The following is a 124,427-nucleotide window of genomic DNA, read 5'->3' as shown; positions in this document are numbered from 1 at the left end:
AAAACCATAAATTTCACCCCCGAGCCTCAACTCTCGCGGCCCGTTACCAAATGACTCACAAACCAGTACCGGTCCATGGCCCAGGGGTTGGGGACTGTTGTGTTAGTGGGATCCAGGAGATCCCGAAAGCATCCCTTCCCCAACTTCAAAGCCAAACATAATTCTTATTCTTTGGTGTCATCAAACTCCTCCCTTCATCTATTTCAGCCACCTGTCTTGAAAAGACAATTTCTTATCAAATTTTCTGAAACAAAACTAAATATCAGTTAGCGCATGTGTTCTTGTGAATCAAATGTATTATACAAGTATTTCTGAGCCACAGTGTCATCAAAGATCTATGGTGCAACCATACTTGTGACCCTGATGTCCCCTATGTAATCAGCACGTGATCTTCCTAATCAGGAAGGAAGGTTTGTCCTTGACAGCTGGCTCACTGGGCAGCTGGAAATAGTTGGATATGTCACAAAGCCATGACTATATGTAATCACTGGATTATGCAATGTGAGGTTGGAAAGAGAGAGCCAAGCAGAGGAAACATGGAGAAAATCAATTACAGAATACAGACACCTGTTTACAAGAAGAATATTAGGTATTAGTGAGGTTTTAGCAAGTGCTTAATCTATGATTTCTATATTATTACTCCTTAGTATGTCATTTATAAATATAGGTATTTTTCTCCATCTGTTATTGATGGGTCTATCTAGCACAAACCCCTCACTGGAACAATCAGAGACAATTCTTCTACAATTGCAAAAAGCATTGGACACCAGGCAGAACTCTTTGTGTGATCTCGTGCACAAGGGAGAGAACTGTGAAGAGCGCTGCTCCTGACGCTCGAACCCCAGTCACTCTCAGTTAGTTCCCCCGTAGCATTGCTCTTTATTGAGGTTACATAATTATGCATATTTTCATTAACATATGATGTCTTACATAGGCGTACATGTGAACATAGAGTACTGTCTGTGTGTATGTGTAGGTGGGGGGAGGGGGGGGGTTAGGATCGACAGGATTGCATCCTATCACTATGCAATCGATTATATACCTCTAAGAATATATGAGTAGGGATGGGTATTGATAAGGTTTTCACGATTCCGATTCCATTTTCGATTCTGTTTAACGATTCCATTCTTTATCGATTCTCTTATCGATTCTTTTTTTAAAAAAAAGGAGAACACTAAGGTCAATTAGCTTAGAACTTTGTTTTATATCTTCTCTTTGAACAAGAAAAATTTAGGAGTAACATGGCCTTACAAACCCAACAGTGAGATCTTAAGAGATCCACAGCCTATGGGTCTTCAATGGGGTGTCACAGGGTCCCTGGGGAAAAAAATTGTAAATGTAAAATAATAAAATAAATATTCTTCTGTAGCAATAACAAAGTATAACATAAATTATTCTGTAGCAATTACACAAGAATATCCAGTAATGTCCCTGCCTACAACTAAACACATTCACTTACCGAAAATCGGGGGCATCTGCTGTGGCAAATGGGTTCAAGCCTTTTACCACAAACTTAGTCACTGCTCGGTGACATTCGTCTATCCTGGCCTGAAAGGAGACGCTACCGGTAGACTGCAGCGAGAACTGCCAGTGAGCGCCAGCCAGACTCTGTCTGTCTCTCTCATCTTGGTCACCTAAATGCACAGTAATGGCAGGTTTTGTAATAAGGCAGATCGTGCTAACATAACATGCACTGTTAGTTGATTATTTACCTGCCGTATTAACGGGAGAGGACGTGCAAACGTTACCGCTGCTGCTGGGTTGAGATTCACGAGTCCGGAGCGGAATTAAAAACACAACATTCATTTAAGGTTATCGTGTGTTTTGTGAGCAAATGCTTTTGCATATTCGTAGATTACAAGATGGCGCGGCCACGTCCAGACGCCTTCTTGACCGCTCCGACTATCCACTTTTCTTGTTTTTTACTTATTTTTTGCTCTGGTTTACATCCCAAAATCCTCTAGTCTTATAGCATATGACAGCGGATCACTTGTAAACATCGGTGCCAAGGTTGCACATCTAATCTTGGACACTTTTAAACCCGACCCTTCCTGGCCGCCAGAGATTCTACGCAGCGCGGAGAACAACAAAGGACGGGCCGCTCATCTGAGGCGCAGAACAAAGAAGCGCCGGGGGAAACGCGCTGGTATTGGGAACAGACTGAGACAGCAGGCGCATCGCGCACCACTGCCCAGTATCCTACTGGCCAATGTACAATCCATGGAGAACAAGCTCGATGACCTAAGAACAAGGGTCACCTTCCAACGTGACATGAGGGACTGCAACATTCTGTGCTTCACGGAGACATGGCTGACCCCCACCATGCCGGACCAGGCCGTAACTCCGTCGGATTCATTCTTTGTGCTCCGCGTGGACAGAACGGCAGAGTCGAACAAAACCAAAGGTGGAGGAGTGTGTTTCATGGTAAACAGAAAGCGGTGTGATGCCAGGAGCATTTCTACTCTTTCCAGCAGCTACTCGCCACATCTGGAGTTCCTGAGCATTAAGTGCCGCCCTTTCTATCTGCCCCGTGAGTTCACCTCGGTCATCGCCACGGTGGTCTACATCCCACCCCAAGCGGACACAGGTATGTAGGGATGGGTATCGTTTAGGTTTTATCCGATACCGGTGCCAAATCGGTACTTTTGAAACGGTGCCGGTGCTTAAACGGTGCTCGAACCGGTGCTTAAAGAATGGAGAACACAAAATTGGTCCAAAAACCTCTCATGTTCAGCTGTTTTTCTGTAAAAAGATAACAATGTTAGCCTTTTCTGCAGCTATGGGGCATATATGGTATCACTCTTGGCTGGAAGCAGTGCTTAATCAATGGAAAAAACACAAACTTTGTCCAAAAACCTCTCATGTTTAACTGTTTTCCACTTTTTCTTTGGTCATTTTAGCCTTTTTGGCCAGGGTGAAGGGAGTATCTGCCATCAAACAAGAAGACAGCCGCATGTAGCTATGATGATGTTTGCTAGTTCACCTTACATGCATTAATGTAATAACGTGGTTAGCCTACTCAACGTAAATCACACAAGAACAACATTAAGCTACTCACGCAGAGAAGAACGGCTGCTGCTGCCATCAAATACGGCGCATTTCTCGGCTTTTAAAAAAACGCTATGCGTCGCCAGGTGTTTCATCGGATTCTTGGTGTTACCTCCTTTGACAGTATCACAGTATCAGCTTAAAGCACTTGTTGCAGGCTGCTGAGTTTGCATATTTTGCTGTGAAGTACAGCCAGACTTTTAACCGCTTCGCCTTGGGCATTTTTAATCTGTAGCTCTGCGCTAACAGAACGTACGTACCTGGCCCCGCCTACTATTCTCGGAAACGTAAAACGATTGGCTAAAAGTGTATCACAGCTCAGGAAAAAAAAAAGCACCGAAATAAAGCACCGAAATGTGCGCTGCTTTTCGGTCTGGTTACTACCGTTTATGTCAGAACCGGTGCCATCATGGCACCGGACACCGGTACCCATCCCTACAGGTATGGCTTTGTCCGAATTACATGATGTGCTGAGCTCGCTTCAAAACAAGGACCCGGGCGCAGCCCTCATTGTAGCAGGAGACTTTAATAAAGCGAACCTCAGACAAGTCATGCCAAACTTTTACCAGCATGTCTCGTGTCCAATGAGAGGGGATCGAATTTTGGATCACTGCTACACGCCATACAAGCAGGGCTACAAAGCTGTCTCACACCCGGCTTTTGGGAAGTCTGACCACAACGCCATCTTTCTCATTCCCCAGTATAAACAAAACATACGGAGGGAAGACGTAACCACGAGGGAGGTAAAACAGTGGACTGCCCAATCAGAAGCTACGCTACAGGACGCACTCAACGACGTCGACTGGGACATGTTCAGAGCATGCGCAGTCGACATCAACGAGTTTACGGAAGTAGCAGTATGCTTCGTCAATATGCTAGCGGAGGAGATTATCCCCACTGCGAGAGTCACCACATTCCCAAACCAGAAACTGTGGATGGACAGAACAATCTGCACTGCAGTAAATGCCAGGACCGCCTCCTACAACGCGGGTCTCGCCACTGGCGATATGAGCGCCTACAAAGCGGCCTCATACGGCGTGCGGCGCGCGGTGAGAGATGCCAAACGCCAGTACCGGGAACGTGTGGAGTCCCGCTTCCACCAGGGCAACACATGGAGTATTTGGCACGGACTATGCACCTTTACGGACTACAAAGCCAGGGACACTGCGCCGATCAACGCCGACTCTGCATTCACCAACGAGCTGAATCAGTTCTACACCCGTTTCGAGGTTAGCCAGGCGGCTAATGCTATCTACCGCCTGACTACCGAGGACAGTGACGTCATCAGCGAGAGACCGGTGACCAGCATCGCGGAGCATGACGTCCGAGCGGCATTGAGGAGAGTGAACACAAGGAAAGCGGCGGGGCCAGACGGCATCACCGGCCGTCTGCTGCGCTGCTGTGCTGACCAGCTAGCAGGTGTGTTCACTTACATCTTCAACGAGTCCCTGGCGAAGTCTGTGGTCCCCACATGCTTCAAAAGATCCACCATCATCCCTGTGCCCAAGAACAGCAAACCCTCATCCCTGAACGATTACTAGCCAGTTGCACTGACCTCGGTAGTAATGAAGGTGTTTGAGAGGCTGCTGAAGAACATCATCTCCTCCTCCATCCCAGACACCACAGATCCGCTGCAGTTCGCCTACAGATCCAACAGATCCACAGAGGATGCCATCGCCCACGTCCTACACACCACTCTCAGCCACGTGGACAAGAAACAAGGTAACTATGTGCGAATGCTGTTTGTTGATTACAGCTCAGCGTTTAACACAATAGTGCCCTGCAGACTGTTCACAAAGCTCAGGGATCTGGGACTTAACAGCCGTCTGTGTGCATGGGTGTTGGACTTCCTCACTGGCAGAACTCAGGTGGGTAGATGCGTCTCTAACAGCATCACCATCAACACAGGAGCACCTCAGGGATGTGTCCTCTCACCACTGCTCTACTCCCTCTACACTTCAGACTGTGTGGCCACCCATGGCTTCAACACCATTGTGAAGTTTGCTGACGACACAGTGGTGTTGGGTGCCATCTCCAACAACGATGAGGCGGCCTACATGGATGAAGTGAAGAATCTGGCATCATGGTGCCAGGACAACCACCTCCAGCTGAACGTCGGCAAGACCAAGGAGCTGGTGGTGGACTTCAGAAGGGGTCAGCACAGAGACTACAAGACCATTATCATCAATGGAGCTCCAGTGGAGAGGGTGCAGTCCTTCAAGTATCTTGGTGTCCACATCTCCTCAGACCTGACATGGGCTGCCCACATTCAGATCCAGACCAAAAAGGCTAGGCAGTGCCTGTATCACCTACGACAACTGAGGAAGTTCAGGGTCTCTCCAAAGATCCTCAGGATTTTCTATACAGGCGCTGTGGAGAGCATCCTCACACAGAACATGACATCGTGGTTCGGGAACAGCTGTGTGAAGGATCAAAAAGCTCTCCAGAGAGTGATCCATACAGCAGAACGCTGCTGCAGGATTGCTCTCCCCCCGCTTCAGGACACCTACACCAGGAGATGCCGGATTAGAGCAGCGCAGATACTGAAGGACCCGTCCCATCCTGGCAACAAACTGTTCCAACTTCTGCAATCTGGTAGAAGGTTCCGCATCATCCGGGCAAGGACAGAGAGACTCAAGAGGAGCTTCTATCCCCAAGCCATCCGTGCCCTAAACACACACACCCGCCCTCTCACATCATCTATAATTGACTGAGACAGGACTCTCTTCCAGACACTCTAAACCAAGGAACAATGTACATTCCAAATTCCTTTAATTTTAAATATGTTTACATTGTCTATTCTGTAAAATAGTCCGATGTCTATTCATATTAATGTACAGAATTCACCTGCTTGCTGCTACTACTGCACATTCACCCAATGTATATACTATATATATATATATATATATATATATATATATATAATGTTCTTCCTCTACCCCCTCCATTTTTGCACATGTCGAGGAGCGTGTCAGGCTACATTTCATTGTGTGTTATACTTGTATAACTATGCATGTGACAAATAAAGAACCTTGAACCTAGTGTTTCCTCCCTTAAATGAAGTATCTACTTTGCAAGTATTGCAAGTTGCCCTGTTATCATCCGTTCTCGTAAAGTATGACCAAACTTTTTAGCGTTTGAGCCGCTTAGTTTCCTACCAGGTAAATGACACTCCGCAACGTGGTGACGTCATTCGGGACGACTGGAATCGATAAGGGAATTGTTTGTGAAAATGGCAAACAATTCCAAGGAATTGAAACAGTAGGAACCGGTTCTCAACAAGAACCGGTTTTCGATACCCATCCCTATATATGAGTATATATTTCTAAGCATAAATGACAATCCAACCATATAACCTAACAGTTATTGTTACACCATTAACAGCTATCACTACTACTACATTACTGCTAAAAATAAATCATAATCATAGTCATAATAATATTTATGAATGACATACTAAAGAGCAATAATGCCATATAAATAATGAATTAAGCACTTACTGATACCTTAATAACACTTGATAGTGTAACAGCATTTGAAAATGTTACCTATTAGTTTAGCAGCGGCCAAAGGGGAGGAGTGCCAGCAAAAGTTCACAGTAGCTTATTAATCAACCTTTAAAAAAATGTCAGAGAAATTATGTCACCTATCATTGGTGCCAAAATACTGACTTAAGCACAGCATGTACTGTAATCAGTATTCAGTTTCATGTAAGTTTCATCATACAGGACATGTACAGCTGATTTAAGATCAAAGATTTTGGAGACTTAAATTATTGAGCTACTTCTCATCATCATTCCTGCAGTGAGGGTGACAGTCAAATTCGTCTTCAAGTGTTTGTAAGTTTGTCTTGTACTAACTTTTCTAGTCATCCAGAGTAAGTAAGATTACAGCTCTTACTTGCTGGCACTTATTCATACTGATTTTATTTTTAAAGCTTTTTAAATTTCCGTCAATTTATATCTTTTTCATCTACATTAGCCTCAGTTTTGTTATTTATGTGGTAGTAGGTGTCAGGATGTCACATTAGTAAATGCCATGAGAACCTTCACAGACAAATGCCATGAATGTTTTTTGCCATGTTTGAGAGGGATACTGTTTTTTTAATTCATACAATCTGACATAATTTTGTGGTTTTACATCAAATCATCTGTCTTGCAATAACTGCTATTAACAAAGCACTTAATTATATTAGGAATTATATTTCAAAATTGGATATCGGAAGTAAGCAGCATGGTACAGAGATATGATATCATACAGAAGACAAAGACAATAATAATAATAATAATAATAATAATAATAATAATAATAATAATAACAATAATAATATAGTTTCTGTTGCCCATATCAGAATGTACATTTTCATGCAGTTATTTTTTTAGTTTACTTGACAAAAACAACATTTATTTCAACAACTAGAAGTATAAAAATCCTAAGGTAGCAAGATGCCAAAAACAAAACAAAACAAAACAAAAACATGCGGAGCACAACAAACTTTCCTCAAATAAATGTGTTATGTATTCGCTTTTGTCTGAAATTGTATTTTTCTCACAATATTGTCCACAACAACAAATGATCAGGGACAATACAGGCAGGAAAAAAACACACACAAAAGATCTAGATCCAAACATTTGCCTGCACCCCTGTTATTTACTAGCCAACATAACACTATGCTAGATTTATGTCTTTTTTAATATTTTTTGTGAAAAAAAGAAAAAAACTTCTTTACCAAAAGACTTTAGGAACCAGAGAGGTCTTATTTGAGCTGAAGTCAGGGTATATTCACTACTGATGTCAATGTTATGCTTACAGAACAATTCGAAAACTGCCACTAAAAATACTCAAAACTTAAAAATACAAACACATTGTGTTTATATTTTTAAGTTTGGAGTATTTTTAGTTGGGGGGGGGGGGGGGGGGGGGGTCTATGAGTGCACATATATCTTTGTCTTTCTGTGTGTCACTAGTGGGTGGGTGAGAGTGAGTGAACAAGTGGTGTGTGTGTGTGTGTGTGTGTGTGTGTGTGTGTGTGTGTGTGTGTGTGTGTGTGTGTGTGTGTGTGTGTGTGTGTCCCGGTGGGATATGGTCGCCTCTTTCCAGTGGACGCCTCTGCCCCTCCCTTAGCCTGGACCTTCCCCTTGTCAGGGGAGGTGCTGACGGATGCTGGGTGCCAGGTGGATCCTGGGTGCCAGGGGCCCTGGGACCCTGCTCTCAACTCGTACCTGGGTGGCTTTCCTCTAGTTGCCTGTTGCCTCTGGTACTCTTTGCATGGGCACCCCATCTGCAGCCTCTCTCCTTCTCCTGCAGGGATGAGCGTGTGGATGTTGCCGAGATGTGTGGCTTATGACATAGTATGACATTGTCATGCTACTCCACATATAATGTAATATATGAAATAACACAAAAAGAAAGAAAAAGATAAAAGATTCACATGAACAAGAGGAGCCTATAGAGATTCTTTGTAGCTGTTCTTGCAAAAGCAAAATGTGTTCGGCTTATGGACAGGTTTAGGTGCTGGCTGTTTTTAGTTTTCACTCAAGAAAAAAGCAGATATGATTTGCCCCCAAATCAAATTGATGTATCTGGCTTGTAGGGCTTAGATTATATAGGGCTGTGCAAAAGTCATGAACCATGCTTCACTTCTTTGTTTTGCTAAAAAAAAAATGGAAACTAGGTTATTTAGTGAAATGTGTGCAAACTTTCAGTATATAATAACAGTAAGTCAATTCACAACTATAACAAGCTTGAAAGTCAATATTTGGCATGACCCCCTTCATTCTTCAACACAGCCTGATCTCTTGTCGGCAGCTTTTCTGTAATTTCTTTAGAAATAGTTCTCCAGGCTTCTTGAAGGACATCCAAAGCTCATTTTGTTCTGTTCTCTTTCCAGATAATCCCACACTGCATCAATACTATTGGGTACGGGCTCCAGGGAGGCCAATCCATGACTAAGCTGTTATGACACAACACCAGTTCATCAGAGTGAGGTGCCTTTGCATGCTTGAATGATTCACAGGCCAGTGTTAGCTGTCTTAAAAAACAAAAACATTCATCTGAAAATAGGTATGAGTACTGGACTGAAAACAGGTAAAAAGAAAAAAAAAAGCAGACAATGTGCATAGAATAACTTTGAAATACCTTCAAAAACCTGGAGAACTATTGCTCAAGATCCCCACTAAAAATTAAGAGGGTCAATGGAAGTAAAGACTTGCAAATTAGGAATGAGTCAGCCCTGTCACGCGGGGTTCAGGTCACATGAGTCAGGACTTTGGGACAGTGTGGCAGTGTTTGTTGAGAAAGCTTTTCCTATAAAGGAAATGTTACTCGCATTCAGACTAAAGCTGCCTTCATTTCCCTGAAAGAGAGTAGAAAAATGACCTCCAAGGTCACAGGTAAATGGTAAATGGACCAATTCTTAAATAGCGCTTTTCTACTCTTCTGGAGCACTCAAAGCGATTTATACAACATGCCTCATTCACCCATTCGCACCCATTCATACAAGCACTTTTCTCTATTGTGATAATGGTGATGATATGAACTCAAATTTTGGTACAGATACAGCAAACTGTGCTCACAGACAGATTTCAACAAGTACGCACAGAGATTTCTCCAGATTCTGTGAATCTTTTGATAATATTATGTACTGTAGTCAATTTTATAGACACTGTTTTTTACAGAAAGGCAAACCTCTGCTCATCTTTACTTCTGAGAAACTCTGCCTCTCTAAGACGCTCGTTTCCTAGTCAGTCATGTTACTGACCTGATCCCAAGCAATGTAATAAGTTTGTCCAGCTGTTTCTTTTCAGTCCTACTTGCTTTTCTAGCCTTTTGCTGCCCAACTTTTTGAGACATTGAGTAAGTAGTTTTTATGACATTATAAAGGCAATAAAATATGGATTTCTTTGGAACTTTTTTGGAGTTGTGTCACACATATACACAGAAGTTTTTTTTCCCCAGCAGGCTTGCTGGTTGCACGGAAAAAGCGGAAGAGCCAAAATGTGAGTGATCACTTGACTCTGTTGTTGTTGATATCTGTGTCTACATCATCTGCCAGTTCAGTATCCCTTTCATTTTCCGTACACCTTCACTCTTGTCTTTTACAGCAGTGATGAAGGTTGAGATGGATGGGGTCCTGTCTGTCTACGTGTGCGTGCCTCCTCTAGTCTCTGGGGACATAAATACTTCATCCTGGGACCATAATGTTTTTGTAGATTCCCAGTAAAATCAACCATCTTAATAAGACTGCAATGACAAACAGTTTAGCAGTGATCAGAACTGAACTCTCTTTTGTCCAGAGAAGGCCACACATTTCCAGAATGATCATTCTATTTTGATTTCATGCTCTACAAATAAGAACTTAACACATCTAGTGGACAGTACTGAAAAACAGTATTTCTGTGTATGGCTTTTAACTTAGTGTTGTACAAAAGGCTTTTAACCTTCTGAAATCTAAGCATTCTCACTATATGAATATTTTTATAACTTTAACACAGCACAGAAGAATAGTTTCCTTGGTTTGAAGCGAGGGTGATTGACATATTGTTAAAGACCCCATGGTCTCAGTCAATCCTCTTCAGCTTTTGATATTGAAACCCAATCTCAGGACAAAGAGCAGAACTGTGCTTTTAATTCCTGGTACACCTAACAGCTGCGGGGATGACTGCATGGATTGTAATGTCAGAGGTATAAGTAGCCTTAAATGGGGCAAGCAGTGTAGTGTGACTCCTCCAAATGACTGTGGTATTAATTCATCTGTTCAGTGATACATACTTGATAGATCACATCGCATATTTTATTTAAAACCCTATAAACCCATATATAAAATAGGAATTTCTCATCATTATACTCACACTTTAGGGAAGTTTAGTCTGTGCTTGACATGATATTCCCGGTGTGTTAATTCAGCGCCGTCACAAAGGGGTCAAAGTTATGTGACCTGTATTCAAGGTCACATATCCGTGACGACAGGTTGCATGCAGTGTGTATCAGTGGCTTCGGCTGTCCGAAACGCTCCACTTGAAGAGATAGGGCAGAGAGCTGTTGTCTGAGAATGCAGGCAATATGTGTCAACACCAAATTCAAATCTGCCACGGAAGGAGACAATTGATAAGTGAACAAGCACCTGTGCTCGCAGGGGGAAATAAAAATACTAAGATGACGACATGGGTTTAGTGTTCATGTACTGCTCACCTATACTGTGTATCTTTTAGACACAACTGGAGAGGTGAGTAGTTTTTGATCACGTAGTTTGAAATCTGACGCCAGTTGTATGTTACGCATCTTGTTTCATGTTTTAAGTTTTTCCAACAATTTATAATCTTCTGAATCACCTACCTGTCCAGACTTGTACCACAAAGGGGCCTGAATTAAAATAAGTGTTATCACCTTATGAAATTTTTGTATTATTTCTCTTCAAATCACAGTGTTATATGGGTCTACATATAACTCATTTATCACTGAGAATAGATTTTTCAATTATTAATATGTGCTGAAATACAAACATACAAACATTTTTGACACACAAAAAGAGAGATGAAGCGCAGGGCGTGGAGCGTATTAATATGAGTTGTTAACAATGCTTGGTTACAAAAATTATGGTAGTTACTATGTTACAATTGTGTAACATTAACTGATGATGCAGTACTAAGATAATATATATATGGCCGTGTATCTGAAAGCCATGACATAGTCTTTTATCTTTTTAGCGTGAATTGCATTATCATGACACCAAACTCTTTGTTTCACTTCCATCTGTTGATCATCCCTCAGTATAAACCATTTTCTAATGTGTGACACTAATTTGACCCTATTTATGGGTCAGCGTGACTCATGAGGCAAGGAGCTTCAGCAGGCAGGGCGTCCTTTCTCTTCTAAAGGTTTAACTCAGGATATCTTTTAAGCTGAGTGATCCATCGCAGAGCTCGGCCCCCTTCTATCTTCAGCGAACCATAGCCTGTCAATGGGGAGCCTAACTTTATCTGGCCCAGTGTCATTGAAGCTGCTGGTATTTTTAGGGGGTGGCTTGCAGCGGCAGCAGCTGCAAAAGCATTTACTGCCCCCCACCACCAATTCCAGCTCACTCTCTCTCACACCACACTCTTTAGCTATTGGACAATGACAGTATCAGAGCTGACGCATAAACCAGGCACTCAGCTGAAAGGCTGTGGTCATTTTACTCCTTGCCACCTGCAACCCAACACCAGACTGAGGGGACACAACTAAGATATTACTATGACTCTGGACCACCAAATGTGAATGGAAGCTACCATTTTTCTCAGCTGCGTTGGTGTTGAGTGACTAGCAGGTGCTCCAAACAAGACAAACCAGGAAAACAAGGAACATGAGCAGAAGACTCTAAACGTGCTTCTTGAATGCTAACCTAACCAATGATCATCCAAGTAAACTGATGCCAGCTTGTATTTTTAAGAATAACATTTTAAGGCATCACAAGAGAGACAAATGCTATAAAGACAGCATTTCTTAAAGCGGTAAGTCTATCCTCTGAACTCTTTTTTTGTGTCACTGTGTAACTCTCTCCTGAAAATGCCTGAGGACGATCTTTTCTTTACATGTGCCAACAAAACATTCTAAGACTGACTGAGCTTGGGATGTGCCTCTACTTGTCATAAAGTTGTATGACTTTATGCTCTTTAGATGATTTCCAAGCGTGATGTGTCACAGAGAACAAATGGCTGCCGTTCTCAAAGCAAAAAGAAAGGTGGTGACAACACAGAGGAAACAAATGAGCCATGAAAAGAGACAAGTGGCAGCTGCATTACAAATGGAGGCTAAAGCTTTAGATCAGAGATGTCAAACTCATTTGACATTGTGTTTATCTATTAGTAAATTACTTTGGCTTAGCGTGAATGGTAATGGGGCAGATTTTTATCAGTCATAAAGGCTGTAAAACCTTTGAAAATACAGTTCTAAGTCAAAATCTATTACTTCCTTCGCATTTTCAAAAGCTGTCAAGTGGGCTCGATTTGAGTCCTTGCCGGGCCAATTCTGGCCCCCAGACTTTATGTTTGACACCCTTGCTTTATATACTGAATTGTTTAAGTTGTTGCTAGAATGTTACAATGAGCTGACAAAGAGAAGCCAACAGTAAGACTGCAAACAGCATTCTGTACACATGAATGTATATAAGGGATTAGTTGGTCCTAGTTAGTGACTGCAGGTGTGTTTGTGTGTGCTATGTGACACAGAGGCTCCAGCATCTTTTTTTGGACAGACTGCTTTATAAATACACTCTTCACTGAGCTACAGCACCAGCTGTGAGACAACCAAAAGTGTTTGCTCAATATCCACCTCGCAAAACCACTAAACTTCTTTACTTCAGCTTTGGGAACTATATTGAGTATTCAGAATTTTTTAAAATTTGATTTAATTCAGTTTTATTTAAATGGTGCCAAATAACAACAACTGTCACTTCAACACACTTTATATTGTAAGGTAAAAGCCCTACAATAATGGAGAGAAACCCCAACAATCAGAAGACCCCCTTGAAAAAAGCACTTGGCGAGAATGGAAAGGAAAAACTCCCTTTTAACAGGAAGGAACCTCCAGCAGAACCAAACTCAGGGAGGGGCGGCCATCTGCCGTGAAAGGTTGGCGATGGGAGGAGGAAGACAGGAAAAAGATACACCGTGGAATTAATGGAGATTGATCATTTTATTATATTTTATAAAACTGTTCACTCTGCATTCTGCTTTCAGTTTGAGTCAGATTACTGATGAACCCATCTGGGACACAATAACCACACAGTTACTGTTTAGATGGTGCTTTGGGGTTTGAACTCAAAAGCTGCACTCATGGCAGATTTTAATCATCTACTGAACTAATAATCTTCTTTCTCTTTCAGCTATTTACAAAACAGAAGAAGATCATTTTGAGAAGAAACTTCTTCATTCGACCCAAACAAAAGGTGACATCACCATGGATATTTTTGGTGGCGCACCTCGTGTTTTAGGCTATCCACGTCCTGTAGTGGCCCAGTGTGGAACAGATGCAACACTGAAGTGCCAAATCGGTGGAGACCCACGCCCAGATGTGATCTGGGAACGCAAAAATGTCCAGATCCTGTCTGAAGGACGCTACAACATCTCGGATGAGGGAAAGGTTTACTTGCTGACTATTACCAGAGTGACCCAGCAGGATGCTGGCCAGTACATCTGCAAGGCTAGAAATAGCATAGGAGAAACCTATGCAGCAGCCTCACTTAAAGTTGAAGGAGAGGCCCAGCAACAAGATGAGGACGCAAGACAGTTAGTGGTCAATGGTGGGGCACAGCCTATGCAAGAAAATGGAGAATTTGTGGGACACCTAAATGGCTACAATGCAGTGCAAAATGGTGAACACTGCAAGGCAAATGGAGGGGAACTGAATGGAGAATGGAACAGCAGGCTAAGCAAAAACCAAGCAGAGGTTGATCTGACATCTGATGACAGACCGCGATTCCTCATCAAGCCCCTGTCTCTGCGTGTGGATCGAGGCGAAGACGCTGCCTTCTCCTGTAAAATCTGGGGGACTCCTCTGCCAGAGGTGATTTGGGAAAAGGATGGGAAGAAACTCAATGACATCTTTGAGAGTTCTCACTTCAGCATGAGAAATGAAGATGGTGGCTGGTTCCAACTCAAGATATATCGGACACGTATGCCAGACAAAGGCGTCTACACCTGCAAGGCCGTCAACTGCCATGGTGAGGCGCTGGCTGGGGCCGTCCTTCTTGTCGAACCTGTACCAGAGCGAGGTGACAGCAAAACATCCTCGACTGGTCACACTAACAGCCAGTGGTCACCAAAGCACAGGGGTGGGAGGCCCAGTTTGTCAAGGATCACAGCAGAGCCACCTGTCGATGCATCAAAAGTGAAGAAATTTGCAGTAGCGGAGGGGAAACACGCCAAGTTTCGCTGCTTTGTAACAGGGAAGCCGAAACCTGAGATCATCTGGAAGAAAGATGGAGTTCCCCTAGAGCCTGACAGACGTCATCTGATATTTGAGGACAGAGAGGGCTACTACACCCTGAAGGTGCTGTACTGTAAAGTGCAGGACACAGGGTTGTATGTGTGTGCAGCATCAAACGCGCTGGGAAACACCCTAAGTGCAGTTCACCTGTCCGTCAAAGGTATGGCAACCTGTTCTTTTTTCTGCAACCTTCATGGAAGAACATGACATGTGATATTCTTCTTGAACAATATTTAACCCAAATAATGTTAGTCCTCTGTGTTCACTGAATGCTACAAGTAAATGGAAAAAGTGATTAAAAGAGTAACAGAAACCACAGAAGGTGATTAACATTGAAACATTATTATAAAACCTCTGAAAATAACCACCTACACAATTTAATCATGGCACCTTTTTCCATGTGATTTAACCAAGTACAATAACCCATTTTTGACCATGTCAAACCAACACATTTGGCGGCTTGATGTACTTACATTGACTTGAAGGGATTTAAGTATGTAGAGTGAAATTTGTTTTAATTCATTCTACACAAGGTAAAAACTTCAGGGAAACGCAATGAAATCTTGTTGTTTGAACACCTACTTTGTTAGTCAAGGCAATTACTGCTAGTCTTGCGTAATGAACCAATATGCAGGTTGATGATTTCATAGAGACAAACAACCATTTGCACTTACGTTCATGGGTAATTTAGAATCACCAATTAACCTAACTCCAATTACACACTGCAAACTAGGCAGATTGTGGATTTGAACCCAGGCCCTTGTTGCTGTGAGACAACAGCACTAACCATCACACCACCAAGCTGTCAATGCAGGCTTAACAAAATGATTACAAGGCTTGATGCAGAATTTTCTGTAGGTTTTTGTCCTTGACAGGTTAAACCACAATAAATAGCAATAGCATACACGTGGTGTGGGTGTAGCTGTCTGCCTCTTAAAACTCCAGCAATTTTCCTGCAGTTTGACATCTAATATGATCTTGTGAATTTCGTGAGTCCAGTCAACTAACCACGCTTACTAGATTGTATCATGTCATCTCAACAAGAACAAATTAAGTTGCTGAATTTCATGCAGATGCTACATGATTTAATTATGTTCACCTTAGAAACATGAAATTATTTAGTTGAAATTACAAGTTTGAATCTTTTACATGTAACAACCACCCAATTTCATTTTTTTGAGTGTAGAAAACATTTCATTGTACCAAATATTATTCCTTAAAGCAGATTAAATTGCTTTCATGCTGTTGGAACCTTTTGAATAACACAAAAGAAACGTCTTTCTTTTCAAGACATTAGTCACTGAAAATGGACAACTGAAATGAATATGTATATGTCCAGTTACAATAAATGAGGGCATATCTTAAACCATACTAATAAAACATTATACCATGAGCTGCAATTGTGAGGGCTGTGCATAGTTAGAATGCTACCCCATTCATATGTGATTCATTCTGCATCTGTGAGCTGCCTCTACCATAAGAGTCAGTTTAGTTAATGGGCTCAACATGCCAGTCATTAACATACAGATAACATGACGGAACATTACCACTGCTAATCACTGCTTGAAAACTATTATATGGTAGCAAAAGAGAATCAAAAATTAAGTGTTTGCGCTAAATTTTTTCGTTTCCACACATTATATTTTAATTATTATTTTGAGTTTGAGTTTTTCTAGGCCTGCTGCCAATGCAATGAATTTGAACTGTCTTCTAAATCTACGCTATAGCACTGCGAAACAGCTTCTTGTTTGGCATCTCCATCAATCCTTGCACACATGTACCCATATATATGTACGATTCATCCACTTTGGACCAAAGATAACGTTGTCCTTATTCTTCAGGCCCTGCCGTGCGGTTCAGGCGCCCGTTAAAAGACGTGGAGGTGAAAGAGCGGGACGTTGCCGTGCTTGAGTGTGAGGTACCTGATGAGTCACTCCCAGCTGCCTGGTACCTGGAAGACCAGAGGCTGATGCCCAGCAGTAAATATGGGATGGAGCAGAAAGGAACCAAACGAAGACTCACTATTCACGATGTGGGAACAGACGATGATGGAGTCTACCTCTGTGAGATGCCTGATGGAGCAAAGAGCATTGCTGAGCTCTCAGTTAAAGGTACACTATGAAAAATAGGCTATGGTGCATCAAATTATTGTAAAAAGGGATGGTATTTCTAGGACTAGTACTTCAGGAAGACAAAATTTCAATGCACACTTGCTTTATCGCATTAACTTAATGATATCCATTCATGTCATTATTTCAAGCTAAATGATCTCTGTATAAACACCTGCTAGCACAGTGTGTGGTCAAAGGGGGAAACTACCTGATGCAGCTTTTAAGCTTATTTTGAAAAACTATTTGCATTGATTTTTATCCGTACAGGTACTATTGTTCGTAAGCTTCCACGAAAACTGGAGGTCCTGGAGGGTGAGAATGCAGCCTTCTGCGTGGAGGTGGAGAACGAAGACATGGAGGTCCACTGGTTCAAAGACGGGTTGAAGCTACATGAAACACACCAAACAATCCTCAAGTCTTTTGGCAAAACTCACATTCTGGTCTTTGTCAACGTGGCCTATCACGACTCGGGAGTTGTGACATTTGTCGCAGGACGATCCAAGACTTCATCACGCCTCAAAGTCAAAGGTAATTTAGCAAACACTTTGTGTAAATGTTTGTTAAGGGTTTTTTTGCCTTGATTTGAAGAAGCTTTGCAGGTTGTGTTTGAGATTTAAATAAACATTTATTTCAGGTTTATTTGTTGCAGGATGATTTTGTCTTTTGTTACATTCAGTAGAGTGTTTTTGCTGGGGGTGAGAGTGGGAACTCTGATGGCAAATTTATTTTTAGAAGGAGTCATATGCAAAAATGTAGGCTCACTTGTCTAAATGTATTAATTTTAAGACAAAATGTGTTTTTATTTAATTATTTTTACATTTGTCTAATAATACATTACAATTATTGCTTCTGCTTGTATACTAATTAACTAACTAGTTTCAGTGAATTTAATGATGCCTTCTGACAATCAGCCTTTTATCAATCCACCCTTATTACATTCTTTATTCTTCTTTGTCTTTCAGCCACACGACACTGCCCACCTATCTGTCCGGTGGGAGTCAAAATGGATGTAGACAGACCCAACAGTGCGCTACTTAACTGGGATCCCGCCCCCAGTAGTCAGACCTCCACCCGCTCTGTGTTTGTGCTGGAGATGCAAGAAGTGGGTTCTCAGGAGTGGCAGAAGTGTTTCACCTCAGAGACCGCCACCTCAGCTGAGGTCACCGGTGACATTGTACGATGCGAGGGCAACTACCGTTTCAGAGTTTGCTGCATTAACAAATATGGACGAAGCGGCCATGTGGAGTTTCCCAAAGTTGTCCATCTGGGTGAGGAGCACACGGCGACAGATTTTACATACAGATATATTAAATGTCATTTTTTTAAAGTTTTACTTGAAACTCTTCTTTGAGGTGAATATAATTTTATTCAAAAACACTACAGTTTACTTTAAATATGAAACACAAAATTGTATACATTTTTAGGTAGAGCGTTTGTTTTTTTAACTTGCTGAGAAACCATGGGCATATAAATGTTAATAATTTTTCTTCTTTTAATTATGGTTATTTCAGTTATATTGTGCTTAAATTTGTTGTGGGTGTTTGATGTGGTCTCCAGTGTGGCAAAGAAAAGTGTTAAGGTTTAAGCGAACAAGGACATGTAGTTATATTTATCAGTGATAAACATAGATATTATGTAGACTGGAGTAAGAGAACTAATATGAAACTATAATGACAACCAAACAGCTGACAGTACTGTAAAATGACAATTTCCTTCTGCTAAATTTAACTTCCAGCACTTTCCTGTAATTTTCTAGAGTAAACTACGCATTATTTGTTGACTAATAATGTACGACATAGGATATGTTTATAGGACTAAATTGAGCAATTTAAAAATATGGACCAATATTTTTTTCTTTCAGACACCAATGATAAAATGACAATGAGTTTAAAAATAATCTTGCTTTAATGTCACAACAAGTCATGTATTAGTCATTTATGCACTGCCAGATCTGCTTGGATCAGCTGGTTGATGTTTTGTGGCAGTTCAGACATTGTTGCCAACAGGGAAGTTGCAGAGCGCCCTCTGGTGGCAGACTATGCAAGCTGTGCAAAATCAACACATAACATAGTAGAAAGACATTTTTCCTGTCTCTTCTTTACTTTTTAATTCTGTTGTAAATTCTGATGCCAATATATGTGCAAATAGCTAATATTATTAGGGCCAACATATCTGTCAGGCTTAATTGACTAATACCTGTACTGTACTTCTTCTGTACTTGCTAGTTCCTGGGCCCAAGATCCTCAGCCGCCTCCAAAGCTGTGAGGTTGTAGAAGGACAAGATGCTCACTTATCCATTGAATTGTCTGCCCCAATGGTTGGAACCTGGTTTCTCAATAGTGCTCAACTGCAGCACGGCGGACGATATTCAATACAACACAATCAAACAAAGCACTCAGTGGTGATCCATGAAAGTCGCATGACAGAGGATGAAGCAGAGGTCACCTTCATAGCTAACGGAGTCAGGGATTCCGCTGTGCTCAACGTTAAACGTAGGTGTAAAAACCTCTGAAAAACCTGTGATTGATGCATTTTTTTTAAGTTTGCTTATTTCTGTGTTCTTTTTTTTTTTCATCAGCTGCCGTGATGAAATTCAGTCCTCTGTCAGAGTTAGACAGCAAGAAAAAGGTGGACATAGGGGATGCCATTGTACTCTACTGTGAAGTCTCCCATCCGTTTGCAAAAGTATCCTGGTTCAAAGATGGCAAGGAGCTTCAGGTCTCAGATGGTCTAAACATCCAGGCGGATGGGAATATGAGGAGGATCGTGATCCAGTCAGCTGAGGAATCTCACTCTGGAGTTTACACATGTGAAACTTCAGGGGATGTCATCACATTCAATGTGGATGTTGCAGGTAATTGGTTTATGAACAGATGACATGCTGATGAGCTTCTTTAACATTAACATAGACATTAACATTAACATGGATATTAATTGACCATTTTGTTATATTTACTTAAAGAATCACATGTTAATTTTCTTATACAGGAAAATGCATACTTAATATACTATCTGGATTTCATATCATGAAAATACTGATGTTTCTTGGATTATTAAGTGACACTGAATATAAACAACTGTGTCTCTGACTGATTTTTATGTCTTGTAAGAAACCAAAACCTTGTTTAAAACCTGTGCTAACACATTTGGACCACATCTGGGCTTATTATTAAACCATACCAAGAATCACTCCAATTTTTAGAGGGCTAGTTCATGTAATACCTTGAGCTCCAGCCATTGACATGCAGTCTTCCTTCTACCCTGTTTTTAAGGTCCTCCGGTGGATTTCAGTCCGGTCGCTGAGGATGACCTTCATAAGAGCAGCATGGAGTTGGACCCTGTGGTGCTGGTCTGCCATGTCTCCAGAGATGATGCTGAAGTTGTGTGGTAAGACTGAAGAATTCCTGTTTGCAAATAAAGACAGATCTGTAGATCTGTAAAGTCTGTAGTCTTCTGTGTTTCCAGTGTCTAACTGTTCAAATACTTCCTGCATCATTTTGTTTACTGCACAATCAACCTCTTAGTAGGACACAGGTTTTTTTTTAATGTAACTAAAACAAACTCTTTGAGACTCTTTACAGTTATCTGTGTCTGTGTCCCAGGTATAAAGACGGCTGTGAGATCAAGCCCAGTGACAACATAACTCTGCAGGCAGAAGGAACCATGAGGAGGTTAATTATCCGCTCTGCAGAAACCTCAGATGCTGGAAGTTATACTTGCCAGGCAGGAAACAGCAGCATGGAGTTCACAGTCAATGTCCGAGGTACACTGACCTTTCTCCTCCAACTCCTGTTGGTAAAAACAAAAGGCATTTAACAACATATTTTGGCTGTGTTTTGGCCCTGAAGTTTTAAAATGAGAATAAAAAGATTAAAGGTGGCATTGTGGAACAAACAGATTATTAATTCATTGTGAGCACCATTTGACCTCGCTCTTATTACTCAAACAAAAAACACAGAGCCTCCAGTGATGATAGTGGAACCTAAAGACGATGTGGTGATTGAGAGCTACATCTCAGAGGAGATCCACCTGCAGTGCGAGCTGTCTCGCTCCAGGGGGAAGGTGCGATGGTTCAAGGATGGCCTGCAGGTGGCAGAGAGTGAAAACATCCAGCTGATATCAGAAGGCCCTTACAGGAGGCTGACAATTCTCTGCAGCTCAGAGGAGGATGCTGGAGAATATGTCTGTGAAACAGATGGAGACTCCATCTTCTTCCAACTTGGTGTTAAAGGTAAAACTTTAGTGCTCACCTCTTCTAACAGATATCAAATTGAAACATAGAGAATCTACAAAATAAGTTTAAATGCTTATTTTTTTTAATATCTTTCACTTGTACTAGATCCACCAGTAAGAATCATTTATCCCAGTGAATCAGAGCTGGAACTGACTCACTTGGCATCAGAGAGGCTGGAGCTCAGCTGTGAGATCTCAAAGGCGGATGCTCCTGTGCGCTGGTTCAAAGACAGTCTAGAAGTAGAGGCAGGGCACAACTTGATCCTGGAGGTGGACGGGGCCCAACGGAGGCTCATTATACCCATAACCACTGTGCACGACACGGGGGAGTATGTATGTGACACAGAAGATAACTCTTTGGCTTTCCTAGTAACTATTACAGGTAAACAGGCATACATTCAGTCTAATTATTTATGGTCTATACATGGTCACTCAGTAAACGAATCATCACATTACATTTTACATACTTTATTTCTCTTTGCTTCACTTAGAGCCACCAGTAACACTAACTTGCCCCAAAGACATAGCTGAAAAACTGGAGAGTCTTGCTGGCAAACCAGTGATTCTAGAAATTGAGGTGTCCCGACCAAATGCAGAAGTCAAGTGGCTGATAAATGGTGAAGAAATTCAGCAAAGCAGCAATGTCACCATCACAGAAGATGGGCTCATTCGTCGTTTGACAATTCACTCTCCCACTCCTGAGGATTCTGGCAAATACACTTGTGACGCTATGGATGATAAAATTGATTTCCAGGTTAAAGTTTCAGGTAAGATGCAGCAATTGCCTCGGTATGAGTTTTCTGACCCATTGTGAAATTTAAAGATAAATGTTCAATTCTGTGTCCTCAGAGCCACCAGTAAAGATTTTAAGAAAGTCAGAGATCAAGAACAACCTAAAGTTCTTGATTTCTGATGACATTGTGCTGGAGTGTGAGCTCTCCAGAGCCAATGCTGTTGCCAAATGGTACAAGGATGGCTGTCGTGTTCAGGGTGATGAAAGGTTCTGTGAAGAGGAAGAAGGTCCTTTCCGCTCGCTCGTCATCCTCAATGCTGAACTCGAAGATTCAGGAGAATATTTTTTGGATGTCGGAGATGACAGTATCAGCTTCCAAGTTACAGTAGAAGGTAAGGTTAATATGGCTGAATGTATTTTTCTTCTTTTTTAATTTTTTCTTAGAAAGCAGTCGTGCATATTTGTTTAATATGCACATTGAAATACATATCCTGGTCAAAAAGGACTCCAGGTTTCCTCACATGGTTACTGCAGACGAAAACAATGCCATCCATGGTAAATACAGTCCCAATCAAAAGTTTAAGACCACTTGGAAATGACAAAATATCATATTTTGCATGGTTGCATCTTAACAAGGTTCCAGGTAGAGCTTCAACATGCAACAAGAAGAAATGGGAGTGAGACAAAACATTTTTTTGAGCATGCAATTTATTGAAAACAACACTTAAAATGAAACAGGCTGTTTTACAGGAAAAAGCACCTACTTTGTTTTTCTGCTGTAGCTTCCGTATTTTGCTTTTTAAAAAAATGTTTTTTCATGTGTTGTGAGACCAACGCATCGCCTTGAAAGGTCTGTTTGTGAAGTGTTTGAGTGCGTGCGTGTTTAAATGATGGTATTTCATTTGATGTAGCCACATATAGGCCTAACACTCCACCCAGTGTTTCACAGTTATGACTGATGTCGTTTTATTCTCGTTTATTGCAGAGCAAAAGTATTTTTTTGCTCTGGTCAGAGGGCCCGGTGGTGCCAGTGTCCGGCAGCCTCGCCTCTGTCAGTGCGCCCCAGGGTGGCTGTGGCTACAATGTAGCTTGCCATCACCAGTGTGTGAATGTGTGTGTGAATGGGTGGATGACTGGATGTGTAAAGCGCTTTGGGGTCCTTAGGGACGAGTAAAAGCGCTATATAAATACAGGCCATTTACCATTTACCTACTATGGTGCATAAAAAAACATCACAGGTGGGATCTGCTTGTCATGCCAGTAACACTGGAAACCATCAAGATTTTTTCTCATCAGAAAATAAAACTTTCTACCACCTTTCAGTGTCTCATGTCCAAACGGTCAGTTCTGTGGCGTTCAAGGAGACGAGGCCTTTGAAGATGTTATTTTGTTTTTGAAGCCCTTCAGTCTCATATGCTGTCTGAAGGTTATGGGGCTGCAGTCAGCACCAATAAAGGCCTTAATTTGGGTCAAGGATCGTCCAGTGTCTTGACGGACAGCCAATTGGATCCTCTGGCTCAGTGCTGGTGAAATGTTTTTGGGTCTTCCATCATAACCCTCAGGTTCATTTAAGAAATTCCAAATGACTGTCTTACTGCGTCCCACCTCAGCAGCGATGGCACTCTGTGAGAGGCCCTGCTTATGCAGTTTAACAACCCGACCATGTTCAAAAAGGGAACTTTTTTGACTTTTTAAGATCCTACCATGCAAATATGAGTTTTTGCCATTTTTCAAGGGGTCTTAAACTTTTGACTGGGACTGTATCTGGTTAGACACCATGTTACTAAGATTTTTAAGCGAAGTAAAATAGTCAAATTTTTATTTGAACTTAGAGGTTATACGGGCTTTTATATCTTTATGCCTGCAGTTTAACTAATAGGTGTTTCATCTAGCTTTATTGACACTGTCAATAGAAAATTGTACTTAGTAGTCAGTATAGACTTTTAATAAAATAAGTTTGCATATGATAGAATACTGCATGATGACCTCTTTATAACTCAGACTGTTTTTAGTTCACTGTGACCCGTTATCATGCAGGGAAGGAGCAGTACCTATTAGTGCTAGATAAGAGCTTAACGAGCAGTTTCACTTCATGCCAGGTAGAGAAGCCTCTCCTGGCACACACGCACACACACACGCGCACACATCCACATTCCAATGTAATAAACGAATGCACCTACTGTTGTATATAAATAAAGACCAGGACAGTGGCAGAGCGCGAGTCCTTGAGCCACTGCGAGCACTCTGTGACTGCCCTTGCAAGTAAAAACTGCAGCGTGTGTGTTTCTACTCTCTGACTCTCATGCTGAAGAAGTGTCTTTAGAATATATCTCTTGACAGACACATAGAGCTGGGTATCATCTGCATAGCAATGCAATTGTATGCTATGGTTTCTAATGTTACTGCTTAAGAGGAGCATTTATAATGTAAATAGAATTCGTCGGCACAACTGGAACTCCGATCTACATGAACAGAATGTCTCTGAGAGACTCCGTTCTGTCAGAGGCCATGACAAGGTTATTCATAACCTCCATGTCAATGCTGTTTCTGTGAGGAATTCTGAAGTGTTAAGTTTTATACATACCATTCCAATGAAGATAAGCAGTTAGCTGTTTTTCAAGTACTTTTTAAATATTTATTTAAATAAAAGGTTAAACTTATTTTTTGAAAGGGATAAGGCTAAGCATCTTGCCTTGGACTTTTTGAAAACATTTTTGAAAACATTTCAAAACGGCAGCTAGTATCTGGCAGGATCAAGTAGTTATAATTTTGGCTTCCACTGGCATGATATTATCACAAAAGAGCTATCTCTGTATGTACATTTTTTTCAAAAGGATATTTCTGGCAAAACTTTGCATGAATTAATCCATCTTCTTCCCTCAGAGCCTCCAGTGACCATTGTTGGAAACTCAAATGACCTTGAATACCAGGAGATGATGGCAGGCGATGACCTGATCCTGGCCTGTGAGGTATCTCGTGCTAATGCCCCTGTCCAGTGGTATTGTAATGACAGGCTTCTCACCAGTGATGACCGGACCTATATTGAAAGCTATGGGACACTGAGGAAAATCATCATTTCCTGTGTTCAGCCTTCCGATTCTGGAAAGTATGTGTGTGACGCTGTGGATGACAAGATGGTCAGCGTTATACGCATTCAAGGTATGAATCCACAAAATAAGCCTTCACAGCTTTAAAGAAGAGAAAAAAGGTCATATAACTTTCTTTTAAATTTTCTTTTCTATCAAAGAGACTCCAGTTACATTTGTGAACAAGGAGGATGACATTGTTGTGACGGGTTACGAAGCAGAGAGCGTGACCTTGACAAGCTATGTTTCCAAGGAAAGCGCTCTAGTGCGCTGGATGAAAGACTGGTCGCCCGTTGAAGGTGATCGTTACCGAGCACTCATGGAGGGCCATAAACGCACTTTTACTATCGAGCCTTTGAGACGCTCTGATGCCGGCGAGTACACATGTGACATCAACACAGACCAGATGCACTTCAGCCTGCTGGTGAAAGGTTAAAATTTTGTTTTGCATTTTGAACAGCTATGTACACTCAACAAAAATATAAACGCAACACCTTTGTTTTTGCTCCCATTCCCCATGGGATGGACGTAGAGACCTAAAATTCATTCCAGATACACAATATAACCATCCCTCCCAAACAGTGGTCACAAATCAGTCCAAATGTGTGGTAGTGGGCACATCTGCTATATTGAGATAATCCATCCCACCTCACAGGTGTGCCACATCAGGATGCTGATCTGACATCATGAGTAGTGCACAGGTGTACCTCAGACTGCCCACAACAAAAGGCCACCCTGGAATGTGCAGTTTTTTGCGCTATTGGGGGTCTGGGGACCCAGAACCGGTCAGTATCTGGTGTGACCACCATTTGCCTCATGCAGTGCAACACATCGTCGCATGGAGTCTATCAGATTGTCAATTGTGGCCTGTGGAATGTTGGTCCACTCCACTTCAATGGCTGTGCGAGGTTGTTGGATATTCGTGGGAACTGGTACACGCTGTCGTATACGCCGGTCAAGCACATCCCGAACATGCTCAATGGGTGACATGTCCGGTGAGTATGCTGGCCATGCAAGAACTGGGACATTCTCAGCTGCCATCTGCCCTGAACAATGTGAACCATGATTCATCCGTGAAGCGCACACCTCTCCAACGTGCCAGACGCCATCGAATGTGAGCATTTGCCCACACAAGTCTGTTATGGCGACGAGCTGGAGTCAGGTCAAGACCCCGATGAGGACGACGGGCATGCAGTTGAGCGTCCCTGAGACGGTTTCTGACAGTTTGTGCAGAAATTGTTTGGTTGTGCAAACCAATTGTTCCAGCAGCTGTCTGGGTGGCTGGTCTCAGACGATCTTGGAGGTGAACCTGCTGGATGTGGAGGTCCTGGGCTGGTGTGGTTACACGAGATCTGCGGTTGTGAGGCCGGTTGGATGTGCTGCCATATTCTCTGAAACGCCTGTGGAGACGGCTTATGGTTGAGAAATGAACATTCAAAGCACGGGCGACAGATCTGGTTGACATTCCTGCTGTCAGCATGCCAATTGCACGCTCCCTCATTGCTGTGGCATCTGTGGCATTTTGCTGTGAGACAAAACTGCACATTCCAGGGTGGCCTTTTGTTGTGGGCAGTCTGAGGTACACCTGTGCACTACTCATGATGTCAGATCAGCATCCTGATGTGGCACACCTGTGAGGTGGGATGGATTATCTCAATATGGCAGATGTGCCCACTACCACACATTTGGACTGATTTGTGACCACTGTTTGGGAGGGATGGTTATATTGTGTATCTGGAATGAATTTTAGGTCTCTACGTCCATCCCATGGGGAATGGGAGCAGTAACAAAGGTGTTGCGTTTATATTTTTGTTGAGTGTAGAAAGCCTCAGTCTGGCCTATCTTCTCATATCAACTTTGATTTTCTGTATTACAGAAATGAGAATTAAGTTCACAAAGCCGCTTAGAGACACTGTGGCCCACGCTGATGGTATGGTGACCCTTCGGTGTGAGGTGTGCAAGCCAAAAGCGGACGTCCAGTGGTTAAGGAATGGAGTAGAGGTGGTCCCAAACAGGAGATTCTCCATTAGGGCAGATGGAGTCGAAAGAAGCTTGACCATTCATCGTCTATCTCGAGAGGATGCTGGCGAGTATACCTGTGAGTCCAGAGATGACCGGACTGTTGCAAAACTGAGGGTAGAAAGTAAGTATGCATTGAAATAGAGTTCCTCTCCTCTTTTCAATGAGATAGCAGCTTCATAACTTTTGTCTTTTCAGTGCCCCGAGTCATTGAGTTCCTCACTGAACTCCACAACACTACAGTGCTGGAAGGAGAAGATGCAACCTTTAAGTGTGTGGTTTCCCCAGAGGATGTCCAGCTGGTCTGGCTCATGGACAATGAGCCTATCACTCTGGGTGATCGTTTCCAGGCAACCCACAATGGCCTGTGCCACACCTTGGTGATTAAAAAGTGCCAGATGCTGGACTGCTCAAAAATTACAGCAGAAGCTGAAGGACAAATGAGCAAAGCCAGCCTCAAAGTTCAGGGTAAGGCCAATCGTCAAGGTTAAAAGAGATTAAAATCCATCCATCTATCTTCTATCTGTGATCATCAGATGATCAGCAGTTGATCATTTTTTTCTGACTCTTGTAATGTTAAGAGGCTCAGGTCATGTTTACTAAGAAAATGGAAGCTGTTATGGCAGAGGAGTTTGGTGATGCCACCTTGGAGGCAGAGATTAGCCTGGAGGCCGGTGAGGTCCAGTGGATGAGGCAGGGGGTGGTTATCCAGTCTGGTCCTCGACACACGCTGGCCCAGAACGGCTGCAAACGCAGTCTCACCATCCACAACCTGACTCTGTCGGACAGGGGGACTTACCGGTGCGAGACTCTGCATGACCGGACGCAGGTCAAACTCAATGTAGAACGTAAGTGAACTGCAGCAGATAATGCCGATAATGCAGTTGTGTCATTAGGGTTAGGGTTTCTACCGCACTATTGATCTCAGGTTTCAATCCCTCTTAGTATACTTTAATCTGAGATATATTTTATCAGACTCATCCAGGGCATTAGGTCTCAAAATCATAGCTAGACTGGGCTTCAAAATGGTTAGATTAGATTTGGAAACTTCAGATTTTTCTGCACCATTTTATGATATTTTGATTTTTTTTAGTTGAACTCATCATATTTGCTCAAAGCACGAGTAAAAATATTGAATGAAAAAAGCATTTTCTTAATTTTTGTGTTAATTATGTTTAATTTGTATTTTTTTTAATGCTATAACTATATACATCTAGAAACTGTTGTTTTTTCTGTGAAGTGTTTTTTTATTAGTGTGTGTTAATTTGATTTAATTTGTTTTTGTTTTTCATATTTTAACAGGCTGATGCTCTTATCTCGTATCTGTCTCAAATTACAGATCCTAATTCATTTTTATGGGAAGAGACACCAGTGAAGTTTTCAGGATTTTAAAACATGCAAAAAGAAAAAAAACACCTTACCACTTTTCAGAAAAGCACATATAGAAAAGTATATAAAGCCAAAAATATGCAGCAATCATATAATATATGTCCAAACAACTTAAGACGATAAGAAGCATTTTGGAGAAAGCTCATGTTGATTTGAAATGCAACAAGCCTTTTTGTTTATTTTATAAATAGCGAGTGAAGAAATGAACTTTTCCTAAAATTGCTTATTGTGTCTGGATTTAACTGTTCAAACCTAACTGCTGTGTGAATAAATAAGATAAAAGGAGGCAGAAAGAACACTAGCCAGATACTTCCAGTACTTACTCGGCTCTGAAGACTATAAAACAAGACATTTCAGAAGCCAGCGTACCATGTGACTTTGTGATTGGTATCTCTTCTGACACAGATGAGTTCGGGCCTAAAGAACAGTACACACTGAAGGTGTTTTTCACAGCATGTCAGAGTGTAAAGAAGTACTAAGAATAGCCGAGCCAGACCTGTAAGTGTGAAAAGGTTTTTGAAACACAGCCATACTGTTATTCAGCCGTGTACAAGAGTGACACAGTGACAGTGGACTGCTCCTGCTAGTGTTTTTGTAACATGATAAACTGAGCTCTGTCTATATTTGCACAACCTTCAGTTGTCCTTGAAACACAATCTTGGCTTTCAAATGCATATCAGCAAAATACAGTTTGCAAAAAAAAAGAATTCTCTCAGTTTTTTAAAATAATTTTTTCAATGATTTAATAGATATTTATTCGATTTATAATTTGATAATGATGGTATCCTCTCACCTCTCACCGCTTTCACTAATCTACTCTTGTGCAGCCCGTAAAATCGCCATCCGCAAAGGTCTGACTGACCAAGAAACCTTTGAACGAGAGACTGCCTCCTTTGTGGTGGAGCTGTCACACACAGATGTGGAGGGCAGCTGGCAAAAGGACGGCATTCGGGTCAAGCCAAACAATCAGTGTAGGGTGAGCACCAATGGACGAGTTCACGGCCTCACCTTGTCCAACCTTACTCTGGAGGACACAGGCACCATCGCCTTCTCAGCTGAAGGAGTGCGCACCACAGCGAGGCTCACAGTCAAAGGTAAATACAAGCCCGTGAAGCTCACTGGTTTCACTTTTTTCACCTTCATCAAGTAGTTCACTGACTGATTGACTGGACTGACTAAACTGACAGAAACACCAGTGTCCATCTTGAAACCACTGGCTGATGCCCGTGTGGAGGAGGAATTTCCTGTCACCCTGGAGTGTGAATTCTCCCGACAAAATGTTGAAGTCAAATGGTTTAAGGTAAAATCAACCAGTAAATACTCTCAGTAATCTTGCCCTTATTTTGTCTTATTATACCAGCAAGGTGACAGTTTTAAGAATGATATAATGAATAAAGAATGCCTTTGACTTTTTTTTTCTATGACTCAGGATGGTTCGGAGCTAAAGCCGGGGAAAAACTGTCGGATCTACTCAATGGGTCGTAAGAGGTTCTGTCAAATCCTGCAGTGCTCCCGGGCAGATTCTGGCACCTACACATGCGACACAGGGGAAATCAAAACGTCCTGTTCGCTGGAGGTTTATGGTAAGCCTCTGATCAGATACTGGCTTAACACAACTCATTTTGAACCAACTGGAGCCAGTGAGTAGCTGGGGTAAAGCTTATACAATACCTCCATCTAGTGGTTTTAAGGAAAATAACTTTTTTCTTCTTTTGCCATCTGATCTTTTTGCCGTCTTTAACTAACTTGCAGAGCATGAGCTGGAGATAGTGCAGGATTTGGAGGATCTTTACATCCAGGAGGACCAGAATGCTGTCTTCATGTGTGATGTTTCTCTGGAGGACGTGACAGGGGAGTGGTACAAAGACGGCCACAGGATCCGACCAACCAGCTCCATCAAGATCCGCACTGAAGGTCAGAGAAGGCAGACATTTCTATGAGACTTAGAAATCAATCATAAAATCATAAATAATACAAGAGTAAAATACCATAATCTGCTCCAGAACAGGTTAAGTTTCAGATTGGAGATCAATAGGTATGAAATCACTGCCTACTGACCAATCGGTTCTCCAGAAAATGGCATCACCATCCATGGAAAAACCCTCAAACCTCGTTTGGAGAGGAGAAGGATTTAAATTTCTCTATTTGTAGTTTTAGCGGTACCTCTGGTGGTGGCACGACCTTGGAAAGAGCAAAAGACCACTTGTACACTGTTGGCAAGTCTGAGAATTGTTGCTCTCTTCCAGGGACCAAACACTTCCTGCTGATGTGTAACATTAAAGCTGAAGATGCTGGAGAAATCCGCTTTGTAGCCAGGGATGTTGAATCTACTGCCTACCTTGAGGTAGAGGGTAAGTTAATTCTTTATCTTCAGAATATTTTACTGGCCTTTTTCTTGGACATATCAGTGACTTAAAATCATCTATATGTTGAATTTCCTCTTGTTTCAGAACTTCCAGTTTCTATTGTAAAGCCCTTGCGAGACAGAACAGCTCTGGAGAAACATCGTGTGATCCTTGAATGCACCGTCTCCTCGCCTCACTGCAGCGCTACCTGGTACAAAGGCAGGGAGGAACTGGTTTCCTCAGACCGACTGGAAATCCTGGCTGATGGCTGCTCCCACAAACTGGTGATTCAGCAGGTGTCTGTGGAGGATGAGGGCACCTACAGCATTGAGGTCGGAGAGCACACCTCCAAAGCCAAACTGATGGTGGAAGGTAAGTTGGGGCGGAAAGCTAAAGCGGAACACCCTAAATACATTTTTGTCAAACTGATTTATTCTGTGTTGCTCCAGCCCAGGCTCTTGTGATGGTGAAAGAGCTAGAGGACGTGGAAGTGATGGAGGGAGAGCCAGCGACTTTCCAGTGTGAGTTATCAGTCGCCATAAATAAGCCTCCGGTTTGGACTTTGAATGGAGAGAACCTTAAACCGGGGCCCTCTGTCCGCCTGGAAAACCACGGGACAGTCCACAAACTCATCCTGAAGAGCACCAGCGTGGACATGAGCGGCACGGTGAAGTTTACTATGGGAAAGGCGAAGAGCAGCGCCACGCTCAACGTAACAGGATGATTGAAATGTAGTATGATTGTGGAACCAAAGTAACACCTGAGAAAATGAAGTGGGGAAAAAACCCAAAAAACCCCCTGTGGAAATTGCCACTAAAACTCTTAAATTAGAATATACTTTTTTTTTTTTTTACATTGTAGATCATATTTATTTGCTGTTTACATCACAGTAACTTTTATTTCAATAAAAAAACTCCCAAATAAAACCCATTTAAAAATTGCTCCATGGAAACATCTGTTGGATTTTAAAGCCTTCTCATAACTTCAGAGAAGCTAAATGTGTGGAGATTATTTTGGGTGGAAAATACTTGTGTATTTGAAAAATTCTTGGAAGCACCAGAATGAAAATGCTTTTAAGGAAAAAAATGTTTTACTTGATCCGAGCAGTTCTAGATGGCAACCGCTGGCTATGTGGATGTTTGTTTGTTTTTTTAAATAAATCTTGAGCCATCTCTTTGTTTATCAGGGTCAATTGCAGCCCTGCACAGCCTTTTCTGAGTTTTCCTTCCTTTTTTTTTTTCTTTAAAAAAAAGAAAAAAAGCTTGACAGCCACCTTTCCACTGAGATTTCTGATGAGGCTTCAGGGAACAGTAGATGATCAGCTGAAGGTTCAGATGCATCCCTCAGGTCCGGTGTCAGGTCTTTGTTGCCCCCTCCCCCCTCTCTTAACATCTGGCTTTTTTTTTTTGTTTGTCTGACTAAATGTAACAAACCCACCTCCTCAGGCTTGAAAATGTACCGCTTGTGTTGCTTTTTTTCCCCAAAAAACAGAACAGCACCTTAGACCATGTTTCCTTAAGCATTTATGGGGGGCATTATTACATACAGTCCATACAGAATTTGGTATGATAAAACAAAGGTCACAAAAAAAAAATAAAAAAGAAAAAGTTACAGCTATTGAATCATGAGTACAGTAACATGAATATTCCATATATTAATGAAATTCGTTTGCTTTATTACTGTGCAAAAACAACATATACATATCTACTGAATGTGTAAGAAGTACAGTATCAGTGAATGGGCCCCCATAGTGACACAACCTGTTTTACATGTAATCCATTAACAAGATGACTCAGCGTTCCTATAAATACTCGTCTTTGCCAATGAATTCCAAAACACACGCGGCATCAGTAATTTGATGATGGCTTTCATGAAAACACTGTTTTAAACCTGTTATGTGCCTCCAATGGTAAGATACTATCTCTTTAGTTATTTGCTGGTGTTTCTGAATCCTCTCTCCCTCCTTGTACGCGAGGCAACCGACCAGGTCCTGTAAGAAAACAGCAAGAGCAATGTCTTCCCGTTTTGGAAAACCTACTGTAAATATTCTTTAAGAAGATGACTCTTGGGGAAAAAAATAAAAAATAATAGAAGGCAGCAGTAAAAATCAGTTAATTATTTAGAAATGAAACAGGCTAATCTTGATTGACAATAATTTGTTAAACATTTTTTAAAAAGTAATAATAGCTCTTAAGGTGGTAGATTTAATCACCCCTTCCTCATCTAGGCGAAGTCACGTCACAAGCCTGCCATCGAGGCTGCCAAGTCAAATCCACCACATTCATTCATCAGTGTCAACACATTGTCAACGCAAACTAGGGCGATCGCACCAATCTGCAAGGCCCGTTAGAAACTGCGTTGCTCCTTAAAACTGAGCGGGCAGAATACAATACAGATACACAACACAGATACACAACACAGACGTGCACAAGAAAAAAGGAAGACTCCACCCCAAAATAATCTCACACTTTCCACTCTTTGTTACTGCTGATAAACTGCAAAAATCAGTGAGTCCTACAATTCCCAGCATGCACTTAGTAACTTTGATGAGCGGACTAGCATCAAGCTGTGGCACCCTGCTAGGTTTTTATCTGCAGGCAGAAATACAAAAAATTCTGCAGTTTTGTGTAAAAGAAAAAAGGGGAAAAAATAAAATAAAACAGACATTTAAAGACTTAGCTTTAGATCTGCTGTAGCTGCACAGGCTTTTCAATGCTTCCAAAAACATCACAAAAACCTGCACAGTATCAGATCTCTGCCAGGTTTAAAACATAAGGAAACAGCCAGTATGAGGCATCACTAACAGCAGTTTATTGTAGTGTTTAAGTCGTTTTGGGGTGGATAGCTCCTTTAAAACCTGCGCTATATTAAACACTTTGTTTTCAAAGATGTGCCCTCCCATATACTGGGATACTCGCGGCAGCCCCCCCCTCCTCAAAACCTATTTCATGACATAAATTTAGAAATAGTTTCCAGCCTCTGTGTACCGCTTAAAAGACAATTTAAAAAGGAAAAAGTACTTTGAAGATCATGACAAATCCACCGGTGTCTTTTCTTTTTAACATCACAAAACTTTCTTTTAACCATCCAATTACAGTCTGTAAATACACAGAAGACAAATTCAGGTTTGTGTGTGGCTTTAAAACAAGAGGCTAACATCTACCAGATCCATTAACAGCTGCTCTGTCACTTTCGAGTGCAGATGGATACTTAAAGATTAGTGTGAGGTTTCTGATAAAATAATGCAGTCACGACCCGAGTCAGTGCTCTGAATCTGACTGATTTCCTTTACCTGCTGCACAGACAGTAAAAATACTTAAAATCGTGCCCACGTGTTCATCTTTTAAGATGGGCTTAGCATATAAATTTAATCTGCGGTAAAAGGGATTAGATTACTTTTAAAGTGGTCCGATCACTTTATTCATTCATTTAACAACTTGTAATAGTGTCTGAGCTTGCAATGCCAGCTGAGTTTAAAAAAGAAACCTTTTAAAAATCAGATTCATTCATAACACTGATAACTCATGACTATTAAAAACCTGACCACGTCACTCTAAAAGCTCTAAAAATATGACAACTGAGGATCACATGCCTTTGACTGGAGACAGATAGTGTGATAAAATTAGGCTGTGAAGAACATAACGCTTGACCAAAATGCTTAAAAGACATCTACAGTACGTATACCTCCGACCTGCCCTTTCAACAATCCAACAGATCAAGAAGCGTAAACCTTTCTGAAACTTCCTGCAAGTCTTGTGCAATCAGGCTGCCAAATCACATCCATGAGAAGTCTAAGTCCAGTACCCAGGTCCAGAGGAATCGTGGCTACAGACCTCTTCTTTGTTTACTCTACTGAAAGTCCAGTGGGGCTGCAGAAAGGCCATTAAACATTCATTCATCCTCTCGTCCATTCACTCACATCAGCTGGTTCTTGGAAGGCAACTTGCAGACAGTTTGCTGTCTGACCAGGAGGTGGCAGTGTCGATGCCGTCAAAATGTCACCAAAGGCTCTCCCATGGTGATCTTGGTTTGGTGTGTGGGACGGTTGCTTTGATGGCTCTGGCGGCTGTGAAGCAGTCTGTGTTCTGGTGGGCAGTGATAGCTGGAGCCTGGCTGGTGCGGCGTTTCTGGGGGAATTTTAATTTTTTTTTTGCTTTTTTGTACGCCGGTTTGTTCAGAGCTGAGATGAAAAAGTCAAACGAAGTTAGCTTGAGGTCCCTTGTTGCTTGAGGACTGTGTAGACGTTATCGACTTTGCTCAGCCTCTCAAAGAACGGGATGAGGTCCAGCAGCTCTGTGTCGGACATGTCATCGAACCAAGAGGCCACAGGCACCTGAACAAAAACATAAGCATCAATATCGTTGTGGAGATTCAACAAATATAGTTAGAAATCTAATTTCTTATTCATCTTATTTACTTTGATGCCTTTTTTTATTTAAACAATAAATCAAGTAAGAGTGGGACACTGAAATTGGGCTTAGTGTCCCCCAAACTACATCTTTCAATAAAAGTGCAATACTTGTTTTAATACAGTTACAAAATTGGGAAATTGTACCCCCCCCCCCAAAAAAAAAAAAAAATCAACCACAACCTTGAGGGTAATACTATGAACTTGCTTAAGCAACTTGCTTAAGCAGGTGAACGATCCTAAGTGCTGTCCAGAAGACTTACTGCATTGTCAGGATGGAAGATGTAGGAGGCAGGGGAGTTATCCACAATAATCACTTTGTTGAGGTCACGACCCAGGCGACTCAGATCCTTGACATAATTCCCTCGATGAAAGACGCAAGACTCCCGGAAAAGGCGGCAGCGGAAAGCACCCCACTTGTCCAGGAGATCGGAGACTGGGTCTGCATACTGATGGAGAAGCACGCTCAATTTAAAGCAAAATCTTTATGTAGATACAGCTGAGATTTCCGTTTTTAGTATCAGTTTATAGTATTAGTTTTTACTGCCACCATCACAGTGTCGTGGTTAACACATTCACACAGACCTAGAGACTGGTATGAGACTGCCTGATAACCAGTGGCCACTAGGGGAAACAATAAAAATAAAATGGTTGCTGTGAAATCAATAACAGCAACTGCCAATCAGAGTCCTGCACTGAAAACCTTATAATTGCTTGGGTTATGAGCAGATTGCCAGTCGCCCATAGTTTGTATAGCAACTATAAACAGAGACCTTGAAATTACAAGTTTTGGCTTATCAGGTTTTACTTTGAAGGCAAATCTTTTCAGTTTGGGTTGCACCTCCAAGTTATACTACCTTGATGATTAACAAGAGTGTTTGCAGCCAAGTTGCCGTCTTCCATGCAAACTATGGACAACTGCAGCAATCTGCTAGCAACCAACGCAATCAGAATAAGGTTTTTTTTACTAACGGGTCTCACACATGAAGACCCTGGTTGAGACCAGCGAGACAAACCCAGCCTCGGGGGGGGGGGGGGTTCACAAGGTAGTGTGCGCCTAGTGCAAGTCTCAGAGCACTGAAAAATGGGAAGGCTACATCGGGAAGAGCATCCGGTATGAAATCTGTGCCAAATCAAACACGCGGTTCCCCCTGCTGTGTTATCCCTCGGGAGATAAGGAAGCAGCTCAAATGACCTCTTCTCATTTCTCTCATAACGCCCCAAGTCTATTTTAAAGGATCCAAAATATTAAACTGTTCACAGACAACTTCCCTGAATACATCCAGCTTTTCCCTGCTCCCTCCGAGTTTATTGCTGTCAACTGCAGGGAATCAGCCAACCATACATTAATAATCAGCACAGCTGGCTGCGATGAGGTGGTTTCTCACCTTAGCTAAACTGGCAGTGAAGAGGACACATTCGAACAGCTCCCCCATCCTCTTCAGAAACTCGTCAACATGGGGCCGCTTCAGGACATACACCTGGAAGATGCAGGAATCCTTAAATCAGCATCATGCACACCCGCCATACACTCAAAATGTAACATGTTTCTACAAATTCCAACTGCCCGAGGACGTTTCAAGTGAATGTTATTTTAAAAAAAGGGGGAGAAACTCAACATGCAGCTCATGACTGGAGACTTCTTCTAATGGACAGATGTTACATTTTTGCAGAACATCTTATTTACTTCCAAGGAGTTAGTAGCAGACATTCAAGCCAAACTGAAGCTAAATGAGAAAGATGCAGTTGTAGCTCACAAAAAGACAAGCACTGGGCTCCTTAAAGCTCTTCCTCCATCTTTTTTTTTTTTTCCTCCTTGCTGCTGTGTTGGCAGCTCAGGGCAGCGTTCCTGAACCAAGTCATCCGGAATAGGCTGTGCTTGTCTGAACAAACCTATCCTGGATTACTTGAATCAGGCCCAGACCCATCGTGTGTCATCGGACTCCAAGCAGCCGTCCTCAAATCCCTTAAACGCTGACATCACCTTCTATACTCAGCAAAATGCGCTCAAGAGAAGTGCTGTCACACAACCGAAATGACAAAATGACAATGAGGCATGAGCACAGTGCATGACAATATGAATATTTCTGATGATGCTAGCATTACCTGGTGTATTGTTCCGTCGATTTCCACAGGAATGATGAAATCTGCGTTGTTCACAGGCTAACCAAAAAATAAAATAAAATTAAAAAAATAAAAAATAAAAAGGGGGGGGAGATACTTATTAAACCAAAATAAAGACTTAAAAAACAAAACAAACAAACACATACAGACACTGGACTTTGCCTTTTACATGCTAAAACATGAACTGACTTAGTGTTGTTTCTAGACAGACAGGTTGAGACAGTCAGTGTGTGCGCAGATGCAGGAGTGACTGTGTTTGAGTTTGGCATTTGCCAGCCACGACAAAAATGTCACTGCCAGAGCCAACAGCAACCAGATGGAGGGAAAAGTGCAGATCTTGGACTGTTGTGTTCTAAACGTAACTAAATAATGATGTAATGTGATCGCAGGGGACAGCTAAGTGCTGTAAAGCCTCTCTGAACACACACATCCTTTAGTTCCTGCAGCAGGAAATTAAAGAACACGCTTGCAAATGTTGAAGTTGAACATAATTGCTTGTATAACTCAGTCTACAGCGTGTTATCATTCCCCCGCCTTACCTTAAAAGAGCTGTGAACTAAGGTCTCATCCAGATCTATAACCACACAGATCTTTCCGGAGTCTTTTGACTTCACTGGAGGCAGCAGTGGTTTCGCCTGGATCTTCAAAAAGAGAAACCACAAAATAATGAGCTGACTGCAAAAGTACACAAATAAAAATTGATCCAGGGCAACAGAGAAAACACACCTTGGACACTGTTCCATTCTCTTCTACCAAGAGAGGGGCGTTGTTGTTGACTGGTGGCGGCTCAGGCTGGTCCCGGCACAGGCAGCAGAAAAGGCTGGAGAAGAGGCCTCCACTCCTGGGTTTCTTGGAAGACAGAGAGGGAGAGGAACCTGCAGAAGAAGATGATAGATCAAGAAATTGTCGAGCTTGCAGTAATTACAACATACAGGATCTTTAACAGCTTGGCTTTTAGGAAAAGCTCTTAATATTAAGAGGTGCATGGGAATATCTTTATCATCATTATCGGTATGCTTTGAACACATGGGCACAAAACAGACATTTACTTAAAGTCTTCAAGTCTGATCAAACAATCGAACAAAGTAATACACTAAGACATAAAACTACTTAGTCCTTACTACATGGTAAAACCTAAGCCAAAATGCAGAAGCAGTGTGTTTTAAAAGAAAAAAAAGAAGAAAAAAAAACCCCAAGCACACCCCATGATTCAGTAGTTTGTAGAACCACTTTCAGCACTAATGGGTTTCTGTATGACTTCAGCTGTGTCTTGCGTGGTCATGTAGGAATGTTGGCCTACTCTTCTTTACAATGTTGCTTCTATTCATTGAAATTTGTGGGCATTTATTTATGCATGGCTCTCTGAAATCCTGCTGTGGTGAGGCCTTACATCAGGTTGAGTCAGCCATTCTGTTGCAGATTTTCTGATGTGATTGGATCATTGTCCTTTTGCATGGCTGTTGGCCAAAGTTTTAGCTGTCAGACAGATGTGTCACATCTGTCTCTAGAATACTTTGAATCGACCGTGAACTCCTCTGTTCACCAATGACTGATGTGTTCAGGTCCTGTGGCTGCAAAGCAAGCACAAATCATCACACGTCCACCACCGTGCTTCAGTTGGAGTGTTTGTGCAGATATGCTGCGTTTGGTTTTCTCCAAACATGATGCTGTGCATTACAGCAAAAGATTTTGGTCTAGTCTGTCCAAAACACTGTTCTAGAAGTCTTGTGGTTTGCTCAGTTACAACTTTGCAAACCCTAACACGTGCTGCCACAGTCTCCTAAAACAGAATAAGCGCTCTCCTGCAGCGCTTTCAAACAAGCCATGAACTTTAACATGCTAATTGAGGTCTAATGAGTCTGAGATGTAGCTCTTGGGTTTTTTGCAATATCTCTTTGTGTTGCAACATCTGACAAACCGGGTGAATTTTCTGGGTTGTTCACTCCTGTGAAGATTGGCAGGGATCTGGAATGTTTTTCCACTTGTAAATAATCTTTCTCACTGTAGAATAATAGGCTTCAAACTTATAACCCTTCTCACATTGATAGGGAGCACCTCTGCTTCTCTAAGATCAGTCATGTTGTCTTTCCTACTTGGTATTTAGTTAACACACCTGAATGCTCCAGACCAGCAATGTCTTTTTGTAGAGATGCTCACGTCTACTAATGATCAGTTATTAAAGTGCATTGATTAGCAGCACCTGGCTGCTAGTTATCTTCCTATGGAAGCAGTAGGGCTGTTCTTAGTTTTTAAAACATGCTGATTCAGCATTTTGGCATCATTTTGTAACTAAAATAGTGACAGTGTAACAGTTGTTGTGTTTACCTCATTTTAAAGACACGCCAAGTACCAGATTATTTTTATTATGGCCTGATGCATAAAACCTCACAATTTAAAGAGATTTGCACATTTTTACCATACATAAATATAAAGATCAACTATATAGCATTTTATGTTTCTTCCATGACATAGTAAAAATGTGAATGCCAAAACAAAAACAAGTAAAATATATAATTATTTCATTTTTACCTCTTGACCAGTATGATTTTTGAAAAACAGGACTGCAGAAAGAGCCATCTCACACTCTGATCGCAACAGCTGCAACCTCAATGGTTAGTGTAATACTCATGTAATAATTTGGTAATTACTCTGACCACAACTGCCTTCAAACCTTTAATTACACTAAACACTCGTGAAGTTCTCAAGACCATCTTTCACTATTACTACTGTTGACAAAATGTACCCACAAATATGCAAAGCCTTGCCAAAGTACACAGCGATCTTTCATGGAAAAGTGTCGCAGTTTTCACGTATGAAAATGCCCTTTCCCAAATTTAGCACACAGCGGGAGATGATTTGCATCAGACGTGTTCACACTACAGTTAGTCGAGGGTGCTGTCTCAATCAAGCATGCATGAAGCCCAGGACTGGTTATAAATTTCCTCAGCCTGCCATTACCTGCTTTATTCTCACATTGGTGCAAATCAACACAATCTGACATCACATGATTTTTGCACCAGCGGTCTGGAAGGTTAAAGAAGGTTTAATATCCAACTGTGTCAGACATGTGTACTTGCATACACGTCCATTGGGTAATGTCTGGAAAACTTCAGGGCTGCAGTGCGTGTGCGGAAATGGCTTAAGTATCTCCAAGACCACAGTTTTCCATAATCACACACACACTGAAAACTTTACCACACCATCTAAGCTGGTAAATGATCAGTCCCATATCATTTTTTACTAAAATAGCTGTGTTTGTTCATTTCAACTCGTAGCTACCCCAAAAATTTTGCCTCGTAAATGACCAAATTTTTTTTTTTTTTTAATGTAAATTTAATTTGACACACTTCCTGTGTTGAAATACCTGAAATACTCTACTTGCATACAGCACTTCCTAACTCATGACCCCCATCTAGTCAGTGATTGTATAAAAACAGTACAAAGGACATCCAGCAACTTTCCTCATACTGTCATGTGCACAGGCCGTCCTGGAGACACGTGCCTGACCGGACCTCTTGCGTAACTGCTTCTCTGATGTCAGCAGAAAAACACGACTCGAGCCCCACCAATGAAAATTCACCACTTTAACACCACGTGAAGCGATGGTGCCAAAGAGACAAGTTTTTTTAAGCACATCAGGTTAATTATTGAGTGATGTGCGGCAACCAGAACAAATTAATTAATAATACAAACAACCACCGCAGGCAATCTGTAAACAATATTTACTCAATACCAAAATGACGCAATTCAAAACTTTTCGTTTGCTTGGTATGTATAAAATGCAAACTAACCACTCAGGCAATGAAAGACCTGAACTTCAGGTTCATTGATCACTTACATCAAGCGACAAGCATTTTTATAAATTCTAAACCCAAATGGAAGCTACATAAAAATCACTTTAACTACTACTTTGCAAAATAAGCACAAAAGCAGGACTTTAAGCAGTGTTTGAGTTTTTCTGTTCACAAAACAAACCCTCCAGATGTTCCCAAGAAACTGATTATTAACCAAAGCTGGCAGCCTTATTGTCAATCATCGTGTAGCAAACGAACACTTTGTACCTGGAAGCTCAACAGGTATTCAAAACTCATTCCTGTAATGGGTTTGCTGTGCGGCTGTTTAGATTTCATTTACAGGTACCAACACCGGCTTCAAATAAATTATAAGTAAATCACAATCCTCATTAATCCCAGAGTAAATGTGGTCACAGTTGCTCCAAGACAGAAAGAACAGTAACAAACATATTACAAAGTTACAAAATAGCTCTAATTATAAATATCCCACAAATTAAATATGTGGTTGACATTGAGGTGCCCCTCTGATCATACTGAAAATGATTTCTTATGGTTTTTAAATGACATTTTTAATTTTTAACATTTAAATATCAAACATCTAACACATGTAAAGCAGTTTGTTTTAGCCTTCCAAATAGCATGTGTGAAAGACTCATGAGAAACTTTGAACACTAATTGTGGTAATTGCAATTATGAAAATAATTTCTAGCTAAAGCACTGCTGTGATCATTTAGTTGAAAAGTAATTTAAAAAATTATATAAAAAAAACAACAACAACACTTTGAAAAGCAGATAATTACTAAATACTAAAGGGTCTTACCAATTTAAGGAAACCATCTTCTGATTGGCTGCAACTAACATACAAAAGGTTTAAAACAGGAGGTGGGCGGAGTTTGTGACAACGAACTTCCTGTGATTACAAGGTTTATGCTCTGACCTCATTATCTGAGATCAGAGCATGCAGCTCATAGTCTTACACAGCACTTTACCAGCTTCACACGAAGTGTTGTGAGACAGCTGAACAGCTGTGTCATACTTTACTACCACATGGGATTTGTGGTGAAGTCGCACATCTGACACAGAAGACTCACTGCTCTTCGTATGCCTTTGTCCCTCCCTTGGAGCGTAGATGGGCCATAACTAAGTTGATGTGTCAGCTGTGGTTGTGTTCTTTTATTTCAGGATATTTATTTATTTTAAATTTTCCTATACATTTGTGCAGCAGAACTTTTTACCAAAGAAATGATAGTCTTCAGACAGTCTTCTGTAACATGACTTATGTTACCCATGCTATTTATTCAATACAACTGTATAAAGTTCTACAGTATATGTCGCATATTCAGCTTCTCGGGGTGTGGCACAAAAAACAAACACATACTACAACCTGACCTCATATTTTCAATAACACCCATATGCCCAAATACCAATAATAATAATAATAATAATAATAATAATAATAATAATCCATTTCACTTCTTTTTCCATTCATTTGCTTTACTTTCATTACCTGCTAACAGACTGGGTGAATAAATGTGAAATAATGTTTCCTGGGGTGTTCGATTTATTTTATTGGAGGCATTATATTTATGGAGAGTGGTTTAGCTGCAGTTTCTGAAGCCAATTAGTGAGCCGGTCGTTGATATGCAAAACATATATCATAAACCCACAACAGTGCTTGGGATCAGTCTTTGTGCCAAAAGATCTGCACACCAAGTTTAACATCATTCCAACAGGGGGGGGGGAATAAATAAATAAATAAAATAAATAAATAAAAATAAATAAAAAATAAATTTGCTCGCCAACCACAAAACTTTATTCGAGTTACTGAAATTATTTCTGCTCTCATGAATGCTCGTCAAGCCCAGGCTCCCAGTGCGGGTTTCTCCCGGTCTTGTAAACCTCTGATTAGCTCTGCTCCTCACTCTTCTGTCTCACATTAGGCTTGGTTTCTGTCCCTTTATGCACCATACTCCCTTTCTCTCTCTGTCCAGACGTGACTGTGTTACCAACACACAAACCTCTGTTGTCCATCTCTCACGCCTCTTTTATTACTCCTCTGCAATACCCTCCAACTCAATTTGTGGATTCAAACCCCGTCTGACCCTCCGTTGGCCTCTGCTGTGCTCAGGCCAAAACAGGAAGAGGAAACAGACGGGTATCAGTGGAGGAAGGTGCTTGCCATCGTGTTTGTAGCATAGCTTGGGTAAGCTGATACCAGTGTCTATGTACACTGAGCTGATTTCATCTGAATTATTATTGTCACTGGTATTCTTTAATGAAAACTCATCACTCCTCCCCTCATTCCTTCATTCACTCCCTCAGGTCCTCGTAATTCCTAGCATCAAGTCCTTATTTGCTTCCTGGAGTCTTGACTCACTTCAGTATTTGTAAACCAAACACCTGGATGTTTTAATTGATAAAAGCATTATGAAGATGAGCCCATTATAAAGGAGACAATTTACAGTGTGGAGCTGAACATACTGCAGGCATTCAGCTGCAGTAAGGACAACAGCTTTAAGCACTAAAAGTTAACACATATAATAGCTTTATTATTATTTTTCAACACACTTGGTAGCAAGTATTTTCCCTCTCTTCATATCATTCTTCTAACTTAGTAATCCAGCAATAAGAGCTCAGTAGGGGATATAGCATCTGCTGAGGGACTCTTTGTTCTTGTTGCGTAGGATAACTTCTTGCTTGGTGTATCCTTCGGGTGTGAATGAATTTTGGGATCACATGCCTCCCTCATGGTACTTCAATACACAATTATCTACAACTTTATCCAGTGGGCACTTCGTAAATTGTTCACCATGTCTGTACTGGATATTTACATTTTTACTTTTTAATATTTATCAGTATTTTATCATATGCCATTTAGAGACCAACTAATATATCAGCCAGGCTGATATTTACTATTTGCCAATATGTTGCATCCGCATTTATAACAGCTAAAGGAGAATTTTAAAAAGTGAAGAGACGGGACGCCATCGCCATGTTATGATTGTTGATGCTGCATAGTCGTCTACTGGAGCCCGCTCTGCATCTTCCCTGTTGGGAGCACACGCGTTCCGAATGCCACAAATGACAAGCAGCGCGTAAATGAGCAATTTGAGCATTGTTGTGACAATAAACCAAGTGCATTTTAAAATGCACTGTTGCATCTTAATAAGGGCTTATAGTTACACATAAATATTAGGGAAATCTGTCTATGTTCCTTATGCGCAAAGAAAGAACAAAAATGTTGGTCGATATCAGAGTTTCAAATTGTAAAGTATTAGTATCCAGTCGGACTCTTTTACCATTACAACATAACTGTGTGATATTGGGTTGATCCACGATTAAGACAAGTTTAATTACCTCGCTTCTAACTGAACAACCGACACTGTCAGAAGTTTCATTTTAAACATTTTAAAGAGTGTTTAAGTTGTGGTTTTCAGCACAGTGTTAACAACGCAACTTCAAAACACAAGAGAACCATCTGAGTACAGCATTGCAAAAAACAGCATTAAACATTAGCTTGGGGCTAAACACATTCAGAGCTACTTCTAATATAAACACTTTAATAATGCAGAAAACAATCTAATAAACAAACAAGTTATGAGGAACGCAAAAAGCAAAATTTACTCTAATTATTGCTTTACCAGCCTATCATCTCCAAACATCAGGTAATCATGGCTCATCCGTTTACCGTCACACTGCTAAGGTAAGTAAAACTAAAACAAAACTGAGTTCCAGCTTATCAGACTGTGAAAAATGTAAGATTACACTTAGCACTGTGAATTAGGCCACTGAACACGTTACACTGTATGCCACACCTTACCAAAAATAAAATAGCTCCCATCATGACATGACTTTCAGTGAATTAATCCTCAGTCCACAGACTCACGATAAGATGCTCCACCTTATCTGATCTTTATCTGAGTCTATTTTAAGCTTGGCGTTCAAAGATTTCCTGCAGACACTTCCACCCCTGTTATTGACCGTTTAGCTAAAAACGGACTTTAGTCAGACAACGTACATTGAGGAGTAAGTAACCAGGCTTTCCTGATTGGCTTACTCCCTCCAAATATCTTTAACATTACAGTTTTGATAAGGCACAAGGGCTTGACCCGTGTGCTTGATAATGGAATTAACTGAACTGACAATACATCTCAAATTAGCCTTGAGTGATAACAAGCTATTTACAGGGATTCGTCTCAATGCAGAAGAAAGTGCAAAAGCCTTTGAAACAGCTGCCACACTTTGATGCGACTATGAAAGTCTCCAATAAAAAGAGAGACAAATTAAAACGGCTCTGTGGGTTCACAAAGGCAGACTAAACAATGTAAACTTCAAATTAAAACACAATATTAAAGCCAGAGGACAGATGAAAGAAGGGGGGGCGCGCGAGTGTGCCTTCTGAGAACTATTCATAGAAGCAATACTGTCATAATTAGAGGTCATTATTGAACTGGTGGAGTAGAAACTGCACCTATTATTTCTCTTCTACTTCATGTATGTCACTCAGATGGTGACACTAGTTTCTCCAAACACTCTCAGAAGTCCATTTCTCTACCATACTCAGGTGGGCCACTGCCACACCTTAGCAGCTAGCTCTTTATTTTAGATGCCTGAGAGGACAGTGTTACATGTGATCAGTCAAAAACTTCAGACCCAGTTCCACCATCCTGAACTACAACTGGTGAAGGCAGCTCTTCTGCTTGCAGGTTAAGGGTGAGCTGGAGGGCCTCTACGCCTACAGGCCGCAACAGGAGAACTAGCACAACAACGACTACCATCACCAGCTGCAGTCTTTAATTGTACTTCTATCATCACCTATTGAATTTTAATCATGTGTGCTATAGTTCCCTTTTTTGGTTTTTTTAAAGCACCAATTCTAATTGTACGTTTATCCGGTTTCATTTCTGGCCCCCCAATGTCAGACCTTGTTTGGATTTAGTGCATAGGTTTAACTGTCAAAGTCCCCACTTTGCTGTTGACAGTTTAAAATATACCATGAAGTAAAATGAGTTTGACGTTCCCATGTACAAAATACTTAGATCTTACGTGGGTCAGACCAGTAAAATCTTTTCTGTTAGCATAACGTTTAACTGCATATATATTTTAATATGAGGGGGGGGGGGGAGGTGTCATTTCAAAATTTCATCTCAGTGTTAAAAAATATGAAATTTCCACAATAGATTTTATTTTGCTTTTGAAAATAAATAAATAAATAAATAAATAAAATGACAAAACAGGAGTTTTCCATTATTTGATATTGATGTGGTGTGAATGTCTTTATCAGTAGTAAGCTGAGTCTAAAATTTATGTCTAAAATTTTCTAAACCCGTCCAGTGGGTCAGACTGGAGTCTTTGTTGGGGCAATTCTGGGCTGCGGCCTGTTTGACACCCGTGGTTTAAAGAACATTAGCCAACATCCTGGTTAATGCTAACTGAACTGCTTGGAGAATGTCACTAGTCAGCTGCAATGTTGATCCTGGACCAAAGTTCCTATTATGAAGTAGGAACAACAATAACATGGGGCTCTCACATTGTGCTGGTTATAGTAATAGTAGTCGTATTACCACCAGCTCTTGACTTCTGATCCTATTTTTTGGCCATAAATACCCAATGCGCTGGTTAGCATGTAATGTTTTAAAAAGATGCTTCCATATATGAGTCTTACTGAACTCCATTTACTCTGTCAGCATACTGATTAACATCTGGGGCAGACCTGACTCCACAAAGTTGAGAAGGCTGACTTACTGCAAGACAGAAGGCTGATGGAGGATCTTTACAATCACTCAGCCCATATTTTCAGTCGCTGCTGTGCTAAAATCAGTGAAATGATGTCCCTTAATTCAGCGAGAACCAGAAAACACAACTGCAAAGACTGCATAAACCTGATCTTACAATGAAAGAGAAACTAAAAGTTTCAGTATGATTTGATGTGGCTTTGCAAACTATAGATGTTTTGTGGGAATCTCTTTAGGTAGATTCGAGCAAACACGCTGTCTCATATAGCAGCTGCGCTTCACATCGAGTAAACACCATGTATGGAGGGAAAAGGTTGTGTAACACACCAGACTACAAGATGTGATCTTCCACTTTTAAAACCAAAATAGGCACTACTGCCTCTATGTACCTCTGTCTGTCCGCATCTTGTTTGAATAAAGTCTTAGCTTCCACTCAGCATTGTTTGGCTGATGACTGACAGGTCACCTGATTATTTACTAAGCTTGAGTTTACAGCGGTGACCTGTCTGTGTGCGCGTACGGTGGCAGAGGCACTCTTTCATGTGAGTGAACACCGAACTGGTAAAGCTGCAGAAAGCGGCCACTTGTGGTGTTGCCAAAACAAAAAAAGGAAAAGTTATTTATCTGACATGATATCACTCCAAGGAAACCGGGATTTAAGGTGGACCTGGAAAGGCTTTTAATCTGACTACTATTACAGATGTCTCAACCAGCTGTACGTCATTTCCTTTACTTTTCATCAGAGGCCAAAGGGCCGCAGCCATAATGTACACACAACAGCGCGGTCTTCTTGCTCTGACTTGTTTTCTGTCCACTTTCCTAACACTGGCTTTATCTGTGCTGCTGCTCATAAGCAGCTTACTGCTTAGGCTCGGAGTTCAGGAGTTGCAAAACTTTTCTTTTCCTTTTTTCCCCTGACATGACTGCACAGGGGTATTTAAAAAAAATTAATATATATATAATATAAATAAATAAGCAACTTACCCCTCTCTCCCGCGGCTTTATTTCCCTCTTCATCCCGGCTCACTTGGGTGATTACAGAGGACGGATTGTCCATCACATCCAGGTCTGGTCCAGAGTGCCAACTTCACACTTTAAAGTTAGAGATAGTCCGCCGACTCGGTGCTGCATTAACCCAACTTAACGTGAGCGAAAACAACGCTGAAACGCCCCGGGAAACATCGCAACAAGTCACCTACAGTGCGCCCATTACTCTTCGGATCCGTGTGTCCGCTCGGATACGCGCTCAAGTTTGACGTGTGGAAGTTTTAAGAGGTTTGTCTAGGAGTTGGCAACTTTGATTCAATATGGTGCTCAACTCCGCTTGCAATTTCAAGATACAAACATGGAGGTTTCAAGGCTTCCCATTTCACTTAAAGTGGCGCAGTAAGGGCACGGCTCTGTGCAGCGCTCCCCCTGCCGGCCTCTGCCCCTTTGACGACGGTCCCTTAGAGTGGCCCGAAACAAAGTTACTCAGGAGTTAGCTAAGCTAGCTGCTAGCTACTACGGACTTACTTTAGACAAACACTATTATTAGATAGTGCCCCTGCTCCCTTTGCACGGCTACCGACCTTAAACATGTCGCCTACAAAGCACTTTATTATTCGGCTATAACATTAAAAGATCAAAAACAAAACCCACATTAAATAATTAAACCCTGCAGATTTGACTCAAACTTTTACCAAAGTGTCTTCAGATACTTTGTAACACCTTAAATGCCGCACTAGCCGCTGGCAGATTTGCGTGTATGCTGTGTGGTTGTACCTTCGTCATGTAATGACTGCTGTTTGTTAAAAAAAAAAAAAAAAACTTGCACAATCAAGAGCAAAATTTTTTCTCCCTTTTTTCTCCCTTTTTTTTTTTTTTTTTTTTTTTTTTAAACTTTTTGGAAGTAGCAACAACAGAAGAAACGCCCAGTTTGGGTCCCCTTGAAACTGCCTATAGACAGGGAGTGTCGTGCAAGTGTCGTCTCCGTTTTCTCCGATTCCGCGAAGAGAAGTATGTCTGACCACATATATACAGTTTGGTCTTGCAAAATTAAAATAATAAAATAAAACTATTATGTTTGACCAATTTCCATTTTGAGAATTTTTTTTTAAACCAGTAGAAATAAACTTAAAAGTAATAGTCAGTCATATTTTGAGTCTGGTTAAAAAAATAAAATAAAATAAAATAAAAGAATATTGTACTTATAAACAGTGTTTGGGTCATTACTGAAAGTAACATGTTATACCATCCTGAGAACCAAGGAAAATAATCTTCCCATTGAACTGTATTTTGTGATTCTTTCTCTTTGAAGGTAATAGAGGCCACCTAAACACGAGATATCAGTGGTAAGCCCAGGATGTCCTCCATTTAGTACATCAGGGCTAAGTGTAGTAGCTTAAATAAGTCAAAACATAGAGACCAAAAACAAATGTCGATTACAGAGAACATAAACAAATAGGCTGGTTCTCAAGAGGATAAATTACTTGTTAATTTTCTTACCTTACCATATGTACCTTATATAGTGACTCTTGTCCTTTTGTGCAATAAAAATAAAAGTAACATTCATAGCTCCACTCCTAAAAAGTTATAGACCACTCAAGCATTTTCCTTTTCTCACACACAAACTGAAATCAACTGATTGTAGTGCAACTGCGCTTAATAGCTATGCTAAACTATGCTAAACAGCCGGCTGACAGCAAGAAACTCTAGGGTGACTTTGGCATTAGTCACTTTGCTAGATGAGCAGGGGTGTCCAAATCCAGGCCTTAAGGGCCAGTGCCCTGCAGGCAGTGTTGGGAAGGTTACTTTTAATATGTATTCCATTACAGAATACAGAATACATGCCCCAAAATGTATTCTGTAACGTATTCCGTTACGTTACTCAATGACAGTAACGTATTCTGAATACTTTGGATTACTTAATATATTATCATGCTTTTTACAACAACGTGAATGTACTATTGCTGTGTGATTTATTACTATTACTGAAGGTCCGCGACTCCGAACTGTAGTAAAGGGACCTCTGACTAATACGGCGGGGTCCCTGTCGGCTCGTAGCCGAACAATAGCTTTACTTTGTTGTGTGGGTCAACTTTTCTTGCGAGAGACAGAGAGAGGCGTTGAAAGGCTGCTCCAACGGAACTTATTGTTTCGGAGGAAAACACCAACACAGCGTACAGTCGAGTCTTAATAGCTTACGTACAACTGGGCTCGTCAGGCACTCTTCTTGGCTGCAGTGGTTATTATTATATTTACATGCTTCCAGCTCCCGTTTTTCCTGGATGACAACTCGTACCTTTCCACTCCCCTTTTTCTCCCTCCTCGCGCTCACAGACCCATAACGTGTATGGCAGTCCATTCTCCCTGCAGCACGGACTACACTGCCCATGATGCTACATTCTTTAGAGCTATGCTTGTAGCATTCTGCCTGTTAGCTTAGCACAACAACAACGAAAAGGCGCTCTCTCACCCAGGAAACACACAGTCGCAGAGAGAGAGAGAGCGTCGCCCTGTAACCATGGCAACCGTAACGCTGCCGCCTGGAACGAAAGAACGTAGCTGTCAAACAAAACCCAAACAGTCCTGACCCGCGACAAAATGAAACAGGAAAGTACCGCAGTGTAATCCATTTATTTCAACAAAGTAACTGTATTCTGAATACCACCTTTTTAAACGGTAACTGTAACGGAATACAGTTACTCATATTTTGTATTTTAAATACGTAACAGCGGTACATGTATTCCGTTACTCCCCAACACTGCCTGCAGGTTTTAGATATCCACCTGGGGTCAACACACCTGAATCAAATGATTAGTTCATTACCAGGCCTCGGGAGAACTTCAAGGCATGTTGCGGAAGTAATTTAGCCATTTATCTGCTGTGATGGATCAAGGACACATCTAAAGCCTGCAGGAAACTTGTTGGACACCCCTGAGTTAGGGTTTCTCAGGTGACTTGGAGATAAACATAACATACTGAAAAAAATTTAATTGGCATATATTTTTTATTATCTTTATTACTAAATGTTGATGTTATTCAAATATGTTAAAAGATAGTGTGTACAGAATTTTTTTTACACAAACAGTAGAAACACACCAGCCACCCATGGCTGTTCTGCGGTACCGTCTGGATTTAACGTTGTCTGATCTCTCTCGGCTGACTAAAACACATTTGTCCTACGGTGACCACCACAGCTTGGATTATGTATGTGAATTGGTAGTGGAAAGACAACAGAATTCAGTTGACTTAAACTGCAATCTACTGACATCTAGTGGTGAGATTTTACACACTCTACCTTTAAAACACATACTTGGGCAAGGGATGTCAAAAACCCATTGTATTTCAAGACCCACATAAACACTTTAAACTTAAATTAGTTTAAAGTGTTATGTTTGTATTTCAATACATATTTTGTGCATTTTTAATCTTGTAGTGAAATATCCCTAATATTGTATTTTTTAGGAATTTTAGGAATGCATATGTTGGCTTTTTTTCCAATGATGGCATAATAAAATAGCCACTAAGACTTCCTTGTTTCTTGCCACCCATGTAAAACTGGCATTGCTCTTTCAATTGCAGGAAAACAAGTTAAGGAAATGAACACTTAAAAGTTTGAACTCATGGCTTCAGTCATATTTGTTGTGCTCAACTGCACTCCCCAGGGGATCATCAACAAGAAGTGAATCGTTTGCATAGTTTTACATGCCCATTATCTGTATAAATTTTAAAAAACAAACAAAAACAAAGTGTAAGTGTGAACCTAAAACAGCATCCTACACATACAAGAAAAAAGTTAATATTCCCAATTGTATCAATAGTTTATTACATACCATCTCATAAAAACATTTTCAACTTTTTCCACATATAAACACCGCAAATTGGTACATTTACAAATCTTCAACCATCCAAATTCATACAAAAAAGGAACACTGTGATAGAGCAATACACAAGACGGTCTATTATTACAAGGACGGCATGTACTCTGTGTATGTATGCATGTATAAACCTCGGCATGTAAGAATCTCTATGCATGTGCGTTTGGCTATAAAGTCCAGATATTGTGATCAAATATTTACTTTGATCAAATGTGGATTAAAACCAGTGGAGACACATATACAAGTTAAACATTTTGGATGTCAACCTGATTTAGGCACTGGTGACAGGCTGATTAGGAATGAGGTAACCTGATCAGCCGTTGGGTAATACTGACACCACAGTAATTTACCAGTGTGTGACTTCTCAGAATAAAATGTTATCTACATTAAGGACCTTTTTCCATCGCTGTATTACAGTTAAAAGTTAAGTTTTAACCACAGAACAAGAAATTGTACTAGATATTCCTAACTCACCCAAAATCAATTCATGTTTACTGTATGACACAAACCACAAAGACACCCCTTATTTTTAGTTTTTCTTTTTTCCTTTTTTTTTGTCACCATGATGCTAGTTTCAAAAAAAGTGAGTCAAAAATGGTCATGCACACACTCACACAGGCGCGCACACACTCACACATACGCACATGCAAATAAATTAACATGGAAAAAAGTAAACAATTTCCAAATGACAAAAAAAAAAAAAGAAAAGAAAACCAAACCCAAAACATCTTTTTGGTTGGGTTTTAAAATGTGTGGCTAAATGCAAAAAATACATAAGATAGCAGCTTAAATCATGGTACATTCACATGAGTTGTTTACTACTACTAATCTTAGTGGCATAAACAAGGTAAAAGTATTCATGGTACACATGTTCCAGGCTGATCGTGCAGAGTGGAGACCGAGGCTAAACTGAATATTGATGTGCAATTTCGGAAAACCACAATGTGACTGAGAAACTGTGCAATCAAAGAAAAGAAATCCTGTGTCCTTCTTGTGAATTAGCAGTTTGCAAGTCGTGGATTCACATCACAGCGGTCGGCTTCTCCTTCACTGGGATTTTCTTTAACGTAAGAATCCCGCTGTTGTTGAATCGAGGCTGTCTGCTTCGGTTACAGAGGACGTATTAAGATGCAACGAGCTCCGATTTTTTATTTCAGTGTGGCTTCTTTACTGTCACCTCACTTTGGGCTAGGAACATGCGGAGAAGTCCCAGATGCCGGGGACTGAGGGGAGCTCTGGTAGGTCCGCAACAGCACTTTGTGCTTGGTGGCTTCCTCTGTGCGACGGCTTTGTTGTTCCACCAGGAACTCTTTAAGTCGGCTGGAGGCGAAGGTGAGAGTCTGTCTCCTGAGCTTCATCAGGTAGGAGTCCTGCAGCCAGGCATGTGTGAAGCAATCTTTTGTAGTCGGGCGGGCCCTAAAAAACATATTAGGTAGCATTTGATATTGTTCTTGTTTTTAAAAAAAAACTTATAATCAACTTTTTTAAAATGATAATCACCATGGGTAACTGCTCAACATCTTCTTGAGAAATGCAGAGGCACTTTGAGACACATTTGGGTACAGTTTCGTTGGGTCAAACTTGGCCATCAGGATTTTGGATTCAACATGCTGAAGGTCCTTATCTTCAAAGGGGAGGTGACCACTAAGCCTGGTTGAAGAGACACAGAAAAAATAAACAGTCAGGTTGCTTATTCCAAAATGTAAATATGCAAAACATCGTATTTGTTTGACTGAATTTAAATACAATTCATCCTATTCACTCTGGCGTTAAGGGTAAAGGTCATTAGTGGCACGAAGCAAAAAGAAAACTTACATAATGTAGGTGACAATGCCAACAGTCCAAATATCTGCAGGAGGACCAACCACTTCGCCTTTCACCATCTCAGGAGCTTGGATCACATTTATCAGAAGATGAAAATTTAGAAAAGCAGAAGATTTTCAGATTTAGTAGAAATTCCTTCCATCGAAAATATTAAGCATATAGAGCCTGCATCTCTTGATCCTTACCCATGTACTCCAGCGTTCCTGGTCCTGATTCCTGCTGCTTGAGGCTGAGGGGGTTGAAGGTCTGCGCGCTCCCAAAGTCCACAATCTTGATGGCGTTGAGGTTGGTCACCATGATGTTGTCAGGCTTGAGGTCCAGATGGAGGATGCGACGGTTGTGGAGGTACTCGACCCCCTGGACAATCTGGACCAGGTATCCCACCACATCGTCTTCAGAGTAACGAAACCTTTTTGTCAGTGAAAGAGGAGGTTCACGTGTGATTATAGGACACAGACAGGGAGAGTTCAAGCAGCATATCCTGAATAAATTAATGCTAATTTAAATTTAAAGTGTTGAGAGATTGATGAAAGACTGATTCATTGCCAGCCTACATCACCTGAGAGCTCAGCTGATACGCTTTTATGCAATCAATCTCATTTAGGGCATATTTATTTTATATCTTCAAGCCACTTTGCAACCCACTTCACTCCTAGCTTATCTCTGCTGCTCCCGAATACAGCCATGGTGTGAAATACAACTTAAAGCAGAATCAAATAACAACCTCCTTTTCAACCTTAATGACTCCAAGTAAGAATCTTCTTTTTAGACTCCTGCTATGCAGGTTTGTCTGAGTTTGTGTGTCAGTGTGAGTCAACATATCCACCATCCTACCTGTCTATAAGGCTGTATAGCAGCTCTTTGCCAGTGCAGTACTCTGCCACCAGCACCAGGTAGCGTGGTGTGATGTAGGCTTCGTGGAGACCCATGACTTTTTCATTGTGAAGAGATTTCAGGATTTCATACTCCTTCAGGATCTCCTGCTTGTTCTCTTGAATGTAGGGAATGATCTTTGCCATGTAGATTTTACCTGTCGCATTCTCTCTGCACTCTCGGACGACTCCAAACCGACCCCTGCCAATGATAAGTCCTGATTACTTTGCACAACGCAAATAAAAGCTTGACCATGTGCATAGATTTTTTCTCAAGTTATAACTTTCAGAGTAACGTCAAACAAATATAAATTTAACAGCAGTCTCAACATCTCTTTGATTCACCAGCTTCTGAATTTCTTGTTATCCTAACTCTGTTGTTTTTTTGCAAGATTCATGTCTTTTTCCCCCAAAAGGACGATATCTATCTCACCTCGCTTTCTCATCTAGGAAAGTGTACGGTTTCTGTGGAACTCCCTGTCGTAGAGCAGTAGAGGGTGTAGCGCGTCCCGATGGGGTGCCTCTGGCGGGGGTACTGGCTCCATCACCGATGGGACTCAAGCTGGAGGTCTGTAGTACTTGTGGGGTAAAGGACACCGGAGTCGGGGCCACACGAGCAGTAGCAGTGATCGTGGGGACATATGTGGGTACTGAGGCCACGGTTGGTTTTGTGGGGGTCGAAGGTGGGGTTACAACAGAAGGTGGGGGTAATACAGCTGCAGTCTGTGTCATAGGAGTCACCACATTTACTGGACTCTGAGGTTTGGGGAGGACAAAGGGAGAGGTTGCTTTGGAGGTGGATGATGAAGGGAGAGTGGGGCTTATTTTTTGTGTGCCATCCACTGTTGCACCTGCAGATGGCAATGAAGGGTTTGTTGAAGGGCCGGAAGGTGAGGAGGTTAGAGGGATAGGAGTCACCACAATTGTAGATGATGGAGATGCAGATTGAAGATAGGATGCATCAGTGAGGGCTTCATGTTTTGGAGTAGAGGAAGTGGAGGTGATGGTGGAGACCGTTGATCTGGGAACGCTATTTTGGACTGGTTTGTGTGAAGGGAATGTCACTGAGGAGGTAATCACAGGCGTAGGTGGGGTTGGGGCTGTCTTTACAACAGCAACGGTAGGTGAAGCTCCTCCAACTGTGTTAATAGAGTGACAGATTAAATACATCAATTATTTACTCAGTATATTAGCTGCTTGTAGCAAACTACAGTTTTTAAACATGTTGTTTGTTGCGTAGCTTTCTTACATTTGTTTTTGTTTGGTTTGAGACAATGTACATGGTCTGGATGCTTTTCATACTATGCCGTGGCACTACCAGTTAATGAAAATGCAGGATTTTCATGATTTTGTTATAGACTGTATATAAAAAATGGAAGGAGCTACCACAAGTTAGCATTTTGACTCTCAAAGTCTTGCTTAGTTTTAAACCAGATATTATAGAAAAGACTGGACTGAAAAGCATCGGATATTGATCCTAGGGTAGCATCTTGTTAATGACAGACTTACCAGGTCTAAAATCAAGATAAAGACCCCCCAAAAGACCCCCCAAAATCAGACAACTACCTTTGAGCAAGTACTTGGTGATGGTGGAAAGGAAAAACTCCCTTTTAACAGGTAGAAACCTCCAGCACAAACAGACTCAGGGACAGCTACGTGGCAATTAAGTCCATTAACCCATTAACAAAGAGTCATACATCAAGTATGGTCATTAATATGGTCATTAAAAAGAGAAGGGGTTTCCCTTTGCTTTCTATTGGAGGGAATGCAGTTCACTTGGGCTTGCTAATATTGTGACACACGATGGGATTTAATCCATAGCTTGTGCTTTGGTGTGATGCTTTTAGAACAGTTTTGTTTTTCTAGCTCTGTTCAGCTTTTTGTCCATGTATGCTCACTCTTTAACAGGCAGTATTATACCTGTGGGCGCCAAGCTAACTGGCCTACAACAGTTGCTGTACGGCCCCTGTCCGGCCTTGTTCACACAGGCCACGCGGAACTTGAAGGTGCCACCTGGTGGCAGGTCTGTGACATTGTAGTAGCAGTCGGCAATTCCAGTGGCTACAGTTAACCAGTTCGAATCACCTGCAGGACGGAAAGGAAATAAAGAGTATAAGATGTTGCTATAAGGTAATATGAAACTAAATACTGAATTTTGATTGGTATTTATTTAATTTTACATGTTGTACGAATGATTCTAGGTATAAAAATGCTTGGTTTAGTATTAGAAAACAAAGGTGAATACATTAATGCAACATTTTTCTATTTTGTCCTCTTTGAACGGAAAAACAACCAAAGAAAAAAGAAGTAGTTTAATTAATATAACACCAGATGGCAGCATTGATTAACACATAAAGTATTGATTTTGTGAATAAGAAGCCTGTGTTCAGTCAAAGGAGCTTGCAAAGAAAAGCGTCTGGACTTCTTTAAGTTAGAAGCTTCTCGGATGAGAGGTGAAACGTCTTCAAGTAACTTAAAGAAGTCCAGAAGCTTTTCTTTGCAAGCTCCTTTGACTACGATGACCTGGATGACTGAGAACCTTCACAGACACAAGCCTGTGTGCAGTTTGCCTCCTGAAAAATAATCTGTCATTACATCTCATTTTCTGTAAAAGCACGGCGAATCAGACCTGAATTAAAATGTAAATTAGGTAGTGGCACAGTGTTTTGTGAGAACGTACATTAATTCTCCCTGCCAAAGATTACTTTCTTTTTTGATCAATGATCAGGTAAAAATTCAGAATCTACTCCCTTCTTCATCTGCCAAATGATGATTCATTGGCCATAATGAAAAAAAATTCTGACAGCAGCTCTGGTACACTCACTATTCCCTCGTGGACTGAGTCACTTTCTCCATCTAAATGGTGTCTGTAGATTTGCAAACTATCATCTCTGGAGAATTCTCCTCACTGGGTTAAAAACCTTACAAAAGTTACCTCTTAGGAACTTAAAACGTAGAGTTAAATTATTTTATCCTGATGTGAAAGGCCATAATGACACAGTACACAAAGGGAAGTTTTTAAAAAACAACAACAAAAAAAACCAAAGTGAACAATGATCTCCTCTAATCAGAAGTATTTTTAAGGAGAGAAACTTATAGAATAAAACTCACCCTCGGTTTTTCTTTCCAGAATGTAGCTGCATGGAGATTTTGTCTCAGATGGCTTCCACAGCACCAGGGCTGTGTTGTTATAAGTCTGAGGAACTTCAGGGGTCCCTGGTCGTTTGGGGACACCTTCATTGGATGAAGATAAAAAAAAGAGTTGGAATTTAAGAAAAGAGGAAAACAACAAGTAATGTAAGTATACACTGTAAGGACTGCCAATTATCCTAGTAAGGATTCACAAATACCTACACATAAGAAATTGCAGGGAAATCTATTTGTGTTTAAAAGAAGAAAAAAAAATAGTGACCAATATACTGAATTTTTAAATCACCAAATATCGGTATCAGTCTTACAAATCGTATATCAGCAGGCATGCACCAACAGACTAATGAACTGAGATGAACTGAACTAACTAAAGAAATGAGCCTTTCAAGCACTCAAAGTGGGCAATGTTGAAACTACATGGGAGGCATAAGCAAGAATAATATTCTGGGGCCTTTACAGTAAATATTCTTACTTACTTACCAAATATCAGTTTTAAGCTACCATATTTCTATAGATATATCATTTTAGTATCCTAAACTGTTATCGTTTTGTTGCCTAACTATAGTAGCTTGCAAATAAATAGCTACCATTAGCTTTTAATAGCTAAATATACATAGAATGCTAAAATCCTAACGTGATATTGAAAAATCGATGGTTTTAGCTAAAGGCATATTGCATATTGCATGACTTCCAGTGGACTTGGATTTTGGAGTATGTCACATTGTCTCTACAGAAGCCTTTTTGGTGGCCAAACTATAGGACTATCATCACTTGCTATATGTGGGAAAAAATATTTTTAACTACCATAGCTACTACTGATCATTTTAATTCCATAAAGCAAGACACATGATTTCACAGGTCTGATCCGAGTAGGCTCTTTTAGTTGTTTGTGATTTTACAAGTTTGTGAGTCTTATTTGTCTGAATAAATATATGTGAGCAACTTTCAGTTGTGTTCAAACCTTGGTAAAAGGCGCTACCTGGTGCTAACAGTACTAATCCTTGGTGTTATTGCTGTTCGATTATTAATCATCGCCCACGGGTGGATGTTTTTTTTCATTGCACTTTACTGCCTTTTGTGTTAGATATTCAATGCTAAAATGTTTTCATGTTTGATTATTGTTACTTTCTTTTTCTATAAACTGTAGATTTCCTCTGCCATGTTTAATCTTCATCACGGTTGTTGTTTAGTTTATATTAGATTTATGTAACAGATCTGATCACTGACTTATATGAAAATATAAAACAATTCAATTTAATGTTTGAGTTGCAATGAAATGAAACCAAACATGACAGGATAATTTGGTGCTCTATTTTCACAAAACATTTCCTTTTACGATGGCCCACTAGCAAGACAATGGAAGGGAGATAAGCTGTCTCAAGTAATACTACACGGCCAAATCTGTAGGAAAACATTCAAAAGCAACTGACTGCACCTGACATCTAAGAAATATACTTTCCACCAAAGCCCCCAAAGTCTCATTTTTTCTGTTGCATTTGTAAGCAGACTGCTGCTCTTAATATAGCCTCTTTGTGGAAAGGCATGATTGAAGTTTAGAGTATGCCCTGCCCCAGTTGGTTTTGATCATCATGTACAAAACTGCAGGGAATACGGTATCATTTACTTTTAATAGGTGATAATTATGAGAAAATCCCAAAAATCCATTAAGTTAATCTACTGTAAAATGAATCCATTGGCAATAATGTTCATTTTAGTGTTATTATTCATACCATTCTCAGTGCAATTAAAATTCAATAATGTAAAATGCATCACATTATGAAAATTACTGTATGTCTGGCAGGAAAATGAGCAGCTCTTCCTCTGTGAAGAGTGCTAAGTTCATGTTCTGTTGCTGCTGCAATGTATGGGGCTGGAAATGGTGTACTGGAAAACTGCAGTTCCTCAAATGACCACTTGAGACACTGCTCCAAAAACAAGATCCCCACACACTACCATCTGAAAATGTTCACCTTTACAACTTCTGCAACTTCTAATCAATATATTTAACAGACAGGTACAAAAAACATTTTTAGTCTTTATTGCTAACGTCCCCACTGATAACAATTGCAGGAGAGGGTGGAGAAATATATGTATTTTTTCCATTCTATAAAACAAAAATGTAACTAAAACGTAAATAGTTATGGAATGTTATGGAACAGACAAGTGACTTACAAGCTATGGAAAGAGTACAGGAGGTAGTAATAGTAGCTATGGGGTTGGATGCTACACATTCGTAAACCCCGGCGTCCTTATAGGTGGACTTTCTGATCATTACAAGCTGTCTTCCATCTGGGTGGGAGATTAGGTTGACTCTGTCATCCACCTCCAGTGGTTTCCGATCTAGAATACACAAAAGCATTAACGAATTATCTGCACTATTTACATTATTTTGATATTTGATAAAGCTACCTTTCATCCATGTAATTTGTGGTTGTGGGCTACCAGCTGGAAGGCAGCTAAGAGTGACAGGTTCCCCCTCCAGCAGGACGTGGTCTTTCAATTTGATGTGAAACACTGGAGCAAAATCTGAAGCAGAGCGGACAAACTGTTGGCTTTTTGCCTCTTCTTTGGGGACGCTTGAGGGCAAATCAGATTGGGAAGGCGTTTTGTCTTTCTTGCCCCTTGTCAAACCCCACCTGTCCCACCGTGACCTTCTCTCACTCTCAGAATGGATGCTAGAAGTGGATTCAACTGATTCCTTAGACCCTGAGGCGCCAGTTTGTTTTGCTAGCTGATTCTCAGGGATTCCCATTCCTTTGAGTCCACGGCCCTCAGACTGAGAGTGACGGTGGCGGGTAAACAGGGGTGTGCGCTTTCCCTCTGAATCTCCTTTTCTCTCTTCAGACTGACTGCGTATTTTTGCAGATATTCCTGCCACTTTGTTCTCAAACCTCTGTTTCATTGCCAGGACAGGAGAGTCTGTGACCTTGTGTAAATCCCCTTGAGCCAGCTCTTTCTCTGTGTCTTTATTGTTCCTCTCCTCTGACTGAGTCCTTAGTTTGGCAGAGATTCCTGCCACTTTGGACTCAAACTTACGCCTCATGGCAGATACAGACGACTCCTCAGCTTTTCCTTGCTCCCTGTCATCCACATTCTTCTGTGTCCCTCCACCATTCAGTTCCTTTGTATCCAAAGACTTACTGCGACCAACAGCCCAAGACACTCTCTTGCTTTTAGCCGTTTCCTGCACATTGGATTGCTTATCTTCTTGTGATTTCTGAACCTTCTTCTCAGTGGATGGTGACCTCTTGGCCCGCAAGGAAAACCTTCCAATTAAACCAAGGCCTGTTTCTTGGTCATCTCTTCTTAAATCTTGAACAGATTTCGATTTCTCCTTAAGTCCTGACGATACCATTTCTAGAGGCGCCCCTCTTGGTGCAGGCCTATAAATCTCTTCAGCCCCCTCATTTGCTTTTCTACTTAATACAGGCGATTTCTCCTCTGATTTGTTTCTGGTGAGTTTTTTGAGGCCACGGGTCAAAGACGATTCTCGCTTTTTAAACCTCGCTTCAAAGAGCTCCTCTGAGTCAATGTCTTTGATGTCTGTTCTGAGAATAAGCTGGCGAGGGATGGAAGGAAGGTCTGGGTTTGATGAAGAAGAGACAGAACCTGGAGATCGCTCAGGTGTTGCTACTTTGGCAAATACTGCTGGATGTTCCGGGGATGAAGATGCATCTGCAGACTTTGTTTTGGCTATAGTAGAAGGATCCTTGGATTGGGGTTTGTCAGATGTTTGAGACTGCCCTGCAAATGATGCTTCTTCACTACTCTGTGACATTTCCTTGTCTTTCACTTTCTGCTTGCTGATATGTAATGCCTGGTTTTCTTTCCTCTCTTCTTCATCCTCCTCCTCCTCTATTATTATTATAGGAGTAATAACAGAAGGATACGCATAATCACATTCTTCTTTGTCTGCCCCTTCTATTTGGGACTTGGTCCTTTTTTCTTTCATCCCTTCTTCCTCACCAAGTTCGCTCATATGTTTTTCCTGTTGGTCTGGTCTTCCCTGTGCTGTGGTTGAGGCAGACTCCGCTTTTGTGTCTTCTGTTAGTGCAGACATCGAGGTTGCCTCCTGGAGCTTCTTCCCTACTATGCTAGAACTACCCACAGATGGTATCTCTAAGGGGGCTCCAAACCTTCTGTGCAGGGGCATGGGCTCAGAATCCCCCTGAGTGAAAGAGGTACTTTTGCGAAAAACTTTAGTCTTTGGCGTGTCTTCTCCTGGACTCTCAGAGGAAGCTGCTCTGACGAGTGTTGACGGCCCAGTTCTTGATCTCCTCAAATTCCGATCAAGGGATCCTGTTTGCCTCTCATCTTCAATGCCGAGTGTTTCAAAAAGGGGCCCTCGAAGGCCACTCATATTTTTGTCCACGTTTCCTCCCCTGAGCAGCCGTTGTCTCATCAGTTCCAGTTTTAGGGCGTAATCCTCCTGGCTTAACTTTGTAGCCCCAGGGCTTGGACTGCGATTGGGTAGTTCCATGGAAACAGCCTTTTTCAAACTCTTGTTTCTTTCTTCTGATTCCTTTTCTGTACTTTCTTCTTCTGGGTCAATGTGGAGAAGCAGCGCTGAATCGGCAGAACTCCCCCTCCTCATTGTAGACCGCCTGGCTTTTGTCTGGGATTCATCTGACTCCACACTTGATCCTTTTTTCAAGGGAGCTCGTTTTATATTTTCTGTTTGCGCCTCATTTGGGGTTATGTCTTCATCTTTTATGCATTTAGTAGCCCCTCCTCTATTATTTGCACCTATGCTTTCCTTTTTCCTTGTCCCATCTGCAATGAAACCGTGCCGTCCCGTGACATCTTCATCCCCTGGGATCTCATTGAGGGAGACCCTGGAACCCGAGAAAACCATGGACAGTGGCATAGGAATAAAGGGAAGCTCATCCACATCTGCATCTGAATCAGACGAAGAGGAGGGTGGCGGGGAGCCTTCTTTTAAATGCCGGGCCACAGCAATGAAGACATGGCTGCTTGAGTCATCTAGGAGCTCAGGGATGGACCGCATCACCATTTTGGATTTATAGCTGATGAGGGAACGCTGAAATAGTTAGCAGAGGATTTTGTAGGATTAGTCTCTAATCTAAGTACGCCCCTGTTTCCAAAACTCTGTATAAAGTGTGAATAAAAGCAGAGTGCAAATCATTTTAACCATTTAACCAATCTAAAAGCCTCAGGTGGCATGTTAAATGTCAAAGTTCATGAGAGTACAATTAGAAAAAAATGAACAAGTATCGCCTTTTTGGAAGGGCTTCTAGGAGAAAACCTCTTATCTCTCAAAAGAACATGACAGCATGGTTTAGGTTTGTAAAGCTGCATCTGAACTAGGGCTGCCACGATTAGTCGACTAGTCACGATTACGTCGACTATCAAAATCGTCGACGACTGATTTAATAGTCGACGCGTCATTTGAAGCTTTGTAAGATCCCAAAAGCAGGAATAAGTAGCAGGATTTAAGAGTGTAATAACGGACTGAAACAGAAGATGGCAGCACTGCATGTACAAGGATGCCAGCTGCCGTTAAACCCCGAAGAAGAAGAAACTGTGTCCCAGAATTCATAGCGCGGCCCAGCGCAGTTGTCAACAATGGCGGCAGCTAGTTAGTTTTAATATTACTCTTATTATTCTTTCTGGGTCACAAAATAAATGTTTAACATATTTTCAGGCGAGAATGTAGCTGTGTAAACCTCAAATATCTGCTCAGTTTATCAAGACACCACATATTTTCAAAAGCGCTCCGACGTTTTCGGAGGCGTCTGTTACCCACTAGCTCGATAGCTAGCCGGGGGCCATGAGAGCACCGGACTCCCGGCAGATCGTTTTCAAACCCACCGCCCTACTCAGGTTAAACATATACAAGTCACTTAGATAACTTAAAAATGTTATTGTTTGGCTTTTTTCAGTATTTTATTTGTTCCTGAGTAAATCGGCTGAGTTTATTAAACTCCACCGAAACAATCTGCACATTTAATTAGAATTCAATTAACTATCATCTTGTCTTTATTTTTAGTTAGCACAGACCTTAAACACTTAAAGCTGTAAGCTAATGATAGTTATATAAGAGCAGATGCTGCTGGTGCAATAAGCTGTACTTTTACGTTCAATGGATGATGATCTGATTAGTCGACTAATCGCAAAAATAATCGGTGACTAGTCGACTATCAAAATAATCGTTTGTGGCAGCCCTAATCTGAACAAACCCCAAGACTTCTGGAACAATGTCATTTGGACAGACAAGACCAAAGTGGAGATGTTCGTCCATAAAGCACAGCATCATGTTTGGAGAAACATGATAAATCTATTCAAAAACAAGCCTCAATCCCTCAGCAGGAATCAGCCTGTGGTGTCTTTATGCATTTCACCCTGATTTCCAAATGCTAAATGAACGTTTTGTCGTCTGTTACCTGCCATCGCCTTCGAGCCAAAACTTGTTTTAGCATAGCTGTGCTGATGCTTTTGTTTGTTGGTGACTGCAAGACAAAACAATAGGTGGGAGCACTATTAACAGAGACATAACTACATCTCATGAATCAGTGACACAGTCGGCAGGATGGTAGATGTTCCAGTGATAGCTCACCTTGAACCAAGGATGACGAAGGCACTCGATGGCACTTGCCCTCCTAGGTTTGGGACACAGTTACAGTTCAGAAATGTTTAATCTGTGAACTGTAGCACAGTTGCATCATATACAGTATTTTTATGGTACAAAACTAAGAGGCATCAAAATGCTTACAGTCTGTCCACCACCAAAAGCTTGATGACAAATCCTTTTGCTTCTTTGCAGAGGTCAGAAAACATGCTCTCCTCAAACGCCACATTGTAGTTCCTGATGTTTAAAGCAGTGGCTTTGTCATTCTCGCCCGCAAAAGGTGACACGCCGGTCAGGCTAAAGCAAAAAAAGAACAGGTGTTTTATTTAGCAAGATGTCAGATTGACTGATTGGGTTTAAATACACACATGCTGTGAAGAAGAAAAAAACGTACCAGAGGTAAGTGATGACACCAACAGGCCTGTGGGAGAGCAGGACACATACGTGACTTGGAATTTGAAGAGCAACATAAAAGCACAGATAAACACAGAAATTTGATGGACTTGCAGATAACTGTGAGTGTATATAGTGCCTGCTGTGCCTAGTCACTTCTCCATGCCAGAGAACAGGTGGCTGACCATATGTCTGTTGCTGTGGAAACTGGAGTTTGGTTAACAATCTCTGGAGCGACATATTCTGGTGTGCCGTATTTGCAGTAGTGCTCCTCTGAAGTCTCCAATTTAATGGCATTCCCGAAGTCGCAAATGCGGATCTGATCACTCCCTGGACTTGCCATCAAAATATTTTCTGGCTAGAGGGGATGTGTACAAAAACAACAACATTAGGACTCATAAAAGGTAAATCAAATCTGATACAGTGCTTGTGGTGGGACAGATGGATACCTTTATGTCGAGGTGAGCTATATTTTTTTGGTGGAGATAGCGAAGACCCTCCAAAACCTGCTGAACACTGCTGCGGATCTGTAGCATGAAACACAACAGGAGTGAATCCTGAAAGGCACGTTACATAATGAAAGCGCAGTGCAGGCAGCAGAAAGACACAAACCTGCAGTTCCATGACTGTTGTTTTCTTGGCCATTCTTTCCAGCAACTCCTCGTGACATCTTTGTACAAGAGTTAAGAAAAAAGAAAAACAAAGCTGCTGCTGCTGCAGCTACTTGATTGCATAGTCTGACTGGTAGGTGCATGAGAAATGAATTATAAATGAGCAAAACTCCCCCACACTCTATCTCTTGCTAATTCCTCTCAGCAGCGATGAGTCAGAGAGAAAAAGCTCGGCTGCTTCATTCATGCCTCCGGGGGGTACGGGGGGACGTTAGGATTAATGCTGTGCATCTTGTACTTGAGATGCATTTAAGTGCACTTTTGTTTGACAATGTAGAAGATAAAATGTGAATCGGAGATGCAGGAGGAAAAAACATTTTTCTGTAAAACGTAGATTACAGATTTCACTGTATGTTCTAGTGAAAGGATACAAATCTGTGATAAGCACCACCACGTTCTTCTTCTCAAAGGCATCATGGAAGTAGAGAATCCTCTCGTTATCCAGCTCAGACAGAAGCTCCATCTCTCTGAGAGCCAAGGCTTTCCTATTTCCGCGAGCAGAAATGAATTTGGCAGCAAACTCGGTCTTTCCGTTCTTGCGAGTTACTCTCTTCACATAGGAGTAGGCCCCCCTGCACCCACAAACACAAAGTGATGATATTAATGGTTTTGTACATGTCAGCCGTGTTGGTTTTTTTATCCATTTGTTTTCAAGACTGATTTCTCTTTGATAGAAGTAAATTATAAATATTATTATTATTATGACAGTAATTTGCTTAGGCTGCTGCCCCCGCGACCCGGCCCCGGACAAAGCGGATGAAGATGGATAATTAAGGGCCAGATTTACTAAGCAGGGCAAAATTGCACTGAGCACAATCCTTTCGTCAATTTGTACACTTAAATATTCTCCTCCCTGTACTATGTGCTAGTGAAATATGGGTCAGTTGCAAAACTTCCCAGTTGCCACCTCTACCATGCGATCCTGTCATTGCGCTCTCTTTGTAAATACCAATTGTACATTTCTTACACAAACCCAGTTTGTTCTGGCGCAATGCGTTAGTAAAGTTGGGCTGAGTATGGTGGAAATTCGTTTTAGACCATTATCAGTTTACACATGTAACCACACTTATTACCGATACGTGTGGGTCATGGAGCAACATCTATAGATAGATGCGAGTATGCCTGCCAGTATTGCTTCAGTTCATTGAGGTGTTGTTTTAAGCCTGAGGGCTGGACTTCTTCCTTCTGTTTGGCAGACTTGCTGTTGTAGATTTGCTGCTGAGCTTGAGGTTTGGACTGATGTCCTCACATCTCTAGACTCTAGGCATAAAGAGGAGTTCATGGTCGGCTCAATGGCTGCAAGGTGCCCAAGTCCTGTGGCAGCAAAACAAGCCCAAATCATCACCCCTCCACCAATGTGCTGACAGTTGGTATGAGGTGCTATGCTGCATTTGGTTTTCTCCAAAATTCAGTGCATTGTGACCAAATATTTCCACTTCAGTCCCATCTGTCCAAAGCACATTGTTCCAGAAATCTGGTGGTTTGTTCAGATGCAACTTTGCAAACCTAAGCTGTGCTACCACGTTGTTTTCAGAGAGAACCTTTTCACCCATGCAGGCCATTCCAACAACCCATGTTTTGGTCAGTCTTTTTGTAATTGTACTATATAACTGATTTTCACAGGACTCTCTGTCTATACACACACACACACACACACACACACACACACACAAAAAAAAAAACACCCAGCACGCCCCTGCGGGCGGTTTATCCTTCAAGCTCGGGTCCTCTACCAGAGGCCTGGGAGCTTGAGGGTCCTGCGCAGTATCTTAGCTGTTCCCAGGACTGCGCTCTTCTGGACAGAGATCTCCGATGTTTTTCCCGGGATCTGCTGGAGCCACTCGCCTAGCTTGGGAGTCACCGCACCTAGTGCTCCGATTACCACGGGGACCACCGTTATCTTCACCCTCCACATCCTCTCGAGCTCTTCTCTGAGCCCTTGGTATTTCTCCAGCTTCTCGTGTTCCTTCTTCCTGATATTGCTGTCATTGGGAACCGCTACATCGATCACTACGGCCGTCTTCTTCTGTTTGTCTACCACCACTATGTCCGGTTGGTTAGCCACCACCATTTTGTCCGTCTGTATCTGGAAGTCCCACAGGATCTTAGCTCGGTCATTCTCCACCACCCTTGGGGGCATCTCCCATTTTGACCTCGGGACTTCTAGGTTATACTCGGCACAGATGTTCCTGTACACTATGCCGGCCACTTGGTTATGGCGTTCCATGTATGCCTTGCCTGCTAGCATCTTGCACCCTGCTGTTATGTGCTGGATAGTCTCTGGGGCATCTTTACACAGCCTGCACCTGGGGTCTTGCCTGGTGTGATAGACCCCAGCCTCTATGGATCTTGTACTCAGAGCTTGTTCTTGTGCTGCCATGATTAGTGCCTCTGTGCTGTCTTTCAGTCCAGCTTTGTCCAGCCACTGGTAGGATTTCTGGATATCAGCCACCTCCTCTATCTGCCGGTGGTACATACCGTGCAGGGGCCTGTCCTTCCATGATGGTTCCTCGTCTCCCTCCTCTTTCTTGGGTTTCTGCTGCCTGAGGTATTCACTGAGCACTCGGTCAGTTGGGGCCATCTTCCCAATGTATTCTTGGATGTTCCTTGTCTCATCCTGGACTGTGGTGCTGACACTCACCAGTCCCCGGCCCCCTTCCTTCCGCTTAGCGTACAGCCTCAGGGTGCTGGACTTGGGGTGAAACCCTCCATGCATGGTCAGGAGCTTTCTTGTCTTTATGTCAGTGGCTTCTATCTCCTCCTTTGGCCAGCCTATTACCCCAGCAGGGTACCTGATCACGGGCAGGGCGTATGTGTTGATGGCCCGGATCTTGTTCTTACCATTCAGCTGACTCCTCAGGACTTGCCTGACCCTCTGCAGGTACTTGGTGGTTGCAGCCTTTCTAGCGGCCTCTTCATGGTTCCCATTTGCCTGCGGGATCCCCAGGTACTTGTAACTGTCCTCTATGTCTGCAATGTTGCCTTCTGGTAGTTCAATCCCCTCAGTTCTGACTACCTTCCCTCTCTTTGTTACCATCCGACTACACTTCTCCAGTCCGAACGACATTCCAATGTCATTGCTGTATAGCCTGGTAGTGTGGATCAGTGAATCGATGTCTCGTTCACTCTTGGCATACAGCTTGATGTCATCCATGTACAGGAGGTGGCTGACAACTGCTCCGTTCCGTAGTTGGTATCCGTAGCCAGTCTTGTTAATGATCTCACTGAGGGGGTTCAGGCCTATGCAGAACAGCAGTGGGGACAGAGCATCTCCTTGGTAGATCCCGCACTTGATGGTAACTTGTGCTATGGGCTTGGAGTTGGCCTCTAGTGTTGTACGCCACATCCCCATTGAGTTCCTGATGAAGGCTCTTAGGGTCCCATTGATCTTGTACAATTCTAGGCATTCCAGTATCCAGCTGTGGGGCATTGAGTCATAGGCCTTCTTGTAATCAATCCAGGCAGTGCACAGGTTGGTCAGTCTGGTCTTGCAGTCTCGGCTGATTGTTCTGTCTACCAGTAGCTGGTGTTTTGCACCTCTGGTATTCTTGCCAATTCCTTTCTGTGTCCCGCTCATGTATTGACCCATGTGCCTGTTCATCTTAGCCGATATGATGCCTGACAAGAGCTTCCATGTAGTACTGAGGCAGGTTATTGGTCGGTAGTTGGAGGGGACCGGTCCCTTCTTGGGGTCCTTGGGGATCAGGACCGTCCGGCCTTCAGTTAGCCATTCCGGGTGTCTTTCGTTAACTAGCAGCTGGTTCATTTGTGCTGCCAGACGCTCGTGGAGTGCAGTCAGCTTCTTCAGCCAGTAGGCGTGAACCATGTCGGGCCCTGGTGCTGTCCAACTCTTCATACTGGAGACCCTTTCTTGGATATCTGCCACTGTGATGGTTACTGGACCCTGTTCAGGGAGGTCGCTGTGGTCTGCCCTCAGATCCTCTAGCCACTGAGCATTGCCGTTATGGGTTGCATCCTTCTCCCATATGCTCTTCCAGTATTGCTCCGTCTCCAGCCTTGGTGGTGCTGTTCTCTTATTGTTCCCTTGCCACTGAGAGTACACCTTTGCTGGTTCTGTGGAGAACAGCTGGTTTATTCTCCTGCCTTCTATCTCTCTGGTGTACCTCCTCAAGCAGCTGGCCAAGGCTGTGAGTCTTTGCTTGGCAGTTTCCAAGGCCTCAGGTATGGACAACTTGCTGTATTTCTTAGGCACCTTCTTTGTCGCACCTTTCTGCAACTCCGTTAGTTGGCTAACCTCCCTCCGTGCTACTTTGATCTTGCCCTCTAGCCTCCTTCTCCATGGAGGGTACTGCCCCTTGTGGCTGTTCAACTTGTAGCCAAGCATCTCACTGATCACTGCTGCCGTATTGTAGATCAGCTTGTTAGTGTCGGTAATCGTGGTTGTAGGTATTGCCCGTAGTGCTGCATTAACATCATCTAGCAGACCATCTGAGGGTACTTCACGTAATCTTGGTAACCGGCTACGGGGGATCCAGGTTTCAAGCTTGGCCATGATCCTATTTTTCAGGTCAGTTCCTCTCGCACTCAACGATCCTTCTCCTATCGCACTTGGGGCTATGTACCCAATCTCGGGTGGGGGTGATGATATCTCCCCCCTGACCTGGCGTCCTGACTCCTCCTTGCCGTAGCATTTGTGTTGTACCTCGTCAATCTCTAGCTGTGAGAGCAGCCCCTTCTTTCGAATGTTGGAACACTGAGCTACTAGTTGTTTCGCCGTCATTGTGGATGTTGGGTATCGAAGAATCCATAGGTCCCTCATCCTATTCATGTAGCCCCTTCCGCCGGGGTTACTTGCGTAGTAGCATTCCAACAACGCCCTGTTTTCGTCCCTTGCCCACCGATGCCTTCTTGTTCCAGTAGCCCACTTTTCGTCAGGGTGCCCTGGTTCCTCAACACCTGACGCGGACCTTGTTGATCCGGGCGACGTCCGAGCCGGCATGCCTTCATATTTATCTGTCTCGCTCATGTCTGCGGTAGGCTTGCTTAGCATAGGGGGTCTAGCCTTAGGACCCTTACTGGATACAGACGCCCCAGGCAGGAATCGAACTTGCGATCCTCTGTTCCAAAGGCGTGTAGTTTAACCACTACGCTATCCAGCTGCTACGGATAGCGTAGCGTACGGATATATATATATATATATATATATATATATATATATATATATATATATATATATATATATATATATATATATATATATATATATATATATATATATATATATATATATATATATATATATATATATATATATATATATATATATAGCGTACGGATATATATATATATATATACGTACGGATATATATATATATATATATATATATATATATCCCCAGGTACAAGTACCTGGGGATCCCGCAGGCAAATGGGAACCATGAAGAGGCCGCTAGAAAGGCTGCAACCACCAAGTACCTGCAGAGGGTCAGGCAAGTCCTGAGGAGTCAGCTGAATGGTAAGAACAAGATCCGGGCCATCAACACATACGCCCTGCCCGTGATCAGGTACCCTGCTGGGGTAATAGGCTGGCCAAAGGAGGAGATAGAAGCCACTGACATAAAGACAAGAAAGCTCCTGACCATGCATGGAGGGTTTCACCCCAAGTCCAGCACCCTGAGGCTGTACGCTAAGCGGAAGGAAGGGGGCCGGGGACTGGTGAGTGTCAGCACCACAGTCCAGGATGAGACAAGGAACATCCAAGAATACATTGGGAAGATGGCCCCAACTGACCGAGTGCTCAGTGAATACCTCAGGCAGCAGAAACCCAAGAAAGAGGAGGGAGACGAGGAACCATCATGGAAGGACAGGCCCCTGCACGGTATGTACCACCGGCAGATAGAGGAGGTGGCTGATATCCAGAAATCCTACCAGTGGCTGGACAAAGCTGGACTGAAAGACAGCACAGAGGCACTAATCATGGCAGCACAAGAACAAGCTCTGAGTACAAGATCCATAGAGGCTGGGGTCTATCACACCAGGCAAGACCCCAGGTGCAGGCTGTGTAAAGATGCCCCAGAGACTATCCAGCACATAACAGCAGGGTGCAAGATGCTAGCAGGCAAGGCATACATGGAACGCCATAACCAAGTGGCCGGCATAGTGTACAGGAACATCTGTGCCGAGTATAACCTAGAAGTCCCGAGGTCAAAATGGGAGATGCCCCCAAGGGTGGTGGAGAATGACCGAGCTAAGATCCTGTGGGACTTCCAGATACAGACGGACAAAATGGTGGTGGCTAACCAACCGGACATAGTGGTGGTAGACAAACAGAAGAAGACGGCCGTAGTGATCGATGTAGCGGTTCCCAATGACAGCAATATCAGGAAGAAGGAACACGAGAAGCTGGAGAAATACCAAGGGCTCAGAGAAGAGCTCGAGAGGATGTGGAGGGTGAAGGTAACGGTGGTCCCCGTGGTAATCGGAGCACTAGGTGCGGTGACTCCCAAGCTAGGCGAGTGGCTCCAGCAGATCCCGGGAAAAACATCGGAGATCTCTGTCCAGAAGAGCGCAGTCCTGGGAACAGCTAAGATACTGCGCAGGACCCTCAAGCTCCCAGGCCTCTGGTAGAGGACCCGAGCTTGAAGGATAAACCGCCCGCAGGGGCGTGCTGGGTGTTTTTTATATATATATATATATATATATATATATATATATCTTGATAATAGGTCCCTTTAATCCCTTTAATGACTAATTTCCTTTCCCTCCACTTTATTAATAAATTCTTCTTTGTGAGAACAATGGAAAGACAAATGGAGGGGCAATAGTCATTGTATAATTAACTTTCATTCTCCTTAGGCACTCTTCTGTGATATTTGGGAGAAGGACTCATAATCTGAACTCCATTACTGGGGTACTCATGCTGTTCACTGGGTGGAAAGCAGATTTCTTCATCTGCCTGTTTTGCCATCCCAGTGGCTGTGCAATTCACAGTAAATGCCTGTCTCTAGACCAAAACAAATCATCTGTCGTCGGCTAATGCGTTCACTCCACTCTCGTGGCTGGTGACTCATCTGTCGTTTCTGTCTGCTGTTGTTAAGCAGGTGCAACTAACCCCACCGCCACCCTCCCACCACACACACACACACACAACCCCTCCGCACCAGCTCCTACCCCTACCTCCCGCCCTCCAGGCCGACCCTGAGCACTCAAGTAACTATTAACGTCAGTGTCCTCGTCCTCGTCGGGATGTGAGGCAGGAAGAGTGCGCACACTCACCTCCCTATCGCTTTGTGGATGTCATAGTAATCTGTCAAACGCCTCATCTTCCTCAGAATGGTTCCCTCATCCTCCATTGGCTCTTCTGCTTCTTTTCGCTCTGGAGAAAAGCATCAACATAGGCATCTTTATTGGCTTTGTGTGTATGGATGTGTGTGTGAGTGTGTGTGTGGGGGGTGCACACACTCATATGTGGGTGTATTTATGTGCTAGCTCAGAGACAGATGGCTTCACATTGTAATTTCAAAACACCTTGTGGTCCCGTCCATATGGTGCGGATTCAGAGGAGCAATTTTCAACAACAGCTAGCCTTTATTAGCGATTCTAAGCAGTAAATATCATCAGCAAATGGGGTAAAAATCTGTTAGCACAATACTTTTGAATATGAAACTTTTCAACTTTACACATTCCTAATCTTTTCAACTACTGTAAGAATATCGCTGGACTGCAGACCTGTATGAACTGTGAGCTCGGCCTTGCAGGAGTTGGACCCGGCCAGGTTCTTGGCAGTGCAGGTGTACACGCCGGAGTGATGGGGCTGAGCGTTGAGGACGACAAGTGAATACTCTGGGTCGTCGTAAACAAATGTGAAGTGGCTGCTCTCCGAGAGGAGCGCATCATCCTGCAGCAGATCAATCAGCTATTAGCATTCACCTAAAAAAATATCATCTGAGTATTCAGTTGAGTTGAGTTGAGTTATAGTCGAATGTTGGATGTACTACCTTAAACCACAGAATATCCGGATCTGGCTTTCCTTCGACCACAACAGCCAGATGACATGTTTCCCCGACTTGCACATCTACGTCCTCCATTATGGTCTCAAATTTGGGAGGCACTGCAGGAAAATTAGGAGGAAAAAAGAAGCTCATCTCTAAGGTGGAGAAGCACTATGGACCGCACATACAGAGTACATTTTATGGTGTTGTGGCCATTTTTGTTGAATTCTAATGAATCATAATTTGTATCCATTATTGTTTTTTCTTTAAAACAGTAAAAATATGCTTAAGCTAGTTTTGCTATTTAAATCTGTAATTAATTTTACTTTTGGAAAAGTCGGAAGTGCTTTCTGAAACAAACCACCTGTTGCCCCCCATGGCCTTTTTTTGGAGTATGGTTTTTTTGGGGAACTTAAAAGGCCTTGACAGACAGGTCTCGCTGTTGTTCAATCTTCCTTTGGGCACTAAATGAATATAAAAGCTGATGGTTTTATGCAACAGATCAAATAATAAAGACACACTTTGTCTTGTTGACATAAGTAGAAAGTTGTTTGGATTCTCACTAAAATGCTAAATTTGTCACGTGGTGCGCCTGTCTGGACTGACCTGCCATGGCCAGCTGAAGTGTGCACAGGTCGCTGCCAAACTGGTTTCTGGCCGTGACCACCAGCTGACCGATGTCCGTGCTCCTGACCCTCTGCAGCTTCAGGGTGTGTTGATCATCGTCCGGCATGCTCATCTCGCACATCCCCGGCTTACTGACCAGCACCACGCCCCTCCTGAGGTAAGCGGGTTTCAGAAAAGTTGGGAGAAGGCCACATTTACCAGTTTGCTGCACTGAGTCTTCTTTAACCCAGTAAGAGGAGACCAACTGTTGTAGTTTTGAAAGCCATTTTTTTTGTTTTGATTGTTGCACAGCGTTGTGGGCTTTGCATTATTTAATTTTCTGTGCTCCAAATGTTGGCAGTGGGTGATGAGTCTGGACTGCAGGCAGGCCAGTTTAGCACCCAGACTCTTGTAAAACATGCAGAATGTGTGTCGACATAGTCTTTCTTAACTAAGAAAGGCTTACTCTGACAAGCTGTATGTCTCGATCAGCATTAAGTACACTAATATCCCCCTAAAGCCATCATGAAAGCTTTTGAACTGTATATTTAAGTTTTTAGTCTTTAGTATAAGGGCTGCCAAATAAACCCCAAGAAGCTTGGGGTTAATATGATCCAGTTTATGAAACAGACCCTGATGAATGCTATGAAGAAATCGGATGAAAACTTTTTAATGACATCACAAGGACATCACTGGAAGGTTAATAAACTAACTTTTTCCAGGTGACAGCTGCATGCACATGGTTCAGCGTGATGGTGATGTTGGCAGGCTGGTTCTCAACCACGTACACAACTTCTGGCTTGTCTAAAATTATCGGCGCTTTCCTCAAGTACGGTCCTAGAGAAGTCAAAGGTATGTTACAAGAAAACAAAGCAAAACTGGTCCTAAAAGTAGAAATGATGTCCTTTAAGGTCGATTATCAGATTAGTGGTAGCATAAGCCTCTTAAACACACTTGATACCTCTGTCCAGCAGCTGGACTAGATCAGTGGCAGGCGATGGCTTGCTAAGCGTTTTCCCAGTGGATGCTAGGACTCTGAAAGCATAGCGGACTCCCTTTGACAGCGAGGTGACGGTGTAGTTTGTCTCCCTCAGGTTTGATGCCACAACAGACCACTGGATGGAGCCCAGAGGCTGCTGCTGGACCACATACACCAAGGAGCCGGCATCTGTAAACACACATGCTCCTTAATTACTTGGTGGCAAAGACATGATTAAGCAGTGCTAAAAATGCCGTATTTTTTCTCCCTTGAATGGAGAGAGTATGTAATCAGTTCAGTTTGTTTGTTTGTTAGCAGTCTATCATCCACAGTTTTCAAGACATCGTTTTTAAATTGTGTGTGATGGGAGATATCAATACCAGCTCAAGCTGATTTCATTTTGGGAAAAATTGGGTCGAGATTGAGGTCAATTCAATTTTAAAATCAGTAAAAACTGATTTATTACCCACAGTTTTTTATGCATCATCTTCAAACTTCACAACAATATACTAGGCCTGAGGTCACACTGGGACCAAGGCTGGCTACATATTTGACCTAGACCTTGATTGTTAGCGCCCAAGGTCAAAACTGAGCTTTTCAGGAAACCATATCAAGTAATAATAATGGATTGGATTTATAGAGCGCTTTTCAAGGCACCCAAAGCGCTTTACAATGCCACTATTCATTCACTCTCACATTCACACACTGGTGAAGAGAAGCTACAGTTGTAGCCACAGCTGCCCTGGGGCAGACTGACAGAAGCGAGGCTGCCATATCGCGCCATTGGCCCCTCTGGTCAACACCAGTAGGGTAAAGTGTCTTGCCTAAAGACACAACGACCAGGACAGAGAGCCCGGGGATCGAACTGGCGACCTTCCGGTTACAGATGCTCTTCCCAACCCCCTGAGCCACGGTCACCCCTTAGTATTATTTCACGTGAAAACGCATGGAGAGAGCTGTACAACACACTTCACTTCACACGCGTCACAGTGATGCCATAAAATCGTGCAAAATGACACACTGCATGACTATATTTTAAAATCTTTTAAAGCTTCTAGAAGCCAAGGCTTTGAACCAGTTCTGCTCCAATCATATGGATTTCGAAATGTACCTTAAGGTCATAGGTCAAAGGTTAGAGTCACACGAATTAGGACAAAATTTTAGCTTCAATTGGATCATCTCCAAACCTTTACGCTTTATATAAGTCAGTGGGAGACCTAAGCACTTTCTTTGTTCGAGCTCTTTATTAAACATGATTTTTCCAACACATTATATCCATCCACCTGTGTTGCACCAGCCTGCAGGTGTGTTATGAACCTACCAAGTGAAGGGTCGAGTCTCTTTGGTGTCTTCCAGCTGAGGGTTATAGTTTTTCCTGTAATGGCCTCAATCACCGGAGGCCCATCAGGAGGATCAGGAACAATATCTGTTTCCAAAAACATACATATATATTTATATATTTCACAAAAATATTAGGGAAATTGTGTATCCCGTAATGTATACCATTAAACATTGTGTATCTATGATTACCTGTAACATACAGATGAGCATAGCAGGCTGCTTTGCCCACTTTGTTGGAGATGACAGCCTTGTAAACACCTCCGTGAGCATGACAAGCGCCCCGAATGATCAGACTGTGGACATCCCTGTCTGGAGAACAGACACACAGGTTTCTTATTCGCCATCTTTCCCCCACTTTGAACGACTTATTTTTGTGTGTTTATCTGCTTACACTGAGTCATTTTGCGCTCCTCGCTGTTCTCAATGCGCCTGCTGTTGTGATACCAGGCAATAGTTGGGTATGGCAGGCCCGCCACCTTGCATTTCAGCACCGCCTCCTTCCCTTCAATGACTTCCACATCAGCCAGAGGCTGCACAAAGTCCGGCATGGTCCTCTTCTCCACCTCGTTGTCGAACACTTCAGGTTCCTCTGGGATGGACGGCATCTTCTCCAACTTGGACCTGGAGGAAGAAAAGAACAGGTCGACTTGATTTTATCACACGCATTCGCTCCATCTGAGCTATTTTTCTTTGCCCTAGAAAGCAAAAGTGGAACATTTGATTTTTTAAAAATAGTTTGTTTTCTTCTCAAAGCCTTCAAAGAATTAACAATTACACAATTAGGGATGAGATGCAAATAGAAACAAACGGCTTCTCTTACATGTGAGAGGAGACGGCAGCTCGGGGTTCTTGCACGTACAGCTCAGCAGTGCATTCAGACTTTCCGTGAATGTTTTGAGCAACTGCTGTGTAAAATCCTTCTGTGTCACTGCCAACGTGGGTGATGACAAGCGAGTGACGACCCCCCTCTTGAAGGATGCGAATGTTATCACTCTCCTCCACTCGTGACTCTGAAAGAACATTATAAAAGACAAATTAAAAAGCCATTTCTTTGGACAAGCCTAAAAAATGTAGGAACACCGCACCGCCGCTTTGAGATTCTTACCAAAATGCATCCATGTGACTCTCGGAGCAGGCGATCCGCTCACCTTACAGTCAAACCGTGCCGTGCGTCCTTCGATGACCTCCAGGATGTCCAACTTTCGTGTGAACAGAGGCTCCTTGGACGGCGTGACGATCAGTTTTGCACTCGAGGTCAGCTCCTCTGTAGATGCACATGCGCCCTGTTAGTAAGTGTATCACTGAAATATGTTCAATCACATCTAAAGAAGTTGGAGAACAACCAACCAAAACCTCTCTGGTGGAGACAAAAACACGAAATGGAAAACCCAGCATAAATATAAGGTGTGATCATAAAAAAAAAACCTTATGTGATTTAAATTTGCCATGTTTCCACCTTCAGGTTAGACTCCTTGGGAAGAAAAGGAGCCAACCAGTTAGATCAGGTCACAGATTATGGGCCACACACATCTTTCCTTTCTGTCACTGTAAATATATTTAATCTCTGAAATATCTTAGTACAAGAAGTATAAGTGCAATGTCAACAGTATGTCTCAGTCTTTACCCCTCAACCGCAAAAGGCTGATGGCTTACATATTATCATCACCCCGTTGGCCAGTCGGAGAAGTAGACGGGCTGCATGGACACCTAAGTTTGTAAATGAGATAACTCAGGAAGGAAGTCACCTAGAATTTTCAAATTCCTACCAGCGGTTCAGAGTTTTCTGAGCTTTGAACTTGAGAGTTTTCTGAAAATCTTGTGAATGCAGTAACTCGAGAATATTCAGGATCTTGGATTTTCAAATTGAAACCATAGGCACTCCTATTTAAAATCCCTGTGCATAAATTGTTGAAAAATTCTGTAGTGGGTGATGATCTATGATGTGATGATTTATCTTTTACTTTATTCCTGCATTATGTGGTCTTGGGGAGGTCTTTATCAGGAGAAAAAAAGTACAATTTATGAAAATACAGTTAAAATTCCAAAATGTAAGCTAAGATGTAAGATGTCCCATGAGTCTTTGTAGGCCCAGTTGTAGTCCTGGGGCTTTATGTTTGACACCCCTGAATTATATCGTTTTAGGGAAGAGGAGAAGGCACAAGCCACATTTGCGAAACGAGGCCAGTGTGACAGAAAAACTCTGTACTGTGCCTGTCTAAAACTATCTGGGGGAAACAATCATTGAGGTTAAAATCCCAGATTTGTACAGATGATTTAAAAAGAGCAGCAGCACCAGAAGATGGCTTTGAAGGGGAAATTTGCACAGGTTTTTAGTTAGACTGAAAATTTATGATCACACCTCATCTTCTGTTCAGCAACAGGGACAGCACTGCTTATGATTCACCTTTGGCAGTGCTCAGCTTGCAAGTATATGTCCCACTGTCGTCTTCATGTACTGAATTTAGCATGAGACGGCACCTATAGCATAAAGAAAAATAAATGAATGAATTTTGTTTTTATGACACCAAAAATCTGTCAGATAATAAAATGTGCTGCAGTGACAGCAACATGAGGTGGACCTACCTCTTTCCGTCAAAGTGCATCTTACAGTTGAGCAGTGCAGGCTGGATCAGCTTCCCCCTGGACAACCAGTCCACGTCCACATCTGGAGGTCCCGTGATGTGACACTCAAACACGGCTGATTCTCCAGCCCTCACTGCTGCGTCTTTTACCTCCCTGGTGATCGTCAACGCCGTTTGTGCTGCAGCGGTTGATTAAAAGAAAAAGAAAACAGCACAAATAGAGCATATATAAGGAAGAACGACAAGATATGGTATGACTAAACATTCAGTTCAGTTTCTCATCACCTACCTCTGACCTCCAGTCTGCACTCTGCCTGTTTGCTTCCATACTCATTGATGATCCTGCAAGCATACAGCCCTGCATCTGACCTCTGAGCCGAGCCGATCCTCATTTCACTGGTGCCATCTTCCATCTCTCGCACAGTGAAGTGCCCTGCTGTCTTCACCGAGACTCTGTCCTTCAGCCTGGGTCAGTATAAAGCGGCTGTCAGAATCATTTATGCTCAGGCGCGTAATGGAGGGGTGTTTGTGTGAGACAGTTAGTGACCTTGATTGTGATAAAAGCTTCAGGTTTCTCCTGAGATGTCTAGCTGCAATAAAACCTTGAGGGGGAAAAAAAGATGTCTTACCAGTAAACCATGGGTTTGGGCTGGCCTCTGGCTTTCACTGACATGACAACATCTTGACCCTCGGTTACCGCCTGGTCACATGGTGCCACCTATTAAAGAATGTAAACATGATTACCTATAAAAGCTTTTAAGGTTAATCTCTAAGCTTTGCTCCAGTTTTATCAGATTGGAAGTAAAATCACATTACGACCGTGCCCAGAATGACTGCAGCTATCAAGTAATGCTGCGATGAAGCAAGTGGAGTCATGGTATGAAATGCAAAGGATATGTCCATGGAGATTGCCATTTTGCTACTAGGAAAATGAATATTGCAGCACAGTGTGATCTTAAGATCGGAGAACAATCAAAAGAAGATTCATATTTCCATGTGCAGTAACTCATATTTTTGTCCGATTGTTTTGGGACCTGCCTGTGGCCCCAATACCTGCGTACCTGGAAAACAAGACAGAGTGTGCAGCAACACCTGACACGGAAGAGAGTTGCCATTACAAGGAGTGCAGAATTATTAGACAAATGAGTATTTTGTCCAAATCCTCCTCTTCATGCATGTTGTCTTACTCCAAGCTGTATAGGCTCAAAAGCCTACTACCAATTAAGCATATTAGGTGATGTGCATCTCTGTAATGAGAAGGGGTGTGGTCTAATGACATCAACACCCTATATCAGGTGTGCATAATTATTAGGCAACGTCCTTTCCTTTGGCAAAATGGGTCAAAGAAGGACTTGACAGGCTCAGAAAAGTCAAAAATAGTGAGATATCTTGTAGAGGGATGCAGCAGTCTCAAAATTGCAAAAACCAAGGCGCCAAATAACTGCCCATGAACTGAGAAAAGTCAAGCGTGCAGCTGCCAAGATGCCACTTGCCACCAGTTTGGCCATATTTCAGAGCTGCAACATCACTGGAGTGCCCAAAAGCACAAGGTGTGCAATACTCAGAGACATGGCCAAGGTAAGAAAGGCTGAAAGACGACCACCACTGAACAAGACACACAAGCTGAAACGTCAAGACTGGGCCAAGAAATACCATACCACCTTTATTTATAAAGCACTTTAACATAAAGCCAGAGTTCACAAAGTGCTGTACATGCTAATAGCATAAGTAAAGAAAATTAAAATGAGATAAGATAAAATAAATAACTAAAAAACTAAAATAAATTGAAACATGTTAAAACAAATTGAGTCAACCCCTCTAATCAATGCCAAAGGCAAATATCTCAAGACTGATTTTTCTAAGGTTTTATGGACTGATGAAATGAGAGTGAGTCTTGATGGGCCAGATGGATGGGCCCGTGGCTGGATTGGTAAAGGGCAGAGAGCTCCAGTCCGACTCAGACGCCAGCAAGGTGGAGGTGGAGTACTGGTTTGGGCTGGTATCATCAAAGATGAGCTTGTGGGGCCTTTTCGGGTTGAGGATGGAGTCAAGCTCAACTCCCAGTCCTACTGCCAGTTTCTGGAAGACACCTTCTTCAAGCAGTGGTACAGGAAGAAGTCTGCATCCTTCAAGAAAAACATGATTTTCATGCAGGACAATGCTCCATCACACGCGTCCAAGTACTCCACAGCGTGGCTGGCAAGAAAGGGTATAAAAGAAGAAAAACTAATGACATGGCCTCCTTGTTCACCTGATCTGAACCCCATTGAGAATCTGTGGTCCATCATCAAATGTGAGATTTACAAGGAGGGAAAACAGTACACCTCTCTGAACAGTGTCTGGGAGGCTGTGGTTGCTGCTGCACGCAATGTTGATGGTGAACGGATCAAAACACTGACAGAATCCATGGATGGCAGGCTTTTGAGCGTCCTTGCAAAGAAAGGTGGCTATATTGGTCGCTGATTTGTTTTTGTTTTGTTTTTGAATGTCAGAAATGTATATTTGTGAATGTGGAGGTGTTATATTGGTTTCACTGGTAAAAATAAATAATTGAAATGGGTATATATTTGTTTTTTGTTAAGTTGCCTAATAATTATGCACAGTAATAGTCACCTGCACACACAGATATCCCCCTAAAATAGCTAAAACTAAAAACAAACTAAAAACTACTTCCAAAAACATTCAGCTTTGATATTAATGAGTTTTTTGGGTTCATTGAGAACATGGTTGTTGTTCAATAATAAAATTATTCCTCAAAAATACAACTTGCCTAATAATTCTGCACTCCCTGTAATGACAACAGACAATTGTTTCTTCTTTTTCTTTCTGTTTTTTTTTTTTTAGTTAAATGCAGTAAAATCCAATGGATGACTCTGGATTTGGGGGTTGCCAGAGGAACAGTACTTGTCTGATGGCACTGTGCCAAGTGAAAAGTTTGTTGGAGGCGGGATTAGGGTTCGGGATTGTTTTTCAGGAGTTGGGCCAGCAGGGTTAGTTCCTGTGAAAGGAACTCTTAATGGTTCAACATAACAAGACATTAGTGACAATTTTATCCTCCTAACTTTGTGGGAACAGTTTGCAGCTGGATCCTTCCTTCCTGCACAAAGCAAGGTCCATAAAGACACCAATAAGCGAGTTTGGTGTAGAAGAACTTGACTGGCCTTCACAGAGTCCTGACATCAACCTGATAGAACACCTTTGAGATTAATTAAAGTGGAGACTGCGAGCCAGGCCTTCTGGTCCAACATCAGTGTCTGACCTCACAAATGTGCTTCTGGGAGAATTCCCATAAACACTCCTAAAGGTTGTGGAAAACCTTCCCAGAAGAATTGAAGCTGTTAGAGCTGCAAAGAGTTGATCAAATTATCAAAATAAACCCTAAGGATTAAGAACAGGATGTCATTCAAATTCATATGCAAGCGAATACTTTTGGCAATACATCACAACAATGTGATTGGTCACTTGCAGTGTTGAACCTGGACCAACATTAATTATGATGATTCGGGAAAGACAACGAAATGGGGATATCAGAGACATCGACTATGACGCTGCGCTTGTTATTTAAAGAAAAAATCATAAGGAGCTTTTATACTTTTACCTGAAATGAGGGAGGCTCTTTTAAATGGTGAGGAAGTGAGCCTCCGACCTCCATCACCTCCTCCTGAGGACTCAGGTACTCCTCATCTGACTGGATTGGACTGCTGATTTCCAGAGATACAGCAGATTTCCCACATTGCGTGTGGGTCGGCTCTGGAAGAACAAGATATCGGACACAAATATAATAGAATTACAAGCATACTACCGCCGTGTCTAATTCATTTTTATTTGAGTTCACAAAAAAGTCGATTCTGATTTACACACGTCTTAATTTAAGTAATTGAGTGCAAAGCCTTTTGAAATATGGTTAACATGGCACTGGCGTAGCTCATTTTGTTTACGGTCTTTTTTTTGCTTTGCTGGTGTTGATCTTTGCCAAAATGAGCACTTGGCAACACAAAGCAGTGGGTTAGACACAAGTGGGCCACGTGCACCTCCACACACTGAGCACAGGGACCATCTGAAGTGACCATAAGCGAAAAGATAACGAATTAATCCCTTAATCCCTGACCCAATCATTCACTCATTCCCACGAGTTCTAGATCAGACACTGTGTCTGGACCCTTGGCAGTCTGGACTACAGTCAGACTCAACTCACAGCTGCGGGAAGAAATATAAAGAGCTGCCTCTCTCTTTCTGTCTCTCCTTCTTCTTTTGTTGCCTTCGTTTTCGTGTCAGCGTTTCACAATCTTTGCAAAGCCTAAGACCTCACATATCTGGCACAACTAGATAACGTTGCGAGTGAAAATGAATAAAATCAATTACCCAAGTAGAATAAAGGCATGTCCCCCCTTTCAGATGGCAGAACAGTGGACTGATAGGTATTTTGCATGACATTCAACTGTGCAAAATAAAGGGAAAGTGGGTCATCATCTGCAAGTGAAAGGCAGGCTTGGTCGCATATACAGATGGAAAGAAATGCACCGAAAGCCATATATGGAAAAGCTGACTAATAGTAATGAAACACGATAAAAAAAACACTGTTTATGCCAAATTATTAAGCGATGTAGGTGGATATTCTGTTGCGCTTATAGCATTAAAAAAAGGAGGGGGGGATAAAAACAACAAAATAACCTACCTAGAGTCACATCTCTGAGCGGCGTCTGTGCACCAGGGGATAACTCCCCAGAGTATTTATGTAAACCTGCCAACTCTTACACAACTCCCGAACAGTGTGAGCCGACCAACTTTCCTCCACCCTGTCCTTCTGCTTCCCATCACTGTTACGCCTTTATTCTCTTACACTCCTGACATCCCGGGCTGATGAAAAAGCTGAATATTTTAAAAGTTTATTAAAGCTTAGGTTTAAAGACTCCACTGAGTCACAAAGCTGTGGTTCTTCAACTTCTTTGATTTTTTTTTAATGCAAAAATGATAATAGGCCTGTGTTATGTTCTCGCATATTTCTTTGAAGCCAGTAAATCAATCTCGCCCACTATTTTGGCTTGTCGTGGCAACAATCTACACACTTCTCGGCTAAAATGACTCACATAATCTCCCGCCACTTTCTGGCAGCTCCATCCCCAAGCCCTGTAGCGTGAAATCTGAAGTGATGAAAAACTCCACGATTACAGCTGTAATCTCGAGCGGGGACATAAAGCAGACGGCAATTACCCGAGAGAACAAGAGGCCTTCTAAAAATACTCCTGCAAAGTTAGACTCCGCTGGCCTAATATGGCAACAGAGGCCCGCGTGCTGCTGTCGGAAAAGCACCAGGGTGAGCGCTCGCATTTGTTGACAAAACTGTGAAGAGGGGAAAGTTGCATTTGCATGAGGCCGAACCAGCACTGCTGGGAGCTTCTCTCATGCACAGCGTAGTATAAACACCCGTCCACTGCAGGCGCTTATATTTTTCTTTTTTTGCCTGATTTTGAATGCCACGGCTGCCTTTGAGGCTCAGGAGACCTTTGTGTGACGGGGGCAGGTCTGCGTTTTGAATTCATGCCGAGGGGGAGCTCGGTGCCTTCAAGAATTAATGGGTTGCCATGGCAACTATCGCTGCGAGGAGCCCCGGTCGGGATGCTGAGCTCCAGCGGGCCTTTGTAGTCATTAAGACAGAATGTCAGGCGGAGGAGGGCTGGCAGCGGATTAAAGTGTGAGTCAACATGTTTGAGAACAGCATCGTTTTTATGTTCCCCCCGGTGTCGCTCTCCTCATTTAAAATTTGTGCTGGTAAAATGTGTCACCATGTCTAACTGCAAAACAAGAAAGCAGTAGAGGTGGGCGGATACATGTAACCATCGATACGCTGGTATTGGTACTGGATAAATACTAGTGCGATAGGGTGGATACTTTGTTTCTGTCCTTCTAAGTTCAGTATCTACTGAAAAGTGTTAAATAAATTTAATATTTTTGGAAGATGGCTCATCTCATAAATCATGACACACTGCTCACCCCCATAAAAGCTGCCTTTATAGGTTAAAATTATCGGTATCTGTATTGGTATTGGCAATACAGGCTGTATATTTACTTGGTAATCGAATTGATACCAATATTTCAAGTATCGCACAGGGCTTGAAAGCAGGCTCTGGCCCAGCCTCACCTGACTGAATGTAGAGTGTCGCACTGCATGACGCTCTGCCCGCCACGTTGACAGCCGTGGCGCAATATGACCCCGCATTGCTCAGCCTCATCTCCTTTATCACCAGACTATGCTTCTCGCCCTCAGCTTTAACCACATGGAACGCGTCACACCGGATCTCCACATTATTCTTCCTCCATGTCACTGAGAAGGCAGAGAGAGAGAAAACACAAACACTGAAAAACTGATATGGAAGAAGTCAGATTGCAAACATGTGAAAGGATAAGGCTCATTGATTTGGTTTATGAGAGTTTCACTTAAAATTGACCAGATTTCATAAGACTATGTGTGCAAGAAATCGCTTTATACGGCACTTAACAGAAAACAGTCTCCTTACTGAATTCAAAAAAGAAAATTATAGAAAATGGGGATGTTAAAATGGTGACTTGTCTTCAGCTGTACCAGTAGGGGTTGGGCTGCCAGTGATGATGCATTGCAGTGTGACCTCAGAGGCGCTGGGTGCGGTGGTGTCCTCAAGAGGCTTCTCAAACCTCGGGGCCTCAGCTGGCTCATCATCAGCAGACAGGTAAGAGTCATCGGAAGAACCGCCTGTGAATTAGAGGGACGGTCAGAGTGTTTTCTGTGCAGCTGCCGGTGCTCTATTACCTGCTTTAGAAAAATGGGTCAGACTCCAAATTAAGGCATTGGGCTAGTTTCCTTTTACGGATCCCCATGATGAAAAGAGTTTCATTAGTGAGTCTGGGCCCGGCAGCAATTCTGGCTCTGATTAATTTTCCATGGTGGACAACATAATATAATATATATATATATATATATATATATATATATATATATATATATATATATATATATATATATATATATATATATATATATATATATATAAGTTCAACCTTTTTGATCATTCCTTTTTAGTTTGTAATCTGTATTTTTTATTTCAATGTGCATGTTTTTCTTATTCGGGGACTTACAGCCTAGCAAAGGTAATAAATCTCCAATAAGTTCTTTTTGTGTTTCAGATCTTAAAGCCACAAATGAGGCACAAAAAAGCAAAAGTTGTTAAAATGGGAAGCAAACAAACACCCAATATTACTTTACGTTTTTTAAGAGTGAAGTCACAACCCTAAAAAGTCTAGTTCTCTGACCCCTGGTAGTTAAACTTATCATTTTTCATAGGGGTAGTGTTGTGTGTGTAGGTCCTGATCTTTTTACAGTTTAAATTGTTTGTTTGTTTTTTAATAATCTCACTCAGTGGTGGTCAAAGGTGAAACAGAACAAAAACCTTTAATCAGATATGATAGCAAAACTTTTTAGCTTAGGGCTAAGGGAGTTATTTAATCTCTTAAGATCCACCAGCTTCCTAGTGCTCTTTTGTTAGGGTTATGGTTGTCATTATGTTCCCTTCTACCACTTTGTCTAGATATTTTATTTTATTTGACCTGCCAAATGGGAACATTTATGAAAATAGTACTGTAAGCCTGGCAACTTGGTAGACTTGGTAGTTGAGCAGAAATCCATGGATAAAGCCTCAAAGACTTCTAAAGGGACAACAAAAGGTGGTTGTATTTGTTTTGTTATTTGTGTAAAGAAACGAACTGGACAACAGTTGGGTCACTCAAGCCACAGGCAGGAACCTAATGGCTCCCAAAATGATTAAAGTGTTCATCCAGTTCCAGACTCTCATCTGCGATGGATGCTGCTTGGATTTTTTACAAACACGTTTATCTAGAACACTCGTAAAGCATCACCTACCTTCGTCTGCAGACTTCCGTTGAGCAGAACGGCCTTTTTTGCTCTTGTGTACTCTGCCCTCCCTCTTCCTTCCCTCGTTGCTCCTGTGTGGAACACTTTCTGTCTCCATGGGTTCATCCTCCACCAGGATGGTGGGGATGTTCACTTTCATGGCCGGAGATGTCCGCCCCACCTCCGCCTTCCTTCGTTTTAGGAGCGGGCTGATGGAAGGATTGGGTGATGGGGTGAGCCGAGGAGGCTTGGGTGGGAACTGGGGTCCTGGTTCCCTTACAGTTACTGGGGATGCTCTCTTCCCTGTTGGGCCTGGTGATCGGTGGTCCGCCTTGTTGTCCATGTTGGTGTCTCTCTTTGAATCAACTCTGGAGGAGGATGAAGATTTGTGGGATGTGTTAACAAGTGTGTCTTTGTCAGCTGCCAGAGAGCTTTGTAGGGTTTCCCTGCATGCAAAAGATGAGAAAGCTGTTATGTAATATAACAAGTGAGGGAAAAAATATTACATGTCTAAAACTCTTAATTTCCATTAAGTGCTTTGTTGTTGTTTTTTAAAAGAAATTTCAAATCCCTCAAAGAAAAATATACAAATATGATCATATTGGAACCTTTTTTTAAGAGAAAATTTCACAAGTAAAGATAATCTTCTTCAAACCTGATTAGGCTCGTCTTTGTAGCTATTGGCAACGGTTGTCCTGGTAACTGGTGAACTGGTGGCGTTGCCGTGGTAACAGAGATTTTCCTTGCGCTATCTACTGGTTTCCCGTGCAAATCTGACTGTGTCATCTTTTCCTTTTCGGAGCTGCTGCTCTGATTCCCCGGGTCTTTGCCTTGGGCCTGCTGAGAATTCTTCCATATGCTGCCCCCCTCCCTCTCCCCAACTTTTCCTTCCTCTAGGGCTCGCTCCCTCGCCTCTAACTTTTTAACTACTTGGGCAGGAATGGGTTCTAGTTTCCCCATGTGCAGCCTGTCTTTCTGTGACAGCTGCTCAGTTGAATATGCCTTCTTCAAGCTTGGTTTCCCCACAAGCTTCTTGATCCGCTGGAGCTCTTCTGTGAACTTGCTCTGGTAATTCTGGATCCTCTGGGAGTAGTTTGTCTTGTCCTCTAATGAAGAGGCCCTCTGCTTGAATACCGCTCTCTTCTGGGCTGCACCCTGCAGTATTCGACTCTCATCTTTGCTCGGGCCTCCTGTCTTCTTTCCACTCTCATCTGATTCAAAGGAAGCTGCCCCTCGTGGCAGATCCACCCTTCGCTCCTCAAAGGCAAGGACCTTGTCAAAGATCTTGGGTCCTGCACGAGCCAGTTTGGGCGTCATAACTGCACTGTTGGTGCCAGATGACTGGCCCGTATTAGAAGTTTGAGGACCTGAAGGTTTGACTTTGCCCGAGTGTTGTTTTTGTGTGCTGATGCTGTTTTTGTGCGTGGTAAGAGGTGGCTGGGGGGAAGACAGGGGGACATAGGAGGACAGGCCCTGTGATTCATCAGCAGTTTGAAGCCTAGAGGGGTAAGGATTGAGGGGAAATAATGGAGGGGTGAAGTTAGAGCTCTGGTGCAGTGGCGAAGGCTTTGGAGGAGTAATAAGATGCAGATAAATGTCCGTTTGTGTCATTTTGTCTCATCATGTTTGAGTTCTTTGTGTTTTCGCATGTGCTTTCTGTGTTGTATCAGGTAATGAGCAACACATCAGACAGTGTGAAATCAAATGGCAGAGAAACAAATGTAATGAAATTTTGAGATTGAGACTTCTTAAGACCTTAACCCTAAAACTGCAATAACCGCTGTTGTTGGCATGTTGCACCAACAATATTACAAAATAAGAACATAAACTCCTACGAAAATCAAAAAAAGCACCCCTGCTTAAACTTCTAACACAATAACACCATGCCTAAAAATAACCTGTGAATCACATGATAATTACTCAGTGAGAACACTCATGCTAATATCAGCTCGGATCAAAGCAACCCATGCATGCCACTGCAAACCTATAAACATATGGTGTTAATCCAAAAGTGAGGGGCGGCTGTAGAAAACATGCAGTGGGTAAAAATCACAGTTTTCAGAAGTGCTGAATAATATATTATATTAGAAGATTGTACAAGTGCATCCTTTCTAATGGCTATATGAAATATTAATATTAACATTGTTATTTTGTTGGCTTGTAATCATTGTTAGATTCAAATCAATCCACACTGATGGCACGCAGAGTCGAAGGAAAGTGTGACATCAAAATAAAAAAGTACACTATATGGAAAAATGGGAATATATAAAGAAGAGTAAAAAATGAATAACAAATTGTATAGCAAATGGAATAAAGTTTTTGCGAGTTGGGTCTATGGAGGATATAATGTCTTGCCGTATGAGTCAGTTTTCATTGCAATTTGGGTTTCTGGGCAGTCTTTTTGCTTTTTGGGGGAAATCCTGGGAATTAAAAAGCCATGTGCTATAATGGCATAGAAAATGTTCTCCCTCTGTACAGGCTGAACATGCTCCCATAGTAGTCGCTGCCTACGGAAACACTTTCCTCTGACCCCTGAATGGGCCGGGCAAGGTTAGCGTGAGACGCTCGGATGAGTGGTTCCACACCCAGGTGACGGACAGGGGGGGCCCCCTCAGAAGGACCCCCACCGAGGCCTTGCCTTGCTGGGTTTGTGGGATCCAAATGGGGCCCTGGAGGTCGGGAACCCAGAGTGCGGAGCTCTCGCTCCACTACAGGGTCATAGGTGCCGGGGAGGGTGGCCCTGTGATCTGAAGCATCGGGATTGTAGTCCATCACCCTTCCTCCCTCACCTGTATAGAGAAAGAGAGAAAGGGAGAGAGACTGTTTGAATTTAAAAATTAAAATTGTATAATTTTATATCTGACTTTTAGCATTTTAAAAACAACAACAACAATATATTGGTTGTTGTGGGCGATCAATAAAGAGACTAAACTGTGTCTGTGTTGAAAATGATCTTGAGCTGTGAGCCTTCTAATTCATTGGTGAGAGTGTGGTTACTTGTTTTTAACAATAACAATATAGCTTTCTTGCATAGCAGAATATTATATACAGGCATGGCTAAATAAGCAGCCATTTGTTTGCAGTAAGTAAGTATAGTTAGTACGCTAAAGGCATTTCCCAAATATGGGATGAAGAAAGTATTTGATATTTCTTCCTCTTCAGAGCGAAAAGAGGCCAAACACATGAGATATCATTGGAAAGGCCACGATTTCCTCTGTTGAGCACATCAAGACTTGATATAAATGTGATGTGATGATAATAGAGAGCAAAAACAAATGTTCATTACAGTGGACATAAATGAATAGGCTGGATATCACATTGTATTATATTATATTGTACTGTGTCTATTGTATGACACGTATCTTTTTATATTGTGTCTATTGTATCATATCATAACATAAAATGTCATATTGTACTAAAATTGTATTGTCTGGATCTCTTTATTTCGTGTTGTATTGTATCATTTCACATTGTACCACTTTTTTGGCATTTTATATCATACCATCCATCATTGGATAATCATATCATGTCATATCATATTGCATATTGCATGACTGTTTTTATTGTATGGTATATACACAGGTATATACTTATTTTTTTTGGTTTTGGTGTTATAGAAGTTACAGAAGTTTCTGCAAGTCAAACTTCATCAGATTGAAGAGACAGTTGATGGATGGGCTGTGTGAATTAAACCATTTTAATGGAAGCATGGTAATTTCCTAATACCGCGCTCCTCTTAAAAATATTTTAGCATAAATCTAATAAGAAATTATGTATCACCAAGACTCTGATTTTGCTTTACTCTCTAATAAAGCATTCCTATATCTAAAATATTTTTTAATGTCTTAACTGGAAGTTAATGCAGTAAGAAGCCAGCAAAAAACCCGTGGTGGGGGGGAAATGACGTCTAATGAAGACAGCGTTGTTAAGCATGATGGATAAACAGCCTATTGATTGCTTGAAAACAGGAAATGAAACGGAAAGTGAAGGGGCCACGTTTGAAACGTGTACCACTTAAAGTGATCCTTCGCCCAGCGATGAGCAATGGAGACAAGAATGCTTTAGCAGCATAAAAAAAGAGCGGTCAGCATCTTCTGTTAACGAAGGAAACCTTGAAGCAACGATACGGTCGGGGATAAAAAAAAACATCTTAGCACTTGACTGATTGAATGATACTGACTCAGCGTCACCATCAGTAGCTGTGCAATATCAGTTTCTCATAAAACAAAAAAACAGACGGAACAAAATGAGAAATCTTCTCAGAGCAGCCACACTTTTAGGTCTTGATATATACAGCTTCAAAATTCTGTTTTCACTTCTCTCCGAGGCCGGGCAGCAGCTTTCATTTTTATTTGAACACGCCGTGCTTTGAAACGTATCTCATCCGTGTCTGGCTTTAGGGCCGGAAATATTTTCTGGAATACATTGCCTGAGGAGAAAATGTATCTTGTTTGTGTATTACAAGGTATTGTAGTCATTATTTAGTATTCAGCAGAGGCAACCACTCTGTTCCATGAAGAAAACAAATGATGTATCACCTCATCCCTCCCTCATTTGATATTCTCTTTCTATTTTTCTGTGGCTTGTCTCTGGAGGGACGTGATGAGGGCGTAGTCAGCCCACCAACACAAAAGCTTAGAAAGTGCAAACACCGAGTATGAGCGAGGAAAGAATATACTGTAACATTTCTTTGTGGTAGAGGAGAAGGGTGTCAATATTTCAGGTCTATATTCAGACATCATGTTGCTTGGTTAGGAGTGGATGGCGAGGACGTAAAGGTTCTACGACTCCAATGCACCAGCACCACTTTAGCAAATTAGTAAAGACTCTTTCAGGAATTGTTCTCATCAATGCAACACTAACAGGTTCAAGCGTAACCTTGCCGCTAGACAAAATGCTTCCCCCCCCCTTTAAATTTTAGACATTTGCATTAAGATCCAGAGGATTTGCATTTCTTTTTTCTCCTGTATCAAATTTAATGCTCTTTAGGCTTAATCGGATTTGCTTTAGATCAAGTAAACTGCCTCACACAGTACCCATTAGTCAATATGCAATTTTATTTTAGCAACAAAAAAAAAATCAGAACCAGAGTGTACATTGGCAACAGGAGTGACAAATCGAAATTTGAAATTTTTTGGTCCAAATTGTTGAATGCGTAGGTGTCTGCAGCCATGTGTAAAGCACGGTGGACGCTCTGTCATTATAGGGGGTTTCGTTAAAGTCGATGGAATTATGAGCACAGGAAAGTACCATCAGTGTAGGTTGCCTCAAATCTTTTGCGCAGTGCACAGCTACTCAAAAAGCCACTTGAGGCTGGCTCCCCCTGCAGGTCAATCGCCCATGTTAAAATGCCCAGCTTCATTTTTTACGACTAATTTCCCCTTCTATGACGGCCACACATCTTTGGATAACTCCACCATTTAAATTTTATCAAAGTTTAAAGTTGTGCTTTGACTTGCTGTAAAGTTACGTCCACTAACAGCTCCTCTAAGAAGTCTGTGCAGTAGTCTTAGTGTGTTTGTGTACTATCTGAAATCTAAATACCATGTATCTGTATCTGTGTGATGCACTTGTGCAGCTTTTGGTTCTTGTCCAAATGTGTTCATTTCTCCTCCAAAAGACCAAAACAGTAATGGCCATAATACTAGAAGGGAGAGCTCACAAACCACTAACTTCTGGGTGGCATTATAATAGATATGATAGATATGATACCATCCATCCATCCATCCATCCATGAATGATACCTTCATTTAAAAAAAAACAAAACAATAGTAGGTCTTAGACTATCAATAATTTACGATTTCCCAAATCTGTGTTATCCAAGAAATGGCTTCCCGTGTCTTTTTCTGTCCAACCAGTAGTCCAAACTGCAAAAATCCTCAATTTAGAGAGAAAAGCAAAGCAAATCCTCCCACTGGAGAAGCTGGAAGATGATCAACCAGCCAGTAAATTCACTGATTATTTGAGCTGTTGAAGCTCTACACCAGCACGGCAAACTGTGAAAGAAAGAAATCTCATGCAGCACCTCATTTTTAGGTGAGTATAACATAACATTCACCAACCCACTGGACCGTTCCACCTGATCTCTGTTCATTAACGTACCTCTATTTAAACTTAACGATGTACATTTACATTTTAATTGGCATAGCATGCATTTGTTTCAGCCTCATTTATCCAGCAGAAATAGTCCCATTTTTGTCGGACAGCACGTTCCCCTGTGGAGCCACACAGAGAGCTCCAGACCTGAGACAGGTTCCCTGCTTGAAACTAGGGCAGTGTGTCACACTGTTGCATCACACCATGAGGGATTAATGCCTTCTGCCATATCGGATTTCATCCAGCGCACGTTTTGGGCCGGCATGATAACAGCCTCCATTAAATCTATCTATCATAATTTTATACAAGTGTGTTTTTGGCAGAGATGTTGGTGGTGGAGCTGTAAATCTGGCTAAATATCATTTTGGACAAAGAGCTGCAGAATATTTTCTTTAAGTAGTGCAAGCTTGCAGCTAGAAAATATGACCTCAAAAAAGAAAAACGAAGCCTCGAAACCACAAACTTACATAAGCTTAAAAAAAAGGGAAAAAAAAGGAGTTTAAATAAAATACCTGAAGGTCCTTTCCGGCCAGCCTTATCATGGTGCCTCCCGGGCCCTTCTTTGGTTTCCATCTGAGGTTCTGTGGTCTCATCCTCTGTGGTCTCAGAGTCTGAAACAAAGAGAAGGAAAACACTATGAGATGAGACGGGAGGAGAAGGTGGAAATCCAGCAAAGAGGAGCTGAGGTGGAGGGCGGGAAGAGGAGGCTGGAAACAACAAGAGAGCGCAGGTAGAAAATGACTTTTCACATTTGCTTAGCAGCAGACGTTTTGATGGGTCACTGAAAAGAGCTGCGAAGAGCCCCCCCTCCCCTTCCTCGCCCCCCCAGAGTGAAATAAATGGGTTGAAACTGGAGCGTGACATGAAGCCAGCTGTGGCTTATAAAAATGCATGCAGGGGAGGGGTATGTAAATATGCTCTTGACTCAGTTTTGAGTCAGCTTGAAGCTCAAGAGGAATCTATATGTAAGGAAGAAGAGCAAAATCTTAAATCTTACTCAAACCTCGTTATTTGACTTGAACTCATGCATGCATGACTGTTTTCACAAAAGAGGACAACTACAATCAGTAAATAAATATGGTTTGTATATAATACAAGTGAAAGCTGAACTCTGAGTGCATAATTTACAAAAAGAAGACGTGGGATAAGCATCTGACTTGGTTCTCAGTTTTATGGGGAACATTCAAAAACGGAAAGGACACAAAAACAACAGGGTGCGACGACGATAAACACGATGCAAACAGAGGATCGCAGATCGCTGATTGACAAAGCTCGGCCTAGATGTTGAGGACAAAAGATGCAGCACAGAGGCAAACAGACACACACACACACAGACACTCAGGGTCAAAGTAAGGAGCCTGAAACCACATCTCCGTTGCTGAGATCACATTACATCAGATGAGGTCAGCGACAGAAACAAATCAAATAAATAAAAACAAAGGAGAGAGGATGACAGGCGGGTTTACCATAGCTTTGCTTTCGGCAGGAGCGGAAAACTTCGCTTCCATAGTGGCAGCAAGAGAGGGCAGACGGGAGAGCACCGTTACTATGGAAACCAGCATCTCTCTCACCCACACGACCAATCCTCTTCGTACCCATTAGAGTCTAAAATCACCAGCCAAACTGCTGGGTGGCTGACAGATATGTTTACTGGTTAGAGAGCCTGCGAAGGAGGAGGACGACAACCACAAAATAGGTTGCACCTCATTGCGCCTCACATCAAGTCACATCCTTATTAGATAATTCCAGAAGCTCTGCCTAACAATAAGAAAGCCAGTGTAACATGAAGAAGCACAATTAACCTATTGCACTGCTAGTGTGTGTATGTGTGTGTTTTTTTTACAGGTGTGGGTATGTAGATCCACCCAGCTGTATCAAATGAAGTTAAATAGCTCGCATGCCAGGCGAGTTAAATCAACTCAGTGATGTAATTACAACGAAATATATTTTGAAGTGTATAGCCTGAATAGTAATGTGACTGGAACAGCTTACATTACACAAATATTGCCAAATATTATACCTCAAGCCGTCAAATTTACACAGGATTTTTATGCTGCAGCGATATTGCTTTGTGGGGGTGGATGTACAAGAATGAGCCCCACTTTCTTGCTGGAGTCGAGCAGTAGAACATACACAGAAGCAATACAGGTGTTTTTAAAACATACGTAAAAAAACAGCTTTTATGTATATAAGAGTTGTTCCAACTGAAGCGCATGCCATTGAAAGCTAAAATGGTGACAAAAGAAATGGGATCAGGCAAAAAAAGAGAGAAATGGCTCAAATTTACATTTTTTAAAACCAAAACAATAAATAAATGAATTAAATATAATAACGGAAGAGACTACGGTAGAATAGAACTGGTGTAAAGCTCATACTGACAACACACCATGGGTAAATCTGCCAAATGTCCGTGTGGAATGCCCAGTTCTCTGAAATAAGATACAAGAGTAAAATGCATTATTCAACAGTGAAGGCAGCCAAACACTCTATTTAACACAGAAAAACAAAATGCATAGATTCCCATTTACGGAAAAATACTTTGGTCCTTAATGAAACAGCTCATCCTTAATAAAACCATGCACTTCAGGCATCGGATCACAGTTTTCACCTGTGTCTATCGTGCATCTCCGGTACTGTCAAGCCAATTTGCTTTCATACTTCACTGCTATTGCACTTCGCTAAAAAGTCAAAAAGCCCTACGGATACTTAATTTGTTTAGCATATTGATCTTCCTCTCAGGTCCTTGTTGGAGAATCATCTGGACACAAAAAAAGCTTTGAAAGCTTTGTGGTCAAATTAAGTGAGTTTAGTCATGGTGGATGTTTCCAGTTGTATTTAGCGCTTTCCAATTGTAATTTCATCACAGACATTCAAAAATGGGGCATGTACTATAAATAGGCGTTTTTCACAGCAGACCTTTTGCCTCGTCGTCTGAGGAAAAGCACAAGTGTAACTAATAGCTGTAATTACATCTGCTTTTTATTTACACACATCCTTCTGAGCCTCCCCTCGGCTTCCGGGTAGTGATGGTAAATTTGATTCTTTTTACTGAATCGAGTGTTAATGAGTCACTCACCAAAGTGAAAGTGGTTTTTTGAGTCATTTGATTCACTGAGTCAGTTGACCAGAGAGTGCAAAAATTTTACATTTTCACTCAAACTTAATTTGTTTCCCTTTTCATGTAAATCCCACTGCTAAGATGAATGATTAAAAAAAAACAAAAGACTATTTTATAGAGAAAAAAAGAGCAAAAACATTTCTAAAATTAAGCAATTTCCTATCAAAATTGCTTAATAAACATTTATTTTGTTTATTTGTATTTTATTAGTATTTTCCTTAAGTGTGTCAAATATATATTTTCTCATCTAAATGTCCACTGCGCTGTGAGCCAGGGGGCGGTAATGCGCCTTAACATTGGTTGCCAACCAAGAAGAAGAAGAAGCTGTGAGCCAGGAGGGAGGTGGTGAGTGAGTGAGTGAGTGATTCGTTCGCTCGCTCTTTGATTCAGCACAGGAGGGAGGGGGTGAGTGAGTGAGTGAGTGAGTGATTCGATCGCTCTTTGATTCAGCTCTTTGATTCTTGATGTGAGCTTCTACTCAGGGTTTTTTCTTCCAGTTCAGGGCAGAAATGCTTTTGTTACGAAACTGGCTGTTGTTTCCCCCCCACAATTTTAATTATAAGCTAGATGTATTTCTACTAATGGAATTAGTTTGCTAACAGCAACAGGGATGAGTCAGTGAGTCAGTTGGGCTTGTGAATCATGATTCACGAGTCAGTAAAGTGATTCTCGAGTATTGAACGATTCGTTCACGAATCGAACATCACTACTTCCGGGTGTTTTTCATGCTTCCCGACTGATATGGACTAATTGAAAATTAATGGACTTCAGGTTCCAGGAACTAAGGTTATTCATTACTCTTTTCCTACAGTGGCGAGCCAAAATATCTGCTGTGGAAAATATTCTAGCTCACGATATTACAATATACCAGCACTCATGATAACCTTGATGTTTGAAAAATGAAGTAGTGATATCACTGAATTATAGATGTATGGCACCTTAATTGCTTTGAAGGAAGCAAAAAAGAAAATGACATCATGCTAGCTAGCTGACTACTGCAATAGCTAGGGTAGTAGCTAACTAGCTAGCTCGTTGCTACACTTTGTGGCTACCATTATGCTGGAGAAAAACACTTGAAGCCTCTCGCACCCAAGAAGTGTAAATGTAGTGCCTGTATGTTTTGGACATGATAATTGTGGGGTGAAAATCTGATATTGTGGCATTCCTTAACATGATCTCTTTGCCCTTGCTTCATTATGACATTGCCTGTAAATATGAAGAAAAACAACACAGTGGGATACAGTGGGATATCTGCGCTGTAAGAAACTGTCATTATAAATTATAGGTACATTTCTTGAGCAGTGAAGTTGTTTCTTCACTAATGAAATCATTTCTGTGCAAAGTCTAGATTAATTAAGTGATGTGTGGGATGTGTATTGTCTCAAAGGACATGAACGTCACCTGCAGTAGGGGTGGGCAATTAATCTTTCCGGGGGCAAACATAAGAAACTGGGACTGTTGTGGAGGGCTGCACCAAAAGCTTATAAGGAGATAAAATTGTTATTGAGCAGAATTGAGTTCAGTTTATTGGCACGGCCCTCCACAAAAGTCTCAGTTTCTTATGGCCCACTGGGAAAAACAATGGCCCACTCCCAATCTACTAGAATATGACTCAATGCCTGTAAGTGAGAATCCTGCCTAGATACAGTGATTTCACAGGGCCTTCTATGTAGCTGAAATGATAGTCAACCCTCTCCAGTCTTGCACTCATGTTTGAGGAGAAGCTGTTGCTAAACAACTTGTAAACAACATGGCAATTCCTGACTAAGAGAAAATTGTGATCTACAGTAGGCAGACATAGAGATATCTTTAGTCAAGCAAATGGTGAATAACAAATAGTATTTTTAGGTCCTTAATAAACAAAACTTTTCTTAAAGACTACGTTCAACTATAAATTTAGGACATTTTTAATGAATGGGGCCATAAGTCAGTCAGTTTTGCTAGCCTCTTGTTCTCTTGAAGTTCAGTTGTCCAGATATGCTGATAAAGATGGTGAGAGGTGATTGAAAGTCATTAAAAAAGGGAATGAAACTCAAAGTTGAAATTCTGTATAGAGGTACAGAATAAAGTCAAAAAAAGGAAAAATCTGCATATGGTTGAAAAGAAATATTTTCTACGCAAACTAGGCCTGGTAGATTATTGTGCTCATTTTATTTGTTTTATTCTTCCTTTCTTCAATACATCATCACTTCATGGCTAGGTAAGCTTTACATCTGACTTGCTACATGCTTTACAACTTCTTAAAGGCCACAACAGGTCACTATCACAAGGAAATGTGATATTTTTCAAATTGATAAATGATACAACTGTAAAATCAAGAGATCTACTTAATATGAGAATATGTGACAAATCTTGAGTGTCGGTGCTGTTAAAGCAGCTGGTGAACCTGCTTCCTGGACAGTCTGTCAATCATCACAGAGGAGCACTCCTCAGAATGACTCACGGCTCTGCAGCGGCTTGAAAGCAGAAATAGGAAAAGTGCAAAGTGAAGTGACTCATTTCACACTTTTCCCCCACCCCCCACCCCTGCCCGCCACATTCCCCGCTCACTTCCTATTGGTTGATGTTTTTGTGTCAGGCAAATTGATTAACAGTTGCCTGGTGGTAACCGCTGTTTGACAGATTGCCCTAGAAGCTTCCATCGTTGTCATGATCTCCATTGTTATGCCCCCAAGGCGTTCATATCAGCAAAACCCAGCCACAAACGGCGTCCTTTGGAAAATTTGGATTTGGCAAAGACTTCAAAAACATATTCTGTGGGTATAATCTAAATCCTTCCAGCATTATTCCGACAAATCTGCTGGTGGCAAGCGAAAGAACAGGTCTCAAGAGTTGGATGTAGGATTCAAAAGAGGCAAAGGGACCGTCAGAAATCAGCTTCGTATTGTGCGTCGCTCACTTTGTAGCCATTGTGAGTAGCTGCCCTGATTCTCATGTCTCCATGGAGTGTAGCCTACTGACACACTTTTCATCTGCCCCGAATTTGTGAAACCTGTCATACGAATTTCTTATTGTATAACAAATCTGTCTCGATCACCCGAGCAACATTAATATTTCATGACAAACAATGTGCACACTGTAACAGAGGGAGTGCATTTGGACTTGAGGGTGTGAAAATGGATGTTGCCTTTTTAGATTTTCAGGATGAGTGTCTTCAGAAATCATTTTGAATGTATTCAGGAAGGTAAATTACATTTTCCCCAGGCTGACTTTCTCTGTTCGATTGTCGGGATTCATCCCTAATTTTTCAACAGATATCAAACACAAATGCAAAAAACAGCAAGCATTACATTTAATAATTTAGTTCCTGTAGCATTTTCCCTACAGTATTGAAGTTGATCTCATTGTATTAACTTAAAACGTCTTAATCCTAATTCCTGATGTGTATTTTAAAGTCATTTGCCTTTGGCAAATCAACAAATGTGCATCCTTATCAGGTAAAGGGTGTGGCATGTCATCCTAATATGTTTAAAAACCTACAAATCTAAAAGAAAAGCATCGTGACTAGCGCTTCATAAAAGCACCACTGTGGACATTCTTCCGTAAAGAAGCAAACTCACCTGAAATCTCTTCTTGGACCAGATTTTCTTCATCTTCAAGTGTTCAAGATTACCTGTGGCATGAGCTCACGAAAACATCCCGGCCACCCGAAAAAGCCCAGGGTGTGGCATCAACAACAACATAAAAATCAGGATTCAGAGCGGGATTCAGCTGCCTTTTTGTGCGTGGGCGTGTTTACTCTCCAGTCTGGCAACAAGACGGGGAGAAAGGCACCGAGAGAGAGAGCTGGAGGATGCAAATAAGCCAGAGCCAGGTGTCTTTGTGTCTGAGTGTGTATCCGCTGATGTGAACAGCATCCCTGTCTGACGTAGAGGCTGCCTTTAGAGGGGGCAATTCTCAGCTGGTTTGTCTAAACTCCCCCCACTCTCTGCCCCTCAATCGAGAGAGAGAGAAAGAGAGAAAGCACACTCAGAACAAGGGGAGGTGGGGGTTGTAAGTCTGAGCATAAGGGGTGCGCTGGGCTTGATTGCAGTGATGAGAGTGGAGAATAACAGGAGGAGGAGGTGGAAAAATGAGAAGCTTTGGCAAAGCGTGTTGACTTTTCTCTGAGTCGGAGGACTTGTAGATGAGAAAGAGCAAGGCTGATGCAAATGAGTCAGTTAGAGATGAACGAGAGGGGAAAAAGAAAAAAGAGAAAGCCGGGGGTGGGGGTGGAAGAATGAGGGACAGATGGGGAAAAGATTCATGAGGGAAACCAAATCTTTACCACCATCCTTACAGCCTCTCCCAGTTTATTCTCCTTTTTGTCATCCTCTGCAAGGAAGGTCGCAGCCTCTCAGAAAAACCCACAAGCCATCAAATATTTATCTCTATTTCATGTCGGTTACCTTTAACCAGTGATAGCGTCTAGACCTCAAGCATCTGAGGATAATATGGAGTAGAAGAGCAAATGCACTACCCTAAATGCATTAGAGGTCAATACCCAACAAATAGCAGCCATAGTTTGAGGGAAACATAAAAGTGTCCCCATTATTGAATAAATAATTTAGTCAAATAAACAACCAAAATTTAAAAATTAAAAAAAAAACACTGCAGAGCGTTGATTGCAAGTTCCCATAGTGATGTGGTTGTTGTCTAAAATCCAGAGATATAAACTCTAATTAAATGTGCAACAAAATAAAATTGTTAATTGCTGATACATATATTTATTCTTATTCCTGTTCTTATTCTTATTGTTGTTCCTATTTTTTAAATTTTGTTTCCATTCTTGTTCTTATTCCTTTTCTAGTTCTCTTATTATTATTATTGTTCCTATTCTTATTCTTATGCTAGCTCGCATTCTGATTCTTGTTCTTATTTGTATTCCTATTATTATTATTATTATTCTTGTTCTGATTTTTTTCCTGTTATTATTTTGTTCCCATTCTTATTCTCATTCCCATTCTTATTCGTATGCTAATTCCCATTCTTATTCTTTTTCTTATTTCTATTGCTATTTTTGTTTTTGTCCCCATTCTTGTTCTTATTCTTATTCCCATTCTTATTCTTTTTTCAGTATTGTGGGATTATTGTACCATGACTTTACATGTTCAATGTGCTTTTTAAAAACTGAATTTAAAAATCAAACAAAAAATTACTGCATAGCAAGTGTTACTCCCTCTTTTACTTTTTACTGTGATTATTCCCTCCATGGAAACAAAATTCCATTCCTTTATAAACAGCCTACAAATGGAAACCAAAAACTACCAGTCATCCACAAGTCTTGTCCATGGCTCACCCACAGAGTTTTTAGGGTTTAATAGGAGATTTTTACACTCACTTGTAAGTCCATTGATAGTAGCAAGGTTTTCTTTAATATTAGGAACATTAAAGTGAAGACAGATTTTTACATTGAGACTAATTCTTTCTTTACTTTTTAACTCCAAGAAAAAAAACTTGTGGAAGCTGCTTTTTTACCTTATTACGGGGGTCTACTTTACATGCGCGTCATCTCCTCAGTTTAGCCACCTACTTATTTAGTTTGCCACACATCTCAGCATTTTGCTACAAGTGCAGAGTCTCTGAATCACCATTACAGTTACCATCTCAAATGGTTGCTTTTTGATCTACTGAGGGTTTGGGGAAAAACAACATATTCACTTTGCATATGACCGCACTCACATGTATTGTTCAATTGTTCAAGCAACATAAGGAACGTGGATGTTTTTCTTAGCAGGCCACTAGTCATGTTTATTGTGTGTATTTGCATATCTTTCTTAATATGGTTTGAGTTTGATCCTACGCTGGAGCTCCCTTTTGACAGAGATGCAAATATTTTGCATACTGTTTGCAGATATCGTCGTAGAGAGATTTAAAACATTGTTGGTTTCCTTTTAGGTTCACTGGTCTTTATCAACTCCTAAATAAAGTCTATCTGTTTCTGTTGCTTCATTCCTAAGTGCTCTGCATTTTCCACTAGAGTTAGGGTCACAAACTTTATCTGTCTGCCATCATGTCAGTCCATTATAGATTTTTCTGTTAAAAAGCCAACTTTGTGCACCTGGAAATTAAGTTGTTGAGAGTGGTGAGATGAGACATTAGAGTTGCAAGCTGTAAAACATATAATCTTATCTTATCTTACTCATTGTAAAATCAGTGGTTCAATCCCCAGCTACTCCAGTCTGCGTGTCAAAGTATCTTTGTGAGTGTGTGTGATTGGATGAATGAGGCAAGTAGTCACCCAAAAGTGTTATGTACTAGTCCATTCGCTTATCCAACTAGGCCCTCTACTACTGCTATGGCCAAATTACAATCACCAAACACACAGAAAGGCCCTGGCCTGTTTTGCTTTGAGGTGACAATGCTAACCACCACACAACTCTGTTGCTTAGTGACAAATTGTCTTTTAAAATTTGGAACAGTTAAATGTATTAAAGCTGAAAGATGCACTCTTTCTTCAACATTTCTCTTGTTATTACCGCTCTAAATGACTATTGATGAAATTCTTTTTCTACTTAGAGGCTTCTGCAAATCAGACAAAGAGAATATTATGAAACACTCCCCTCCAGGATGTCTTTTTTTTTTTTAAGAAAAGGTCACAAGACTATTGCACCAACCGTCCAACCACCTCCTCCATTAAACCTCTTTCTCTGGATTGAATTAATTGTTCTTTCAGAAGTTTCTGTACTCCCTCCTCTATCACATGGATCTAAAAATAATAACAGGCAGACACAGATCTTTTTTTTCCCTCTAACCACCCATAGTAAGCATCCACATATCAGCACACCTTTTCTATCCCTGCTGACGTGCTTTGCCAAATAACATGTTTTTTAGCGTTGTTAAGTTAAGCATGTTACTGCTTGTGGACGTGCAAACGCACAATATGTGAGATTGACTCCAGTCGGGCCGCTCTCTGAACGTGGGTTTTAATTCTAGTTATTAGCTTTTTCCCTCTCGATGCATTTATCCGATGACTGTCACCCAGCTGTGAAAGATATATTCTTCTCCTCAAAACATCCCAAACTAGGTTTTCACTAAAATGCAAGCCCAGATGCAACGGATTTCAGTTTCCCATTGTTATTTTAACAAACCTCCCTCTATTCACCCTCGCTCGCCTCGCTTCCTCCTCCATCCATCACCAGTGGCCAGAGGCATTCAGTCCAACAGAGAAAGCAAAGCAATCGATACCAATGCTTTATGCGTGATATGGGATACACCCCCAAGTAACAGTTCAAACGCCCCCCAGATCAATAAGCCCATCAAAACACAAGTTTCCATGACCATCATCCAATGAAAATCTAGATACGGTGGCAGAGCTGCTAGGAAGAAACTCATGAGGTGGGTTTTTTTTATACTCACTAAAAGCCACAACGAGGCAGCTGCAACCAATCTCTGGCTGGGATATCATACACTGTCAGCCATTAAGAACGGATAATTAGATATGATTGGTGCATGCTATCTATCTTACTTTGAATCTGGTTTCTTTGAAGCTTCAGGCAACATCACTGTTCGATGCACTGCTCAGACCTTCAGCATACATAGACAGAATCCTTATTAGTGGCCTCTGATATGTTTCAGACACATCTGTGAAAACCAAATGGGCTCATATTTTCTCCTGAAAATCAGATATAAACGTCTCAGCTGAATCAACTCAGTGCAAAATTTGTTTTCTTGCAATGTCAACATGCACGGAGAGATAGCAAACCGTGAATGAGCATTAAAAAGACTTCGGACAGGTGCAATTTGGAGCATGGTACAGTTTAATTAGCTTAAAGCAACAAGAGAGAAAGCAGACTTCACGGAAACCCATTGATTTTGTGACAGAGGCTGCATTCTGTGGAGAAGACTTGATGGATGCCTTCCAGGCATACAGCTTTATCAGCAGCAAGGCTGGCATAATCTCCCTGCAACTGAAAACAGATTCTGCTGCTGTTAGACTACACTGTGATCACACCATTTCTGTTTTCCTCAGCAGACCGCATCTTCATTTTTAACCAGGTTTGTTAAGCAAATTCAGCTGACCCAACAGCAAAAGATCTGTTGATTATTTATTGTATTGATAAACCAATCTCTGCCTTTTCCAGCTTAATCTTTTTCAAATTCACAGTCGAAAAAGACTTCTTATTTCTTGGAATCTTGGCTTCCCCCTCCCTTTAAGAAGCCTTGCTCCTGATTGGTTGGCCCTCACAAAGCAAAGGTAACTGACCTCATTTTTAAAAACTTCATCCATGTTCAGTATGAGCATCTGAAGTTGCATCTGAACAAACCACCAGACTTATGGAACGATGTCCTTTGGACAGACAAGACCTAAGTAGAGATGTTATAATCGTCATAATGCACAAAACCAAACCCAGCAGATCAGCACAAACACCTCATACCAACTATGAAGCATAATGCTGGAGGGGTGATGATTTGGGCTTGTTTTGCAGCCACGGGACTTGAGCACCTTGCAGTCACTGAGCCGACCACGCACTCCTCTGTATAACAAAGTATTCTAGAGTCAAATGTGAGGACATCTGTCCTACAGCTTAATTTTGGCTGAAATTGGGTCATGAAGCAGGACAATGATCCCAAGCACAGCATCAAATCTGCAATAGAATTACTAAAAAGAAAAAAAGAAAAATCAAGGTGCCAAGTCAAAGTCCAGACCTCAACCTAATTGAAATGCTGTGATGAGACCTTAAAACAGCGATGGATAAATGAATGCCTGCAAATTAAAATGCAAGAGACTGATAAAGTCATACAGTACACAATTACTTCAACTTATTGCCATTAAAAGTGGTTCTACAAGCCACTGGATCGTGGGGTCTTGCAGAAACGTCAATTTTCATAGGACTTGATACAATAAGGTTAAGCATAACAGGCCCACTTTAAAAATTTGTCTAGCTATCCTAATCCCATAAGCTGTTCATCTACTTTTCTTTGAAAAATGTTGTAAGATTGAAAAAAAAACAATGGACAATAGACAACAAAAATAGTGTTTTTTTTCCTCAAGCTTTTCAAACAATGAACCACTTGCTGATCTCTTCTGAGATCAGCAAAAAGAAAAAAGCTCATGAAATTTTGAGTGTACGCCATTGTTCAATCATTAAATATGTGTAAAAAACAAAACAAAAAACAAGGTCCTTTTTCTATTCCATATGCTGACTGAAACTTGTTACAAACAGTGCTAATACTCATCCTTTCTATCCTGGAGTTTCCAATGTTGGATACTATTACAAAATGCAAACTAGGGGAGACCGGGGATAGTTGTAACATTTTTGACATTTCTGTCTGTAGCTTGGAGCTCTTTTAAGGTAGTGGATTCAAAATTTAATGCAAAGTATTTACATGTCTCTGCTATTAAATAGTGCAGCTATTTTCTCTGCAGCACAATTACCCATTGCATGGTATGCTCTCAAACACAAAGAGTGAAATGTTACAATTAACCCCATAGTCTGGGTTAGTTGTAACATACCCCGGGGTGAGATGTAACACAATGAAATAAGGGTACTGACAAAATCTTAAGATGTAATCTATTTTATTCAACACCTGAATGCACTTATAAACATTTATGTAGCTATTTGTGTGTTTGTGAGTGTGTGTAGGAGTGTGTGACAGAGTGCAGAAATATAGATTTTGAACATACTGTAACAAAAACTTTTCACCAACTGAATTTTTCAATACTTTTGGTTGGCCTTCATTGAGTCTTCATTGGCTCGGTGGGGATTATAACCGACAACTCTTGCCACATTTGAACATAATAATTAACCTGAAAAAATGTAGCTGTGCACCAGCTTCATCAAATGAACTGTATGTGTTTCTGTCAAGTTTTTAATCACCATCAGAATCACAGTGGTGACAGATGTATGGCTGTCCTGGAGTGCAGGCCTCATGCGCCCACAGTGCACAGGTCAGGCACTTAACCCAAGCTTCTTCTGGCTTTGAGTTATTGAAGTTTTCCATGCACACAATACAGAAATTCTCATCAGCATCTGAGGAATCTGTGTTGTCCTGTTCAGTGTTTTTCATTTTCTGATTTTTCTTTCGTGATGTGGAAAGCTTGGATTGTTTTAGGTTTGTGGGAGTGGATTTGCCTTTTTTCTGGCACAGCCTCTTCTTTGGAAAACTTATTTTCCTGCTTCTCTGTTCTGCCTCAAGGGCCATCTTAACTGGTGTATCAGTGAGTATTGCTGTTTGTTTCCTTTTTCTTCCCGTTGAAGGGGTTTTTCTAGGTCCAGCTTTTGGTAAGGGTCGCACATCTTCTGGGTTAAAGCCCAAGGAGGTCTGTGGGTTTTCATCACAGCCTGATGAGGGAGCAGCTTGGAGGTCAGTTGGGAGACTGGAGATGTGAGCATCTGGAGGAGTGGTCATGTCGTCAGCTGTAGGACTGGTGAGATGAGCAGCAATAGGAGCAGACTGTTGGTCAGCTGGAGAAATGTCCATATGGACTGCTGGAGAAGGACGATCTGTGACCTGTGATGGAGCAAAGTCACTGTCTTCAAATATGTTTGGATTGTATGGCCAAATTCCACAGCACTGGAATCCAGCCTGTATATTCTTTGGTGTAGCTGCTGCTGGAAGTGCCGTCCTGATAAGACCTGGTATTTCATATATTGTCATGGTCTTTCCTGGATTCATTCTCATCCAGGAATCACTTGCACTGTTCACCATCTTTTTCAGTGGGCCATAAACACTCCTGTCAAGTGGTTGGAGTTTGTGACTGCAGTGAGGGGGAAATGTGAGCATCACAATTCCATTGCTCTTGCAGAAGTCAATGGCTGCAATTGACAGGTGTGAACTGTGGTTATCCATGAGAAGAATCACTTTTTTTTCATTGCTGACCTTGGTGTGGTTTGCAAAGTGCTTTAAAAAGATGAGGAACTCTGTTTCTTGCATCCATCCTGACTTATTTCCACTGCCAATACTTCCTACTGGCCCATCTCTGACAAAGTGGTCTGCATAACGTATGCGTGGGAACACAAACATTGGAGGAATTGTGTTGCCAATGGCATTAACTGCACATGCAAGGGTGACCAGTGAACCTCTCTCTGCCGATGTCATTGCACCAACTTGTTTAGTGCCACGTTTTGCAATCACTCTGTCCGGGGTTTGCACAGTTGTTATGCCAGTCTCATCAATATTCCATATGTCATTTGCTGTTAAGGTGTGTCTCTTTAGCACTTCATCAAATTTTTGGAAAAACATTGCTACATTGTGTTGATTAAAACTGGTGGCCCGTGCCAGACTTGTAGCCTCAGCACTTCTAATGGACAAAGTTGGGTTTCGTTTCATGTAGGCTGAGAACCAGTCTGGTCCAGCCCTTGAGAATTTGTCCCATGACTTTGGATATTTGCATCCATGTTTCACTGCAAGCTGATATGCCAGTTCTTTTACCTGTAATTTTAATCACGAAATATGTTAGTATTTCTGATATACTATATTTTAAATTGCTACCATTACAAATTTCTAACTTTCCCTTGTCTTATCCTTTATTGCTTCCTATCTGCTTACCTCACGTGGACATAGTCCATAAAATGCATCTGCAGCTCTCATCAGGTATTCTGTTAATTCCTTCTCTTGTTTATCAGTGAAGACCTTCTTTCCACTATGGTATCCTACAGGTGGGAGTTCCATTGATCCCTGCTCTTCCAGCTTCTTCCTCTCTTTACAAAATCGGTGCAAAGTGACATGGCAAATGCCATACAATTTTGCCACAGATCTGGTGGACTTTCCCTGATTTCTAACATCATTTGATGCTCTCTCCAAAATACTGAGTGGCACCCCTCGGTCAGTCTGTCTTTTCCATGACCTAGGCATACTGTAATTCAAAGAAAACAAAAAAATATGAGTTAAAGTAATAGTGGGGTAAGTTGTAACATTTGCGTGGTTGTTACAACTAACCCAGGCTGTTGCTGTTACAACTGACCCAGACTCCTATAGCCACGATCTAGTTCGCATTACAGCTAACACCTAAAACATTAGCACTAAAGACATGCACAGAATATATCCCCATAGACATACAAATAACATAATTTAAGTTTGATGAGTTTAACTGCAAAGCAGTTAGTGCTATTAGAAAATGAAATAAAGTCAAAAAACTTACTTTTTGGCATACAAATTAGTTTTTTTCTTCTAAAATTGTCTGTGTTTGTCGAAGGGTGCTGATTTTTCACCAGTGATGGAAGAACTGAATTGCGCATGTACCGAGTGAATCACATGATTTGAAACTTAGCCCTGATTGGAGAAATTAAAAGTGTTACAACTGACCCACGTTACAACTATCCCCGGTCTCCCCTACATCATTTTTTAAAGGTTGCCAAGCATAGCACCAAAGAGGTTGCGTGGTACTGCCGTAGCGGAAATAGCTGTAGAATTTGTTATGCTTTATTTATGTTGCATCTATATTGGTCGAGGTTCAGTAACACCCGTGTTTGCAGGCTCGGTGTTACAAGGCAGGTATTTATTGTTTAATTTAGAGGTTTTTATGAGTCTAAAGTAAAAATGTGAGTTCTGTTTTGTTTGTTTTTTTGGGAGGGGGGGGGGGGTAATCTTGCTATGGACAGATGATATACGAAGAAGAGACTTATTGCATTTCAAAATTCTACAAAGGGCGTCTTATTCACCGAGCCCAAGATTATTGACATTTGCTGGTTGTTGTTTTTTTTTTTAAGATTTGATATATGAAACTGCCAGCAGACCAGACTTAAAGTCTCACAGTAAATGTTGAAAGTAATGTGTGAAGCCTGCAAAATTATGAAGAATTCTCACAAGAGATCTTTATATGCTGCCAGATAAACAAACAAAAAACCTTCAGGAGCTACAGGATGATGATTCAGTTCAGTTTGTGAAGTACTTTGGAAATCCCAAATGACAGTGGCCAGCGTTGACAGTCACAGTGAAACCTGATCCTACCACCTAATCCTGACCAAATCCCTGAGGGTTACTGTGAATGACTGTGTACCAGCAGGCTGGAACACAGCATTCGCCAGACCAGAGGCTAAACAGCGCAAGCTTTACCCTCACATATTGCCTCAGCTGCCTCGTGAGACCAGAGAAACTAATTAATTGTCCCACATCCTTAATCCACTTGAACAAAATGTTTAGAGAATGTGAAATCATCAAGGAGCGACAGATTATTTCTGCTCCAGTATGGCAGTTTAATCCATACAAGAGGTCCGGGTCGAATGCCATGCTGTATATGGCTACCGAGGCATTGAGTTAGGAGACATTAGGTTTAATTGTCACGGCGAGTGAGATGAGCCGTATAAAAATAATAAATGAGGATCCAATTGCAGGCAGTAGTGGAGGAGTGAAGGTGGTTTATTGGACACGAAATAAATATAGACAAACAGCAAATGGAGCACGAACTAAACTAGACTGGAGACAACTAAACTACTGAATACAAACCGGAACTCAAACATGAAGCAAGGTGGACGACGGTACAAGATGGTGACGGCAGGGAAACACACAGATGACGCAGGGTGGAAACACAGACGGACCAGCAACAACAATGACGGAAGACATGACTTAAATACACAGAGAACTACAGGGGAATTACACACAGGTGGTGGACACAGCTGGGAATAATCAACAAGACGAGACAAAGGTAAACATGAACACACTCACATGAGACGCAGACCTTCACAATAAAACAGGAAACAAAACACACTTTACTAAGACACAGACTAGACAGAGACAGACTTGAAATGACATATGAAACTAAACCCACATCTTAAACCCAGATAAACAGAAACATGGAACTCTAAATAGACATAAATATTACCATAACACGACAAGAGAACAAGAACACAATCCCTGATGCAAACTTAAATCAAAACACAATAAACTCAAAATACTGGGTCCAACGGACCCAGAACCGTGACATTAATGTTTGCCCACAAACTTAACATCAACAACAACTAAAAGCACATAGGTAAGATTTCCATAAAAGTGCTGACTTAAAACATACATTTCAGGTATTTCCATGTTCATGTTAATCCTGTATAAGACTGTATATGCACAGAAACCTTTAAAAGCAACAGGAAATGCTCAGATTTAGCTGGTGATCATTCTGTGAGTCCAATTTTAATTTGTGCTTTTTTGACATCAAATCTAAACCAGTTAAAATTCAAAGAAAATCAGTTTATAGGCAACTGCTATATTAATAATTTCACAAAACAGGATTGGTGTACCTTGAAGTAAAGCCTGCAGTACAAACCATTATCCTTCAAAGACACAACAGAGACACACTGAATCCAATTAAGCAGGAACAATAGCGGCCTCAAGTGTATTGCCTTGTTTTCATTTCCATTACAGCTGTTCCACTTAGTTGAGTATGCACACTATAACTCCCTGCAATAATATGATCATTCTCTTACTTCAGCACCACAAAAATAAGATTTTTTTGGTCGTAGTACATCGTTTGTGTTGATGCCATCTCCCACTCACCTCTTTGTTTCTTGCTTCTCGGCCCACTCACACCTTCCCTAAAGCTCCTCAAAGCTTTTCGTGCATCGAGTAGCTCCTTCCTGGACATGGCTCGTGTTTTTCTCTTGTAAAATCCTTTAAAAACCCAACCAGATGGCTACTCCTGCCCAAAATAATTTCTTCCAGCACAAGCTCTTTTCTATTAAAACCTTGCTGAGAACATAGGAACTTCCCAAATTTTTCCAAAAGGCCTTCATTTCTCAGAATCGTCTTTTTCTTATAAAGATGCCTCAAAATGGCTTCTTCTCTAGCATGAAATGGGGAAGTAGTCCTGCAACGATGCACCACCTTAAGATAGCTGCTAAACCTCCAAACTTTGTCATGTTCAGCCCATACCCCTCTCCCTGTACCCCCTGAAGTCCTAACGTTGACTGCCAACTTCAGTGGTCTATTTCAAGTCCTGCATAGTTCACCCCCTACAGTTGTACTTTCCCTCTGCACCCCCTTTCACAGAACTTGCCCACCCTTGGTTATAGCAGGAGATTAAACACACGGCAACACAGAACGACCTTTCCTGTCCTCTGTGAGTCGCTCTGTTTGGACCACGGGCAGTTTTGAAACTCTAGTGCATGGCAGATATGTTGTAATGCACCATTAATGATATAGTATAACACCTCATGCATTATGGGACAATGAGACAGTTACGGGGAGGATTGCCGAAGAGTGGCGGCCCTATTTCAGACAGCTATGTGCTCATGAACCTTGATGCTAGAGGTTTTTATAACACTGTAGCCTTGTCCCACTTAAAGATGAAGTTTAAACTGAACTCTGTGGCCGGATGGAAAGATTAACACAAGTATATGAGTGACTGTGGAATTCAGTGACATTGCTGTTTCCTGAATAAGAATAACAAACCTGATCACGGTGTTATTGTTAGTCTTGTACAGCAGGACTGAACCTTCTGTGACTATACCTTCCATACCACCGTGACTGGCTTTTATATTGGTTGGAGCTCCACATCTTTCAAACATTTTAACTGATCATCTGCATCCAGAAAGAAATTGTTTAAATCACCGTGTGTGACTGAGCCGATGATTTTTCACCTGGCTGTATAGACAACATGTCTTTGTTGTTTGGTCATCATCTATGGCATCTTGGGCTCCTCTGATTTACTTATTAGCCCATGTTGATAGTACACATTCTTTCTTTATGTTAGTGTACACTGCTAGATGACATTACAGGTTTTAGTTACCTAGATAACCTTGTAATGTATTCCTAGCTTGTCGTATGTCAGCCAACAGTAGCATTAGCCCTCATTGATAATGACTTCAACTGTTCGTCTCAAAGTGGAGAAAAACCTATCTCGGGATTTGCCCACTTTGCATTGTTAGCAAGTCTTTCGTCCATCGTCGCTGGATGTCAGTAATATTCTGTGGATAAATTTACTGATTGCGTCTTTCAAGTACCTCAACTTTTTAAACTCCCTGTGAGACAGATTAAATTGTGAAGCTCTTGAGAGAGTAAGAATATCTAAAAAACAGACATCACCCGTGTAAAAACAAAGCAAATGCAGAAATTATTTAACTGCCTGCTTTTCCGTCCTTTGGCTTGTATTTGGCAGCTTTGCAAATAACACTTGGAAGTCATTGTCAACAGGATTTATCAAGTTCCACCTTAAATGTAAACTGAACGTCTGAGAATAATATTGCAGCCAGAGCAAGAAAAAAACAAAGATTAAAGCAAAGTTGTAGCTGTGTTATGTGTTATGAACCCTTAGATGTCTCTGGATGTCCTTTATGTCCTTACCTAAGCTTGGGTGCCTTTTTCTAAAGAACTTTTCAAATGTTACCTTATCAGTAACTGCAAGTCGTGCCTGACATGTTCACTCACACCACTGTGTCACAGTTTTTACAATAATTTACTGTAAAAGTAGCTTAATAAAAAAACAAATGATGGTCAATTTGCCATTTCCTGCTGTTTCATCAAACTGCTAATCCAGCCTTATGATGTGTGACGGCACATTAATGCTGTACGACAGAAGGTGACATTAATAAAGCAGTGTGGGCTCGTGACACTGGACCGCTCTGGTTTCTGGTTGGTCTGATCGCTCAGGATGATATCTTAAAGTGACAGACCTGAGTGTCTGACTCACTGAGTGATGCTCAAAAGCAGCCAGAACACGCAGTGACTGTTCCCACATGGGCAAGTATACACTAAGCCCCTCCAATCCCAGCGCACCCTCCTTTTCTCTTTATTCATCAAGCTGAGCGTGATTGAGTGTGACAGTGCTGCGTCTTGACCGTGGCGAAGCTATAATTATCTGTGATGTCTGCTGGTGCAATCAGAGAAGGGGGCCGACGGCATCCACACATCACTAGAGCACGAGCCCTCTGGCCGGCACGGCACATACCGGGCCATAAATAACCACAAGGAGAGTGAGAAGAGGGGAGATGTAAGAGGGAGGCAGTGGTCAGGAAGATAAGAAAATAAAACCTACAGGATGGATAAAAATAGAGAGGCAACAGTGAATTGCTGGTTTTCACGTAAGTAGCAAGAAAAAAAGAGAAACAAAGCCTCTTTTGTCCAATTTAGGCCCCTGTTTGACATGTGCAAGTATATCATTATGTCCTCTAAATCGAATTTATGCTGTCTTTGTTATCACATAGACAGAAAGCTACCTTCAGCAATTTCTTTGCCACAAGAGGTCGCCACATGTAGCTACACAGGTTCAATTTGGCAGGTTGAGTTTTACGCCCTTCCTGATGTAACCCCATCTCTGGCTGGAATTGAACCAGCAGCCTTTCGTTTGCCAAGCAAATGTTTTAACCACTACACCAGAGTTTAAAAAAAGAAGCCTGAAAGTGAATATTTAGAGCAGCCTGAGCTTTTGGCTCTTAGCGATTATTTGCCCATGAGCTTATTATTTGAATATTTGGCCATGTTTAATAATCTGAACATGCCAGCAGTGTATATGAAGTATGTTTCAGAAAATAGGAAAAAGCAAGAGAGGTCCACGTGACTGTTGTGTCCCACGACAGTCACATCCAACTTAGTTCTTTATTTTAGTGATTTAAGTCTGATTTAAGGTGTTAAGTGTATTGCTCTGTGCATAAGGAGAAAAAACTAAAGCAAACAAACTGAGAAACTATGCACGGCTTAATGTTGAGGATCATTTTCAATCAGTCCAAAATGAGCAGAGGGAGAATAAGATAACGATATTAGGTAGGTAGCCGTAAAGAGGTAGGTAGCCGTGATAGATCAAAACCAGAAGAGAGAGACAGAGAGTGCAGAGGAGCTGAGTGATACAGTGCACCAGCTGGACCGTACGTGCCAGCTCATAGTGTGAGAGTTGCTGACATGTGAGCTCAGCAGTCAAATTTGTAGACAGGACAGGGCACCGAGACTGTGACGAAATGTTCCCAGCAATACAATGATCGCACGGCAAGCCACACAAAGCACTCAAAGTGATGATGCAAACTGGCTGTGAGTGTTCAAACCTACTAAACATCACAGAGATAAGCTTGGAAAATTAGGTCCAGTGCTCTGACTGTCTACTAAAGGCACTGAAAGACTTGGATTCATGTGAAGTTTAATGTGACATTTGTGCCCAAAATGTTGGTTTTAAGTGGTCAGAATCAGAATACTTTAGTAACCCCACAGAAAACGATGTAATTTGATAATATGTAAGATTTTCATGTAATTTTTTTTTATGTAAGTACAATATAAAATGGTAAATTTCATGATATGCATTCACTTTATATCAAGCATGTTTTCTTTAATGATTGAATATTTGAATAAATAAACCTTTTATTTTACATATTTTTGTTGTATTTTACTCTAAATTATGAATAATCCTTTTTTTAGTGTACAATCTGGTAGTATGTTCCTTCTCCAGTAGGTAACAGCACCGTGGAGCCAAGATGGGCTGCGTTATTGTATTTCTGACTACTTTTTTCAAGTAACTAGTAATGTAAGGGATTACTATTGCAAAAAAAAAGTAATTAGATAACTGTTACTTTCCTGTAAACACGCTGCGTTACTGCGTTAGTAAACCATCGTGATTTTGTTTGTGATAGCATCTCATGACACTGACGTAAGCGCGTGCGATGCCCGTCGCAGCAACAGACATGTGTAGATCAACAATGGATAATATGGAGTGCGGGAGAGAGTACGACCATGCAGCGTTTAAAGCTTGGAAGTACTGACATTACTTTGACTTTCCGTAAAAAGTGACAAAAACATTAGCGTCCGCTGTTCACTCTGCGGGGGAAGAAAACTTCTTTCCTCAGCGTTTCAAATCCGAGCAAGCACCCAGCAAGCCGCCACATGAATGTGAAATTCACAGATCACCCCGCTGACATGACCGCTGCGACAGGACTCAGTGCCGCTGGATCTTTGATTTTATTTATTTATTTTTTTGTGTTTTACTTGCATCTATTTGAAAGAGTGAGTGTAAACACAAATCATTATTTTATTTTATATGCTGGAATATGCAGAAAATAGGTTTAAATGTTCAACAATTTCTTAATTTCAAAGACAGTTGCATATATAAATTTTGCTTAATGCAATGTGCATAAAATTAAAAGATTAAAACTAATAAAACATTTTTTAAAAAGAGGCTTTCCATTTGATTATGCATAAAAAAATAGAACTGGGCTGAAAGTTTTATTGCTTCTATTGCTACGTATTTAGGTTGTGTATTATGTTTTTAAAAAGTAACTAATTAACTAAGTAACTAATTACTTTTGAAAATAAGTAATCAGTAAAATAATGGGATTACTTTTCTGGAGAAGTAATCAGTAATTGGTAACTAATTACTTTTTTCAAGTAACTTGACCAACATTGGTGTGAAGAAACAAAAAAATTTAGACAAGCAGACTGTTAGACAGTCCATGATTGTGAAATGTCTTTGACAAAGACACTAAATCTTATGTGTTTTCATGCAGCAGTATCTGCTACATGCTACCTTTTTCATTCTGACTACTTCACTTCATAGCCTGCACTTAAAGTAGCTGCATTACACTGCACTGACAAGATGTCACCATGTGGGAGTTGGAAAAACTGATGTTGAAGATGTGACAGATGGGACTGATCTTTTCTTTTTTCCCAGATACATAACTTATGCCTCGCATGCCTTGCTGCGTGAATTTATGCTGACAAGACCAGTCACCCTGAGCAAAACTGTCTCAGCCAAGTGTTCTAATTTTGGAAGTGATACAGAGCTGCAAAAGCAGCAGTATCTTTACAGCTAAATGACTTTTTACAGCGCCGTCACGGCCTCGGTCTTCTGTTCAATCAGCTGTTAAGCATTGGCTTGGAAATATTTACCTTCCCAAGCATTTCTGCAGATTCAAAAATCCATACAGAATGACTGACACCAGCATTTTAAAAATCTTGTAAACAAGATATGAGGTCTTTATTTTCAGTCAAAAGACATTTCTACTAAAAGTGAGAATTTACAGTATTGAAGCAAAAACCACATCACACACTTATTTATCTGCAGAACAATCCACACAGTGACTTTAATATCATTGTGCTTATTTGTACAGCATTATAAAATCAGCATAAAACCAAGAACTTGTCTACTACCAGAGACTGAAAGTTTAAAGCTGACATCTACTTGATTTTTGTTGTATTATTATTATATCATTGCGCAGGTTGTATATGCCAAAATAGCAAGTTGTCAAACTAGTGATACAACCAATAAGTGGCAGGCAGTTCGTGTAGACAGTCTACTTAAAGTCTTGAAGGATATGTTCCCCAGTCTATCAGGAGGTTTTCTGATTTTAGTTACAGGTGCAAAATACAAGAATAATATACAACGTCCCTAAAAAATAAGAATATTTCGTTTTCAACAGGCTTTTGACAGATTCCTAAAATATTTGTGTTTTTGTGCTTTCATGCCAGACACCCTAATAAATTTGTTAAGAACTGTATAGCATATATATTCTGTAATGTTCAGCTGTGCAGCAGAGAGAATGCAACAAGCTAATTTTAAGTGTTTCCCAGTGAGGCTCTGCAGACATAGAAGATGGGCTGACTATATGAAACTTAAAACCCAATCTCGGCTCTTGGAACTTGGGTCGACAGTTGTTTTGTCTAAATGCACTTTTAATAAGTAGGATAAGGTTTCAAGACAATAAAGATTAACAAGATTATTGGTGTAGTATTTGTGCAAATCACCGGTTGGTCTTACTGAATCAGTTATATATCATTAAAGCTTTAAAATCCCTCATCATGATGGCTTCTTTTGATAGGAACAATGTGTTTAAGCTCCTTGTGATTACCTTCACCGAGGTCCATGACGGCCAAGACGGCACTGCACCTTGCCTCTCCCAGCTCATTGGTTGCCACGCATGTGTACAAGCCAGCATCACTTGTGCGGCAGTCTCGTATCCAGAGACCACCCGAGTCCTGGGCTTCCGATGGAGATAAGAGCTCATCGTTGCGGTACCAGGCCAGCGAAGGTGTCGGATGCCCCAGCACTGACACCCTCAGTCGGATATCACAACCTGTTCCCACTGCTGCTTTACGGAGCTTACGCACAAAAACCGGAGCTGCTGGTTCTTGGATATTAGACCCATTTTCTGGAACGTGGTCAATGCTGATTTTGGCCCTCTTGGAAGGGATGTTCGAACTGGAACTGGAACTTGAACCGTGGCTTTCTGCCATCTTGACTTCTTAAAGACTTTTTAATTAACTGTACTTCTTATCTGGCAATTGACTGGGTTATCAAGATGAACTGCATTTATTGAATGCCTCTTCTGAAAGACTCCATTAGTTTAGATGTCTCTGGGCTCACTGGGAGTGCATAGGGGGTTTGAGCTGGGATGTTGCACCAGGAACTGAAAAAAAAACAGAGTATATTTATCACACTGACATCAAAGTTATCTACCGATCCCAACATGCCAAAAAACCCCAAATAAACAAACAAAAAAGAGATATTTTTACTCTGTAATATGTATAAAATGTATTATTTTGAAACTGGTTATTAAAATGGCTTAAAAGAGGCTGATTGTACCCTTTGTAATGTCTCTATATACCAAGTGAAAGTAAAGTCATTATAAGTGACAAAAAAGCATCCTGGTCTTCAGTGCAAACCTGAATATTGTTGCAGCAGAGCCTATGAAATTGTGAGAAGCCCAGGTTTACTACGGGCTTTAGTGGGAAAACTGAGCTTGTTAATGTGTTTTAACCCAAACTGTGACCTTTCCTTATAACCCCAATTCCCCCCAAAAATTGGATGATGTGAAAAATGTAAATAAAAACAGAGTGCAATGATTTGCAAATCTCAAAAACCCATATTTTATTCACGGCGGAGAACAGAAAACATATGAAATGTTTAAACTGGGACATTTTAGTATTTCATACAAAATATTAGCTTATTTTGAAGCAGCAACACAAAAGCCTGGAAAAATAAGTGGAACTAACAAGCAGCTGCTGGAGGCACATTACCATAGTAACATGTTTGTAACATGAATAAGTTTAATGTAAGTAAGTTAAGTAAAGACGGGCAGAGGAGAATAATAATGTTTATATTATTATTATTTTATCATTATTATTATTAATAATAATAATAATGATAGTTTTACATGTTTCTCAATGTAAAACTGTAAAGATTGTGAATATTTCATCATCTGCAGAACATAACATCATCAAAAGATTCAGAAGAGCTGGAAAAATCTCTTTGTACAAAGGCTGAAAATCAATACTGGATGCTCATGATCTTCAGGTCCAAAAAAAAGTGAGGATTCTGCCTTAGAAATCACTGCAGGGACACTTTCAGCAGTCACTGTATGTGTATGTCATTATTGTATGTCCTCTCATTTTGGCACCCGTGCCACGAAACTGATGAACCACAGAGAAGTCAAGCTGTGGTAGCCGGGAGGGAGAACCAATTTTAGAACCTTTTTGGATGCCACTAGTGGGTCTTAGACTAAACAACAGCCTGTAGCTTGAAGAGTGGTACAAGTTGTCAAAGGACTGTGACGCCAAAGGTCGTGATTTGGTTTCCTTCACCTACCTGCAGTTAATGTTGGCAATTTTTTTCTAAATGATAATAATACTAATCAAATGAGGGAAAAATTCATTCAATTATTCAATTATGACAATAAAATGACATTTTTTTGCCATTTAAAGGGCAGAATTTCATAAGCCTGTGTAGGAAAAAGTGTAGTGATCACTCCAGATGACAGCAAGTGGAGAAGCAAAATTAAAGAATAGCTGGCGTATTTCTTTCATGTGTTAATGTATGATGTTTCATATGCTGATCCAAGGAGTCGCCTAAAATAGGCTATATAATAGAAAGTAATGCACCTTACCTCTCTCTTGCCATCAAAGCCGACAAGAATCCCTTTGGACATCCCCGCAAAGTCCATGTTAAGGTAACAAGATCCATGGAGCAAAATGTTTCATCTCAAATCATTTGCTAAAGCCCGTGTCTCTCAGTGTCCTCAGCGAGCACGGGCTGTAGGTGTAAGGCCACCCTAGATCATGTAGCATTAGCAGCCACGGCCATGGTCCCTTTCAACAGCTTGAACCCTGGTGAAGGTGAGACAGAGACAGATCCCTTTTTTCCTAAATGTCAAACGACTCAGGCCTTCCGGTCTTGTGTTTTTACCATTAAAAGAAAATGTAAGTGCTTTTTAAAATCGACACCCTTAACCTTTTTAGGCTTTAATGTTCTCAAGTCGGTTCGTGTTATCTGTCTCCTTCTCTCCCTTGTCACTGCTTCACTCCCAACTCCTGCAGGTCGGGAACGACAGCTGCACCACCACAGATAGGTCACATTTCCTAGCCTGCAATGTATAACCTATTCTCACACACACACACACACACACACACACACACACACGCACACAAACACACACACACACAAACACACACACACACACACACACACACACACACACACATGCATGCTCAAAGCACTCACACTCCAAGCCCTTTAGATAATGTTATCAAGCATTGTGTGTGTGTGTGTGTGTGTGTGTGTGTGTGTGTGTGTGTGTGTGTGTGTGTGTGTGTGTGTGACCGACCGTTGGAATTGCTATAAAAAGAAAGTCTAAGAATAAAGACAGGAGTGATTCATAGAACTGTAGGGCAGTGATATAACGATACAATCTAACTGGGAGGAATATTTACTATGTTTGTTTAACTGAAGCATAGTGAGCAGCTGTAGGTTTTGTAGAGCTTTTATAAAAATAGTTCTAAGTTGTTGTGGCTTGTTTTTCACTCGCTCCATCTCTCTTTTATTTTGGTAAACTTCCATTCACTGATCAATATTTCAATAAGAATTTGGGCTTTGGGCTTTAAATTCAAAGCAGTGCTTGACCAGTTTTTACAGACACATTTGAATGACAGCCTGGATAGCTAAGTTAGTGTGACAGTGAGCAAGGTGCGTCCCTAGACGACACCATATTCAGTACCACTGTAGGTACGTCTGTTTAACTCCTCTTAACCCAAATATATAATCAGCCAATCACATGGCAGCAACTCAATACATTTAGGCATGTAGATGTGGTCAAGATGAGCTGCTGAAGCTCAATCTGAGCATCAGAACGAAGAAGAAAGTTCAATTAAGCGACTTTAAATGTGGCATGGTTGTATTTTATAAACAGCCATCTCTAGGGTTTCAGACCACAGAGAATGGCCTGAAAATAACCATTGAGCAGCAAGTTTGTGGGAGAAATTGCTTTATTGATGACAGAGGTCAGAGGCGAATGGGCTGACTTCTTTAAGCTGATAGGTGCTGTATGCAACAGTAACTCAAATAAGCAGCTCGTTACAACTAAGGTATACAGAAGAGCATCTCAAATGCCACAGAAGACCACACTCCTGTAGACTAAACAGGAAACTAAGGGACTTAGAGAAGATTTGAAAAATGTCGCCTGAGTCTCAATTTCTGCTTCAACATTCAGATGGTAGAGTCAGAATGTGCTGTAAACAGATTTATTCTGCTTGTATCAACAGTTCAAGCTGCTAGCGGTGTAACGGTGTGGGGGATATATTCTTGGCACACTTTGGGCCCTTTATTACTAAATAAGCATCATTTAAATACCACAGCCTAGTTAAGTATTTTTGCTGACCATGTCCATCCTTTATGACCACAGTGTTCCAGCAGACTAACACACTATGTCACAAAGCTGAGATCAACTCAAACTGGTTTCTTGAACATGAAGATGAGTTCACTGTAAATGACCAACAGAGTCACCAGATCTCAGTCAAATAAACCAGCTTTGGGATGTGGTGAGACTGTGTACACCCATGAGATTCTCATCATGGGTGTACAGCCAACAAATCTACAGCAACTGCATGATGTTGTCATGTCAACATGAACCAAAGTCAAAAAGTCGTTATATAAAGTAGAGCGTCTGATTTACCATCCATCTGTTTCAAATGTGTCAGAGGAGGACTCCAAGGCCACCGCAGCACAAGACACTACATTTGTTCTGTCTGGACTGGCTCCTTTTATTCCCTCTTTTCAATCAGTGGTCATTATTACAGAGTACTCAGGAGTCCATAAAACCAAGAAGAAGGAGAAAATAAATGGCTTCTCCTGAAAAACTCCTGCAAATACTGTGCTGTTGCTGTGGAAACAGTCACCGAGAGACTTGATAAGCTACATGATTGTAATCAAACAAAAAGGTCAGGTAAAGTAATAATACAACATAAGAAAAGATGCTCACATTTCCTTTACAAACAAAAATAGTACATTCAGAATTTACTTTTATAGTAAAACATATAATCTTACTATCACATAAAGAATCACATTCATAAATGAGCATTATTCAGGAAGGGAATAACTTCCTAATACCTTCATGATTATAATGCTATTATTCAATGAAAAAGCTACATTTAACCACAAACTAGAATTTGCTCAACAATTATCATTGCAAACTTAAGTCTCCATATGTCCAGTTGATTATGAGCTCAGCCATTAGCTTCTGCGATTCCAAATAGCTCAAATAACCAATATGAAAGCAATAACTGGTGTATCTCAGTATTTCTCTGTTTTGTCTGTCGTACCTCCATGTCAGTTTGATCTCTCTTTACTGTCGCCAATCTAGAGAGAGAATGTGGAGAGGTGACTTGAACTGGTATCGAGCTGAGTGAAGCTGGAAGGTCACCTGTCAATTGACCATAACTTACCAACCATAACTAGCCTAATAGTTAGGTGTGTTAACATGGTCTATGTGTTAACAAGGAGCTGCTGCTGTGCTGACAGACCCCTAAAGTCTTTCAGTTTGCCTACAGTCACAGAAACTTCAAGATCTTTCTATTAAATTCAACAATGAAATCTGCTTAAACTGAATATGGCCAAGGTGTTGGAATCTCCGCTTTTAGTAACGTGATACACACACACACACACATATATGTATATATATATATATATATATATATATATACATATATATATATATATAAATTCATGTATATTTTTATACTTAAATTATATATTGTAAGCTTGAATAATCTTTGTTTTAGCAAACCTACTGAGAGGAATTGTTCCATGTTAAAAAATAGATAAATAAAATTATATTCTCAATTGCTATTTAGCATACCCTAAAACACCTTTTTGGCTTGCCACATTATAAACCAAAGCAATGTTTTATTTTCTTATGAATACATTTTTGAGCCATCAAGGGGAAAATAATAACAATAAAAAAAAATAAAAAAATAAAAAAGGATACAAAGCAGGAAAAGCCCTTTCTTATTTCTTATTTCTTATTCTGTCAACCATCGCTTAACCTGTCAGATTCTGTTTTTTAACTTCGCATCTCTATTAAGAACACCGGCAGTGATGATCTTTGTTTATTGATTTATTTACACACTGATTTACTGATTTAATTTTTTGTTTTGTTTAATTTTTTCCGCTCCATAATGTGGCAGCTCCTATGAGTCCTTATATGTTTTGTATTTTTTTATATTCAGTCCCTTAATTTTCCCATCAGGCTACATCTGACTCTTGACCTTTCTCCTGTATAATCATGAGTAAAACGCTCTGTTAGCTGTTTACTCACCAGCTTTCCAAGCTCTATGGCTGGGACTAAATACACAAGGCAATATTGGGATGGATTAGATGGTTTTTATAATTTGTTTCGTTTGCAAATAAAGTATAAGCTAATACTAATACTGTTTGTAAATGTAATTCATAGAGCAGGTTTGTATTCAATGAGTTTATGCTGGTTTATTACTAGAAACTACATTTCAATGTTAGTTATACTGTCATTGAATTTTACTAATAATTATAATCACAACTTTGAGCAATTTTCATCATTTTTCTCTTGGGTGGCTGCATGTAGTACTATTTTTCACCTTCATCTAACAAGGGAAAAAAGACACAAATGCCTTCAGGGTTGTGTCAGGAAGGACATCTGGCATAAGAACTGTCCAGATCAAACATGTGGAGCCACCTGGTGATCCTGTGTGAGTAAGGGAGCACACCATTTTACATACCTGTTCTTGTAAACTGCACTTGAACAATGTTCTACACATACAACTTGATTCATCGACTGATATTGTGGTAACAATGTTTTAAAGTGCCAGGTATTGTCACTAAGACACATTCTACAGCTTCACCTGCTGGATGCTGATGCATCACAAGCGTGTTCAGACAGTGGAATCTCTCCCAGTGGTGGAGTGAAGCCAGGTACATTTAATCAGCTACAACACTGTAAGTGCAGTTCTGAAGTATTTGAGGATTGCCATTTTATGCTTATGTTATCATTCAGATCTAAGTTGTCAGCAGTTCACCAAAGAGTCATTTTTAATTTTTAGATCGTTTTAATAAAATCATTGTTGGAAGCCTAATCAGATCAAACTACCCCGTACTTTGTGTTGTAGAACTTTTCATTCTTCTCTCAGTCATTAATCATCTCATAAAACCTCACACTGAGAGACGCACTGGGGGGATCATGTCTGCTTTAAGCACCACTGGCCAACATTATCAGACTGGGAAGGGATTTTGCAGTGGTAAGTAGAAAAAGCTCTACTTCACTCTACTTCAGCAATTTAATAATGCATACAGATGAGCGATAGCATCATCGTATAGTGCAGTTCATCAGTCAAAAGGCATTTTTTTTTATAAAAAATGATGACACTTTTAGTCCGTTTTGATGATAACTCCCATCCCAATTCCTGAAAGGTTTAATAGAAGTAAAAAGAAAAGAATGCAATAATTTCAAAATCCCATAAATCTATAGAAAACATATCAAATGTTTAAACTGAGAAAACGTAGCATTTAATGGGGAAAAAAAGGTCATTCTGAATGTGATGGCAGTAACTCATCAACAAACTTTCCTACTATTTAACATCCCCTCTTCTTTTAACTACAGTTTATAAACATCCAGTACCAAATGGCCAGTTTAGTACAATGTTGGGCCCTTTGAGAGGTGCCAAGATCCACAACTGGTCATTAGCACACCACTCCCGGAGTTGTGGCATACATGCCAGTACTACAATTGTAAGCCCCTATTCTTAGATAGACAGCGTCATTAGCCACTACCTATCTGTTAACAGTTTGTTTGTCTCACTCTCCATGCATGTGAATCTGCTAGGATTGGTGCTAAAAGATGTGATTTACACATACATGTTTCTATCAGACCACTTAAAGTCTGCTTTCATGCGCATTATAATGTTAAAGTTTGCCTATTTACTTAATGTGTAACTGGGCTATGAGACTACGGTATATAGGAACTATATGTGTGTTTGGCTGTTATATTGTCTGCTGTCTAAACATATATATATTGTTTTTTTAAGGGATTCTTATAGCAAAACTAAATGCTTACAAACCCACTCTTTCATTTAAATGAACACCACATCAGGGCTGTTTTCACTTAGGGGTTTTATATTGAGGTCATATGATGTGTGAATGAGGACCCAAATCCAGACTGGTGTGACAGAGCTAATAAACAGAAAATAAACCTTTACTCAGGGGCATCAGAAAAGGCCAAGTGCAGCCATAAAACAAAGCCCATAAATCCAAACAGAGAAACAACAGTGGAAAACAGAATCAGCAGCACAACACAACAGAGAGTTAAGGTAAACTGAGGCTTTAAATACACAGACACTGATGGCTGAAGACACAGCTGAGGAACAAAACACACTTAAACTAAATCAGATTGAGGAGAC

At 41.3% G+C, this 124,427-nt stretch overlaps 4 protein-coding genes across 7 annotated transcripts; 1 reads left to right on the top strand and 3 right to left on the bottom strand.

Moving 5' to 3' along the window:
* The first annotated feature begins 12,138 nt into the window (after positions 1–12,138).
* Positions 12,139–32,217, top strand: obsl1a (obscurin like cytoskeletal adaptor 1a). 2 transcript variants are annotated; one of them, XM_085348333.1, is made up of 25 exons: positions 12,139–12,536; positions 13,910–15,172; positions 16,854–17,123; positions 17,391–17,651; positions 18,086–18,391; positions 19,349–19,615; positions 19,702–19,977; positions 20,396–20,510; positions 20,726–20,886; positions 21,082–21,354; positions 21,463–21,738; positions 21,848–22,123; positions 22,206–22,481; positions 24,973–25,248; positions 25,337–25,606; positions 27,052–27,318; positions 27,393–27,662; positions 27,776–28,042; positions 29,411–29,677; positions 29,771–29,883; positions 30,013–30,166; positions 30,336–30,497; positions 30,830–30,934; positions 31,034–31,300; positions 31,378–32,217. In XM_085348333.1, the coding sequence occupies exons 2-25, from the start codon at positions 13,984–13,986 to the stop codon at positions 31,650–31,652; spliced, it is 6,639 nt and encodes a 2,212-aa protein (XP_085204459.1). In that variant the 5' UTR covers positions 12,139–12,536; positions 13,910–13,983; the 3' UTR covers positions 31,653–32,217. The 2 variants fall into 2 exon arrangements, with proteins under 2 accessions (XP_085204459.1, XP_085204460.1); XM_085348334.1 differs by having other exon boundaries at positions 31,383–31,530.
* Positions 32,218–32,289: 72 nt separating this feature from the next.
* On the bottom strand, positions 32,290–48,318 carry ctdsp1 (CTD (carboxy-terminal domain, RNA polymerase II, polypeptide A) small phosphatase 1). Its single transcript, XM_085348335.1, has 7 exons — positions 47,974–48,318; positions 38,187–38,335; positions 38,000–38,101; positions 37,443–37,499; positions 36,725–36,817; positions 35,600–35,785; positions 32,290–35,261 (listed from the first exon to the last, which is right to left on the bottom strand). The coding sequence occupies exons 1-7, from the start codon at positions 48,044–48,046 to the stop codon at positions 35,133–35,135; spliced, it is 789 nt and encodes a 262-aa protein (XP_085204461.1). The 5' UTR covers positions 48,047–48,318; the 3' UTR covers positions 32,290–35,132.
* A 3,464-nt stretch (positions 48,319–51,782) lies between these two features.
* LOC146608273 (striated muscle preferentially expressed protein kinase-like) lies at positions 51,783–119,048 on the bottom strand. Of its 3 annotated transcripts, none has more exons than XM_085348265.1 (42): positions 118,616–119,048; positions 116,582–117,139; positions 93,301–93,399; positions 89,331–89,481; positions 87,348–88,190; positions 86,702–87,138; positions 85,391–85,537; positions 84,950–85,132; positions 82,409–82,560; positions 79,440–79,528; positions 79,100–79,275; positions 78,812–78,989; positions 78,633–78,706; positions 77,334–77,492; positions 77,049–77,238; positions 76,620–76,849; positions 76,418–76,537; positions 76,209–76,313; positions 74,870–75,076; positions 74,622–74,745; positions 73,909–74,081; positions 73,309–73,421; positions 73,040–73,208; positions 72,587–72,686; positions 65,722–65,922; positions 65,292–65,349; positions 65,129–65,206; positions 64,865–65,037; positions 64,681–64,707; positions 64,431–64,583; positions 64,275–64,317; positions 64,102–64,167; positions 60,107–62,738; positions 59,870–60,037; positions 57,659–57,781; positions 56,468–56,632; positions 54,981–55,686; positions 54,510–54,749; positions 53,861–54,084; positions 53,667–53,742; positions 53,352–53,501; positions 51,783–53,267 (listed from the first exon to the last, which is right to left on the bottom strand). In XM_085348265.1, exons 2-42 carry the CDS (start codon positions 116,964–116,966, stop codon positions 53,030–53,032), a joined length of 10,125 nt encoding a protein of 3,374 aa, XP_085204391.1. In that variant the 5' UTR covers positions 116,967–117,139; positions 118,616–119,048; the 3' UTR covers positions 51,783–53,029. The 3 variants fall into 3 exon arrangements, with proteins under 3 accessions (XP_085204391.1, XP_085204393.1, XP_085204394.1); XM_085348267.1 differs by having other exon boundaries at positions 86,702–87,060; XM_085348268.1 differs by lacking the exons at positions 116,582–117,139; positions 118,616–119,048 and adding an exon at positions 110,316–110,669.
* LOC146608274 (uncharacterized) lies at positions 105,014–108,373 on the bottom strand. The gene is made up of 2 exons (XM_085348269.1): positions 107,379–108,373; positions 105,014–107,261 (listed from the first exon to the last, which is right to left on the bottom strand). The coding sequence occupies exons 1-2, from the start codon at positions 107,682–107,684 to the stop codon at positions 105,699–105,701; spliced, it is 1,869 nt and encodes a 622-aa protein (XP_085204395.1). The 5' UTR covers positions 107,685–108,373; the 3' UTR covers positions 105,014–105,698.
* Positions 119,049–124,427: the final 5,379 nt, after the last annotated feature.

This window comes from Diplotaxodon limnothrissa, linkage group LG23 (genome assembly GCF_057381915.1).
Source record: "Diplotaxodon limnothrissa isolate DT_005_m linkage group LG23, D_limnothrissa_male_GT1.1, whole genome shotgun sequence".
Classification (NCBI taxonomy): domain Eukaryota; kingdom Metazoa; phylum Chordata; class Actinopteri; order Cichliformes; family Cichlidae; genus Diplotaxodon; species Diplotaxodon limnothrissa.
Note: the sequence above shows the minus strand (reverse complement) of the source record. Positions and strands in the feature narration are given on the sequence as shown.

What these genes read in the sequence shown, in the direction of transcription:
- LOC146608273 (XM_085348265.1), bottom strand. Translation starts at nt 116,966, where the DNA reads ATGGCAGAAAGCCACGGTTCAAGTTCCAGTTCCAGTTCGAACATCCCT. An exon ending in CTTTTGGTGGTGGACAGACT is followed by an intron (nt 64,318 to 64,430) that starts GTAAGCATTTTG and finishes TCCCAAACCTAG; the next exon opens with GAGGGCAAGTGCCATCGAGT. An exon ending in TTCGTCATCCTTGGTTCAAG is followed by an intron (nt 64,168 to 64,274) that starts GTGAGCTATCAC and finishes TTTGTCTTGCAG; the next exon opens with TCACCAACAAACAAAAGCAT.
- LOC146608274 (XM_085348269.1), bottom strand. Translation starts at nt 107,684, where the DNA reads ATGCCTAGGTCATGGAAAAGACAGACTGACCGAGGGGTGCCACTCAGT. An exon ending in ATGGACTATGTCCACGTGAG is followed by an intron (nt 107,262 to 107,378) that starts GTAAGCAGATAG and finishes TTAAAATTACAG; the next exon opens with GTAAAAGAACTGGCATATCA.
- obsl1a (XM_085348333.1), top strand. Translation starts at nt 13,984, where the DNA reads ATGGATATTTTTGGTGGCGCACCTCGTGTTTTAGGCTATCCACGTCCT. An exon ending in TCCCAAAGTTGTCCATCTGG is followed by an intron (nt 18,392 to 19,348) that starts GTGAGGAGCACA and finishes TGTACTTGCTAG; the next exon opens with TTCCTGGGCCCAAGATCCTC. An exon ending in GGTCAAACTCAATGTAGAAC is followed by an intron (nt 28,043 to 29,410) that starts GTAAGTGAACTG and finishes ACTCTTGTGCAG; the next exon opens with CCCGTAAAATCGCCATCCGC.
- ctdsp1 (XM_085348335.1), bottom strand. Translation starts at nt 48,046, where the DNA reads ATGGACAATCCGTCCTCTGTAATCACCCAAGTGAGCCGGGATGAAGAG. An exon ending in TAGTTCACAGCTCTTTTAAG is followed by an intron (nt 37,500 to 37,999) that starts GTAAGGCGGGGG and finishes TTTTTTGGTTAG; the next exon opens with CCTGTGAACAACGCAGATTT. An exon ending in TCACTGCCAGTTTAGCTAAG is followed by an intron (nt 35,786 to 36,724) that starts GTGAGAAACCAC and finishes CTTCTCCATCAG; the next exon opens with TATGCAGACCCAGTCTCCGA.